This window comes from Mesoplodon mirus, assembly GCF_964341445.2.
Source record: "Mesoplodon mirus genome assembly, chromosome: 13".
Lineage (NCBI taxonomy): Eukaryota > Metazoa > Chordata > Mammalia > Artiodactyla > Ziphiidae > Mesoplodon > Mesoplodon mirus.
Genome location: NC_138989.1, coordinates 34,149 through 178,327, shown reverse-complemented (window position 1 = coordinate 178,327; position 144,179 = coordinate 34,149). Strand labels below are relative to the sequence as shown.

The 144,179-nt window shown below is 48.9% G+C and overlaps 1 long non-coding RNA gene and 2 pseudogenes across 11 annotated transcripts; 2 read left to right on the top strand and 1 right to left on the bottom strand.

Moving 5' to 3' along the window:
* The first annotated feature begins 32,974 nt into the window (after nt 1-32,974).
* On the top strand, nt 32,975-35,472 carry LOC309815160 (phosphoethanolamine/phosphocholine phosphatase-like; annotated as a pseudogene). The gene is made up of 3 exons: nt 32,975-34,262; nt 35,122-35,192; nt 35,457-35,472. The product of its transcript is annotated as a phosphoethanolamine/phosphocholine phosphatase-like (transcript).
* A 2,150-nt stretch (nt 35,473-37,622) lies between these two features.
* On the bottom strand, nt 37,623-98,141 carry LOC309814515. 9 transcript variants are annotated; one of them, XR_014295702.1, is made up of 6 exons: nt 97,947-98,141; nt 96,702-96,798; nt 52,594-52,670; nt 46,063-46,139; nt 45,407-45,649; nt 37,623-38,541 (listed from the first exon to the last, which is right to left on the bottom strand). It is a non-coding gene; the product is annotated as an uncharacterized lncRNA (long non-coding RNA). The 9 variants fall into 9 exon arrangements; XR_014295703.1 differs by lacking the exon at nt 96,702-96,798 and having other exon boundaries at nt 97,947-98,120; XR_014295704.1 differs by lacking the exons at nt 96,702-96,798; nt 97,947-98,141 and adding an exon at nt 54,562-54,646.
* LOC309814514 (putative ATP-dependent RNA helicase DDX28) lies at nt 54,689-61,350 on the top strand (annotated as a pseudogene). The gene is made up of 2 exons (XR_014296201.1): nt 54,689-56,465; nt 60,410-61,350. The product of XR_014296201.1 is annotated as a putative ATP-dependent RNA helicase DDX28 (transcript).
* Nucleotides 98,142-144,179: the final 46,038 nt, after the last annotated feature.

The following is a 144,179-nucleotide window of genomic DNA, read 5'->3' as shown; positions in this document are numbered from 1 at the left end:
TTCTTGAAAGAGCCCTTGTTCCTTTTATTAGAGAATGGTATTAAAAACTTACATGTGGGAGCTAAATATGCTCAGCTGACAGTACATAGAAGTACATGCATGTATCCCAGCCTATGCATATACACATAATTATAAAGATATCCATGTGGAACTATGTGTAGGCTAAAGATAGTTTATACCGATGTCTCCAACCGGATCTGTTATGACATGGATATTGTAACCTTTTCCCTTTGTTTGACTGTAACATCCCACTCCAGTGGTAAGAAACCTGGCTTCCACCATTTGTCATTTGTTAAATTCAGTGCTTGTTCCATTCGATTACTGATATAGTAGTTTCAGTACTATTAGCTACTACCCCTCATGGGAAAGAACTTAGAGTCCACTGTGTATGTATGGCCCATTTTGTCTTTGGCCTACAGATTCTGTACATTTCCAAAGTTAACTTAGGTCAGCCCATTTGTCCCACTACCAACAGTGAGTTTTTGCATACATTTCTGAAACAGTTAGATTCTTTGTTACATTCTGTATTCCAGTCTTTGACACTCCCATATCCTAAGTAGCTAAGTTTGAATAGATTGTAAATTACTTGTTGGGTTGTAAAAATCTGTGGGTGTAGACAAATGCATAGTGACAGGTTTTCACCACTAAAGTATCATATGGACTATTTCAACCACATATTCCTTAAACTGTTTACCAGTGTCAGTTTTACCTTTTCTAGAATGTCATATAAATGAGGTCATACAGTGTGTAGCACTTCAGACTGGATTCTTTCACTTAGCAATGTAAGTGTTAGTTGCATCTATATCTATCTATATATATTTGCACGGGTTGATGATCCATTCCTTTATATCTCTGAATACTATTGCACTGCATGTATATGAGAGGAAAAATAATTTTCCCTCTACACTTCTATGTTCTTTATTGAGATCTCCCTTGTAATGAAAAAGAGACGAACTGGAGAAAACAATCAGAAGTTTAATATATACCATGCGTACCTCCTGTATACTTGAAAGATACGCAGGAAAACTGAGTCACTCCCTGAAATGGCCCAAGCCATTACCTTAAATGCTATCTTCTGCTGAAAATAAAAGAAAGATGTTAGGGAATGTAGGAAGCCATTTAAGGGATGTTATTAGTCAAAGCCCAGTAAACAAGGGTATGGTTGTTACACAGATTTACACCCAGGCCTATTTCATTGACAAGCTTTTTTTTTTTTTTAAACATTTATTTATTTGGATGCACTGGGTCTTAGTTGCGGCCTGTGTAATCTTTAGTGGTGGCATGCAGGCCCTTAATTGCAGCATGTGGGATCTAGTTCCCTGACCAGGGATTGAACCCTGGTCCCCTGCATTGGGAGTGTGGAGTCTTAACCACTGGACCAGCAGGGAAGTCCCAACAAACTTTTCTTGATATTTAGTCATCTTTCAATTCCTGGTCCAAAGAGGGACATACCCTTACAAATGGAGATATCCTTAATAAATGGAAATTTACCTCCTAAAAGGGCATTTTCTTTTGTTTTTAATTTTTTTTATTAGTTTCTGCTTTATAACAAAGTGAATCAGTCATACATATACATCCGTTCCCACATCCCTTCCCTCATGCATCTCCCTCCTTCCCACCCTCCCCATCCCACCCCTCCAGGTGGTCACAAAGCACCGAGCTGATCTCCCCATGCTCTGCGGCTGCTTCCCACTATCTATCTACCTCACGTTTGGTAGTGTATACATGTCCCAGCCTCTCTTTCGCTTTGTCACAGCTTACACTTCCCCCTCCCCATATCCTCAGGTCCATTCTCAAGTAGGTCTGTGTCTTTATTCCCGTTTTACCCCTAGGTTCTTCATGACAGTTTTTTAAAATTCCATTTATATGTGTTAGCATAGGGTATTTGTCTTTCTCTTTCTGACTTACTTCACTCTGTATGACAGACTCTAGCTCTATCCACCTCATTACAAATAGCTCAGTTTCATTTCTTTTTATGGCTGAGTAATATTCCATTGTATATATGTGCCACGTCTTCTTTATCCATTCATCCGATGATGGACACTTAGGTTGTTTCCATCTCCGGGCTATTGTAAATAGAGCTGCAGTGAACATTTTGGTACATGACTCTTTTTTTTTTTTTTTCTTTTTGCGGTATGCGGGCCTCTCACTGTTGTGGCCTCTCCCGTTGCGGAGCACAGGCTCCGGACGCGCAGGCCCAGCGGCCATGGCTCACGGGCCCAGCCGCTCCGCGGCATATGGGATCCTCCCAGACCGGGGCGTGAACCCGTATCCCCTGCATCGGCAGGCGGACTCTCAACCACTGCGCCCCAGGGAGGCCCCATGACTCTTTTTGAATTATGGTTTTCTCAGGGTATATGCCCAGTAGTTGGATTGCTGGGTCATATGGTTGTTCTATTTGTAGTTTTTTAAGGAACCTCCATACTGTTCGCCATAGTGGCTGTGCCAATTCACATTCCCACCAGCAGTGCAAGAGTGTTCCCTTCTCTCCACATCCTCTGCAGCATTTACTGTTTCTAGATTTTTTGATGATGGCCATTCTGACTGGTAGTCATTGTAGTTTTGATTTGCATTTCTCTGATCATTAATGATGTTGAGCATTGTTTCATGTGTTTGTTGGCAATCTGTATATCTTCTTTGGAGAAATGTCTATTTAGGTCTTCTGCCCATTCTTGGATTGGGTTGTTTGTTTTTTGGATATTGAGCTGCATGAGCTACTTGTAAATTTTGGAGTTTAATCCTTTGTCAGTTGCTTCATTTGCAAATATTTTCTCCCATTCTGAGGGTTGTCTTTTCATCTTGTTCATGGTTTCCTTTGCTGTGCAAAAGCTTTGAAGTTTCATTAGGTCCCATTTGTTTGTTTTTGTTTTTATTTCCATTTCTCTAGGCGGTGGGTCAGAAAGGATCTTGATGTGATTTATGTCATAGAGTGTTCTGCCTATGTTTTTCCCCTAAGAGTTTGGTAGTTTCTGGCCTTACATTTAGGTCTTTAGTCCATTTTGAGGTTATTTTTGTGTATGGTGTTAGGGAGTGATCTAATCTCCTACTTTTACATGTACCTGTCCAGTTTTCCAAGCACCACTTATTGAAGAGGCTGTCCTTTCTCCACTGTACATTCCTGCCACTTTATCAAAGATAAGGTGACCATATGTGCGTGGGTTTGTTATTATAGGTCTTTTCCTTCTCTTGTGTTTCTTGCCTAGAGAAGATCCTTTAGCATTTGTTGTAAAGCTGGTTTGGTGGTGCTGAACTCTCTCAGCTTTTGCTTGTCTGTGAAGGTTTTAATTTCTCCATCCAATCTGAATGAGATCCTTGCTGGGTAGAGTAATCTTGGCTGTAGGTTGTTCTCCTTCATCACTTTAAATATGTCCTGCCAGTCCCTTCTGGCTTGCAGAGTTTCTGCTGAAAGATCAGCTGTTAACCTTATGGGGATTCCCTTGTGTGTTATTTGTTGTTTTTCCCTTGCTGCTTTTAATATGTTTTCTTTGCATTTAATTTTTGACAGTTTGATTAATATGTGTCTTGGCATGTTTCTCCTTGGATTTATCCAGTATGGTACTCTCTGTGCTTCCTGGACTTGATTAACTATTTCCTTTCCCATATTAGGGAAGTTTTCAACTATAATCTCTTCAAATATTTTCTCAGTCCCTTTCCTTTTCTCTTCTTCTTCTGGAACCCCTATAATTCGAATGTTGGTGCATTTAATGCTGTCCCAGAGGACTCTGAGACTGTCCTCAGTTCTTTTCATTCTTTTTTCTCTATTCTGCTCTGCAGTAGTTATTTCCACTATTTTATCTTCCAGGTCACTTATCCGTTCTTCTGCCTCAGTTATTCTGCTATTGATCCCTTCTAGAGTATTTTTAATTTCATTTATTGTGTTGTTCATCGTTGCTTGTTTCATCTTTAGTTCTTCTAGGTCCTTGTTAAATGTTTCTTGCATTTTCTCTATTCTATTTCCAAGATTTTGGATCATCTTTACTATCATTATTCTGAATTCTTTTTCAGGGAGACTGCCTATTTCCTCTTCATTTGTTAGGTCTGGTGGGTTTTCATCTTGCTCCTTCATCTGCTGTGTGTTTTTCTGTCTTCTCATTTTGCTTCTCTTACTGTGTTTGGGGGTCTCCTTTTTGCAGGCTGCAGGTTCGTAGTTCCCGTCGTTTTTGGTGTCTGTCCCCAGTGGCTAAAGTTGGTTCAATGGGTTGTGTAGGCTTCCTGGTGGAGGGTGCCTGTGTTCTGGTGGATGAGGCTGGATCTTGTCTTTCTGGTGGGCAGGTCCACGTCTGGTGGTGTGTTTTGGGGGTGTCTGTGGACTTATTATGATTTTAGGCAGCCTCTCTGCTAATGGGTGGGGTTGTGTTCCTGTCTTGCTGGTTGTTTGCCATAGGGAGTCCAGCACTGTAACTTGCTGGTCATTGAGATAAGCTGGGTGTTGGTGTTGAGATGGAGATCTCTGGGAGATTTTTGCCGTTGGATATTACGTGGAGCTCGGAGGTCTCTTTTGGACCCGTGTCCTGAAGTTGGCTCTCCCACCTCAGAGGCACAGCACTGACTCCTGGCTGCAGCACCAAGAGCCTTTCATCCACACGGCTCAGAATAAAAGGGATAAAAAGTAGAAAGAAAGAAAGGATAAAAGAAAATAAAGTAAGGTCAAATAAAATAAAGTTATTAAAATAAAGAATTATTAAGAAAAAAAATTTTTAAGTAAAAAAAACAAAAACCAAAAAAAAAAAACGGACGGATAGAACCCTAGGACAAATGGTGAAAGCAAAGGTATACAGACAAAATCTCACACAGAAGCATACACGTACACACTCACAAAAAGAGGGAAAGGGGAAAACAATCATAAATCTTGCTCTCAAAGTCCACCTCCTCAATTTGGGATGATTCGTTGTCTATTCAGGTATTCCACAGACGCAGGGTACATCAAGTTGATTGCGGAGCTTTAATCCGCTGCTTCTGAGGCTGCTGGGAGAGATTCCCCTTTGTCTTCTCTGTTCGCACAGCTCCCGGGGCTCAGCTTTGGATTCGGCCCCGCCTCTGCGTGTAGGTCTCCGGAGGACGTCTGTTCTTCGCTCAGACAGGACGGGGTTAAAGGAGCCGCTGATTCGGGCGCTCTGGCTCCCTCAGGCCGCGGGGGAGGGAGGGGCACGGAGGCGGGGCGAGCGTGCGTCGGCGGAGGCCGGCGTGACGTTGCGTCAGCACGAGGCGCGCCTGTGCGTTCTCCTGAGGACGTTGTCTGTGGAGCCGGGGACCGTGGCGGTGGCGGGCAGCACAGGCTCCCGGGAGGGGAGGTGTGGAGAGTGACCTGCACTCGCACACGGGCTTCTTGGTGGCGGCAGCAGCAGCCCCAGCGTCCCACGCCCGTCTCTGGGGTCCGCGCTTTCAGCCGCGCCTCGCGCCCGTCTCTGGAGCTCCTTTCAGCGGCGCTCTGAATCCCCTCTCCTCACGCACCAGGAAACAAAGAGGGAAGGAAAAGTCTCCTGCCTCTTCGGCAGCTCCAGACTGTTCCCCGGACTCCCTCCCGGCCGGCCGTGGCGTACTAACCCCCTTCAGGCTGTGTTCACGCCGCCAGCGCGCTCTGACTGAAGCCCGAGCCTCAGCTCCCAGCCCCGCCCGCCCCGGCGGGTGAGGAGACAAGCCTCCCGGGCTGGTGAGTGGAGGTCGGCACCGGTCCTCTGTGCGGGAATCTCTCTGCTTTGCCCTCCGTACCCCTGTGGCTGCGGTCTCCTCCGCGGCTCCGAAGCTTTCCCCCTCCGCCACCCGCAGTCTCCGCCCGCGAAGGGGCTCCTAGTGTGTGGAAACCGTTTCTCCTTCACGGCTCCCTCCCACTGGTGCAGGTCCCGGCCCTATCCTTTTGTCTCTGTTTATTCTGTTTTCTTTTGCCCAACCCAGGTACGTGGGGAGTTTCTTTTCTTTTCTTTTTTTTTTTTTTCCGGTACACAGGCCTCTCACTGCTGTGGCCTCTCCTGTTGCGGAGCACAGGCTCCGGACGCGCAGGCTCAGCGGCCATGGCTCACGGGCCCAGCCGTTCCGTGGCACGTGGGATCTTCCCGGCCCGGGGCACGAACCCGTGTCCCCTGCATCGGCAGGCGGACTCTCAACCACTGCGCCACCAGGGAAGCCCCGTGGGGAGTTTCTTGCCTTTTGGGAGGTCTGAGGTCTTCTGCCAGCGTTCAGTAGGTGTTCTGTAGGGGTGGTTCCCCGTGTAGCTGTATTTCTGATGTACCTGTGGAGAGGAAGGTGATCTGCGTGTCGTACTCTTCCGCCACCTTCCCCCTCTCCCAAACATTTTAATAATAGTAATTTTTCTGACGCATTAGCGTGGAATATTGTTTTCTATTGTGCCTTCAGTTTCTTTACCAGTGCTTTATAGTTTTCTGAGTATAGGTCTTTCGTGTCCTTGGTTAAATTTATTGCTAAATAGTTCGTTCTTTTGGATGGAATTGTAAATGGGATTGTTTTCTTAATGGTGGTTCATTATTAGTGTATAGAAACGAAACTGATTTGTGTATATTGAGTGCATATTTTGCAACTTTACTGAATTTATTTTTTAACATATTTTTTGAAGTCATGTGAAAAATTGCAAGACTAAAATCTCACCGTTTCTACTGCCCCCCAGGTGATCCACAGGACCCACGACATGGTAGCTACTAATACACTCTTCCCACGGTGCCTCTTAATACCGTGCGGACTCCTACAAGGGAAATAAGTATCACAACTTTGGTTGAACGTGGTCTGGGTAAGTCTTGGCCTCTATAAGAAAAATTTGATGTCTGTCTTCTCTGATTTTCTGGCATGATCCTGACATGGTTGTCTAGAAAAGTAATTTACTTTCCAGTAATTTAAAATGTACAGAAAAGTTGCAATAATGTAAAAAAGTACTCACATTTGCCACTTGACACAAAATGCTCAGTGTGTTTTGCCCAAGGCACCAGCACATAACCCCTAACTAAAGAAATCCTGATGTCCACATTATAATTTAATACTCGGCCCCACTTCAACCTTCACCTACTGTCCGAACGGTATGAAAATGTCTTTTTCCATCCTGATCCAGTTTTCTTTTTCTGGAACCATGACTGAGTTTCTCCCTCATTTGGACAACCTTGATGGATTTGAAGCAGACAAGATGAGTATGGGATCTAGGGGGCCTTTTCTGTATGGCTTTTTTCACTAAGAATGTTTTTAACGTTCATTTTTGTAACAAGTATCAGCGCTACAGTTTTTTTTTCATTGTCATTAAAAATGCAAAACACGACTTTAGCATTTAATTCACTTTATGTATACAGTTTTGTGGTATTAACTACCTTCATTTAGTTGCACAAACAAGTTAACTAACGTGTACCTCCTGTGTGCATGGCAGATACCCAGGAAATTGAGTAACACCCTGAAACGGCCCAAGACATCACCTTAAATACCGTATTCATCTGAAAGGGAAAAAAAGGAAGGCTATAGTTGTTTCTGTCTACATTCATTTGATTGTATATGGTTTCCAATTGATGTTGTACAACTAGTTGTGGAGAAGTCATGGGATAGGTGGCTTCATTTCAGTTTGAATTTCCAAATTTAGTGGATTCTGCAGGCTTGTTACAAGGTTTACAAACTTCATATTGGATCAGGACATCCCATGGTGTAACTGGTATTCACGGTTTGTTCAACAGTTAAAGTTCTGTGTGATATGAGTTCATCCCGGAGTAATCCAGGTTAGTTTCTGTATACATTTGTTCCAGGATGAAAGGACAAGAGACTAAGACCTAATTTATAAAAGTGCCTTCAAACTAATTGATACTGAAGTATAGTTAACCTACAATGTTGTGTTAATTTCTGCTGCACAGCAAAGTGATTCATATATACGTACATACATATGTACATATTTTTCATATTCTTTTCCATTATGGTTCGTTACAGGGTATTGAATACAGTTCCCTGTGCTGTACAGGAAGACCTTATGTATCCATCCTATATATAATAATTTGCATCTACTAATACCAAACTCCCAATCCATCCCTCTCCCCTGTCTTCCCCTTGACAACCACAAGTCTGTCTTCTCTATTTGTGAGTCTGTTTTTGTTCTGTAGATAGGTTCATTTGGGTCTCACTTTATAATCCACATATAAGTGATATCATATGGTATTTGTTGTTCTCTGTCTGACTTACTTCACTTTGTATGATAATCTCTAAGTCCATCCATGTAGCTGCAAGTGGCATTATTTCATTCTGTTTTATGGCTGAGTAATATTCCGTTGTATATATGTACCACATCTTCTATATCCATTCATCTGCTGAGGGACATTCAGGTTGCTTCCATGTCTTGGCTATTGTGAATAGTGCTGCTGTGAATGCTGGGGTGCATGTATCTTTTCGAATTATAGTTCTGTCTGGATATGTGCCCAGGAGTGGGATTGCGGGGTCCTATGGTAATTCTAGTTTTAGTTTTTGAGGAACCTCCATACTGTTTTCCACAGTGGCTGCATCAATTTACATTCCCACCAGTAGTGTAGTAGGGTTCCCTTTTCTCCACACCCCTTCCAGCATTTCTTTCTAGACATTCTAATGATGGCCATTCTGACCACTATGAGGTGATAACTCACTGTAGTTTTGATTTGCGTTCTCTAATAATTAGCGATGTGGAGCATCTTCTCATGTGCCTATTGGCTATCTGTATGTCTTTGGAGAAATGTCTGTTTAGACCTTCTGCTTATTTTTTGATTTTTTTTTTCTTTTTTGAGCTGTATGAGCCGTTTGTATATTTTAGAATTAAGACCTTGTTGGTCGCATCATTTGCAGGTATTTTCTCCCAAACGGTTAGCACAGGTAGTGGAACAACTGGATACCCACATGCAGAAGAGTAAAGTTGGACCCTTACCTCCCCCCACCCCATATACAAAATCAACACAAAATGGACCAAAGGCCTAGGTGCAAGAGCCAAAATTATAAAACTCGTAGAAGAAAACATGAGAGTAGATCTTCATGACCTTGGATTTGGTCATGATATCTTAGATCTACCGAAAGCACAAGCAACAAAAGACAAAATAGATGAATTAGACTTCCTCAAAATGAAAAGGAGTTGTGTATAAAAGGAGCAAGGAATAAGATAATCCACCATCCAAAATGGCACAGGATGTTTGCAAACCATGTATCTGATAAAGGACTGTATGTAGTCCACCGGCCAAGCCCCCGGTGGTCCAGTGGAGTGTCTGTGCGGCCCCTCCCGTCCTCGGTGATCAGGGAATTTCAGGCCCCACAGCGCCTGCGGGGTGGTCACTGGTCATCCTCGGCACCCTCAAGGAGTGAGTGAGTGCTGGATGGTTTTGAGCCCAGATGCACTCCCATTACTGCCCTCAAAGGCTGAAGCCTTCAACATGCCTCCAGAAGGACACAGAGTATTTGCAAGTCTTTGAGAGCCAAGAGAACAGTCTTCACTTTTCTGAAAAGGGCATCTTACTATTTCACAGCATGACCATTTTCAATCTGGCTCTCGGGGTGCCCTCCCACCTTCTTTATTTCTCTGAGAGTGGCCATGGTGGTTTGGCTGTCCCCAGTCCCCACACCAGGTGACAAGGCCAGTGGGGCCAGATCCTGGTGGTCCTTAGCTTCATTGGAGATTAACCCAGACCCTCGGCCTGCGATTGGATGGGGATGCCCCTGCTTCTCCCCATCACCGATTCTCATCTCCTCCTCTATCTCTTTTCCTCTTGCTTTTCAGTCTCAGATTTACCTGATGGTCACCACTCACAGCTCCCGCAGAGCCCAGAGATTTCTCCTTGAAGGAAAGGTTCTGGAAAATCAGAGGGATAAATAAAGGATGCAGCTGATTCCCGCCTTGTGCTGACGCCCAAGAGGGTGAGGAGAGTGAGTGTTTTCTCGTTAGAATTTTAAATCCTGCAAGTAATAGATCATTGGGGGTGGGGGGCATCCAGTGTTTTCCTGCTCATTCTAATAATGTCATTCCTGAATTTTTATGTGGTAAATAATTTATATTATTTATCAGTAATTTGATTATTGATATAATCAAATTATTATCAAATTATCCTGAGGGGGATATCCATTTAAAAAATGTTAGAGGTAACTCCAAGGGATTTACAACAAACAAGGACACAGAACCCGTTCTCCAGACACTGGCTGAGAGATTCCTACCCTGAGCCGCAGTCCCCTGGAGGGCGGAGTGGCCATGACTCTCCTCCCACAGGTGAGCCTACACAGGCACATCCCACGTGGGACCACTGCATCGCAGAATCTTAAGAGTGGCCAATGGCAGGCAGCTGGCCAGAGATGCGGACAAGAGAAAACTGCCCAGCAGCCTGGGACAACCCCGGGGTGAGGCCTTAGGAAGGGCCAGTGTCACAGCCTCAGAGATAACCTGAAGAGAGTTCAGGCTGTTAAGGACATCATCAGAGATGCACTTAGGGACATATTCAGGGCTTTAGTTGTGGACAGGATCAGGGCATTATTTAGTGACAGCTGAGACTATAAGGGACAGCATCAGGGCCTAAGTTAGGGACAGTGTCAGTGCTTCAGTTAGAGATAACGTGAGAGCCTTAGCTAGACACAGTTTGGGCTGTTACTTAGGGGCATCTTCAGGGCCTTAGAGCCAGCATCGTGGCCATAATTAGAACCAGTGTGAGGGCGTTAGGTAGGGCCAAAACTGTGGTGTTAGTTAGGGAAAGAGGTCATTAGTTACAGACAGTGTCAGGGTTTTAGGTGGGGACAGCGGCAAGTCCTTAGTTAAGAAGAGTGTCAGGGCCTCACTTAGGGGCAGCGTCAGGATGTTAGGGAGAGTCGGGACATGAGAATTTCAGATTCTGAGGTAGAGACAGCATCCGGGCCTTAGTTAGGAAGAGGGTCAGGGCCTTGGTGAGGGACAGGGTAAGGACAACGGTGAGGGACATCTAAGACTATTAGGGACATCGTCAAGGCCTTAGATTGGGCCAGCACCAGGGCTGTGGTGTCGACCAGTGTCAAGGCATTAATGAGGGACAAAATGAGGGTGTTAGTTAGGAAAAGAGTCAGGTCATTAGTTACAGACAGTTTTAGGGCCTCAGGTAGAATGGGCATCAAGGCCTTAGTTAGGAAGAGCAACAGGGCCTCAGTTAGGTTCAGCATCAGGACATTAGTTAGGGCCAGCAACGGGGCCTTAGTTAGGGACAGTGTTGTCAGGCCCTCAGAGATCACTTGAGGGCCTTCGTAAGAGACAGTTCAGGCCATTAGTTAGGGACACTTCAGAGACTTTCTTGGGGATATATTCAGGGCCTTAGTAATAGAATCAGGGTGTTATTTTGTCACCGCTTAGGCACTAAAGGACAGCATCAAAGCCTCAGGGAGGGTGTCAGCGTCCTGGGGATAGTGTTAGGGACTTTGTAAGTTATAGCTTAGGCCATTAGCTAGGGACAGTGTCAGGGGCTTATTTTTTTTTTTTTTTCTTTTTGCGGTATGCGGGCCTCTCACTGTTGTGGCCTCTCCCGTTGCGGAGCACAGGCTCCGGACGCGCAGGCCCAGCGGCCATGGCTCACGGGCCCAGCCGCTCCGCGGCATATGGGATCCTCCCAGACCGGGGCACGAACCCGTATCCCCTGCATCGGCAGGCGGACTCTCAACCACTGCGCCACCAGGGAGGCCCTCAGGGGCTTATTAAGGGCAGTGTCAGAGACTTCATGAGGGACATCTTCAGGGCCTTAGTTATGGACAGGATCAGGTCCATACTTGGGACCAGTGTCAGGCCGTTATTTAGGGGCAGTGTCAGGGCCTTCTGTAGAAACAGCGTCATACAGGTGTGAATGTCCATGTTGCCTTGCAAAGATACTTTCTAGGAATTGAAAGCAATGAGGAATGAACAAGTAGCAACAAGGTGCAGGATTTTGCCAAAGAATCATTTTTTTAACATCTTTATTGGAGTCTAATTGCTTTACAATGGTGTGTTAGTTTCTGCTTTATAACAAAGTGAATCAGTTATACATATACATATGTCCCCATATCTCTTCCCTGTTGCATCTCCCTCCCTCCCACCCTCCCTATCCCACCCCTCTAGGTGGTCACAGAGCACCAAGCTGATCTCCCTGTGCTACGCGGCTGCTTCCCACTAGCTATCTATTTTACGTTTGGTAGTGTATATATGTCCAAGCCACTCTCTCACTTTGTCACAGCTTACCCTTCCCCCTCCCCATATCCTCAAGTCCATTCTCTAGTAGGTCTGTGTCTTTATTCCTGTCTTAACCCTAGGTTCTTTATGACATTTTTTTCCTTAAATTCCATATATATGTGTCAGCATACGGTATTTGTCTTTCTCTTTCGGACTTACTTCACTCTGTATGACAGACTCTAGCTCCATCCACCTCATTACAAATAGCTCAATTTCGTTTCTTTTTGTGGCTGAGCAATATTCCATTGTATATATGTGCCACATCTTCTTTATCCATTCATCCGATGATGGACACTTAGGTTGTTTCCATCTCCTGGCTATTGTAGATAGAGCTGCAATGAACATTTTGGTACATGACTCTTTTTGAATTATGGTTTTCTCAGGGTATATGCCCAGTAGTTGGTTTGCTGGGTCATATGGTAGTTCTATTTTTAGTTTTTTAAGGAACCTCCATACTGTTCGCCATAGTGGCTGTGCCAATTCACATTCCCACCAGCAGTGCAAGAGTGTTCCCTTCTCTCCCCATCCTCTGCAGCATTTACTGTTTCTAGATTTTTTGATGATGGCCATTCTGACTGGTGTGAGATGATATCTCATTCTAGTTTTGATTTGCATTTCTCTAAAGATTGATGATATTGAGCATAGTTTCATGTGTTTGTTGGCAATCCATATATCTTCTTTGAAGAAATGTCTATTTTGGTCTTTAACTAAGACCGTAATGCTGATCCTACAGAGGCCCTGATGCTGCTCCTAAGTCATGCCCTTATAGTGTCCCCAGCTAAGGACCTGATGCTAGGCCTCACTCAGGCCTTGTCGCTCTCCCTACGTCAGGCTCTGACGCTGTCCCTACCTGAAGCTGTGACACTGGTTCTAAACAAGGCCCCGATACTCTCAGTAACTAAGATATTGACACTATACCTGGGTCACTTCCTGACAATACACCTAGGTCATAGCTTATCCCTGTCTTTAGCTAAAGTCGAGCCTCTTATGGCAACTAAAGCCCTGATGCTGTGCTTTACTCAGGCCCTGAATTTAGCCCCAAGGCCGTGACACTGTCCCTAACTAAGGCCTAGATGGTGGTCCAACGTCAGTGCCTGATACTGTCTGTAACAAAGTCCCTAACACTACGCCTGACTCAGGCCCTGACAGTGTACCTAACAGAAGGCCCTGACGCCAGTCCTAGCCAAGACTCTGACACTGTCCCTTACAAAGGCTCTGATGGTAGTCCTAACCAAGGCCCTGACACTGTCGCTAAGTAGGGCCTGAGACTACGGCTAACTCAGTCCATGATACGATACCAAACCAAGGCTCTGATGCTCGTCCTCAGTAAGGCCCTGACACTGTCCTAACTTACGCCCTGACACTGCACCTAACACAGACACTGACACTGTTCCTAAGAGAGGCACTGATTCCACTCCTAACTCAGGCCCTGACACTGTCCCTCACTAAGGCCCTGACACGACTTCTATCTCAGGCCCTGACTTTATACCTAACGAAGGCTCTGAGGCTAACCCTAACTAAGGCCCTACAGTGACCCTAATTAAGGCCTTGACGCTATTCCTAACTAAGGCCCTAGCCCTAGCCCTAGCCCTCCCCTACCCCATCCCCATCCCCATTCCCAGCCCCTGATGCTGATCCTACAGAGGCCCTTATGCTCCTCCTAGCTCTTGCCCTGACACTGTCCCTACCGAAGGCCGTGATACTGGTCCTAAAGAAGGCCCAGGTGCTCTCGATAACTAAGGCCTTCAGAGTGTCCCTCGCTCCGTTCCTGACTTTATCCCTAGTCCATAGTTAACGTCCTGCCTCTTACCCTACTTGAAGCCCTAATGCTGTCCCTAACTAAGGCCCTGACTAGTCATCAATAAGGCCCTGACACTGTTTGTAAGTAAGGCCCGGAAGCTGTCCCTAATGCAGGCCCTGCTGCAGGTCATAACTAAAGGCGTAACAATATCCTGAGCTAATATACTGACCCATCTCGAACCAAGGTCCTGACACTATCCCTAAGTCAGCCCTGATGCTGGCCCTAAATAAAGCCCTGAGGCTGTCCCTAACACAGGCCCTGAAGCTATCCCAAATGAGGCCTTGACACTCCACCTAACTCAGGCCCTGATCATGTCTTTAACTAAGACCATAATGCTGATCCTACAGAGGCCCTGATGCTGCTCCTGAGTCATGCCCTGACAGTGTCCCCAGCTAAGGACCTGATGCTAGGCCTCACTCGGGCCCTGTCGCTCTCCCTACGTCAGGCTGTGACGCTGTTCCTAACTGAAGCCCTGACACTGGTTCTAAACAAGGCCCTGATATTCTCAGTAACTAAGGTGTTGACACTATACCTGGGTCATGTCCTGACAGTATACCTAGATCACAACTTATCCCTGTCTTTAGCTAAAGTCGAGCCTCTTATGGCAACTAAAGCCCTGATGCTATGCTTAACTCAGGCCCTGAATTTAGCCCCAAGGCCGTGATACTGTCCCTAACTAAGGCACTGACATTGTCCCTAAGTAAGGGCGGTATTCTCTTCCTAACTCTGGCCCTGCAATTATATATAACAAAGGCTCTGACGCTCGTCCTAACCAAGGCCCTGACACTGTCCCTCACTAAGGCCCTGACACTACTTCTAACTCAGGCCCTGACATTATTTTATACCTAACGAAGGCTCTGATGCTAACCCGAACTAAGGCCCTGACAGTGACCCTAACTAAGGCCTTGACACTATTCCTAAGTAAGGCCCTAGCCCTAGCCCCAGCCCCAGCTCCTGCCCCAGCTCCTACAAAGGCCTTTATTCTCCTCCTAGGCCTTGCCCTTTCACTGTCCTTAACTAAGACCTTGACACTGCTACTAACTCAGGCCATGATACTGTCCCTAACTAAGTCCCTGACAGTGTCCCTGACTAATTGCCTGACTCTCCTCCTAACTCTGGGCCTGCCATTATACATAAGAAAGGCTCTAACGCTCGTCCTTACCAAGGACCTGACACTGTCCCTCACTAAGGCCCTGACACTACTTCTAACTCAAGCTCTGACATTATACCTAACAAAGGCTCTGATGCTAACCCTAACTAAGGCCCTGACAGTGACCCTAAGTAAGGCCTTGACACTATTCGTAACTAAGTCCCTAGCCCTAACCCTAGCCCTAGCCCTCCCCTACCCCATTCCCATCCCCATTCCCATCCCCATCCCCATCCCCATCCCCAACCCCAACTGCATCCCCAACCCCATCCCCATCCCCATCCCCATCCCCAGCCCCAGCCCCAGCCCCATCCCCAGCCCCTGATGCTGATCCTACAGAGGCCCTTATTCTCCTCCTAGGCCTTGCCCTGACACTGTCCCTACCGAAGGACATGATACTGGTCCTAAAGAAGGCCCAGGTGCTCTCGATAACTAAGGCCTTCAAAGTGTCCCTCGCGCCGTTCCTGACTTTATCCCTAGTCCATAGTTAATGTCCTGCCTCTTACCCTACCTGAAGCCCTAATCCTGTCCCTTACTAAGGCCCTAATTAGTCATCACTAAGGCCCTGACACTGTTTATAAGTAAGGCCCGGAAGCTGTCCCTAATGCAGGCCCTGCTGCCGGCAATAACTAAAGGCCTAATACTATCCTGAGCTAATATACTGACCCATCTCGAACCAAGGTCCTGACACTATCCCTAAGTCAGCCCTGATGCTGGCCCTACATAAAGCCCTGAGGCTGTCCCTAACACAGGCCCTGAAGCTATCCCTAACTGAGGCCTTGACACTCCACCTAACTCAGGCCCTGATCATGTCTTTAACTAAGACTGTAATGCTGATCCTACAGAGGCCCTGATGCTGCTCCTGAGTCATGCCCTGACAGTGTCCCCAGCTAAGGACCTGATGCTAGGCCTCACTTGGGCCCTGTCCCTCTCCCTACGTCAGGCTCTGACGCTGTCCCTAACTGAAGCCCTGACACTGGTTCTAAACAAGGCCCCGATATTCTCAGTAACTAAGGTGTTGACACTATACCTGGGTCATGTCCTGACAGTATACCTAGATCATAACTTATCCCTGTCTTTAGCTAAAGTCGAGCCTCTTATGGCAACTGAAGCCCTGATGCTATGCTTAACTCAGGCCCTGAATTTAGCCCCAAGGCCGTGATACTGTCCCTAACTAAGGAACTGATATTGTCCCTAAGTAAGGGTGGTACTCTCTTCTTAACTCTGGCCCTGCAATTATATATAACAAAGGCTCTGATGCTCATCCTAACCAAGGCCCTGACACTGTCCCTCACTAAGGCCCTGACACTACTTCTAACTCAGGCCTTGACATTATACCTAACGAAGGCTCTGATGCTAACCCGAACTAAGGCCCTGACAGTGACCCTAACTAAGGCTTTGACACTATTCCTAAGTAAGGCCCTAGCCCTAGCCCTAGCCCTAGCCCCAGTTCCAGCCCCAGCTCCTACGGAGGCCTTTATTCTCCTCCTAGGCCTTGCCCTGGCACTGTCCTTAACTAAGGCCTTGACACTACTACTAACTCAGGCCGTGATACTGTCCCTAACTAAGTCCCTGACTCTCCTCCTAACACTGGCCCTGTCATTATACATAAGAAAGGCTCTAATGCTCGTCCTTACCAAGGACCCGACACTGTCCCTCACTAAGGCCCTAACACTACTAATAACTCAGGCTCTGACATTATACCTAACAAAGGCTCTGAGGCTAACCCTAACTAAGGCCCTGACAGTGACCCTAAGTAAGGCCTTGAGACTAATCCGAACTAAGGCCCTAGCCCTAACGCAAGCCCTAGCCTCAGCCCCAGCCCCAGCCATTGATGCTTATCCTACAGAGGCCCTTATGGTCCTCCTAGGCCTTTCCCTGACACTGTCCGTACCGAAGGACATGATACTGGTCCTAAAGAAGGCCCAGGTGCTCTTGATAACTAAGGCCTTCAAAGTGTCCCTCGCTCCATTCCTGACTTTATCCCTAGTCCATAGTTAATGGCCTGCCTCTTACCCTACCTGAAGCCCTAATGCTGTCCCTAACTAAGGCCCTGACTAGTCATCACTAAGGCCCTGACACTGTTTGTAACTAAGGCCCATAAGTTGTCCCTAAAGCAGGCCCTGCTGCCGGCAATAACTAAAGGCCTAACACTATCCTGAGCTAATATACTGACCCATCTCGAACCAAGGTCCTGACACTATCCCTAAGTCAGCCCTGATGCTGGCCCTACATAAAGCCCTGAGGCTGTCCCTAACACAGGCCCTGAAGCTATCCCTAACCGAGGCCTTGACACTCCACCTAACTCAGGCCCTGATCATGTCTTTAACTAAGACTGTAATGCTGATCCTACAGAGGTCCTGATGCTGCTCCTGAGTCATGCCCTGACAGTGTCCCCAGCTAAGGACCTGATGCTAGGCCTCACTTGGGCCCTGTCCCTCTCCCTACGTCAGGCTCTGACGCTGTCCCTAACTGAAGCCCTGACACTGGTTCTAAACAAGGCCCCGATATTCTCAGTAACTAAGGTGTTGACACTATACCTGGGTCATGTCCTGACAGTATACCTAGATCACAACTTATCCCTGTCTTTAGCTAAAGTCGAGCCTCTTATGGCAACTAAAGCCCTGATGCTATGCTTAACTCAGGCCCTGAATTTAGCCCCAAGGCCGTGATACTGTCCCTAACTAAGGAACTGATATTGTCCCTAAGTAAGGGTGGTACTCTCTTCTTAACTCTGGCCCTGCAATTATATATGACAAAGGCTCTGATGCTCGTCCTAACCAAGGCCCTGACACTGTCCCTCACTAAGGCCCTGACACTACTTCTAACTCAGGCCTTGACATTATGCCTAACGAAGGCTCTGATGCTAACCCGAACTAAGGCCCTGACAGTGACCCTAACTAAGGCTTTGACACTATTCCTAAGTAAGGCCCTAGCCCCAGCCCTAGCCCTAGCCCCAGCCCCAGTCCCAGCCCCAGCTCCTACGGAGGCCTTTATTCTCCTCCTAGGCCTTGCCCTGACACTGTCCTTAACTAAGGCCTTGACACTACTACTAACTCAGGCCGTGATACTGTCCCTAACTAAGTCCCTGACAGTGTCCCTGACTAATTGCCTGACTCTCCTCCTAACTCTGGCCCTGCCATTATACATAAGAAAGGCTCTAACGCTCGTCCTTACCAAGGACCTAACACTGTCCCTCACTAAGGCCCTGACACTATTTCTAACTCAAGCTCTGACATTATACCTAACAAAGGCTCTGATGCTAACCCTAACTAAGGCCCTGACAGTGACCCTAACTAAGGCCTTGACACTATTCCTAACTAAGGCCCTAGCCCTAACCCTAGCCCTAGCCCTAGCCCTCCCCTACCCCATCACCATCCCCAGCCCCTGATGCTGATCTTACAGAGCCCCTTAGGCTCCTCCTAGCTCTTGCCCTGACACTGTCCCTACCGAAGGACATGATACTGGTCCTAAAGAAGGCCCAGGTGCTCTCGATAACTAAGGCCTTCAAAGTGTCCCTCGCTCCATTCCTGACTTTATCCCTAGTCCGTACTTAATGTCCTTCCTCTTACCCTACCTGAAGCCCTAATTCTGTCCCTTACTAAGGCCCTGACTAGTCATCACTAAGGCCCTGACACTGTTTGTAAGTAAGGCCCGGAAGCTGTCCCTAATGCAGGCCCTGTTGCCGGCAATAACTAAAGGCCTAACACTATCCTGAGCTAATATACTGACCCCTCTCGAACCAAGGTCCTGACACTATCCCTAAGTCAGCCCTGATGCTGGCCCTACATAAAGCCCTGAGGCTGTCCCTAACACAGGCCCTGAAGCTATCCCTAACTGAGGCCTTGACACTCCACCTAACTCAGGCCCTGATCATGTCTTTAACTAAGACTGTAATGCTGATCCTACAGAGGCCCTGATGCTGCTCCTGAGTCATGCCCTGACAGTGTCCCCAGCTAAGGGCCTGATGCTAGGCCTCACTTGGGCCCTGTTGCCCTCCTTACGTCAGGCTCTGACACTGTCCCTACCTGAAACCCTGACACTGGTTCTAAACAAGGCCCCGATACTCTCAGTAAGTAAGGTGTTGACAGTATACCTGGGTCATTTCCTGACAGTATACCTATATCATAATATAACTCTTTCTTTAGCTAATGTCGAGCCTCTTATGGCAACTAAAGCCCTGATGCTGTGCTTACCTCATGCCCTGAATTTAGCCCCAAGGCCGTGATACTGTCCCTAACTAAGGCCTAGATGCTGGTCCAAAATCAGGGCATGATACTGTCCCTAACAAAGTCCCTAGCACTTTGTCTGTCTCAGGCCCTGACAGTGTACCTAACAGAAGGCCGTGACGCAAGTCCTAACCAAGACCCTGACACTGTCCCTAACAAAGGCTCTGATGATAGTCCTAATCAAGGCCCTGACACTGTCCCTAAGTAGGCCCTGAGACTACGGCTAACTCAGGCCCTGACACGATAACTAACGAAGGCTCTGATGCTCATCCTACCTAAGGCCCTGACACTGTCCTAACTTACGCCCTGACACTATACCTAACACAGACCCTGACACTGTTCCTAAGAGAGGCACTGATTCCACTCCTAACTCAGGCCCTGACACTGTCCCTAACTCAGGCCCTGACACTACTACAAGCTCAGGCCCTGACACGATACCTAACGAAGGCTCTGATGCTAATCCTAACTAAGGCTGTGAGAGTGACCCTGACTAAGGCCTTGACACTATTCCTAACTAAGGCCCTGAAGCTACACTTAACTCAGGCCCTGACACTGTCCCTAAATAAGGTCCTGATGCTACACCTACAACAGGCCCTGACACTGTTCCTAACAGAGGCACTGATGCTAGTCCTAACTCAGGCCCTGACAGTGTCCGTAACAAAGGCCCTGCTGCTGTCAATATCTAAAGTTCTGACAGTATCCTGAGCATATATCCTGTCCTATCTCTTACTAAGGTCCTGAAACTGTCCCTAAGTGAGCCTTGACGCTGTCCCTAAATGAGACCCTGAGCCTGTCCCTAAGTGAGGTCCTGAGAATGTCTTTAACCAAGACCCTGATGCTGATACTATAGAGGCCCTCATGCTCCTCCTAGGCCTTGCCCTGACACTGTCCCTACCGAAGGCTGTGACGCTGGTCCTAAAGAAGGCCCAGGTGCTCTCAGTAACTAAGGCCTTCAAACTGTCCCTTGGTACATTCCTGATTTTATCCCTAGCCCGTAACCTGACTCAGTTCGTAGTTAATATCCTGCCTCTTACCCTACCTGAAGCCCTAATGCTGTCCCCAACTAAGTCCCTGACTAGTCATCCGTAAGGCCCTGACACTGTTTGTAAGTAAGGCCCGGAAGCCTTCTCTAATGCAGGCCCTGCTGCCGGCAATAACTAAAGGCCTGACACTATCCTGAGCTAATATACTGACCCATCTCGAACCAAGGTCCTGACACTATGCCTAAGTCAACCCTGATGCTGGCCCTAAATAAAGCCCTGAGGCTGTCCCTAACACAGGCCCTGAAGCTATCCCTAACTGAGGCCTTGACACTCCGTCTAACTCAGGCCCTGACCAAGTGTTTAACTAAGACCGTAATTGTGATCCTATAGAGGCCCTGATGCTGCTCCTGAGTCATGACCTGACAGTGTCCCCAGCTAAGGGCCTGATGCTAGGCCTCACTCAGGCCTTGTCGCTCTCCCTACGTCAGGCTCTGATGCTGTCCCTACCTGAAGCCCTGACACTGGTTCTAAACAAGGCCTTGATACTCTCAGTAAGTAAGGTGTTGACACTATACCTGGGTCATTTCCTTACACTATACCTAGATCATAATTTAACCCTGTCTTTAGGTAAAATCAGGCCTGTTATGGCAAGTAAAGCACTGATGCTGTGCCTAACTCAGGCCCTGAATTTAGCCCTAAGGCTGTGACACTGTTCCTAACTAAGGCCCTGAATAGTCCTGTTAAGGCCCTGACACTGTCTGTAAGTAAGGCCCGGAAGCTGTCCCTAATGTAGGCCCTGCTGACAGTAATAACTAAAGGCCTGACACTATACTGAGCTAATATACTGACCCACGTCTAACCAAGGTCCTGACACTATTCCTAAGTCAGCCCTGACGCTGTCCCCAAATAAAGCCGTGAGGTTGTCGCTAACATAGGCTCTGAAGCTATCCATAACTGAGGCCCTGATGCTCTCCCTAACTCAGGCTCTGATCATGTCTTAAGATCGTAATGCTGATTCTACAGAGGCCCTGATGCTGCTCCTGAGTCATGCCCTGACAGTGTCCCTAGCTAAGGGCCTGACGCTAGGCCTCAGTCATGCTCTGACTGTCTCTCTGTCAGGCTCTGACGCTGTCCCTACCTGAAGCCCTGACACTCGTTCTGAACAAGTCCCTGATACTCTCAGTAACTAAAGTTTGACACTATCCCTAGGTTATTTCCTGATACTATACCTAGACCTTAACCTAACCGTTTCTTTAGCTAAAGTTGAGCTTCTTATGCCAACTAAAGCCCTGATGCTGTGCCTAACTGAGGCCCTGACTTTAGTCCCAAGGCCGTGACACTGTCCCTAACTAAGGCCTAGATGCTCATCCTAAGTCAGGGCCTCATACTGTCCCTACCTAGGGCCCTGACACTATTCCTAACTGAGGCCCTGACACAATCTGTAACAAAGTCCTTGACACTACTGCTAACTCAGGCCCTGACAGTGTCCCTAAATAACGCCCTGATACTACTACTAACTCAGGCCATGACATTGTTCCTAACTAAGGCTCTGATACTACTCTTAACTCAGGCCCTGACATGATACCTAACAAAGACTCTGATGATAGTCCTAACCAAGGCCCTGACACACACTGTCCCTATCTAAGGCCTTGACATTGCTCCTAACTCAGGCCCTCACACGATTACTGACAAAGGCTCTGTTGCTAGTCCTAACTAAGGACCTGACACTGTCCCCACCTAAGGCCCTGACACTACTCCTAACTCAGGCCTTGACATGATACCTAACAAAGGCTGTTATGCTAGTCCGAACTAAGGCCCAACACTGTCCCTAACTAAAGCCTTGACACTACTCCTAAGTCAAGGGTTTTAGTTAGGTCCTGTTTCAGCGCCTTAGTTAGGAATAGCGTCAGAACCTTTGTGAGGTATCGTGTCAGGGCCTAAGTTAGGAGTACTGTCAGGGCCTTAGTTAGGTACAGTGTCAGGGGCTGAGTTAGGAGTATGGTGAAGGCCTTGGTGAGGACAGTGTCAGGGCCTTAGTTAGGACTATTCAGGTCCTTAGGTAGGGACAGAGTTAGGGCTTCAGGTAGGCTAATTATTACTTACTTAATAAGTAAGCCTTGTTAGGCTACTTAGGTCAGGGCCTAAGTTAGGAGTACTGTCAGGGTCTTAGTTAGGGACAGTGTGAGGGCCTTGGTTAGGACTAGCATCTGAGCCTTTGTTAGGGACAGTGTCAGGGTCTTAGTTAGGACTAACGTCAGGACCTTCTGTTAGGTACACTGTCAGGGCCTGAGTTAGGATTAGTGTTAGGGCCTTTGTTAGGGACAGTATCAGGCCCTGACGTTCGACCAGCATCTAGGCCTTAGGGGCAGTGTCAAGGCCTTGGGACTAAGTCAGGGCCTGAGTTACGCACAGCATCAGGCCTTTAGTTGGCATAAGAGGCTCGACTTTAGCTAAAGACAGGGTTACGTTAAGGTATAGGTATAGTGTCAGGAAATGACCTGGGGATAGTGTGAATACCACAGTTACTGAGAGTATCAGGTCCTTGTTTAGAACCAGTGTCAGGGGTTCAGGTAGGGATCGCCTGGGAACCTGTCTTAGGGAGACTGACAGGGCCTGAGTGAGGCCTAGCATCAGGCCCTTAGCTAGGGACACTCTCAGGGCATGACTTAGGAGCAGCATTGGGGCCTTTGTAGGATGAGCAGTAGGGTCTTAGTTAAAGACATGATCAGGGCCTGAGTTAGGAGTACGTTCAGGGCCTTAGGTAGGGAGAGTGTCAGGGCCTTAGTTAAGACTAGCATCAGAGCCTTTGTTAGGTATCGTCTCAGGGCCTGAGTTATGAGTAGTGTCAGGGCCTTAGTTAGGGACAGTGTCAGGACCTGAGATAGGAGTAGTGTGAAGGTTTTAGTTAGGGCCAGTGTCAGGGCCTGATTTAGCAGTAGTCAGGGCCTTAGTTGGGGACAGCATTCGGGCTTCAGGTAGGGTAAGAGGCAGGACATTAGCTACGGACTGATGTTACAGGCTAGGCATGATGTCAGGAAATGAGCGAGGGATAGTTTGAAGGCCTTAGTTATTCAGATCATCAGGACCTTATTTAGGACCTGCGTCAGGGCCTTATCTAGGGACAGTGTCCACGCAAGGCTTAGGAGTAGCACCAGTACTTCTGTAAGATCAGCATCAGGGTCTTTGTTAAAGACATTGTCAGGACCTCTGTTAGGGACAGCCTCAGGGCCTCTCTTAGGGACAGTATCAAGGCCTCACTTAGGGACAGTTTCAGGAACTCAGTAAGAGATTGGTCAGGATATAAGCTTAGGATAGTGTCAGGACTTTCGATATTGACAGCAGCAGGGCCTTTATTAGGGACAGTGTCAGGGCCTGAGTTAAGTGTAGCATCAGGGCCTGAGTTAGGAATAGTGTCAAGGCCTTAGTTAGGGTCACCATCAGTGCCTTCATTAGGTATCGTGTCAGGGCCTGAGCTTGTAGTAGTGTCAGGGCCTTAGTTAGGGACAGTGTCAGGGCCTGAGTTAGTAGTAGTGTCAAGGCCTTCGTTAAGGACAGTGTCAGGGCCTGAGTTAGGTGTAGCATCAGGGCCTTTGTTAGGAGTAGTGTCAAGGGCTTAGGGTCAGTGTCAGGGCCTTAGTTAGGATTAGCATCAGAGCCTTTGTTAGGTATCGTGTTAGGGCCTGAATTAGGAGTCGCACAAGGCCCTTCATTGGGGACAGTGTTAGGGCCTGAGTTAGGACTAGCATCAGAGCCTTTTTTAGGTATCGTGTCATGGCCTGAGTTATTAGTAATCTCAGGCCTTACTTAGGGACAGTGTCATTGCCTTGGTTAGGACTAGTATCAGAACCTTTGTTAGGGACAGTGTCAGAGTCTTAGTTAGGACTGGGGTCAGGGCCTTCTGTTAGGTAGTGTCAGGGACTGAGTTAGCCATAGTGCTAGGTCCTTAGGGACAGTATCAGGTCCTGACTTTGGACCAGCATCTAGGCCTTAGTTTGGGACAGTGTCAGGGCCTTGGTTAGGAGTAGCATCAGAGCCTTCTGTTAGGTACAGTGTCAGGGCCTGAGTTAGGAATAGTGTTAGGGCCTTTGTTAGGGACAGTATCAGGCCCTGACGTTGGACCAGCATCTAGGCCTTAGTTAGGGACAGTGTCATGGCCTTGGGGCTAAATTCACCGCCTGATTTAGGCACAGCATCAGGGCTTTAGTCGGCATAAGAGGCTCGACTTTAGCTAAAGATAGAGTTAGGTTAATATCTAGGTACAGTGTCAGGAAATGACCTGGGGATAGTGTCAATACCATAGCTACTGAGAGTACCAGGGGCCTTGTTTAGAACCAGTGTCAGGGCTTCAGGTAGGGACAGCGTCAGAGCCTGATGTAAGGAGAGTGACGGCCTGAGTGAGGCCTAGCATCAGGCCCTTAGCTAGGGACATTCTCAGGGCATGACTTAGGAGCAGCATTAGGGCCTTTGTGGGATGAGCATCAGGGTCTTTGTTAAAGACATTCTCAGGGCCTGTGTTAGGGACAGCCTCAGGGCCTCACTTAGGGACAGCGTCAAGGCTTACATCAGGAGAGTTCTAGGACGTTATTAAGACATTTGTTAGAATATATTCTCAGGATAGTGTCAGGACTTGAGATATTGACGGCAGCAGGGCCTTAGTTAGGGTCAGTGTCAGGGCCTTAGCACTAGCATCAGAGCCTTCAAAGGCATCGTGTGAGGGCCTGTGTTAGGAGTAGTGTCATGGCTCTAGTTAGGGATAGTGTCAGGGCCTGAGTTAGGTGTAGTGTCAGGGCCTTAGTTAGGGACAGTGTCAGGGCCTTAGTTAGGACTAGTGTCAGAGCCTGAGTTAGGAGTAGTGTCAGGGCCTTAGGACTAGCGTCAGGGCCTTCTGTTACGTACAGTGTCAGAACCTGAGTTAGGAATAGTGTTAGGGCCTTAGTTAGGAACAGTATCAAGCCCTGACCTAGGAGAAGCATCTAGGCCTTAATTAAGGACAGTGTCACGGACTTGGGACTAAATTCAGGGCCTGAGTTAGGCGCAGCATCAGGGCTTTAGTTATCATCAGGGAGGACATTAGCTAGTGACAGGGTCAGGTTAACATCTAGGGATCGTGTCACCACGTTAGTTACTGAGAGTACCAGGGCCATTTTTAGAACCAGTGTCAGGGCTTCAGGTAGGGACAGCGTGAGAGCCTGACTTAGGGAGAGTGACAGGGCCTGAGTGAGGCCTAGCGTCAGGCCCTTAGCTGGGGACACTGTCAGGTCATGACTTCAGAGCAGCATCAGGGCCTTTGTAGGATCAGTATTAGGGTCTTAGTTAAAGACATGTTCAGGTCCTGAGTTAGGAGTAGGTTCAGGGCCTTAGTTACAGAGAGTGTCAGGGCCTTAGTTAGGAGTAGCATCAGAGCCTTTGTTAGGTATTGTATCAGGGCCTGAGTTAGGACTAGTCAGGGCCTTAGTTAGGGACAGCATTAGGGCTTCAGGTAGGATCAGAGGCAGGACATTAGCTATGGATCGAGTCAGGTTAAGGGCTAGGGATAATGTCAGTAAATGAGCAAGGGATAGTTTGAGGGCTTTAGTTACTCAGAGCATCATCAGGGCTTTATTTAGAAGCAGCCTCAGGGCCTTATCTAGGGACAGTGTCCGGGAAAGGCTTAGGAGCAGCACAATTGCCTCTGTGGGATCAGCATCAGGGTGTTGGTTAAAGATATTATCGGGGTGTCTGTTACGGACAGCCTCGGGGCCTCAGTTAGGGACAGCGTCAAGGTTCACTTAGGGAGAGTTTCAGGACTTCAGTAAGAGATGGGTCAGGATCTAAGCTCAGGACTGTGTCAGGATATAGATATTGACAGCAGCAAGTCTTTATATAGGGACAGTGTCAGGGCCTGAGATAGGAGTAGCATCGGTGCTTTTGTTAGGTTAGGGTTAGGGTTAGGGTTAGGGTTATGGATAGAGGTTTTGGGTTAGAGGTTTAGGGTTAGGGTTAGGTGTTAGGGTTAGGGTTAGCGTTAGTGTTATGGGTAGGGTTAGTTAGGGTTAGGGTTGGGGTAGGGTTAGGTTTAGGGTTAGGGATTAAGGTTTAGGGTTTAGGGTTAGGTCTAGGGTTTTAGGGTTTTAGGCTTTCAGGGTTAGGGTTTAGGGTTCAGGTCAGGGTCAGGGTCAAGACTAGGGTTTTGGGGTTAGTGTTTAAGGGTTACAGTGAGGGTTAGGGTAAGAGGCTAGGCTTAGGGTTAGCATACTGGTTACGGTATAGGTTAGGGTATGGCTACGGCTTAGGCTTAGGGTATGTGTTAGGGTACAGGTTAGGCTTAGGGTTAGGATACAGGTTAGGGTTAGGGTTTAGGGTTTAGAGTTAGGGTTAGTGTTAGCGAACGGGTAAGGTTTATGGTAAAGGTGAGTGTTAGGGTAGCGTTAAGGTTAGGTTTAGGTTTAGGGTAAGGTTTAGGGTTAGGGTTACAGGTTAGGGTTAAGGTTAGTGTTAGTGTTGGGTTAGGGTTAGGTTTAGGGTTAGGGGTTAGGGTCAGGGTCAGGTTCAGGGTTAGGGTTAGGTTAGGGTTAGGTTAGGATTAGGGTATTGGTTAGGGTATTGTATGCCTTAGTTTTAGGATTCGGGTATGGGTTAGGGTACGGCTACGGGTTAGGGTTAGGGTATGGGTTAGGGTACAGGTTAGGGTATGGGTTAGGGTACGGGCTAGGGCTAGGTTACTGTTTAGGGTGTGCAGCAAGGGTGTCCTGAAGGGAGTGGCTTGGGGTCAGGAGGCGGTGGAGACTGTGTTTCGTGGGAGAGTCTTGCACACCCGTGACATTTCGTTCTCGAGGTCAGCACGGCAGCGCGGATCCACCATCTGCTCATTTTTCTGTTCCTTCATCGCTCACTCATTCCCTTGCTCATTTGTTCATTGACCCTCTCAATCCATGACTTGAGCAGTTACTAAGGGTGTACTGTCTGCAGCAAAACACAGGATGCAGAGGGCCCGAGAGATCTGGCCATCAGTAAGACTAAGGCCTGCTCAGCGCGTCACTCACGGTGAGCCCGGGAGTGAACTGTGCACCAGGGCAGGGGCTCCAGGGGGACGAGAAGACCATGCACCTGGGGTGCTGCCGCTTCCCGCCTCCTCTCCGTCAGGCTCCCTGGCCTTCCCGCGTCCCTGTGGCACAGCTCTGTGTTTGGTCACCCTTTGTGTGGTAGAGGCCTGTAGGAGATGGTCAATGTCCTCATGGGAGGATCCTGCTGCCCACAGAGCACCTGGGACTCTGAATCCAAGTTCAGCAAGGGGAATACTCTGGAACTTTCTGACCCTCCAGGCACCAGAAGCCTGGGAGCTTGGCTGGGCTCCCGTACCCACTTCTTATGCAGTCTCCCTGGATCCCCCATCCCACCACAGTGAGTATCCAGAAGGTGCTTTGTGATGCCGTTTCCAGTCTGGGCAGCACCAGGGCCCTGGGGCTCTTCCAGGCCCAGAGCATCTCTGAGTATGTTCCAGTGTAGTGAAAAATTGACAGTTTTCACACAGTGTAGAACAAGCCTGGCGGTTATTTATGGTTTGTGTTGTGTGTGATTTTTTATGGTCTTGGAGAGTCCTATCATTTTTTTTATGCATCAGCACATTTTCCCACAGCACGTGCTTGAGTCCACAGGCTCAGGGGGTATTCCTGGGTTCTCTGGTCAGGAAGGCCCAGTCAGACTGGAGGGGAGACTGACCACACCCAAGGCCTGGTCCTTGTCAGGCAGAGGGCAGGAGATAGTCCAGTTGAGGTAGGATTGAGGCTCATTCCAGGAGGGTCATCCTGACTGTGGTCTAAAGAGATGCTGCTGCTTCTGGGAATATTTTTTTCTAGAGGAGAAAAACAGAGATGTTGTATAGAGCATGACTTGGACTAACAGGCAAAGGCAAGTCCGTGCAGGCCTGCGAGAGGGGGATCATGTCTCCCAGATCTTCATGGACTGTAGACCCAGCACCTCTGCAATCAGCCCCAGGTGGAGCAGCATTAAGACATAGAAGAAGTGGACTTGGGTCAGACTGCAGCTTTGTGATTGTGCACAGAGACGGCTGACTGTTTCCCAACTCCAGGGTTCTAGAACTGGGGCCTCTGGAGGGCATAGGCATTCAGGAATATGGTGAAGTGCTTATGGAAGAGTAGATAGCAAAATGTAAGCCTCAGCCCACAGCAAGATACCATGCAAGATAACACAAGACCTCCAGTCCGGAAGTAGCACCGACATGACCTGCAACTGACACTCAGACTTGCTTCTCCCACGAGCGGCTGGGGCAGCGGAAGGCTCGGCTGAGGCAGCTGAGCAGGCTGGGTCTGTATCCCACGACTGGGCAGGGCAGAGCGTGCTTGAGCCTTCAACGAGCCTCTGTGACAGATGCAGGGCCGTGACCATCTTTATTTCCCAGGGACCATCTGGTGTCTCCTCGTTCTTGGGGAGTGTGAAACAAAAACAAACTTTGTGAAATTTCCTGAGCTTTTGTGTGTATGTGTGTGTATTACGTGAGTGTGCGCAAGCACGTGCATGTGTGTGCTGTCTGTGCACAGGTCTGTGTACATCCGAGTGCATGTGAGTGTGTTTATGTGCAGACAGGCACGTGTGTATGCACGTGTTTTTGCATGCACAGCACGTGTGATTGTGTGCCTGTGTGTGACTGCAGTCCATCTTTTCATGTGTGTGTGTACATGTGTGTGAATGCCGGTATGTACGTGCACATGTGTGTCTACACATGCGTGCTGTGGGGGGATGAGGAAGGCACGGGGTTGTTGCTTTCTGGTGCCGCCTTCCCCCACCCTCCCTTTTGCTGTGGCCTCAGCACTTTGTGGTGAAGTGTAGAGACTCAAGGAGGACCACTACCCGCTACCGTCAGTGATCTGCCTGCTCATCCTCACGGTCATCCATCTGTCCAGTAAACACCCCTGAGCCTGTGCCATGTGCTGGGGCCTGGGGTCCACAGTGAAGCAGGCGCATGCCCTCAGCTCTGCTCAGCCCAGCCGGGCGCGGGGCAGAGAAGCTGCAGGCCAGGTGTGTCTGTGGAGGGAGAGGTTACCTCTGGCTGGTGGGTCAGCGGAGGTGGCAGCTGAGCTGAACTGAAGGAGCGGGATGGACGGAGCTCGCTCTAGAGGAGGGTGGGGGCAGGGGGCAGGGGAAGGGGCTGGGTGCCTGGCTCGCGGGGAGGACGCATCGCAGAGGGGCTGCAAGGGTGGCCAGACAGCTAGCTTTGACTTCGTTTTATAGACAGAACAGTTTTGGAACGAGAGTGACAGGATCAGGCCCACACATTTCCTCTGGTGGCGGCTGAGGGGTTTGATGGCAGAAGAGAGGAGATGGGCCAAGGAACAGGGGTGACGGTGGGGGCTGTGCCTCTGCCAGGCTTCCAGCCTCTTTGTGGTGGTCCCTTGGGTCCACAAGGTTAGCACGCACCTTGTGTGAGGCCGGAATGGGGCTTCCTCTTCATTCCCTCTTTCCCAGAAGTAAACGCAACACAGTTTGGAGTCGGTGAGACTGAGGGGGCCATCTTGCAGGAAAGGCAAGCGTCAGCGTTGGCTGGGGTGCCTACCCGGGGTCAAGGGGGAACCCTTAGCCCGACCCGCAGACCCCAGGGAAGGACACGGTGTGCTCAGAGAGGCAGGGATAGTCAGGAGAGCCAGGTGTGCAGAGAAGGCTCGGCCAAGGGGGCCCTGGGGGCTCAGGCACTCAGGGAGTGAGGGGAGGGGTGGCCAGACAGCCGTGAATGAGGCCCAGGGGTCGACGGGGTCGTGCTGTGTGCAGGGTGGACACACAGGGCCCGAGGCTGTTCTGTAGGGAACGTCTCCCGGCTGCCGTGGGCTCTGGAAATTGTCTGCGGGTTGCCACGCCTCCTGGGGCTCTCCGGCCCAGGCCCCAGCCGGGAGCTGCCTGTCCAGCCTACCCCGGCTCCACCTCCAGACTGCGCAAGGCTGGGCGGGCAGGATGGGCTCCTCGTGTCTCACTTGCCATGACCTGTGACGTTTCCTTTCCAGTTGCCAGGTTCATTATAAGGATACATGTACAGTGTGTTGCGTTGTCTTGCGCCACCCGTCGGCTTAGGGAAGAACTGCCCTGGTAGGTCGGCCTGCAAGGTGTGCTGCTTCAGAGCCTCCATCTGACATACTCTTCCCTGCCCGAAATGCAAACACAGCACACACTCCCTGCCTGGTTTGGGAATGATGACACCTCACCTCTCGCCCCTCCTACCCTGTCCTGCCCACACTCCAACCTCAAGGACACTTCGGTTCCCCATCTGACTCCCGACCCCTCCAGCTGGCTGGGGACAGGCAGCCTCATGACACAGTGTGCACAAAGGTTTCTGGCCGGGCTGTGAGGATGGGGACCAGGTCCCACCTGTGCCAATGAAGCAGGCGTCTCACCTGGATTTGTCTCCGGGCTCTTGAAGGTGGACTGAAGGTCAGACAGTCCAGAGGCCAAGGGCCCCAGAGGAGGGGGGTGTGGGCGCAGGTAGGCCAGGAGCAGCTGCCCCTCTGGTCAGGAGAGTCCAACAACCCAGGGCTTTCTTGTTCCTGGGGGGAGGAGAGGGCAGAGGCAGTGGAGGCCCAAAGACAGGTCCTGCTTACCTCTGGATGGAGCCACTCAGCTGAGCCCAGGTTTTGAGGCATTACAGTTAAAGGATGCAGGCTAGAGGGTCAGGGTTAGAGGGTCAGGTTAGATGGTCTGTCATATTCAGGGTAAGGGTTAGGAGTTTACAGGTCAAGGTCGAGTATCTAGGGGCTAGGGGTTAGGAGCCTTAGGGTTTAGGATTAGAGATTAGGAGGTTAGGGTTAGGGAGTGAACAGTAGAGATTTGGGCGTTAGGGTTAGTGGGTTAGTGTTAAGCACAACTGGCCCACGGCCCCCCTAACCCCACACCTCTGAGTCCTGTAGGATGGACAGGACTTGCCAGGGGTCACTCACGAGTGGGGGTTCACCTGGGCCGCTGGTTATCTACCCCCGTCCTGGAACCTGAGAGCAGAAGAACGAAACGTCTGCTCGGGTCACTGACTGTTTCAGATCCACCTCAACCTCAGTCAACGGCTGTTAGGGCCTCAGAAGCCCACAGGGTTTCCTCCTACCTCAGAACTGGGAAGAGTAGTGCTGGCCCCACTTGGCCTGGGCAGCCTGGGTCCAGCACAGGCCTGACTGAGCTCACTCCATGGTCATGTTATGAATTTATACAGAACTTGGTGCAGTGACCTACCAGTCCCCAGGTGTTGCCTCCTGAGGGCTGCTGGGGCCCTCCTGGGACTGCAGGCATCCTTTGTCCCATCTGAGTGGGCATCAGTAGACATCAAGTCTCAGGACAGCCCTTGACCTCTGACCATCCAGGCAGTCATCTGTGGTCCTCCAGCTCAAGCCAGTCCGGTCCCTGTCAAGTCTCTGTGGCCAATTACTGAGCTGACCTTGCTGCTGGGCAATTGAACAGCTACCTGGGCAGCACAGACAGCCCTTTGGGATGTTTCAGTTACTAACATCCTTGTGGTTGAGAAAAGGGCCTCCCCCTCACAGGCTCATAGCCTGGTATGAGCGAGGTAATAACGGTCTAAACATTTGAGTGTGTCCCTGACACAACAACCATACGGCAGACCATGGCCTTGCAATCCTTTGGGCTTCCAGCTGTAACAAACTTTTGATATTCATACTCATTAAGAGTCAAAGATACGGGAGCAACTGGGCCACCCAGTGGACAGTTTCACACTGAGGCTGCATGGTCTTGGAGAGCCACGTGCACCCATGTGGTCTCTGAAAGCTGCCAATGATGGATTCCATGATACGGCATAATCCTTGAGCCTCCCACTGCTTCACTGAGCAAGAATTTCCTAACTACCATAGCATTTAGTCTCTGCTCTTTGTAAAGGAGGGAGGAGACTGGATAAATGAGCAGTATTGTTCTTGGGGGATGGGTGAGTCACGTGACCAGGGGGCAGGTGTGACTCCTGGGCTCCTGCCACCAGAGACATCAAGGAGGGCTGTGCCTTTTGCAAGAGGAAGAGGTTCTTGCTGTTGTGGACGGACAGCAAGAGCACTGGATGGGTGGCTGCAGCCCCTGACCCTAAATCAGCCCCTTCCTTCCTTGGCCTTCAGATCCCACAGCTGTGCAGTGGGCTGTCAGTGATGTGGAATCTGCCGCTTTCCCCAATCCAGCATCTGTTCTCATGCCAAAGTCCAGAACCTCAGCTTTTCTTTGGGAACTTCTTACCTGTTTCCAGTCCAAACAGTTCCAGAGGGCTGATGCTACGTTCCACCCACCTTGAAGATGGGCATATGATCCACATTTAGCCAATCCCATGTTCCATCCTATGGGTGCTCTGATGGGTTCAAGGACGATGCTATGATCCAAACCAGGCCAATGACGTTTATTTTATTTTATTTTTTGGCTATACTGTGCACGCGGGATTTTAGTTCCCTGACCAAGGATCGAACCTGTGCCCCTTACATTCGGAGCTCAGAGTCTTAACCACTGGACCACCAGGGAAGTCCCATCCCCTCATTTTCAAAACTGCTATGGATTTAAAGCACACAAGATGGTTGTGATATGAGTGGCCTTTTCAGTATGACTTCTTTGACTTAGAATGTTTTCAATGTTTATCCATGTTGTAACATGGATTATCAGTGTTTCATTCATTTTTTTAATTGTGTTTAAAAATACATAACATGGGGCTTCCCTGGTGGCTCAGTGGTTGAGAGTCCGCCTGCCGATGCAGGGGACACGGGTTCGTGCCCCGATCCCGGAGGATCCCACATGCCGCGGAGCGGCTGGGCCCGCGAGCCATGGCCGCGGAGCCTGTGTGTCCGGAGCCTGTGCTCCGCGACGGGAGAGGCCACAGCAGTGAGAGGCCCGCGTACAGCAAAAAAAAAAAAAAAAAAAAAAAAAAGATAAAAAAAATACATAACATGGGGATGGGGGGCAAGTGGAGGGAACGGCCCAGATGCACAGCATTCATGGACCCTCTGGACTGGAGGGACTCGTGAGAGCCGGAGCCCAGAAATCCGGGAACGGATAAGACACAGCGTCCCCTCCAATTCCCGTGAGCACCCCTTGCTCCATCCTGCGCCCAAATACCTCAGCTAGGCCCTCTCCCCACTCTTGACACTCCAGACTCAGCCGGGACAGACCTCCGCAGCCGCCGCTCCCCACCCTGCAGGAGAAGCTCAGAGGTCCTGTCCCCCTTTCCTCTGAGGGACTCTTTTTGGTGACCACAAAAGGATTTGGTCGCTCAGGACAAAGCTGGTAGAGGAGAAAGGGATGGCTGCGCCCGGCGTGCCACGCTTCCTCCTGACCTTCGACTTGGACGAGACTATCGTGGACAAAAACAGCGACGACTCCGTCGTGTGCGTGCCGCGGCGGGCCAGCGGCTGCCTGAGAGCCTGCGTGCCACCTAGCGCGAGGGCTTCTACAACGAGTACATGCAGCGCGTCTTCCAGTACCTGGGCGGCCGCGGGACCTGCGCGCCATCTACGAGGCCATCCCCCTGTCGCCCGGCACGGGCGAGCTGCTGCAGTTTGTGGCCAAGCAGGGAGCCTGCTTTGAGGTTATTCTCATCTCAGACGCCAACACCTTTGGCGTGGAGAGTGCGCTGCGTGCTGCCGGCTACCACGGCCTGTTCTGCCGCATCTTCAGCAACCCGTCGGGGCCCGACCCTTGGGGGCTGCTGGCGCTGCGGCCCTTCCACGCGCACAGCTGCGCTCGCTGCCCCGCCAACATGTGCCAGCACAAGGTGCTCAGCGACTATCTGCGCGAGCAGGCCCACGACGGCCTGCCCTTCGAGCACCTTTTCTACGTGAGCGACGGCGCCAACGACTTCTGCCCCATGGGGCTGCTGGCAGGCGGCGACGTGGCCTTCCCGCGCCGCCACTACCCCATGCACCGCTTTATGCAGGAGGCGCAGAAGGCCGAGCCCAGCTCCTTCCATGCCAGGGTGGTGCCCTGGGAAACTTCCACCGAAGTGCTCCTACACCTGCATCAGGTGCTGAGGACGTGGCCTGCAGGGCCCACCCGGGGGGGGGAGGGGGGGCGGGGGGGGTCGGGAAAGAGAAAGCTAGTTTTATTACTCCCTTTCCCTTTCGTTTCGGTATATCCCTCCGGGATTTCCCGGAATCTCAGGTTGGTCCATTTGGGGACTGGAGGAGGGAGTTGGGAGCTGTCCCCATCTGTGCAGTTAACCCAGCTCGGCTGCCTCCCCCAGTTCCACTGCAAGCGAATTCTGGAGTCTGGCCGCAGCAGCGTGGCGCGCATATCTGAGCAGGCAGCAGTGTTTCCACAAACCTTGTCCTCTCAGTTGGGAGGACGGGGTTCCGTCAGGGTAGAGAAGGAACATGTCCCGCCACGTTGCGGTTAACTGTTGTCTTGGGCTGCGTGGCCTCCCTCCTCCAGTTTTCTGTCCAGAGGACCCAGGCCCCGAAATGTTCCTCCCCACACCAGACTCCCCACGGAGAGAGGTGGCGCTCCTTGCTGATGGTCCCAGGCCTAGATCTTGCTTTACCTACTGTGACTCTACACTACACTCCTTGCCCCCCGCCCCCCCACCCTGTTAGCATCCCCACAGGATAAAAAGCTAGAGGAAACGGTCACCTCCTGTTGGTGGAAAGAGGTAGCACACTGTCCCGGGGCTCGGGTCTGGCCAGCCAGGGACCTCACAGAGCCCGAAGATGTCTCCTTGCACCCCAGCCTCCTCTATGCAGCAAGAAACCAGGGACTTACCCAAAGTCGCCCCACTGACTGGGCCCTTTTGAGCCCCCCTCCTCCCGTATGGAACAGAAAGCCATGATGCTGTAAAGCAGAGCCAGTGGAAACCCAAGGCCCACCTCCCTCTTCTGGGGTTTCAGAGCTGTGAAGGAGGTGAAGGGGCGGAGGTGAGCGAGGTGTCTCACGCTGCCGTCTGGGGGATGAGGGCGAGGTGAGCTCTGCTCTCAGAGAGCCCCACCTAAGTGAGGGAGCTGGTCCCCACTCTTGGAGGAGTGCCCAGCCTGGGGAACCAAGACTGAATACATAACAAAGCAGGCAACAGGCAAAAGAGCAGGGTGCGGCCCACCTTCGCAGAGGGGCACAGGGGTCTAGTGTGGAGGGCTCAGTGAGCACCGAGGAGATGGGAGATGCTGCTGCTTAGGGCAGGCAGAGGAGGCTCAACGAGCGGGAGCCTTACAAGTGTGTTGCCTTTCAGTCCCCCGGCCCGCTAGCCCTGCAGGGCAATCATCAGGAGGTCATCAGGATTTTATTCAAAGTTGGCACTTGCAGCTGGAGACCCTGTCTTGCATGGCGTAAGGGTCCCCTGTGGGTAAGGTCACCAAACTCCTTGGCTTCCAGTTCTTTCCTGTGTCCAGCAGGCCTCTGGGTACCTCCTCTGTCTTTACCAGGACGCCTTCCCACTGCAATGGGGGGAAGGAACAGACACAGCTCACAGCCCAGGAGGCGTGCCGGGCTGGTCCAGGCTTGACTGGAGCAGGCTTTGGTGTGGGACTCAAGAGGCTCACTCAAGGCGGTGCTTGGGTCAGCATCCCAGAGATCCCAGGCTGTCAGCAGCTGGGCTGCACATAGTTCCCGGGGAAGAATCCAGACCCCTCTGAGCCGGTGCCCTCACAGCAGCCATCGGAGTAGTGGCGGGTGATGCAGATAATGGTGCCCTCAGAGAAGGAGAGTTCATTGTCCTTCTGGCGGGTGTATGGGTACAGTGTCATTACTGCAGGGCGGGAGGAGAGGGGTGCCATGAGACGTGCCTCCTGCCCCACCACAGGGATGCTTGTGCCCACATACTGGACTCTAGGGGGCAATGTGGGGAGTGGGGCAGGAGATGCCTTCTTCAAAGCCCCAGGACTCCTCCCCAGCTGAGCTAATATTCAGTATCAGGCCAGCTGCTTCCCTCCTCTGTGGGGGTGCGGTGGGGTGGAATAAAAGGCTCCACAAGTGTGACACAAGCCATCCCCTCCACTCCAAGAAACTTCAGTGTTTGAGAGCAGGGCCCCAGGATCTACCCATGTTTTGTAATCTGCTTTCAGCCCCCGTTCATCCTGGTCTTCCCACAATGTGTCCGGCAGGTGCTGGAGGTATTTATTGCTCAGTAGGTGCTCTAGTAGGTGCTCAGTAAATACAGTAACATTGAACAGTGTAGACTTGGTCGAGTGAGCCTTGGGCAAGTCACTTAGTTTAACCTCTCAGGTTCAGCTTCGTCTGTTAAATGGGAGTGTGAAGATCCTAGGAGGTTAAGTAAAAGTGAGAAAATGGATGAGAAGCTTTGACTCTAGGGTCTGGTATAAAGCAGGGGCTAAATTATGTTAACCACCCCCCCCCCCACATAACATAACATTTACCATTTAAATCATTTTGAGCATACAGTTCTATGGCATTAACAACATTCACGTTGTTGTACAAATAGCCTCAGCATCCACCTCCGGAACTTACTCATTTTCCCTATGGGAAATTCTGTATCAGTTTCTCTAAATTTTTGCCAGCATTTGTTATTTTTAGCTTTCTTGATTGTAGGCCTTCTAGTGTGTGGAGGGGTCGGCGTTGTGGTGTTAACTTGCATTTCATCACGACTAATGACGATTAACATCTCTTCATGTGCTTGCTGACCATTTGTATGTCTTATCTGGAGAAGGGTCTTTTGAAGTCCTTTTTCCATTTAAAACATTGGGTTGTTTGCCGAGTCCCGCCAAGCGCTCCTCCTGGCGGCGTTGGTGTCGATGAGTCCAGCCTGGAGCGGTCTCCGCGCCGCAGGGGCCCGCGCCCCGGGGCATCGCTAGCTGCCTCTCAGGAGAGGAGACGCCCGCCCCCCGGCTTCCGTGCCTGGAGCGCCGAGATCGTGGTGCGCCTAACGGGGCGGGTCTTGCTCGGCATTGGCTGCGGGTCACCTGAGGGCGGCGGCGTTCTGCGCGCCTCTCCCGGAGGAGAGTGTCCCGGAAGTGGGCGTTCCGGCGCCCGTGCCTGGAGCGCCGAGATCATGCTGCGCCGCGCGGACGCGGCGCCGCCGGGGCGGGTCTTGCTCGGCATTGGCTGCGGCTCACCTGAGGGCGGCGGCGGTCTGCGCGCCTCTCCCGGAAGAGAGTGTCCCGGAAGTGGGCGTCCCGGCCAGAGCGCACCTGGCGCGGGGCCTCCTTGGGGCTCCTCCCCGTCGGCGCCACGCGAGCCGGCGGGGGTCTAGAGGGCCAGCGCCCGGCGGCTGGGAATGACCCGTCCCGTGGGTCCCAGGCACCCTAGCGGCATCCGAGCGCGGAGCGGAGGGGGTCTAGGGAGCCAGCGCCCGGCGGCTGGGAACGACCCGTCCCGTGGGTCCCTGGCACCCCAGCGGCATCCGAGCGCGGAGCGGAGGGCTGCGGACCGCAGGTAAGGGGACAGGGGTTGGTGGGGGTGGGTGGAGGAAGGAACGAGGAATTACACCAGAGCTGTTTGGTACAGGGGCAGAAACAGAAAACTCAGACGTACCACTGCAGAGGCCATGGGAGTTAAGTTGTAAATGCTGCTGGCTTTCAGTAGCCGGCAGCCATTCTCTTCCTGTAGCTGATGGGACACAAAGCTCTACTGGGTTGTTCTTTGCACGGGATAGTCTTGTTTTGCAGAAATTCAGCTCAGAGCCATCCTTGATGTGTAAGTGTAAGGTCGGATCTTAACAAACGGCATCGCGAAACAAGAGGAAAGCTTCAAGTGAGCTTTATTAGGGGGCGCTGCCGGGCGAGGTTCACTGGTCCGAGAGAAAGGGGCCAGAGAAGTCGCCCCCGGGCGAGGGCTGGGCAAGATTTTATAGGGGAAGAAGGGAAAGGGGTGTGGTGAATCTGGGAGGGCGCAGGGTATTCCTTATCTGGTGGTCTCTTGGGGTGTCGTGGCACTATCTGGTGCCGGTTCCATCAGTCTTGGGACCGCTAGTCCCGTCCCTCGAAAGGCGGGAAGGCTGGGCCGGGTGGAAAGCCCCCAGGTCAGTTCCTGGAACTGGGTGGTCCGGAATGTCTCCAGGTCAGTTTCTGGAACGGGGTGGTCCGGAGAGTTTCGGTCTGATGCAACCTGTGAATCTGATTGCGTTCCCCTGCCTCGGGCCAGTTGGCCTTACATCCCGACATCTTTGGTGTAATGGGGCGGCGTTCCGATCTCTGGCTACTTCATGCTGAATGGGGGCGTCGAAACGGGAGTCGGGCGACCAGAGGTCCGAGGCTTAGGGGAGACCAGTGGGGGTTTCTGTAGGAAGCAAGGTGTAAGGACCGAGGAACATTTGGTTTGTGGCCACCCGAGAGACTTCCTCCATGCGCCGGCGAAGGAACCTAAGAAAACGGGGCAAACATGAGCAAGATACAGATGAGAATTAAGGGGCCTCAGATTGGTGTTAGCCAGGTATAGAGGGTGGATCGCCCCCAATCGGGAGTTGGGGAGGCGGACTGTTGGTGGTTGCGTTGGAGTTCTTCTCTTAAGCGATGGAGGGCGTTTACAGCAGCATTCCTCCTGTAGGAAGAGGCAGGTACCTCCTTTGTCGGCCGTCAGGAGATCCAGGGCTCATCGATTCTGGAGAGCGACTCGGGCTATGGAGGTGATTTGGCACTGGAGAGAGGAGATGGAGGCGGCGGAGCCTTCAATGGCTAGCTGGAGTTTATGTTCTAAGTCGCGGGATGTTGAAACACCATGTGTTAGAGCTCCCCCCCGCCCCCCGAGGCCTGCAGCGACCAGGGAGGAGGCGAGAGAGATGCCTGCGACCAGAGGAAGAAAGAAAGCTCTTTTCCATCGGGTAAAGGGCGGCGTGATTAGCGTGGAAAATTCGTCTTGGCTATACAGTGTGAGTTGTGGGACGAGAGTAACGGGGATACATGGGAAGGGGAAGAATTGATCTCTTTTGTGAGGGAACCATTGCACCACAAAAACATACCTGGTGGTGCTTCAATTGACGTGTTTACCGTGAGGGATGGGTTGCAAAGAAACCCAGTATCAGCTAGATTTGGGCGGCTGCCGTAACAGATGGTGAGATTTTTTTGAATCAAGGAATATGGGGACTTTTAACGGGGAAAAAGGTGGGTTTTGGGATGTGTAAGAAGTAGAAATGAAGGGCTGGTCGAGTGGGACAGCAGCCAAGGGCGGCCGGCCAAGCTAGGCACATAGAAAGCAGTCGGAGATGTTACCTATTCCTGTGTGGTTGAGTATCTGTAGTGTTTGTTTGGTCAGTTCGGCTGCTGCTGCTAGGGCCCGAAGGCATGGTTGCCATCCCCGAATGGTTGGGTCTAGCTGTTTGGAGAGGTAAGCCACGGGGCGGTAGGAAGGCTCTACAGGCTGGGCAAGGAGTCCAGTGGCTATTCCGGCCTGTTCATCCACAAAAAGGTGAAAAGGTCGGTTTGGGTTGGGCAGAGAAAGGGGAGGAGAAGATATCAGAGCGTTACGGAGGGTGAGAAAGGCCTGTTGAACGGCGGAAGGAGAGGTGAGGGGTCCTTGAGGGGTTTCCTTAGCGGCTAGATATAAGGGTTTAGCGAGGAGAGCAAAGTTAGGGATCCAGTGTCGGAAAAATCCTATAAGGCCCAAAAAGGAGACAATATGTTCCGCTGTTTCCAGAGGCTGGAGTTCACGGATAATCCGGGTGCGATCGGCTGTCAGACCTTTTGTGGTGGGAGTAAGGTGGAGCCCCAGGTAGGTTACAGAAGATACAGATAACTGAGCCTTGGCTGGGGAGACCCGATAACCGCGAGAGCCAAGGTAATTGAGGAGATCTGCAGTATGTTGTCTTGAGAGGCTGAGAGATGGGCTACAAAGGAGGAGGTCATCTACATATTGAAGGAGTGTGCTGGGGGTACTGGAGCAGGAAGTGAGGTCCTGTGCCAGCGCCTGACCGAAGAGGTGAGGAGTGTCGCGGAAGCCCTGGGGAAGAACCGTCCAGGTGAGCTGACTGGAAGTATGAGTATGCGGATCCGTCCAGGTAAAGGCGAAGAGGAAATAGGAGTCGGGATGTAGGGGGATAGTGAAAAAGGCATCTTTGAGATCCAGAACCGTAAAGTGGGTTGTGGATGGGGGGATATGGGAGAGCAAGGTGTATGGGTTTGGTACTACTGGGTGCAGAGGAATTATGGCCTCATTGAGTAGTCGGAGGTCCTGGACCAGGCGATAATCCTCAGAGGCCTTGTGGACAGGCAGGATGGGGGTGTTTCAGGGAGAGTCAGTGGGGATAAGGAGTCCCTGGCTTAGGAGTCTGGTGATAATAGGTTGTAAGCCCCTAAGGTGAGTCTCAGAGATGGGAAATTGGGGCCTTGATGGAAATTTGGAGGGGTTCTTTAGGCGGATGAGGACGGGGGAATGGTGTGTTGCTATTATGGGCTTAGAAGTATCCCAGACTTGGGGATTGATGGGGTTGGTGTGATTGGAAGAGGGGGATAGGAGGGGGAGGGTTCTAGAGGCAGGCCGAGAAGAGGAAGCAGGAGTTGGGAGGAGGGGACCTTAGGGTCAAGTCTAACCAGCTGGAGGGAGGCCCCTAAGTGGAAAAGGACATCTCGGCCTAGCAAGGGAACTGGGCAGGATGGTATCACTAAGAAGGAATGAGTAAAAGGGAGTCCTTCAATATGACATGGGAGTGGACCGGTCTGGAGTGGGAAGGATGGTTTGCCATCAATACCCATGACCGAGATCTGGGAAGGAGTAACTGGCCCAGAATAAGTAGGCAGGACCGAATAGGTAGCCCCCGTGTCCACCATAAATGAAATGGACTTATCCGCTACCTGTAGCGTTGCCCTGGGTTCGGCGAGGGTGATGGGGGTCTTTGAGTCCGGGTGCCATCAGTCGTCAGCCAATCCCAGCAGTTCGAGTGGTCATGCCGTTGGGTCGGCCTGACCCCCCGCGTGGAGACGCTGAGGGCGGGCCAGTCGTAGGGCAGTCACTCTTCCAGTGGCCCGTTAACCCGCAGCTGGGACGGGGCTTAGAAGGAGGTCGGGGATTGGGACATTGGCAAGCCCAGTGGCTTTCTTTTCTGCATTTGAAGCAGGCCCCTGGCGGGGTTGCCTTTTGCGGACCCCATGGATGCTGTGATACATGGGAGATGGCCGGCCCTAGGGCGGCTACAAGAGGTTGGGTTTGGAGGGCCACCTTCTGGTGCATCCGAGCCTGTCAGCTGGATCCTGCCAAATCCTCACGGCCATTGTAGACTTTAAAGGCCATCTTTACCAGATCTCGAATAGGGGTTTGAGGGCCATCTTCTGCCCGTTTTAATTTCTTTCGGATGTCCGGGGCTGATTGGGTGATAAAATGGGTGGCTAGGACCGCTGCCCCTGCCGGGATGTCGGGATCCAGCTGGGTGTAGAAAGTTAAGGCCGCTGTAAGGCAATTGAGAAAGATAGCTGGATTTTCGTTAGGTTCTTGGATTATCTCTTTAGTTTTTCAAAATTGACTACCTTATGAGCAGCAGCCTGCATGCCAGCCAGGAGGCACTGGATCATGAGGTCGTGTTTATGATGGCCATCTTGGCCATCCTGATAAGTCCAGCCTGGATTGGTACCAGGTACAGCAGTCACTCCGACAGGCATGGAGTTGTCGGTAAGGTGAACCTGATCTGCATGGTTTCGGGCAGCAGTTTGAATTCTCTTTCCCTCTCATCAGGGGTCAGAGTAGAAGATAGGATCACAGAGATATCATACCAGGTTAGATCGTAAGCTTGAGAGAGGTAGCGAAATTATTTGATGTAGCGGGAAGAGTCGGCCGAAAAGGAGCCTAATCGCGTTTCTATTTGAGAGAGAACTTGGAGGGAAAAGGGAACATGAACTCTAACTAATCCTTCCGCTCCTTCTACCTCCCTCAGAGGGCAGAGATTTGGATCTTGGGAGTCGTGAGAGCGAGTATGTGCACTAATTGGCGAAGCAAGGGGCGAGGGAGGAGAAACCGTTGAGGGAGGCGGGGGAGCGGCTGGATGGGCCGGAGCAGCTGCGGGATAAGGAGGGACCGCTTCAGGGTTGGGTGGAGGCTGGAGAGGAGCTCTGGAGCGGGGAGAGGCGAGAGAGATTCGGGTGGGTCGCCTAGTGGAGAGGAGTCATCATCAAAGGAAATTAGGGGCTTGGATGTAGGAGATGTCTGTTTGGCAAGAAAGATCTGGGAAGTGGAACAATCGACGTAGAGGGAGGGGCGGGAGCGTAAATACCAGAAGGCCTGAACATAGGGGACCTTGGATCATTTGCCCATCCTGCGGCAGTAATTATCTAGATCACGGAGGATGTTAAAATTGAAAGTCCCTTCAGGAGGCCATTTGGATTGATTGTCTAGAGGATATTGTGGCCTGGCCACAGTGGAATAGAAAATAAGCCGTCGGCAACGGAGAACTTGGGAGAAACCGAGGGCTGTAAAATTGGCTAGGAGACACCCCAGGGGTGTCTTAGAATCTGGTTTCGATTCTGAGGTTCCCATGACCCCCAGTCTGTCCCTGAGTGAATGGAGAAGGAGAGAGGCGTGCCTGGTCTCAGTCTCCAATTCACGGCAGGTCGGAGGGCAGTCAGGTGATTGGGAACTCCACAGTTCCATAGACCTCACTTGCTATATGGTCGGTCTTTTGATATATATATTTAATAGGTATTTGTACACGTATGGTAACCCTAATCTTAATTTTTCCATTCACCCCACCTATCCTTTTAGATAAGCATACTTCTAAGTCTGTGAGTGTCTTTCTCTGTGGAAATATGTTCATTTGTGTTAGTTATTAGTCAACACCTATAAGTGATATCATAGGATATAGGTTTTTGCTTTCTGACTTACCTCATGTTCTGTGATTATCTCCAAGCTCATCTATGGTGCCTCAAATAGCAGTGTTTCATTGTTTTCCATGGCTAATATTCTGTTGTATAAATAGACCACTTCTTCTTTATCTGTTCATCTGTTGATGGACATTTTGGTTGCTTCACTGTCTTGGCTATTGTGAATAAGGCTGCAGTGCAGATTTTGCAGCCCGGGTCTTCTCGATTCAGGTCTCAGGTGAGAGGCCCAGTGGTGTGACTGCTGGATTGAATGGTACTTCAATTTTTATTTTAATTGCAGCTCCCTTCTGTTCTCATTATTGGCTGTTACCACTTTACATCTCACCAGAAGCTAGAGGGTACAGTGTTCTCTAAAACCCCTTCAATATTTATTGTTTGTAGTCTTTTTGCTGATGGCCAGTTGACTGGTGTGAGATGAAACCTTTTTGTAGATTAGATTTGCACGAGTCTAATAATTACTGAGGTTGGGCTTTTATCCATTTTCCTTTTTTTAAAAGAGAGTGAGCCAAATTAACCTCTTCATATTATTTTCTTGAAAAATTTGCAGTTTTGAATTTTTTTGGCCATTCCCTACCTCCGCACAGTTGTTTAGGGCAGGTGTCCTTTACAGCCCTGAGTCCTTCTGAATGTTAAGTGACCATTAGCGGTGGGTTTAAAGCCGCTCTTGTGGGAAACGGCCACAAGGCGGCAGCATTTCTACATTTCCAACTCTGGGTTTTTGGGCAACAGAGCTTTCCTGGAAATTGTGTTAGTAAGCAGCAAATTAGAGTGGAATGTGCCAGCGCAAAGCCCCAAGAGCATATATATCCTAAATTGTTGTTTGCTTTTTAAATTTAATTTTTATTATCAGAGCAAATTTGATAAAAATGTAGGTTCTCCTAGGTGTACAGTCTCCAGTTCATCCTATCAATGTATCTGTCTATTCCTCTTTGGATCCTTTCCCGTGTATGTTATTATAGAGTGTTGAGTAGACCTCTCTTCGTATTCCATAGGTATTGTGTGATTATATATTTCATATGTATTAGTACATGTCTGTTAACCCCCATATCCTAATTCATACATTCCTTACACCTTTCCATTTGGTTAAACATAATTTGGTTTTCTGAATCTATGTGTGTCCTTCTCTTGGAAATTATTTCATGGGTATCAATTTTTAGGTAACACCTATAAGTGATGTCATAGGATGTCTGTCTTTCGGTTTCTTTCTTACTTCATGTTGGGTGATTATCTGTAGATCCTTCTATGGTGGTGCCAACGGCACTGTTCCATGCTTTTTCATGGCTAATATTCCATTGTGTACATGGACGACTTCTTCTTGGTGCATTTTTCTGTTGATGGACATTTTGGTTTCTTCCAGGTCTTGGGATGGTACATGTTGCTGCAGTGCAGGATTGCCAGCCTGTGTCTTTTTGATTCTGGTCTAATCAGGTGATAACCCCATGAGTGGGCCTACAAGATCACATGGTAGCTCCATTTTTACCCCTAAACGCACCTCCAATCTGGTCTCACTACTGGCTGTTACCAGGTTTCATCCCACCAGCAGCTAAAGGGTACACAGTTCTCTAAAACCTCTTCAGCATTTATTCTTTTAGACTTTTTTTGCTGATAATCATTCTGACGGCTGTGAGGTGAACGTTTTCGTACATTGGACTTGCATGGCTTTATTAATTCCTGATGTTCAGCCCTTTTCCGTTCCCATTTTTTTAACAAAAAAAGGAAAAGAAACAGAAGCCAAATGTGCATAAATTATGCCTCTTGAAACTGTCGGTTTGAAATATGGACGTCTTTTGAATTTTTTGGTCTATATATGACCCCAGGATTTGTTTTCAGGGCAGGTGTCATTTACAGGCCTGCAATGATTTTGAATATCAACTGACCATTAGCGCTGGGATTAAAGCTGCTGTTGTGTGAAACGGCCACAAGGGGGCAGCAGTTCTCCTTTACCAAACCTGGTTACTAGGGCAGCAGAGCCTCAATGGAAGTCGTGTTCTAGGTTATAACTTAGAATGGAATGTGCCAGGAAAAAGCCCCTTAAGTTTATGTCTCACTACTTCTTGTTGGTTGTCTTAATTTTTGTAATCGGGGTAATGATTAGAATATTGTTTGTCCTATACACAATCTGGATCATTTGTACATTATATATGTCTATTCATATACAGATCCTCTTCCCATGCAAAATATTACACAGTGTTCCGTAGACCTCCCTTGCTATATGGTCGGTCTTTGTGACACATGTATATAATATGTATTGGTATACATAACACTGATCTTCATTTATCCATTCCTCCCACCTTTCCTTTTAGATAAGTATAGTTTTTTCCTACATCTGTGTCTTTCTCTGTAGAAATATTTTCCTGTGGGTCAGTTATTAGATAACACCTATAAGTAATATCATAGGATATAGGTCTTTTGATTTCCAACTTACCTCATGTTCCATGATTACCTCTAGGCTCATCTGTGGTGCCTCAAAGAGCAGTAATTCATTGTTCTCCATGGTGACTATTCCACTGTGTACATGGACCTCTTCTTCTTTATCCATTCACCTGTTGATGGACATTTTGGTTGCTTCACCATCTTGGCTATTGTGAATAAGGCTGCAGTGCAACTGATACAGCCTGTGTCTTTCCGACTCTGGACTTCTCAGGTGAGAGGCCTAGCGGTGGGCCTGCTGCGTCGAATGGAAAACGTAGGGAGTAACCAGGCAAAGTCAGTTACCATGGCAGCCCTGGGAAAAACATTACCAAGTGACACTAACACTCCCAGGAGCCTACGTTTGTTTCCATAATAAGTAAACCGTTCTCATTTCTGAAGTACTATACTGTGAAATATGCATCTCAGTCACAACTAGAGGTTACTCAGTGTCTGCTGTGAGTGGGAGGAAAACAGAAGGGCCTTACGCAGTACCTAAAGCAATGACAAGAAGGAACTAGGGGCCACGGGCAGAGACAGACAGGCTCAGACAGGCTCCTATCCCTATGACATTCGGAGGAGATTACGTTGTAAGGGCTCGAGCACGAGAAAGCAGCCACTAACCAGCTACCCTGTCTCAAATATGTGGAGAAAGTCAATGTAAATGCTTACCTATGTATTATTCTTTTCTGATCATTCTTTCAGTGTATCCCTTCTGGCTTTGTGCAAAGCGATTCTTTGTTTTGTACCTGAAAAATGAGTGGCACATGTAAATGGATGAAACTTGTCAGAGCAGACATCCAAGGAGCTCTTCAGCTAACGAACGAGGAGCTCCGAGTTCTGGGAAAGAATCATAAAAGTGGTGTAGAATCACAATATCTTAGAGCATCCTTTATATGAAATCCCCTCTTTCATATCACCAGTCACTGGTCATCAGCCTATACATGAACTTTGCAGTGACAGAAAACCCAGCACTGTCTAGACAGATCTAGGCATTTCTAGTTGCTACAGCAGTCTATATCAAATTCAGAATCTGACTCCCTGTCGCGCATCAGTCCCAGTCTGCCTTCTGCAATGGTACACCCCATGGCACACCTCATCTCTTCTCCATCTGGCCCATTTCCCAAACACATGAGGACAATTTTGTTCTTCCTAAAGCTCTCTTCTCCCACGTCACCCTCCTAAATCACTCCTTCCTTCCTGTGTTTATGACTTTGAGGAGCCCCCAAGGTTTTCTCATCCCAAGGCCATGACAAGCAATGGCATCAGTGTGCCTGCTACAGATTCTGGGAAAGGGGCAGGGCCACACAAGGGTCTGGCAAATGTGACTGACAACCTCATGTGAGAGTACATGTGAGAACCTCAGCCTCTCTTCGGTCCTCAGCCTCTATCCAAGGTTTCTCCATAGCACACTATTGACATTTTGGGCCAGATAATTCTTTTGGGGTGGTGGGGAGGGCTGTCCTATGCCTTGTACGATATGTAGTAGCATCCTGGCCACTACCCACTAGATGTCTGCAGCACCGCTGCCCCCGCCCCCCCCCACACACACCCCGGATGTGACAAAGAAAAATGTCTCCAGCCATTGTCAAACGCTCTGGAGGACGGGTGATGGCAAAATCACCCTCACTCAGGAGCCACTGCTCTTTCCAATGACTCTGTTCACCCATGAGGACTCAAAACCCTCTCCTCTGCTGCCTTAGCATTCAACTCTCCAGCACGTCTATCGTGTATCAAAATGCTATTTGAAATTTGATAGTATTTATCTCTATAATGGTATCTGATGAAAGTAAAACTCTTTCGCCAGATGTTAAGAACCTCCCAGGTGATTAATCCACGTTTACCTTATCTCCTACCCAAGACACTGGAAATTACAGAAATGATCGGACACCCATTTTCGGTATCCGTTCAGGAAGTACCTGTTGTCTAAGGCTTTTTGGCGACCTGAACAACTGAATTAAAGTAAAATATTCTGCCTGACCGTGGCTTTGTGAGACAAGACACAAACCTGTAGCAGGACCCTCCTCTCTGCTGTTTACGGAATTGAGGTATCTGACTGGAAAGCCGTTGGAGGTGAACTACCCAAGAAAGCAGTGGGTTCAGGATGAGAATTTGGAAAGGGTGACAAGGGAGGGGAGAATGAACCTCAGCTGAAAAGAAAGGGGAAAAGTACCAAGAGATGAGTTCTCTTGACTGAAGAGAAGATACGCTGAAAGCCATCAGCTTGCCCTCGGGGCCCTCAGCTCTCTGGGGAGCTCTAAGGGAAGGGTGAGCCTGGACCTACGACTCCGGACTCCTGGTCTCGGCCCCCAGGCCTGACCATTCACTCAGACTCTCAATAAATACTTGTATTCAAAGACCTTACACGGGGACCACATCTGGGAAAACATCGCCGCACCCTCATCATAAGTCACAGGGGGGAGACCCGAACTGGCCAAGCCATGACAGGAGCTGTGAGGGAGACAAAAGAGCACGGCAGGGAAAGGACATCGGATCGCCAGAAGCCCTCCGCCCTCCTGGTTCGTAATGCCAGGGCCCCATCGCCGCGCATCGCCGGACCCCGGTCCTGCCTCCGCCGCGCACCCTTCCCCAAGGTTGGCGGGGGTCTGGAGTCACCATCCCCGGTTCGGACCTACAGACCTCGCCGCTGCTGAGCTCTACAGATCCCGCTCCTTCCACACAGTTCGCCGAGTCCGCGGGCCTTACTGAGCCGCGCCGGCCACCGTCCGCGAGGCCTTGGCGCGCCGGTGACGTCACTGTCGTGCGCCTCTCCCGCAGCAAGCGGAGTATGGCTCTCGCACGGCGGCTGCGGCTGTTGCAGCTCGCGGCTCGGTTGCTTCTGGCGCCTCGCCGGGACCTGACGGTCTGCGGTCCCATCGAGCCCCTGCCCGTGGTGCGCATCCCGCGGGCTCTACAGCGGCGGCAGGAAGAGCGGCAGAGTGGGCAGCGGGGCCCCCCGCGGCCGGTGCTGGCGCCACCTGGGCCGCTGCCACAACGACTGAGCTCACGTGCCGCAACTACTGAAGCCCACGCGCCTAGAGCCGGTGGCCCCCAACAAGAGAAGCCACCACAGTGGGAAGCCGGTGCACCGCAACGAAGAGGAGCCCCCACTCACCGCAACTAGAGAAAGCCCACGTGCAGCAACGAAGACCCAACACAGCCAAAAGTAAACAAATAAATAAAATGAAAAAAGATACAATACAGTATTGTTAACCATAGTTGCCATGCTGCACATTACATCCCAGAACGTATTTGTCTTGTAACTGGGAGTTTGTATCCTCTGACCACCCTCACCCATTTCCCCCCCCACCCCACCTCATCCCCATAGGTTAAAATTTTAAATAGAGGAGCCCAGATAAACTTCAATGAGAAGGTGACATCTGAGCAGAGATTTGAGTTAGCCAAGTTCGTATCTAATGGAAGAGCGCACAGGAGAGGTAAGGGCCGGTGCAAAGACCCTGGGGCAGGAGCTTGTCTAGTGTGTTAGAAGAACAGGAAGGAGGCCACTGTTGGATGCAGCACAGAAAGGAGAAGAGGGTAACGGAAGTCAGATACACAATGGATGGAGAGCAGCGAGCAGGTAGGACACAGTGGTCGGACCCCGAATGGCCTTGTCGGACGCTCTGCGGGCTGTGTTAGCGCTTCACGGTAGGAGCCAGTGAAGGATTTTAAGGAGAGGAGTGGCATGACTGATCACACTCCCCATGATCACGCTGACTGCTGTATGAAAAACAGACTGTGGGGGCCACGGTAGACACTGGCAGATCATCAGAAGGCTCTTCTGCCACCGATGTCAGAGATGATGGTGGCTCAGGACGGAGAGATAGTAGGGGAGGTGGTGAGAAGTGGTCACATTCTAAAAATATTTTGAAGGTAGAGCAACAGGAGTAAAACGAAGAAAATCCAAATCCCGTGGCCCAGAGATAACTGTTAATTTATTTATTCTAAGCAAACTCGGTCCCTCCTAAAAACCACAAAGCTTGCCAAGGATGCTCTTCTCAGAGGTACTACCTTTTTACTACTCAGCCCGCTCCGGCATGCCCTCCCCCTCTGCCACTCTCCCAAAACTGCTCTGATTAAAGTCACCAATTACCTCGAAGTGGCTCAATCTACGAGACACTGACCTGTCCTCCTCAATCGTGTTCTGCTAGCAGCACATGGCACGGTGAAGCCTCCCCTCTTGCTTGATCTCTCTCCTCCCTGGGTTCGTCGACCGCACACTCTCCCAGTTTTTCTCTCTACCCCTGCTTTGCAGTCTCTTTTCCTGGTTTCACCTCCTGCCCTCACATGTTGAGGTTGCTCCTCAGTCGTGGGCCCTCTTCCCTGCTAATTTCACACATCCTGCCCCACAAATGTATTCACTCCCATGGTATAAACTACTGGCCACGATCATCTCCAAAGGCATCCCAACCTCACACCAACTGCTCAAAACACATCCCCACTCGGATGTGTTAAGGGCATCTCCTACTCCACGTGTAGAAGACAAAGCCTTGATCAACCTTCCTAAGCCTCGTACTCTGTCTCCAATTATTTATTCAACGGACACTGACTGAGCCCCTAAGATATGCCAAGCACTGCTAGGCACTAGAGACAAAATGATGAGGCAGGAGGGTAAGGTTCAATAGAACAGAGGGTTATAGAAAGGGAACTTACAGATATGTGTGAAAATAAAAGTGTGCATGGTGCTATGATGGAGCACCTACGTAAGGCTGTAGGAGTCTAGCTCAGCAGCGAAGAGACTGATGGGGGTTGAGGAGGGCCTCCCTCAAAAAATAATCTCTGTGGACTTCCCTGGTGGCGCAGCGGCTCAGAATCCGCCAGCCAGCGCTATTTACAGTAGCCAGGACATGGAAGCAACCCAAGTGTCCATCGACAGACGAAAGGATAAGAAGATGTGGCACATATATACAATGGAATATTACTCAGCCTTAAAAAGAAACGAAATTGAGTTACTTGTACTGAGGTGGATAGACCTAAGAGTCTGTCATACAGAGTGAAGTAAGTCAGAAAGAAAAACAAATACCGTACGCTAACACATATGTATGGAATCTAAAAAAATAAAATAGTTCTGATGAAGCTAGGGGCAGGACAGGAATAAAGACGCAGACGTAGGGAATGGACTTGAGGACACGGGGAGGGGGAAGGGTAAGCTGCGATGAAGTAATAGAGTAGCACTGACATATATACAATACCAAATGTAAAATAGCTAGGTAGTGGGAAGCAGCGGCATCGCAAAGGGAGATCAGCTCAGTGCCTTGCCACCACCTAGAGGGGTGGGATCAGGAGGGTGGAGGCAGACTCGAGAGGGAGGGGATATGGGGATATACGTATGCATAGAGCTGATTCACTTTGTTATACAGCAGAAACTAACACACCATTGTAAAGCAATTATACTCCAATAAATATGTTTAAAACAAAACAAAAAAACAAAAACAAGAATCTACCTGCCAATGCAGGGGACACGGGTTTGCTCCCTGCTCCAGGAAGATCCCGCATGCCTCGGAGCAACTAAGCCCACGAGCCACCGCTACTGAGCCCGTGCGCCACAACTTCTGAAGCCCGCGCACATAGAGCCCGTGCTCCGCAACAAGAGAAGCCCCTGCAGTGAGAAGCCCGTGCCCCACGACGAAGGGTAGCCCCTCCTCGCCGCAACGACAGAAAGCCCACGCGCGGCAACGAAGACCCAACGCGACCAAAAATTGATTAATTAAAGCTTATATTTAAAAAAAAAAAAAAAAAAAAAAAAAAAAACAAAGACAAAAATCTCTGCTGGGAATTCCCCCGGTGGTCCTCTGGTTAGGACCCTGTGCCTCCAGTTCAGGGGGCCTGGGTTCAGTCCCTGGTTGGGGAACTAAGATCCTGAAAGCCGGCACCGCAGCCCAAATAAAAATGAAATAAAATAAAATATATTAAAATAAAAAAAGAAAGGATCTCTGATTCAAGGTCTAAAGGGTGAGAAGGTGTTTATCAGGCCAATATGTGGGGAGAGAATTTTTCCCATTCCAGTAAGTAGCACCTCCATTTACCCAATTACACACCATTAACCCACATTCCCCACATCCAATTCATCGCTTACTCCTATTCGCCTCCAAGCCATCACTAACCTTCCAAATATGACTCTAACCTGCCTGCTTTACTCCACCTCCAAGGCCACCACTGTGCACAAAGCCAGTCTCCTAATGAGTCTCCCCAAATCTTCTCCTGCCCCCTCCTATCCATTCTCTTACAATAGCCAGTATGGTGTCTGAAAAAGGCATCTCTGCTAACACCACTTCCCTGTTTATACCCTGCAATGGCTTCCCACCAACTTTAGGATAAATCCCAAACAGATGATGGACTGGAGGTTGGAAGACCAGAAGGAGGTAGGGTGTTAGGTTAGAAAGAGGGATAAAGGGTCTAGGCAAACAGCGAAAAGGGCTGAAAAGAAAATGATCGGCACTTGTACAACAGTCCGGATGCAGGCAGGAGAATGCAGGAATAGCGAAGGAATACGAATAGCCAGCCACTTTTTATTTCTGCAATGCCTTTGCAATTCCCAAAGTGCTTCACTTATAACTGTGGTTCTCAAACCTAGCTGTACATTAGAATCATCTGGAGAGATTTTTAAAACTACCAATGGCCAGGCCTCACCCCATTTTAATCAGAATATACACTTCACTAGGGCAGGAATTTTGTCTGTTTCATTCACTGTCCATATGAAAAGTACCTGGGACATACATGGTGCTCAGAAAATATATACTGAATGAATAAATGAAGGAAGGAATGTACCACTATCACCTGAGATCCAAGGAGACATTCTTTTCAAAACTTAGGGAGTAACCAGGCAACGTCAGTTACCATGGCAGCCCTGGGAAAAACATTACCACGTGACACTAACACTCCCAGGAGCCTACGTTTGTTTCCACAATAGGTAAACCTTTCTCATTTCTGAAGTACTATACTGTGAAATATGCATCTCAGTCAGAACTAGAGGTTACTCAATGTCTGCTGTGATCGGAGGAAAAGAGAAGGGCCTTACGCAGTATCTAAAGCAATGACACGAAGGAACTAGGGGCCACGGGCAGAGACACACAGGTTCAGACAGGCTCCAATCCCTATGACATGCTGAGGAGATTCACGTTGTAAGGGCTCGAGCACGAGAAAGCAGCCACTAACCAGCTACCCTGTCTCAAATATGTGGAGAAAGTCAATGTAAATGCTTACCTATGTATTATTCTTTTCTGATCATTCTTTCAGTGTATCCCTTCTGGCTTTGTGCAAAGCGATTCTTTGTTTTGTACCTGAAAAATGAGTGGCACATGTAAATGGATGAAACTTGTCAGAGCAGACATCCAAGGAGCTCTTCAGCTAACGAACGAGGAGCTCCGAGTTCTGGGAAAGAATCATAAAAGTGGTGTAGAATCACAATATCTTAGAGCATCCTTTATATGAAATCCCCTCTTTCATATCACCAGTCACTGGTCATCAGCCTATACATGAACTTTGCAGTGACAGAAAACCCAGCACTGTCTAGACAGATCTAGGCATTTCTAGTTGCTACAGCAGTCTATATCAAATTCAGAATCTGACTCCCTGTCGCGCATCAGTCCCAGTCTGCCTTCTGCAATGGTACACCCCATGGCACACCTCATCTCTTCTCCATCTGGCCCATTTCCCAAACACATGAGGACAATTTTGTTCTTCCTAAAGCTCTCTTCTCCCACGTCACCCTCCTAAATCACTCCTTCCTTCCTGTGTTTATGACTTTGAGGAGCCCCCAAGGTTTTCTCATCCCAAGGCCATGACAAGCAATGGCATCAGTGTGCCTGCTACAGATTCTGGGAAAGGGGCAGGGCCACACAAGGGTCTGGCAAATGTGACTGACAACCTCATGTGAGAGTACATGTGAGAACCTCAGCCTCTCTTCGGTCCTCAGCCTCTATCCAAGGTTTCTCCATAGCACACTATTGACATTTTGGGCCAGATAATTCTTTTGGGGTGGTGGGGAGGGCTGTCCTATGCCTTGTACGATATGTAGTAGCATCCTGGCCACTACCCACTAGATGTCTGCAGCACCGCTGCCCCCGCCCCCCCCCACACACACCCCGGATGTGACAAAGAAAAATGTCTCCAGCCATTGTCAAACGCTCTGGAGGACGGGTGATGGCAAAATCACCCTCACTCAGGAGCCACTGCTCTTTCCAATGACTCTGTTCACCCATGAGGACTCAAAACCCTCTCCTCTGCTGCCTTAGCATTCAACTCTCCAGCACGTCTATCGTGTATCAAAATGCTATTTGAAATTTGATAGTATTTATCTCTATAATGGTATCTGATGAAAGTAAAACTCTTTCGCCAGATGTTAAGAACCTCCCAGGTGATTAATCCACGTTTACCTTATCTCCTACCCAAGACACTGGAAATTACAGAAATGATCGGACACCCATTTTCGGTATCCGTTCAGGAAGTACCTGTTGTCTAAGGCTTTTTGGCGACCTGAACAACTGAATTAAAGTAAAATATTCTGCCTGACCGTGGCTTTGTGAGACAAGACACAAACCTGTAGCAGGACCCTCCTCTCTGCTGTTTACGGAATTGAGGTATCTGACTGGAAAGCCGTTGGAGGTGAACTACCCAAGAAAGCAGTGGGTTCAGGATGAGAATTTGGAAAGGGTGACAAGGGAGGGGAGAATGAACCTCAGCTGAAAAGAAAGGGGAAAAGTACCAAGAGATGAGTTCTCTTGACTGAAGAGAAGATACGCTGAAAGCCATCAGCTTGCCCTCGGGGCCCTCAGCTCTCTGGGGAGCTCTAAGGGAAGGGTGAGCCTGGACCTACGACTCCGGACTCCTGGTCTCGGCCCCCAGGCCTGACCATTCACTCAGACTCTCAATAAATACTTGTATTCAAAGACCTTACACGGGGACCACATCTGGGAAAACATCGCCGCACCCTCATCATAAGTCACAGGGGGGAGACCCGAACTGGCCAAGCCATGACAGGAGCTGTGAGGGAGACAAAAGAGCACGGCAGGGAAAGGACATCGGATCGCCAGAAGCCCTCCGCCCTCCTGGTTCGTAATGCCAGGGCCCCATCGCCGCGCATCGCCGGACCCCGGTCCTGCCTCCGCCGCGCACCCTTCCCCAAGGTTGGCGGGGGTCTGGAGTCACCATCCCCGGTTCGGACCTACAGACCTCGCCGCTGCTGAGCTCTACAGATCCCGCTCCTTCCACACAGTTCGCCGAGTCCGCGGGCCTTACTGAGCCGCGCCGGCCACCGTCCGCGAGGCCTTGGCGCGCCGGTGACGTCACTGTCGTGCGCCTCTCCCGCAGCAAGCGGAGTATGGCTCTCGCACGGCGGCTGCGGCTGTTGCAGCTCGCGGCTCGGTTGCTTCTGGCGCCTCGCCGGGACCTGACGGTCTGCGGTCCCATCGAGCCCCTGCCCGTGGTGCGCATCCCGCGGGCTCTACAGCGGCGGCAGGAAGAGCGGCATAGCGGCCAGCGGGGCCCCCCCGCGGCCGGTGCTGGCGCGTCCTGGGCTGCCGCTGATGTCAGTGCGGTCACCCGACTTGAACCAGCCGGCTCACCTCACGCTAGGCTCTTGGAACCCGCGCCACTCTCTTCGTGGGGCTGGAGGAATCGGTGCACCCACGCGGACCATTTCTCCATCGAGTGCGCGCAACATGAGGCCCCAGCGCTGCGGAACCTTTCGCCCAAGGGCAGCTGCAGTGAAGTGTGTCTGGAGCTCCCCGTTCTGAGCGCGCTACAGCAGGCTGCTCCCGAAGTTGTTCGACCCACAAACGTGCAGTCGAGTACCATTCCCCCACTTCTTCGCGGCCGCCACATTCTCTGCGCCGCAGAAACCGGCAGTGGCAAAACTCTCAGCTACATGCTACCTCTCCTTCAACGGCTGTTGGGCCAGCCAAGCCTGGACCCCTGTCGTATCCCTGCTCCTCGAGGCCTGGTTCTTGTGCCTTCTCGAGAATTAGCCGAACTGGTGCGTGCTGTGGCCCAGGCCTTGGGCAGCTCCTTGGACCTCCAGGTGCGGGAGTTAGGGGGAGGCCATGGCATGAGGAGGATCAGGCTGCAACTGTCCAAACAACCTCCAGCAGATATTCTGGTGGCCACTCCGGGGGCTCTGTGGAAGGCCCTGAAAACTGATCAGCCTGGAGCAGCTCTCCTTCTTGGTGTTGGATGATGCAGACATGCTGTTGGATGAAATCTTCCTGGAACTGGTGGATTACATCTTGGAGGGGAGCCATACAGCAGAAGGCCCAGCTGACTTAAAAGACCCCTTCAATCCCAAAGCTCAGTTAGTGCTGGTGGGGGCCACATTTCCCGAAGGTGGAGGCCAGCTGCTGAGTAAAGTTGCCAGCTTACTCTCTCTAACCCCCGTTACCAGTGACAAGCTCCACTGCATCATGCCTCATGTCAGACAGACATTCATGAGGCCGAAGGGAACAGAGAAGGTGACTGGGTTGGTGCAGATCCTCAGGCAGCATGACAGAGCATATAGGACTGGCCCCGCAGGAACTGTTCTGGTGTTCTGTAATTGCTCCAGCACTGTGAACTGGCTGGGGTATATATTCTGGATGACCACAAAATCCAACACTTAAGACTGCAGGGACAAATGCCAGCCTCAACGAGAGCAGGCATCTTCCAGTCCTTCCAGAAGGGCTCCCGAGACATTCTTCTCTGCACAGACATCGCCTCTCAGGGCCTGGACAGCACCCAGGTGGAGCTAGTCATCAATTATGATTTCCCTCTCACCCTGCAAGACTACATCCACAGAGCAGGGAGGGTGGGCCGGGTGGGGGGCGAGGTGCCAGGCACCGTCGTCAGCTTTGTGACCCATCCCTGGGACGTGAGCCTGGCTCAGAAGATTGAACTGGCAGCTCGCCGGAGGAGAAGCCTTCCAGGACTGGGGTCCTCAGTGAGAGAGCCTTTGCACCAGCAAACCTTATTGCAGCAGGCTTATATATGATGCCGTAACAGGGACCTTTCCCTCTGTGCTGGACGGGTGAGCACACTTGTCAGTGGGGTGCTCTGGGCTGCCTAGTCACCTTCTGAAGACCCGGGCTGCTGTCTGGCTTCAAAAGGTAAGTTGCTGGCCAACACTTGAGGGTGAACTACTGAGCTTGGCTCTCTGTAGTCTTTCACGTGAAGAATAATGTCGATCTTGGCTCTGTATTATGTCATGGTTTCTAACAATAAGCGATATTTCTATGGGTGCCCCTTAATAACAGTTTCCACTGGGGCAGAATTCAGTAGACCCTGAGAAGATTCACACTCCAAACTACCACACTTAGGACAAAGGCTCTTTCAATTGATGTTTTAGTTTAAATTTTGTTTCCTGCCCCCAAACATCCATTAAACCTCCAGGAGAAGGAAAAGGGGATGTGACTAGCAATAAAGAGAAATTTTCTTCACAACAATGGCCATGGCAAGCTTAGGCACTTTTGGTGAAATCTCTCTGGGAAGTACTGGCAGAGGAATAAAAGGCAAACTGACACAGAAATATTGCTTGGTGTGCATTTCCAGGCTCTGCCTTCTTTCTCATCTCTTGGTGGCAGGTGGAGGAAGAGAAGAAAAGGTTAAACTTTTTTATAAACCAGCAGAATAAGCTTATAACATCCTCTCACTATCTCTGCATAGGTTCTAGTCTCTGCAGCATTATATAAGCTTTGCCCAAAGTAATGAACTGTTGAAAGTCAAATGTAATACTTCACCAAACAACTTAAAAATGCTTGCGCACTGGAAAGGGTTAAGTTGCAGAGAACACAAATGGACCCAGAGCAACCTTTGCCGAAAGAGAATATTGTGCTAAATGTACAGTCATAGCTCTTTTCCATATGAAGAAACAGTCAGAAGGATAAAAGAACTTGGTCAAAATCACACAAGTCAGTAGGAAAGAATCTGGTTTGTCTGTCCTCAGGGTTGTGTTCTTTAACCACCAGGCTAGCTTTTCTCAAATCTGATTCATGCATAGAATAACTACACACCTCTGCTTGCCTTGAATATTCCCTGTTTATACGTATGCCTGCTGCAGTTTTTAATATTGCCCACTTTGACTCCCAAAAGCAACCGAGGATACACAATAATTTGGTCTCTCTATCCATGGACCACTGTGGTGGGACTGCCCAGGAAGCTTATTAAAAGTGCAGCTTCCTGAGCCCTACTCCAGATCTAGATAAGTTTTCTGAGGGTTGGCTCAAGAATCCAGGTACAAGGCTTTTTAAGTGGTTTGGTGGAACCCCCCAGGTGATTCTCTCGCTCTCTTAAGTTAATAAACCGTTTATTCTGCCTCCCCCAGATGCCCAGCCAGGTCCTGTTAAGGTAGGAGTCCCCACACCACATCAGAGGGATGCTCCCAGCCAAGTAATCTCTGGAGCCTTGGAGATTCTGAATGGTCTCATGCTGGCCCACCTGCCGTGACAAACCTCCGCCAGAGCATTCCCCTTCACATTTACCTTCTACCACTCCAAAAGGCAGTCTGCTCCAATGAGGCCTGACTTCGTCTGTCCTAACGGGCACCCACTGATTCAAGCAGTTTAGGGATAGAAGGTGCTGTGGTTCTCAACCAGGGTAAAAGGGTAGTCCAAGCAGTCTCTACCTCATGGGCACATCCCCTCTGCAACAGCCCCAGTAAACGAAGGTCCCATCTTTGCTTTTTCAAGGTCGGCAACAGGGAGTCCCCTCCTAAAGAAGGTTCTCTCTCATTGCCACACTATCAAAAGCTGCCCCAAATGTGGTTCCTTCCTGTGGGCCTGATCAGGCTAAGGGCAGAGTTGTCTCTTTCCTTCTCTGAGTCGGACCAAGTTGTCTTACTAACCCCTCTTCACAGTGTTGACCATGATTTTCACGGGGGCTGCTGCTGAGCCTTTATCTCATCCTTTCATGGTGGAGAGAGAGAGGATTATAATGATTTTTACTTCTAGGGGAGAGGGGAGTGTAATGATTATGTTGTCATTTTGTATTATGTCCTTTTGTCATGAATTTGTTTTGAATTTCATATTAAAATGGGCCCACCATTCCCACTTTGTGAGGTCATTCAGCACCCTCATTTTGAACGTTTAACATCTCTCTCAGTATCACTTGGAAATGTTTGAAACGGCATGAGCTTGTCCTCACATTCCTATCAGCTGTAAATCCGGAGCCCCGACATGAACGTAACCATTGAGCAGAACCCCTCTCTGTGTAACACTGGGTAGGCTCCTTAACATCTTGGTTTTTCTAAGCCCTCAGGTGTAAAAATGTGAGGGTTCTATGAATTTATATTTGGGGCAGGACAAGGTCGAGAAGAGTGTGTCTTTGCTTGTATTCTTCCAAACTGGAATGTCTTCCCTCTCTTCCCCATGGGTCCAAATCTCACTTGTCCTTCAGGCCCACTGCCAAGGAGCCTTCCCTGATTCCCCAGTCCACACAATTCTCTGCCTCTTAGGGTCAGTGCCATACAACCTAGCTGTCTCTTAACGTTAATCTTGCCTCTCAAGCCAGTTTCAGAATGTGGGTCTCTCTTGCCCTCCTGGGGCCCCTGGGGCTGTACCAGCCCACCTGCACGCCCCACGTGGGGTGTCTGCTAGACTAGGGCATGGGTGGGGAAGCCCAGGGGTGAGGGACCAGGCAGAGTACCTCTGCCTCCACCCTGCTCTCCTCCACAAAACTGCCCCTCCTCCTGAAGCCTGACCCGCAAGTCACAGGTTCCTTATTATGACCTCACTGGGTAGTGATGACCTCACAGGCCTTCTCACAGTTTCCATGGCAGCGTAACTATGGAAACGTGCTGCCCTCAGAGAAACTGCCCTACCAGTTCTCCACCAGATACCAATCTCTTTGGTTGTCTGAGAGAGAATGTCTGACCGGATCGTCTATATTTACTCAAACCTGTGCTCTGTTCCCTGGCTGGGCAGTGCAGCAGGTACACCGAGACCGGGCACCTGTAGAAGAGGCATGGTGTACACACAACCTCACCTGGCTGCCACATGTTCCTGTGGGGCTTGCCCACTACGTAAACCTCAGCACTTTCCCAGCTGTAAGTAATACCAGTGACCTGGGACACCTTCAGGGTCCCACAGTGCTCACTGCTGAGGACAAGTGAAAGGTCATCCCTGAACTAGTGTGCAGGAAGCTTCTGATCTTTATAAATGTTGCCTTCTGCTTTGGGCTACAGGATGCTTCCATTCAGACCCTTTCCTGATTGGCCTCTTAGCAAAAGGCAAGTGCATTTTTGTTGGCAGATAGTAAACGGAGCAGTTTGAGGAAGAGGGCCACTCTTGAACCACACCTTCAAACCCAGGCACCTCTGTGCTGTCATGTACACATCTATATCGGTCCCCTCAGACACATCCCATACTGAGCTGCTGAGTACTAGGGGAGAGGGTGGTGCCATATTCATGGGAAGACCGGAAGAACCAAGGGGGGTGATGAAGTGCTAGTGAGACTGGAGGGCTGAGCAGATGGTGTCCCAGGAGGCTGGGTGGATGTGAGCCTACACTTGGTACCCAGAACCCGGTTCTGAGTCTCCTGATCACTCTGCCTCAGTATTCGGCCTTGATCTAATCTAGATAAAAGTATCAGAGGGCTAGAGTTCAGTGTGGTTGTAACAGGCATTATAAATGGGGCCCAAGAGGGGTTGCCAAAGTGGGAGGGGTCCTTAACCAATTTATATTAAATTATCTTTTTCCAAAACTTGAAAGACGTTTCCATTAAAGCCTCAGAAGTGACACACTGCAAGAAATGTTTTCTCTGTTGTGGAAGGGAGAGATGGAGAGGATCATGATTGCAATTTCTTTCGGGTTCTACTGTTTTCCCTGGCAACGGTGAAGAGACTACCTCACCTGATGCAGCCGTAGGCTCTAGGAATTGCTTTTGTAGCCAGTGTCCCTTCTCTAGGGACTCATAGAGGTGATGGGCCAAGTCTGTGTTTTGGATGTCAAGTAGATTAAAGGTCTTCAGCCAGAAACTGGGAGAGACATGAGAGGGAAATTCTGGCAGGAGACTGTGTACAGCAGAAGTGACTGATCAGTTCTGATTTTCTTTGCAGCAGCTGTGGCTCCCATTTCTCCTCCTAAACCTGGTCACTACCATGTCCTCAACCGAGGGTGTGGAGAAACGCAGTTGGGCCGGTATGGGGAGACATACTGCCTGGTTGGTGGCTACCGGGCCTACGGGGATGCTCCTTTGGCCATGCCAGCAAAGGCGGAAGCCGAGAAGCCAGTCCCCAGATGTGCTCCCGAGAGAAAGCACACTCCGGAAGAGTCGGACGAAGATCTCGGTTGCTCCAGACCCAAAATCCGGCGATTGTAGCATGGTGCCAGGAGGCGGACTCCACAGAATCTTGCTGGCTGAACCATTCTGAAGACAGGGCAATGGTTTAACTGCCTAAGACAGCGAATGCCTCTTCCTGCAGTGACCCCTCCCGCCCCCCCCCACTGCCCACTACCACAGATTAGAACCTGCGTCGTTCTGTCTGAGCCTTCCTCAGCCAGGAGCCTCCCTGCACACTCAATGGCCATAAGCCAGGAGCCTCAGAAAGTGAGGTTTGAAATGAGAGTCTGCCCTGAACATCCCAGGGCGGAAGCTGGCCTGGAAGAAAACCTGGCATTCCTCTGCTCAATCCTCACGGGCCCCTTTGTGAGCTGGAGAAAGTGAAGTCTGCACTCTGCGAGCCGAGGAGGATGCAGGAGCAGAGACAGGGTGCAGAGAAGCCTTAGCAGTCTACCACATGGGCTCCTGCCCTGAGCCATTGTCAGCGGCCACCACCACAAACCAGTGGGGAGCTGGGCTTTTTGAAACTGAAAGCAGCAATCTGTGGCTTCCCAAAGAGCCTCCTGCCTGGGGTCTCAGGAGGCAGAATAGAGAGGCCCAGGAAGCCCTGCTCCCTGAAGCAAGAACAGGATGGAGAGTCAAGCAGCACGCACCCCGCCCCGAGGTTCACATGCTCCTTTATTGCCAGCCCTTTCTGTCCCCAGTGGGGTCCCTTACTGCTCAATAAAATGTTCTTCTGTAACAGATTTGTAGGGTCGCCAGTGCTCAGACTTAGGTCACTAGCCCTATGCTAGGCACTCCTGCCACCTGGGAAAGGTTCCAAAGGTGGAACAGCTCCAGGGGGTGCCAGGGATCAGAGCAAAAACTTGAGAGGCTGGGGATGCAGGAGTTTGGGCACAGTCCCTAAATCATCTCAGTGGTTGAGCTGCTGTGAGAAGGCACATCCCCAGTGTGCGCGCGCGCGCGTGTGTGTGTGTGTGTGTGTTGGGGGAGGGGGTCCCTAGAGGAGGCAGCTAGAGGGAGGGCCTGAGGCTGGAAATGGGGAATGGCGTGCGGCCTCTGAGCAAGCACAGGCACTTAGCCCTTGAGGTTTCTGGGAAAGCTAGAGCCACAAGGGCCACGAGATAAGGCAAGTGTAGCAGCAGAACCCAGGTGCCAGGTCTTTCTTCAGAACCTATACTTCTCCACGAGGCTGGGCCTTCCACGCTGAGGTAGGAGGGATCCTGGCCAGAAGGTCAGCCAGCAGCTCTGGGACAAAGCTTGCTGCGGCGGGGGCTCTTCTGCCATGGAAGCGACTTCATTTCCTTCCACACAAATAGCCTACTGACTGAGTTCCTGCTCTGTTGAGTAAAAGGGTCGTTGACTCTCCCCAGAAGGTTGTTCAGTTCACGTCCCAAAAGTCCCTCTATTCAGGCCCTGGGGAGGTGTAGCAGCTCCTGAGGGCGCTCTCCTGAGGCTGGCTGACAGAAGTGGGGGAGGTTCCTGATAGTTCCCAGGTGCTGGTTCAAGTCCCCAGAGAATGGTCATGCAGGTTGGGGAGTCAAGTAGGAGGAGAGAGAAGGTCGGGGGCAGAGGGCCCCCTCCTGAATCCAGAGCTCACAAGGTTACCCCCCCCCCATTTCCAGAAATTATCTCTTCCCCCACACCAGCCCCCATGGCCCAGTACCGGGAAACTGGGAGCCCAGAGCACTTGTGGCCACAGAGACCCTCGCACGCAGCCCTCGGGGTGGGCGGGGCCGGCTGCAGGCAGATGGGGACGAGGTGTGCTCCCGGGAGGCCACGGGCTGCAGGTGGCCCTCTGAGAGAAGCACCCCATTTTGGACAGGAAGGTTAGAGGCGGGGGAGAGCACCCTAGGGCGCCCCCTCGGAGCAGTGGGTGTGGGAAGAGGGGCGGGGGCGGAGGGAACCCGCGATGGGAGGCGAGTGGGCTCTCAGCAGAGGCCAGCTTAGCCCGCGGGAGCTGCCTCTGAGCAGGGGGCGGGAGGGCAGTGCCCCCCTGTGGCTGCCGGGCTTCCCGGATCCGGATCGCGGCTCTCCGCACACGGGTCGCAGGGTCCTGTGACTCTGTATCCCCTCCCTCACCCCGCCCCCCTCGCGAGGCCGCGCCGCTGGGTGGCCTGTGTCCACGGGCAGAACCCCATCGCCCGCCCCTCTCAGACCCGCCTCTGCCCGCCTGCCTTGCCCTGCGCAGCTTGCGGCCCGGGGGCCTCGAAGGTCCCCGTGCACGCAGGCAGCGGCCTCTGCTGTGCCTGCTGCTCCTGCTGGGTCTGCTGCTGTGATCGGTAACCCTCGTGCAGACCACGCTGGGCACCTCCAGCACCCCAAGTCCGCGGGAGCGCACGCGGGCCCTGATGCGGGACTTCCCGCTTGTGGAAGGGTGGCTGCAGTGTGTGCGGGCTGCTGGGGGCCGGTGGGGGCCTAGCCTGGCCCTGGGCAGAGGAGGAGGTCCGGAGCATGTAGCGCTATTGGGGAGGCTCCCTCACACCACCCCTGGATGTCCTCTCCATCATCTATGGATGCCCTTCCCCTTCTCTGTCATCCCCTCCCTGGTGGGAAACCCTCAGCCCAGGCCTCAGCTGCTCCTAGTATAGTCTGTGTGACAGTGTGAGGTGGGGGACCCCCAGGCTGGCCCAGGCCAGGCAATGTGTCCTGCCCGATCCCAAGACCTAAGGAGCCCACCCATTTGCCTTGACCTCCCTCCAGCCACAACAACATGCCCCTGGTCCTGAGGCAGTTTTACCACAATGGGCTATAGCATGGTAATCTGCGCAATTTCAGCCATGGCTAGACCAGCTTGGACAGGCTGAAAGATGGTCTCGTGGGTGGCCAGGTACCAAAGGGACACACAAGGTGCCACCATGGCTGCTGGGGAATGTGGGGCAGTTTGGGGGCCACAGAGACCACAGGTTAGTCACATTGGAACGAAGTTACCATAGTGACCTAGAAAGTGCCATGCCATGGATGCTGGGGGCTACAGGGGTCACAGTGAGCCCACCTGACGGGCTTCCAAGTACCACAGAAAAAGCAACGCATTACATGTGACTTCTGGGCACAGTGAGTGCTGTGCCAGCTGAGGAGGCTATGAGAAGCCCAAGGAGTTCCAAAGCCCAAACTAAGCCCTGGCCTTCCCTCAGTTCTGGTCAGCCTACGTCCCATGCCAGACCCACGAACGGGATGCTGTGCGCCTCACCCTGGAACAAATTGACCTCATCCGCCTCATGTGTGCCTCCTATTCTGAGCTGGAGCTTGTGACCTCAGTTAAAGGTAGACGGGGGACTTCCCTGGTAGTCTAGAGGTTAAGACTCCACGCTTCCACTGCAGGGGGGTCGGGTTTGATTCCCGGTGGGGGAACTGAGAGCCCTCATGCTGCGTGGCACGGCCAAAAAAAAAGGTAAACAGACTGGTGGTAGTGGGTGTTAGGGACTTCAGTAAGCTACCCCTGCCTCTGAAAATGATCATCTGACCTATGTGCCCCCAGCTCTCAACAATACCCGGAAGTTGGCTTGCCTCACTGGTGTGGAGGGCGGCCACTCACTGGACAGCAGCCTCTCCATCTTGCGTACCTTCTATGCGCTGGGTGTGCGCTACGTGACACTCACCCACACCTGCTACATGCCCTGGTGAGCACCTGAATATATTCAGGAAAAAACGCATTCGCCCTTTTTGGCCAACCAAACAAGCGGGCAATGCAAATCAACACTGCAAAGAAGTCTCACTAGGCATCGGTCAAAAGGGCCATGCTGAAAAAGTGTAAAAACCAGAAATGCAGGGCAAGTCAAGGAGAAAAGGGAGCTTTTTTACGCTGATGGGCGTGATATAAATTGCCAACGGCCACTCTCGAAAATTGTATGGTGTTTCCTAAAACATCTAAAAAACAGAGCTACAGAGCACAGGGCACTTCCACTCATGGGCTTATATCTTGAGAAAACCAAAAATCGACAGGACACAGGCACCCCAAATTTTAGGGCTGCTGTGTTCACAAAATCCTCGACTCGGGTACACCTTAAGTATCTCATGAAAGAGAAAAATGGATAAACAAGTTGTAGTACTTATGTACAATGGAATATCACTCAGCCATGAAATCAACGTCCTAAGGCTAGTAGCAGCATAATGAGTGGATTTAGGTACGATGATTCTAAGAGAAATACGTCACACAGATAAAGAAACTTATCATAGATATCAGTTATAGACGGAATGTAAAAATTACTACATGAACTAAATTACAAAACAGAACAGAGTCACACATTTAGAAAACACACTTATGGCTGCTTAAGGGGAAAGGTGAGGTGGGGTGATGCATAAAACAACAGTTTGAAATTAGCACAGATACCGTTCAATCAACCAAATATGTAATAGAGAAGACATACTCATTGCTCAGTGAACTGGACTCAACACACCTTATTCACCACAGAAGAATATATCCACGTAGTAAGAATCTTAAAAAGTATTTATTGATATTTCTTGGTAAGTGAATATAGTGGGTGTAAAGGGGCACAAACACAGCATTGAAAGTCAGCTAAATCCCATTATAAATACAAATTACAAAAAAAAGCAAAGATAGTGAAAGAGAGAGAAATTCTTACAAAATTCTTTCAGTGGCTGTGGTGCAACCTGGATTGACCACATCTAGACCCACAGCTGGAAGAGACATAAGGCTGGACACTCTTGGGGGCGACCGGATTGGTGAGGTTGCGTGAGCAAATGCAGACCCTTTAAAGTAATACTGCGTGCTACCCATTCCATGGGTCAGAAATCTCCAGGTTCAAGGGAATCTTCCTACAGCTAAAACATGCATGGGAAACCCAGAGGATGGTACACCATATGATCGGGAAACGTTTCTAAAACGCACCTCATTTTTCATCTCGTGGTGCTCGGGTTCGCCATTCCAGCTGCTTTACCAACAATCTCCCCACTTGGAGAATCAGCACCTTTAACCTCCTGTTTCGTACAGTTTGCAATTTGTCCAGAGGTTGAACGGGTAGAGGGGGAACCAATGAGAGATCAGCTCTAGGTGTTTGGACAGACACATGTCACTCTAATTTCCAATCAGGAAGAAGAATTAACCAAAGGCTCTGCCTGCCCCCCAGAACCAGAATAGGGCCTGAAGCAATCCTGCGGTTTGGAGGCCAGCTCCCAAAAAGGCGAGTTGAAAAATGAATCTCAGAGGCACTAAAATTCACAAACCTGCAGGATAATAAATGATAACTTTCGTACCTTATTGAGGTAAGGCAACGAAGAGGATTTGAAAACAAGGCAGAATTGCAGGAAACCGTTTTCAAGAGGTAGATCGGAGTCGCCTTTAAAGCACATGAAAAGCGGCAGAACTTCGACAATGATGCAGTTGGCCAAAATGGGCGTACGTTTTTTTTTCCTGAATATATTAAGGAAAAAACGCGTAGGCCCTTTTTGGCCAACCAAGCAAGTGGGCAATGCAAATCAGCACTACAAAGAAGTCACACTTCGCATCGTTCAAAAGGGGTTTTACCATATTTGAAATTCCAATATTTTAGCCTGACACGTTTTTGGATTTTAGAAAAAAAATATTTTAAATGAGACAAAAAATCTTTTTTATGACCCAAAAAGACAGCAATAGTTTTATATTTTTATCTATTTCACTTGCACACAAAAGTCTCATGGGGTTATGTAAAGCAGTCCTGTTGGATGCTGTGCATGGTGCAAATATGGATTAAAGCTTTGGAATCTTAAGCTTCACTCACCTGAAACTTTTAAATTAGGATGCAAGCAATCCTTTCCAACATGTGAACAGAGAAGGACACTGTCTTTATTTTATTTGTCAGGTAATTAATCTGTCTTTTGCCCCAAGGAGAGAAACACCTGGCACTTCTATCACTGTGTTGTACAAAAATCTTTGAACACAGAGTGCAAGCAGAGGCTGATACAAGATGTGAAAGAAAAAAAAAAAAAAGAGAGAGACCCCTGTGGCATTTTCTCCTAACTTATTGCAATCTCCCATTTAAAATGTGGGAATAATCAATCTTCTGAGGAAAAAGGCCCAAGGAAGCTTTTTGCTTTTGTGGAATAATGCAGTGCCTAAAGATTTCATGAGGCAAGAAGAATTAATGAGAATGACCATGAGAAATCAAGAAAAGTCAGATCCATGGATGAAGTGATGTTTACCTCTGTGAATCAATGAGAAGTAGGAGCAAATGAAAAGAAAGCTGAATACAACATTTTCTGAATAATGTAACCTTTCAGCTGTCACAGACAAATTAATGCTCACTATGATACAACATATTTAGTTCAGAAAGTTAACTTAAATTTAAAGCTTAACAATTAGATTTACTGAAGAAACGAAAACATATTTGTGGTTTAGAATATATAATGTGTTCTGCAACAGATAAGATTACATAAATAAATAGAAATAAGACTAAATAGAGGAAAATAACAAATTAGATGTTATGAACATTAAAAACTGACACTCATCTAAAGAAAGAGGAAAGACAGAAAGACAGAAGAACTTATATCAAGTATATATTTAAAACTCCTAAATAAGAAGTCTTCAGATGTTAAAAAAAAAAAAAGTCTTCAATAAGAAGATAATGTAATAGCAAAGATGGGAAAAATATACCAAAAGATATTTCAAGAAAGAGAGTACAGAACGTTAAGTAAACATATCAAAAGATGCTTGGCTTCTTAGTAGTCAATTAAACGCAAAAAAGTCATACCTGGAATTATCACTCACCAACCAGAAAGTTCAAATGAAAATGACAGGTATTATCAAGTTTGACAAGAATGTGTGTAATCCTTTAATCTCATTCACTGCTGCTGAGGATGAAAAATCATACAAATGTTTTGAAAATACTTAGAAATATCTAAAAAGATAAACAGATGAAAGCTATGAGTCAAAAATTTTACTACTACATGTATATTGAACAATAATTTATACACATACCACCAAAGCTCAAGTTCTAGTATGTATATACCAGTGCAATTCTCAATAGACCCAAACTGAAAATCACTCATACTGTAATACATTTTGGAAAAAATTAATAGTTAAATATTTACACTATGGAATCCTATGCAACAGTGTCAGTGCATGACAACAACAACAGGCAACCATATAGGCGTATTCATAAACAACATAAAATAAAAAAGCCCAATCCAAAAGTGATTTTACTGTGCCATTACATTTATATAAAATACAAAATACAGGTAAAGTGATCTTTTTGTTAGATACCAGAACAATATTAAACCTTAAGGGGAGTCACTAGAATTGGACAAGGGGGGCTCTGAGTATCTGGCAATTTTCTGTGTCTGTATCTGGAAGCTATGTATAGAGTGTATGCAGATTCTGAATTTTCTGAAATTTGTCATTTCCTTACAAACCATGCATATTTTTAGTTGTTTTTTATACATAACAAAAAGTAAAAATGATAGACTAGGGAAGGTAATTATATTAGCACTTTAATATCCATGCTTTTCAAGGTGGAAGTGAAAGGTACTAAATACTTGACATTGTGATTACTTCTTAAAAGTAAGGTGAAAATTTCAGATTAATAAATAAGACATACTCCTTCATATATCATCCTCAAAGAGGAGGGGTAGAAAGGAGTATTATTATTTTTTATTTAATATAGAACAGTTAAGATAGAAAATAATGAAAACAGACTAGGTTTAAAAAAGAGCACACTGGACTTCCCTGGTAGCTCAGTGGGTAAGAATTTGCCTGCCAATGCAGGGGACAGGGGTTCAATCCCTGGTCTGGGAAGATCCCACAGGCTGTAGAGAAAATAAGCCCATGTGCCACGACTACTTGGCCTGCGTTCTAGAGCCTGCAAGCAACAACTACTGAGCCTGAGTGACACAACTACTGAAGTCCATGCACCTAGAGCCCATACTCCACAAGAAGAGAAACCACAGCAAGGAGAAACCCATGCACCACAATGATGAGTAGCCCCTGCTCGACACAACTAGAGAAACCCTGTGCAGCATCGAAGACCCAACACAACCATAAATAAATAAAATTAAGTATTGTGACTTATGAGATGACTCACTCATGTGGCTGTAAGTAAGAGGCCTCAGCTCCTTGCCACATGAATCTCTCCTTAGGGCTGCTTGAGTGTCCTCATGACATGGCAGCTGGCTTACCCCAGGATGAGTGATCTAGCAGAAACCAAAGCAGAAGCTCCAATATCTTTTATACCTTTGGAAGCTGCACTTTGTCATTTCTGCAATGTCTTATTAGTTAAAATATCAGCCCTTTTCAACTGTGAGGAGGCACACAGGTGCATGATGACTGGGAGATAATTAGGGTATGATTAGGGCCTTCTTGGAGGCTGGCTACCAAGGTGGCTGACTCACCGAACACTGAATTTTGTTTTCTTCACTGATGGAGAGAAAATGGTGAGTGAATCTCATTGGTGTTCTTTCAGATGTACCAAAGCTAGCTCTTGCTCTCACCCCCAGCTGTGTGGCTGAGAGGGTCTTGGTGCTCCAGCCGGGTGTCAGGCCTGTGCCTCTGAGTTGGGAGAGCAGGGTTCAGAATATTGGTCTACCAGAGACCTTGGGCACCTTATAATATCAAAACGGCGAAAGCCTCCCAGAGATATCCGTCTCAATGCTAAGACCCAGCTCCACTCAAAGACCAGTAAGATCCCGTGCTGGACATCCAATGCCAAACAACTAGCAAGACAGGAATGCAGGCCCACCAATTATCAGAGAGGCTGCCTAAAATCATAATAGGTCACAGACACCCCAAAACTCAACACCGGATGCGGACCTGCCGAACAGAAAGACAAGATCCAGACAAACCCACCAGAACACAGGCACCAGTCCTCTCCACCAGAAAGCATACACAACCCACTGAACCAACCTTAGCCACTGGGGGCAGACACCAAAAACAACGGGAACTACGAATCTTCAGCCTGCGTAAAGGAGACCCCAAACACCGTCCACAAAGCCAAATGAGAAGACAGAGAAACACAGAGCAGATGAAGGAACAAGGTAAAAACCCACCAGACCAAACAAATGTAGAGGAAATAGGCAGTCTACCTGAAAAAGAATTCAGAGTAATGATACTAAATATGATCCCAAATCTTGGAACTGGAATGGAGAATATACAAGACATGTTTAACAAGGACCTAGAAGAACTAAAGAGCAAACAAACAATGATGAACAACACAGTAAATGGAATTGAAAATTTTCTAGAAGGAAACAATAGCAGAATAACTGAGGCAGAAGAATGGATAAATGACCTGGTAAAATAGTGGAAATAACTACCACAGAGCAGAATAAAGAAAAAAGAATGAAAAGAATTGAGGACAATCTGAGACACTTCTGGGACAATGTTAAACACACCAACATTCGAATATAGGGGTCACAGAAGTAGAAGAGAAAAAGAAAGAGACAGAGAAAATATTTGAAGAGATTATAGTTGAAAACTTCGCTAATATGTGAAAGGAAATCGTTAATCAAGTCCAGGAAGTGCAGAGAGTCCCATACAAGATACACCCAAGGAGAAACATGCCAAAACACATATTAATCAAACAATCAAAAATTAAATGCAAAGAATTAATATTAAAAGCAGCAAGGGAAAAACAACAAAAAACATACAAGGGAATCCCCATAAAGTTAACAGCTGATCTTTCAGAAGAAACTCTGCAAGCCAGAAGGGACAGGCAGGACATATTTAAAGTGAAGAAAGGAGAAAAGCTACAACCAAGATTACTCTACCCAGCAAGGATCTCATTCAGATTCGACAGAGAAATTCAAACCTTTACAGACAAGCAAAATCTAAGAGAATGCAGCACCACCAAACCAGCTTTACAACAAATGCTAAAGGAACTTCTCTAGTCAGGAAACATCAGAGAAGGAAAAGACATACAATATCAAACCCAAAACAATTAAGAAAATGGTAATAAGAACATACATATCAATAATTACCTTAAATGTAAATGGATTAAATGCTCCAACCAAAAGACATAGACTGGCTGAATGGATCTGAAAACACGACTGGTATATATGCGGTCTACAAGAGACCCACTTCAGACCTAGGGACACATACAGACTGAAAGTGAGGGGATGGAATAAAATATTCCATGCAAATGGAAATCAGAAGAAAGCTAGAGTAGCAATTTTCATATCAGAAAAAAGAGACTTTAAAATAAAGACTATTACAGGAGACAAAGAAGGACACTACATAATCATCAAGGGATCAACCTAAGAAGAAGACATAACAATTGTACATATTTATGCACCCAATATAGGAGCACCTCCATACATAAGGAAAAGGCTAACAGCCATAAAAGGGGAAATCGAAGGTAACACAATCGTAGTAGGGGACTTAACACCCCTCTTTCAACAATGAACAGATCATCCAAAATGAAAATAAATAAGGAAACACAAGCTTTAAATGATACATTAAACAAGATGGACTTAATTGATATTTATAGGACATTCCATCCAAAAACAACAGAATACACTCTTTCTCAAGTGTTTGAGGAACATTCTTCAGGATAGATCATATCTTGGGTCACAAATCAAGCATTGGTAAGTTTAAGAAAATTGAAATTGTATCATGTATCTTTTCCGACAATGCTATCAGAATAGATATCAATTACAGAAAAAAAATCTGTAAAAGAATACAACCACATGGACGCTAAACAATACACTACTTTATAACCAAGAGATCACTGAAGAAATCAAAGAGGAAATTAAAAAATACCTAGAAACAAATGGCAATGAAAACATGACGACCCCAAACCTATGGGATGCCGCAAAAGCAGTTCTAAGAGGGAAGTTTATAGCAATACAATCCTGCCTCACGAAACAAGAAACATCTCAAATAAACAAGCTAAGCTTACACCTAAAGCAATTAGAGAAAGAAAGAAACAAACAAAAAAACCCCCAAAGTCAGCAAAGGAAAGAAATCATAACGGTCAGATCAGAAACAAATGAAAAAGAAATGAAGGAAACAGCAAAGATCAAAAAAACTAAAAGCTGATTCTTTGAGAAGATAAACAAAAGTGATAAAACCATTAGCCAGAGTCATCAAGAAAAAAAGGGAGAAGACTCAAATCAATAAAATTACAAATGAAAAAGGAGAAGTAACAACTGACACTGCAGAAATAAAAAGATTATGAGAGGTTACTGCATGCAACTATATGCCAGTAAAATGGACAACCTGGAAGAAATGGACAAATTCTTAGAAAAGCACAAACTTCCAAGACTGAACCAGGAAGAAATAGAAACTATAAACAAACCAATCCGAAGCACTGAAATTGAGACTGTCATTAAAATCTTCCAACAAACCAAAGCCCAGGACCAGATGGCTTCAAAGGCAAATTCTATCAAATATTTAGAGAAGAGTTAACACCTAACCTTCTCAAACTCTTCCAAAATATAGCAGAGGGAGGAACACTCCCAAACTTATTCTATGAGACCACCATCTCCCTGATACCAAAACCAGACAAAGATGTCACAAATAATGAAAACTACAGGCCAATATTACTGATGAACATACATGCAAAAATTCTCAGCAAAATACTAGCAAAAAGAATCCAACAGCACCTTAAAAGGATCATACACCATAATCAAGCTGGGTTTATCCCAGTGATGCAAGAATTCTTCAATACATGCAAATCAATGTGATACACCATATTAAAAAACCTGAAGGATAAAAACCATATGATCATCTCAATACATGCAGAAAATGCTTTTGACAATATTAAACAGCCATTTATGATAAACCTCTAGAAAGTAGGCATAGAAGGAACTTTCCTCAACATAGTAAAGGCCATATATGACAAACCCACAGCCATTGTTCTCAATGGTGAAAAAGTGAAACCATTTCCACTAAGATCAGGAACAAGACAACGTTGCCCACTCTCACCACTATTATTCAACACACTTTTGGAATTTTTACCTACAACAATCAGATAAGAAAAAGAAATAAAAGGAATCCAACTCGGAAAAGAAGAAGTTAAGCTGTCACTGTTTGCCACTAGATGACATGATACTATATATAGAGAATCCTAAAGGTGCTACCAGAAACCTACTAGAGTTAATCAATGAAGTTTGTAAGGCTGCAGGATACAAAATTAATGTACAGATATCCCTTTCATTCCCATAAACTAAAGATGAAAAGTCTGAAAGAGAAATTAAGGAAACACTCCCATTTACCCATGCAACAAAAGGAATAAAATACCTAGGAATAAACCTACCTAAGGAGACAAAAGACTTTTACTCAGAAGACTATAAGACACTGATGAAATAAATCAAAGATGACACAAACAGGTGGAGAGGTATACCATGTTCTTGGATTGGAAGAATCAACACTGTGAAATGACTATACTACACAAAGCAATCTACAGATTCAATGCAATCCCTATCAAAATACCAATGGCATTTTTCAGAAAACTACCACAAAATATTTCCCAATTTGTATGGAAACACAAAAGACCCCGAACAGCCAAAGCAATCTTGAGAAGAAAAACAGAGCTGGAGTAATCAGAATCCCTGACTTCAGACTATACTACAAAGCTACAGTAATCAACACAGTATGGTACTGGCACAAAAACAGAAATATATATCAATGGAACAGGAGAGAAAGCCCAGAGATAAACCCAGACACATATGGTCACCTTATTTTTGATAAAGGAGGCAAGAATATAGAATGGAGAAATCACGGCCTCTTCAATAAGTGGTGCTGGGAAAACTGGACAGCTACAGGTAAAAGAATTAAATTAAAAGACTCCCTTACACCATACACAAAAATAAACTCAAAATGGATAAAAGACTTAATGTAAAGCCAGACACTATAAAATTCTTAGAGGAAAACATAGGCAGAACACTCTATGACATCAATCACAGCAAAATCCTTTTTGACCCACCTCCTAGAGAAATGGAAATAAAAATAAAAATAAAAACATGGGACCTAATGAGACTTAAAAGCTTTTGCACAGCAAAGGAAAACGTAAACAAGATGAAAAGACAACCCCCAGAATGGGAGAAAATATTTGCCAATGAAGCAACTGACAAAGGATTAATCTCCAAACTTTACAAGCACCCCCTGCAGCTCAATATCAAAGAAACAAACAAGCCAATCCATAAATGGGCAGAAGACCTATTAGACATTTCTCCAAAGAAGATATACACATTGCCAGGAAACACATGAAAGAATGCTCAACATCACTGATCATTAGAGAATTGTAAATCAAAATTACAATGAGGTATCATCCCACACAGGTAAGAAGGGCCATCATTCAAAAAATCTACAAACAATAAATGCTGCAGAGGTGTGGAGAAAAGGGAACCCTCTTGCACCGTTGGTGGGAATGTAAATTGATACACAGACACTATGGAGAACAGTATGGAGGTTCCTTAAAAAACTAAAAATAGAGCTACCATATGACACAGCAATCCCACTACTGGGCATATACCTGGAGAAAACCATAATTCAAAAAGAATCATGTTCCACAATGTTCATTGCAACTCTATTTGCAATAACCAGGTCATGGAAGCAACCTAAGTGTCCATCAACTGATGAATGGATAAAAAAGATTTTGCACATCTTCAATATAAAATGGAATATTATCAGCCATAAAAATAAATGAAATTGAGTTATTTATAGTGAGGCGGATGGACCTAGAGTCTGTCATGCAGAGTGAAGTAAGTCAGAAAGACAAAAACGAATACTGTATGCTAACACATATATACGGAATCTAAAAAAAGAAAAAAAAATGGTTGGGAAGAAACTACGGGCAGGACAGGAATACAGACGCAGACGTAGAGAATGGACTTGAGGACATGGGGAGGGGGAAGGGTAAGCCGGGACGAAGTGAGAGAGTGGCATTAACTTATATATACTACCAAATGTAAAATAGATAGCTAGTAGGAAACAGCTGCATAGCATGGGGAGATCAGCTCACTGCTTTGTGACCACTTAGAGGGGTGGGAAACGGAGGGTGGGAGGGAGATGCAAGAGGGAGGAGAAATCGGGATATATTTATATGTATAGCTGATTCACTTTGTTATACAGCAGAAACTAACACACAATTGTAAAGCAATTATAGTCCAATAAAGATGCTAAAAATAAATAAATAAATAAATAATTTATACCTCCCCCAAATTAAGTCTCTTTAAAAATAAATAAATAGGGCTTCCCTGGTGGCGCAGTGGTTGAGAGTCCGCCTGCCGATGCAGGGGACGCAGGTTCGTGCCCTGGCCTGGGAAGATCCCACATGCCATGGAGCGGCTAGGCCCGTGAGCCATGGCTGCTGAGCCTGCACGTCTGGAGCCTGTGCTCCGCAACGGGAGAGGCCACAACAGTGAGAAGCCCGCGTACCGCAAAAAATAAATAAATAAATAAATAAATAAATAAATAAATAAATTTAAAAAGGGTACTCAATAACATGGTAACTCTAAACCTAAGTATTTTCAATACTACAGCAAAGGTAAATGGATTAATGTCTCCTATTAAAGTGTAATTTTTTATATTATGTGCAACTAAAAATTTTCCCCAATATACAGGTAAAATAAAATAATTACTTTAGAGAGGTGAAAACATTCCATGTATTTAAAAACAATAAAACGATAAGCATATGATATGCATCTTAGATAAAGTAGTGTTTAATTTCAGAACAATTTGTCATTATTGTAACTAGTACTATTATCCCAATTTCTTAAAAATATTTCAATACTTTTTCTATTTGAAAAAATACTTTAATATTTTTTTCTTTGCTCTTTTGTGGTCTAATACATGGTAAGTATTTAGCTGCTAACATAACTTAAAAATATATGTTGTTTTTTACAGCCAAACAAAACTGAATCAAGAAGAAATAGATAACTTGAACAGACTGATCACTACAAGCAAAATAGAAACTGTAATTTACAAAAACTCCCTACCCACAAAAATCTAGGATCAGATGGTTTCACAGGCAAATTCTACCAAATATACAAAGCAAAACTTACACTGATTCTTCTCAAACTCTTCGAAAAGATTGAAGATTAAGGAATACATCCAATGACATTCTATGAAGCCACCATCACCCTGATATCAAAACCAGATGGGGGGGGACTTCCCTGGTGGCACAGTGGTTAAGAATCCATCTGCCAATGCAGGGGACATAGTTTCAAGCCCTGGTCCGGGAAGATCTCACATGCCGTGGAGCAACTAAGCCTGTGTGCCACAACTACTGAGCCTGTGCTCCAAAGCCCACGAGCCACAACTACTGAGCCTGATAGCCACAACTACTGAAGCCCACGCACCTAGAGCCCATGCTCTGCAAAAAAGAAGCCAGTGCAGTGAACAGCCCGCACACCACAACGAAGAGTAACCCATACTCGCCACAACTAGAGAGAGCCCGTTCACAGCAACAAACACCCAATGAATCCAAAAATAAATAAATAAATAAATTTACTGAAAAATAAAAAAACACAGATGGGGACTTTTCTGGTGGTCCTGCAGTTAAGATTTTGCCTTCCAGTGCAGGGGGTGTGGGTTCAATGCCTAGTGGTGGAGCTAAGATCCCACATGCCTCACAAATAAGAAACCAAAACATAAAACAGAAGCAATACTGTAACAAATTCAATAAAGACTTAAAAAAAAACAACACAGAGAAAGACACTAGCAAAAAAGAAAATTGCAGGCCAATATCTCTGATAAATATGGATGCAAAAATTCTCAACTGAATATTAGAAAACTGAATCTGACAGCACATAAGAGGATCATACACCATGATCGAATTTGATTCACCCCCGTGTCACAAAGTTGTTTCAACATATGCAGATCAATCAACATGATACACTCCATCAACAAAGGAAAAACACAAAACAAATGATCATCTCAATAGATGCCAAAAAAGCATTTGAGAAACTTCAACATCCATTCATGATAAAAACGCTTACTAAAATGGGTATAAAGGAAACACATCTCAACATAATAAAAGCTATTTATGACAAACCCACAGCCAATATAATATTCAATGCTCATGACAAAATATCAAAGAAGCACGGAAAAGTGATGGAGGAGATGGAGAAACTTCTCAGTGTGCAGGTGCAGGATCAACATCAGCGCTAAATCCTGCTCAGCTTATGGTGATTCAAGAGAAAGCTAAAAGCCTTTATGAAGACTTGAAGAAGAAACACGGGAAAGAATCAGAGGGCATATTTTTTAATGCCAGCCATGGCTGTTTTCATCGGTTCAAGAGTAGAGCCAACCTCAACAAGGTAAAAGTAAGTGGAGAGGCAGCAGGTGCAGATAGGGTAGCTGTCCAGGAACTTCCTGAAACACTTTGAGAAATTATTGATAATGGTGTGCATTTACCCAACCAGGTGTTTAATGTGGATGAGACACAACTGTACTGGAAGAGGATGCCAGACCGAAGTTACATCAGTAAGAAAGAAAAGTTGATGCCGGGCTGTAAAGCAGAAACAGATAAATCCTGGATTACACAGGCCACGTTCCAGGACTGGTTTTGCCAACACTTTATCCCAGATGTAGAGAAATATTGCTCGGAGAAGGACGTCCCAGAAAAACATTCTTTGGCTGCTCGACAATGCTCTGGGCCACCCCCCTTTCATGGATGACTTTTCCCAACGTCAAAGTAGTGCATCTGTCACCGAATACTGCATTGCTCATCCATCCTATGGACCAGGAAGTTATAGCGACTTTCAAGAAATATTATTTATGTCACACTTTTTGTCAGGCAGTAAAGGTAAGTGAGAAATCAGGAAGAACCTAGGGACAATTTTGGAAGGACTATAACATCTACAAGGCCATAAAAAACATTGACTTTGCATGGTGTGAGTGTATGTTGGTCACCATGAATGGGATTTGGAAGAACCTTTGCCCACAGTTTGTTCATGATGTTTGTGGATTTGAGAAGGCAGATCAGAAGTCTGAAGAGGTCTTCAGCAACGTAGTGACCCTCAGCGAGAAGCTGGAGCTAGATCTGCAAGAGGACGATTTCATTGAACTCCTTGCTGTGCAACATGAGGAGCTTACTGATGGAATTGGAGGCACAGAGAAAGGATGAAGAGGGACAGGAGGAAGAAGAAGTAACTGAAGAACTGAAGAGATTCACGACACAGAAAATGCCAAGGGCATCTTCTAAATTGGAGGAGGCACTGTTAGTTTTTGAGGCACAGGGCTCGAACCTACAATGGTACCCAAAGGTGGCAGCAGCCACTCAGAACGCAAACCAGTGCTACCGTGTCATCATCTATGATGAGAAGAAACGAGCTACGACCCAGACATCAATGGATCATTTTTTCAAGAGGGTAGATAGAATTAAATCCAGCAAGGAACCAGAACCTGTGTCATCAATGTCAGGTATGAGTGAAATTGGAGCTTGCGCCCTGTCTCCCACTGCTGATACTCCTTCACCTCTACCATCTCCCACCTCCTCTCCCTCCTCCGATCAGTAACTCTTCTCGCCTGTTCCCTCGATGCCAGCCCCAGTATCCCAGCTGTTGTACTGTATTACTGTACTTTTCAAGTTACTGTACTGTAAGACTAAAAATGTCTTCTTTGTTTTTGTGTTTGTTTCTTATATACTGTTTGTGTGAAAAGTATTATAAACCTATTATGGTACAATACCATATAGCCGACTGTGTAACCTGGGTACCTCGGCTAACTTTGTTGGACTTACAAACAAATTGGACTTACAAACGCACTCTTGGAACAGAACTTGTTCATACGTAGCGGACTTACAGTAAAAGCAAAAAAGAAACAGGAACTAATCAAACTTATAAGCTTTTGCACAGCAAAGGAAACCATAATCAAAATGAAAATACAACCTATGGGCTGGGAGAAAATATTAGCAAATGATGAGACTGACAACGGCTTAATTTACAAACTATACAAACAGCTCCTACAACTCAATAACAATATAACAAATAACTCAATGGAAAAATGGGTAGAAGACCTAAATAAACATTTCTCTAAAGAAGACATACAGATAGCCAATAGGCACATGAAAAGATGCTCATCATCACTAATTATTAGAGAAATGCAAATCCAAATTACAATGAGGTATCACTTCACACTGATCAGAATGGCCATCATTAAAAAAAATCTACAATTAACAAATGCTGGATGGGGTATGGAGAAAAGGGAACCCTTCAGCACTGTTGGTGGCCATGTAAGTTGGTGCAGCCACTATGGAAAACAGTATGGAGGTTCCGCAAAAAAACTATAAAGAGAGTTGCCATATGACCTAGCAATCCCACTTCTGGACATATATCTAGACAAAATTATAATTCAAAAAAATATATAAAACCCTATGTTCATAGAAGTACTATTTATAATAGCCAAGACATGGAAACAACCTAAATGTTCATTAAAAAATGAATGTATAAAGAAAGTGTGGTATACGTATACAATAGATATTACTCAGACATAAAAAAGAATGAAAATGCCATTTGCAGCAACATGGATGGACATAGAGATAATGATACTAACTGAGGTAAGTCATAAAGAGAAAGACAAATACCATATAATATCACTTACATGTGGAATCGAAAACAGGACACAAATGAACATGTCAGCAAAACAGAAACAAACACACAGATATAGAAAACAGAGTTGTGGTTGCCAAGGAGAGAGTGATGGAAAGATTGGGAGTTTTGGAATAGCAGAAGCAAACTATTCTACATAGGATGGACAAGCCACAAAGACGTACTGTACAGCAGAGGAAACTATATTCAGTATCCTGTGATAAACCATAATGGAAAAGAATATATATATATATATATGACTGAATCACTTTGCTGCACAGCAGAAATTAATACAATAATGTATAAAGGCTGCAGAAGGTGTGGAGAAAAGGGAACCCTCCTGCACTGTTGGTGGGAATGTAAACTGATACAGCCACTATGGACAACAATATGGAGGTTCCTTAAAAGCTAAAAATAGAACTACCATATGACCCAGCAATCCCACTACTGAGCATATACCCGGAGAAAACCATAATTCAAAAAGATACATGTATCACAATATTCACTGTAGCACTATTTACAAGAGCCAGGACATAGAACCAACCTAAATGTCCATCGACAGAGGAATATAGAAAGAAGATATGGCCTATATATATAATGGAGTATTACTCAGCCATAAAAAGGAATAAAACTGAGTTATTTGTAGTGAGGTGGTTGGACCTAGAGTCTGTCATACAGAGTGAAGTACGTCAGAAAGAGAAAAACAAATACTGTATGTGAACACATATATATGGAATTCAGAAAAATGGTACTGACGAACCTAGTGACAGGGCAGGAATAAAGACACAGATGTAGAGAACGGACTTCAGGACACGGGGCTGAAGGGGACACAGGGACGTGGTGAGAGAGTAGCACTGACATATATACACGACCAAATGTAAAAGAGCTAGTGGTAAGCTGCCGCATAGCACAGGGAGATCAGCTCGGTGCTCTATGTCCCCCACAGGGGTGGGATAGGGAGTCTGGGAGGGAGCCTCAAGATGGGGGGATATGGGGATATATGTATACATATAGGTGATTCACTTTGTTGTAAAGCAGAAACTAATACAGTGTTATAAAGCAATTATACTCTAATAAACATGTATTTTAAAATACCACAACGTTGTAAATCAACTACACTAGAAAATATTTCTTAAGTGAAAAAGATTTTTTGAATGTATGTTTTATTGTGTGTGTGTACCACAGGTTCAATATATATGAATTATGTCAAATTGATTACATTGTTTTTCAAAATAAAGAATTTTTGATATTCTACATCAGCTGCATAATATAAATGCAGAAAAACTATATTATTTTTTTCTAAAGTTCAGAAATACCCATTTTGCTCATTTGGTATACTATAAACCACTAACTGTTAAAAAGGGATTCATGACCTCTTTCTTCCAAAGAAATATTTCTGCACTCACACAAGTTTAATAGAATGTTCCACCATGAACTGGCTTCCCACCTTAGAGACGCGAGATTTGCATCCTGAAATCTCTTTCTTGCAAAAATGTCCAATTAGCATCCTAGCATTACAGAAAAGAAATGCTTTTTGCCAGATCTCAAATTACATACAACTTTATCACGACATCATGTATGTTTTTTTTCCACACACACAGACTGCATTTTATTTTTACAAGAGAAAAATCAACTGACACCAAACATTGTAAATGGATGACCACAGCAAAAGCAACAATGATTGTAATTCCCAAACACGAAACACACTCGTACTATTGTCATAATATTGACATTCATTCCAGGAATCCTCCACAGCTCCTTTATTTCGCAGTGAAAGACACCATGTTTTTTTTTTGTTTTTTGTTTTTGTTTTTTTTTTTTGCAGTACGCGGGCCTCTCACTGTTGTGGCCTCTCCCATTGTGGAGCACAGGCTCCGGACGTGCAGGCTCAGCGGCCATGGCTCACGGGCCTAGCCGCTTCGTGGCATGCGGGATCTTCCCGGACCAGGGCACGAACCCGTGTCCCCTGCAACGGCAGGCGGACTCTCAACCACTGCACCACCAGGGAAGCCTGACATCATATATATTTAAATTATCAGCACTCACCTAAGATCTTCAAAAATCAACAAAAACATAATTTTGTGCTCTCTTTCATTTATTCTGGTTCTAAGTGGTCATTTCTAAACGAAAGTATTTAAGTGTGTTAACGTCATCTTATAACATCATATTTCAAATGACTACTGTCTCTCCAAAGATGCAATATGAGGAACTCATAAGTAGGCTCTCCAAAGTTTTACTCTTTGAATCTGTATTACACTTCTGCTGAACTTCACACTGTTCATTATTCTCTGAGAATATTCTTTTTCTTGTATGCCCATCTCACATGGTCTTTCATTTCATGAAGTTTTTTCCTACAATTTTATGCCTAGTTTATTTCTGAGAAAATGCATTATTCCAGATTGATAATTATAGACACAAAAACTTCTATATAATTCCCTGAGAGTTTCAAAAACTCCTTCTTTTTTTTTTTAAATCCCTAGATTCTGAAGCTCTCCACAAAGCATTACTAAAATTGCATTTACATAGTATCTACATATTAATCACACATTAATGCATTTACAATTGTATTATGCTTTATTGCTAACTTTGGAGCATAAACGTAGCTGTCTTATTTACCACCCTCTTGGAAATCACTTTAATATTTGCACTTAGGACTTGAAAGAGAATGGATAAATAAAAACCTGAAGAATATGCAAATACAATTTATATATTTCTCATAAAATTAGGTGATTATCTAATCTTTATCCAGAAAAAAGAAGAGCCCACATACTCTGCAGTCATGATACTCGAGAATGTGTGGTCTTCCAGCAGGAAAACATGCAGTAATCCACGTGGCAGAGTTTACCTGTGACCAGCTGGGGTTAGTGTCCTATGCATTCCTTACATGCAACATATCAGGAGTGGCCAAACTGAATTTGTCAGTTGTGGCAATAAGTATAATGAAGATTTGTAGCAGGTCATGCTCATATATGCAGCACAGGTACAATCAACATTTTGCTCAATTCGGTAGATCTAAATCTGTATCTGTTACCTTGTCTTTAACGAGGAAATGTCAGAACTGACTTACCAAAAAAAAAGTGTTTTGTTTGTTTGTTTGTTTTAATTACAGTCACGGTGAGTAAGACAGAGCTCAGAACAACTAATGTGACTTAGTGATTCTCTCATCAGGAAATGCAGTTTCTACTTCCCTGTTTATTCTCCACATCTTGTAGTAAGTTAAGTTTCAGTGAAAGATAAATCTACAGGGTGAAAAGAAAAGAAAACTTACATGTGTTGATAAGATCATTCTGACAGGTTTTACCACGTATGTCAGTGTTTCTGGTGATGGACACAAGCTAGAGCTCCCTACTCTGACATTTTCACTGATGTCATTCCCCTTGATCCTCAATTTGAAAGTGGATAAAAATGTTTTCCATGTCTTCTTCTTTAAGAAATTAAATAAAGAATGCTGTCTAGACATGATCCTCTAATGACTTTCAGTCAGTGGTCATCAAGAGAAGAAAAGCACAGAATCTCATCCCCACAGAAGGGTGACATTCAGTCAGGTAAGAAAATTCTCCCCAAAATCAGAGCTTCATCTTTAACATTCAATCAAAGGCTTTCACAGGTTCTTCATACTCTGCACTCAGCCTTACCATATGAGATTGGCTCTGAGAATCTCACACCAGATGATTGACAAACATGTCATAGTACACTGATCTGGGACCAGATCCTGCCTCTCTTAATGATCTCCCGCAGGGACATTGCAATATTCTAGGATATTTCCTGGAGCCCTCTACTCTATACAGGTACACTTCCAAGTAGAAACAGAAGCTTTGATTCTCACTGGGACCCCTGCTCTGTCCAACCAACCTCTCTAGAAATATGATGTTCTAATCTCTCCTGATTAGAACATTGCACGGTCTCTCCCTGTGCTAATTTAGTAAAGGTAAAAGAGAAACAAGAAAGGGCAAACTATGCAGGGAGCAATATATAAGATTCCTTTACTTAATGTATTTATCTGATACACGCAAATATTGAGAAATATAGATTCATTTCATAATGGTCAAGAAAAGAGGAGGAGGAACCTCCATGCCAACAGTATATATAAATTGGAATCAATCCTGCATAAGCTCCAGCTAAAGCTTAGCTACGAGGTACTAACTCTTCTCATAAAGAAGCAATAGTTCTCCATCATTTGAAGCACACTGAGGACTCAGACAGCTGGACACTGAGGGTGTAGTCTCCTCACTCGAATTCTGTACCTGCATCACAGAGCAATGAAATATTCCCAAAGAATTATTAAGGATGAGGTGGGGAGCCGAAATAAAAAAGATGAAACCACAGTCTGCCCTACCATCTGTTCTGCTGGATATTACCACCATCTTGGCCCAGTATGACCTTCCCACTTTTCTCTGGGCCTCCCTACTTCCCACCTCCATCCTCTCATTATATCTTACCTACACTTGGAAACGACTCTAGTTTTTCCACTGATCTTCATCAACAAGCAATCCAAATAGCAACTGTGTATATAACTCCTTAGAAACCTCAGGTCTGACTCAGTAATACATGACCTTCGAAGTCAAAAGTTTTCCTAATTCCCTTTATTATTATTTTTTCCAATTTCCATGTACTTACACTCTCAGGACCTCCACTGTCCTCAGGTTCGTCTTCCCTGCAAAATCTGTCAACTTAGACATAGACTTAAGTACCACCCACTAATTATCTCCTAGGGAATCCAGTTTTTAAAAAAGCCTCAGCAAGCCTTATGGACTTTAGTAAAGACTCTTAAAGATAACCCATGGGAGATAGCAGTACACCCACAGATATCTATTTAATACACCCTCAGAGTAATTTTTTTTCTTTTGTATAGAGTCTCTTCTGTCCAATGAAGACTCTCAGCTCTTCTTCTTCAACATATGCAGTGTCTCACCCTTCTGATTACTCTCTGCTGTATCCCAGGGCCACTCCCTTTCCTGATATTACATTCTTTCCCAATTTTGTATGTTAGTAACATCAAATAACATAAAGTATAACATGTTAATTATTATAAAGTGCACCGTTCAGTGATATTAAATACATTCCTATTATTGGGCGATCAACATCGCCATTTATCTTTCTAATTCTTTTCTACGTTTTAAAACTGTAACTCTATATCCTTTAAACATAACTTTCCTTTTTGTTCCATAACCACCTGAAAAGCATCATTACCCTCCCAATTTCTATGGTTTTGACTACACTAAGTACCCCATATAATTGAAATAAGTAGTTGCATTGTTATGACTCACTAAAAGTCACAAAAATGGCATATTTGGTAGCTAAATTTCCTCAGGATTCATCCATGTTGTAGCATATTCCTAGATGTTTTCCTTCTTAACACTGAATAATATTGTATTATATGGGTATACCACACTTTGCTTATCCAGGAACTAGTGGATGAACATTTAGGTTGCTTTCATATTTTAGCTACTGTGATTATTACTGCTCTATACACTGGAGTACAAATATTACTTTAAGACCCTGATTTCAATTCCTTTGGGTATACCTCATAGTAAAAATTTCCTGGATCATGTAGTAATTCTATTTTTCAATATCTGAAAAATTGCCATACTCTTTTGCAAAGCAGCTGTATCATTCTACATTCCCACTGACAGAGCACAATGCTTCCAACTCCCTCACATCCTCACCAATACTTGTTTTCTGCTTGTGTATGTGTGTGTGTGCTTGTGTGTGTATGCATGCACACAAATATATAAACATGCATTTAATGATATGGAGCATCTATTCAAGTGCTTAGTCATTTGTACATCTTTTTGAAGAACCATCTATTCAAGTCTTTTATCCATTTTTGAATCAGGGTGTTTGCTTCTTGTTGAGCTGTAGGAGTTCTCTGTATATTCTGAATAGAAATCTCTTGTCAGATAGATGGCTTTCAAATATTTTCTCCCATCTTGTGGGTTGCCATTTTATTCTGTTTACATTCCTTTGATACACATTTTTAAAAATATGTACTGCAAATTGTTTATTTTTTTGTTAGCTGTACCTTTGTTGTTCCTTCGTTTCATATTGAGGAAATCACTGCCAAATACAATGTCATGAAGCTCTTCTCCTGTGTCTTCTTCTAAGACTTTTTATTTTATTAGGTCTTATATTTAGTTTTTTGATATGTTTTCATTAATTTTTGCATATGATGTTAGGTAAGGGTCCATCTTCCTTCTTTTGCATGTTGACAACAAGACTTCTCAGCATCATTTGTTGAAAATACTATCCTTTCTACTTTGAAAAGACTTGGCAACTTGTCAAAACCCATTTGGCCATATATCAGGGTTTATTTCTGGGTGTTCTATTCTATTCTATTGGTCTTGAATAAGGGAAAAAATAGTATAACCTATCCAGGTTGATGAAGAACATAAAGAAAGACCAGGACTGAGAATTAGGAGGGCAATATAAAAAAGCAGGGAGTAAAAGACAATGTGAGAGAAGATCTTGTACTTGCAAGTTCATGGAAATATGATCATGTTAAATCACTAAACACCGGACTTTGAACAATACCGTAAATGTGCTAGCAAGAAACGTAACACTTACCCATCTCTGGGAAATACAGTATGGGCAAAAAGATAAACTACACACAAATATATTAAAAAGGGAGGGGTTTTCATGGTGTGAGAATATTGTGGGATTTGAAATACAATTTACTTCTGTTCTACCATTGTCTCTAAAATTTATCAAAGTGTATATACAAGCAATTCCAATTCTGGTAATGTGCTTGACAGGTTTAATATGAACTTCAGCAGACCAGTAAATGTACATTCATAGTAGGACTGTTCCCTAATCCAAAAAACAAAACACAAAAACTGGAAAGACTAGAGTTCACTTTGTCAACACACATACAGATGCAGCGATGGTTAACGGTCCAAAAAAAGAAGGTGAGCATGGGTGCAAGAGGTTAATCCCCAGTCTGGTGTGGGGTGCAGAGTTTGAGGGTAAAACCGGTAGAAAATGCTTTTGTTCTATCCTTGATTTTTGAGGTATGGAAATTCACAGGTCACTACCTTCATTTCAAAATGAATGAATGCACTATTCAATTTTTTTTTAAACAGGAGAAGTAAACATGAGTGATAATAAATTTTAAACTGTCGCTAGTCAAATAAGATACTAAGAAAAATTAAATCATATGATTTAAGAATGAAGTGGAGAGATTGTCTAAGATGGTAGCATTCAAAGACCCAGAGCTTGATGCCTCTCGTGGGCACACCAAAGTCACAACTGTTTACAGAACAGCAATTGATGAAAAAGGCCGGGACCTACCATAAAAGATGTTTTAGAGCTAAAGATATAAGGAAGGCACCTTGGCAAGACAGGAAGGAAGGGCAAAATCTCAACAGAGTCAAGACCCATCCCCCCAGGTGGGTGGCCCACAGATGGGAGAATAATTACAATTTCTGAGGTGCACCCAGGTGGCAAGGGGTATGAACCCAACATCAGGCTCCCAAGCCCAGGGACCCTGTGCTGGAAAGAAGGGTTCCTAGAAAGTTGGGCTTTGAAGACCAGTGGTGCTTATTTTCCAGAGAGCCAGAGGGTTGTGGGAAATAGAGATTCCACACTTAAAAGATGCTCACAGGGCTTCCCTGGTGGCTCAGTGGTTGAGAGTCCACCTGCCGATGCAGGGGACACGGGTTCGTGCCCCGTTCCGGGAGGATCCCACATGCCACGGGGCGGCTGGGCCCGTGAGCCATGGCCGCTGAGCCTGCACGTCCGGAGCCTGTGCTCCGCAACGGGAGAGGCCATAGCAGTGAGAGGCCCGCATACCGCAAAAAAAAAAAAAAAAGAAAAAAAAATGCTCACAAAATCCCACATGACCCGAGAATCAGAACAGAAGCAGTCATTTGAACGGATCCTGGGTCACACCTACCTCCTGATCTTGGAGAGTCTCCCAGAGAGTCCAGAGGCAACTACAGCACAGCCTCAGGGACATAGACACTGGCAGCAGCCACTTGGGGGAGCTCCTTCTACCTCGTGGCCACTGGTACCAGCAAGCATAATTTCAGAGTCCTCCCTCTATCTTTTTAGCCTCAGGGTCTAGCCCTACCCATTTCCACCAGACTATAGACACAAGTACTAGGATGCTGCAGGCCAAGCAGCTAACTGAGCAGGGGCATAGCCCCATCCACCAGCAAACAGGCTGCTTTCAGACCCTCTCAATGCACAGGTGCCGCTGGACATGGGCCCAGCAACCAAAAGCCCCAGGACCAGCCTCCACACCTAAGTGGAGAGGCACCAGCCCCAGAGTCCTTGGCCCCTCTGACAAGTGAGCCTGCTCTGGCCTTGGAATCAGTCTCACCGTCGGCAGGTGATTACTGCACAGGGACTGGATGGAGCTTGGACCTACCCAACAGCAAATCTGCTCTAGCAGTGGGATCAGCCTCATACACCAACAGGCACACACCAGCTCCAGGAATACCACAGCCCAGCAGCCTGTGTGACCAGAACACTCACTTGCAGGCCAGAAGCAGCCATGGACTCACTTGGGTCTTGACCCAGCCCATCAGAATGACAGCACAAGATTAGGGATACCCCAGACCCTGCAGATAGCTGTGTCAGGAACAGTGATCCAACACCAACTCTGAGACTCCTGGGCCCTGCAGCCAGAACTCAGGACCTGTGTCTTCCTCCCAGTAGCCAGCATTACCCCAGTGACTGGGCACTAGCCCTGATATCATCTGGACTGCAATTCTACCCATAAGTGAACCAGCACTAGATTTGGTGTCCCACAGAGTCGTGCAGCCAACTGCCTTATGATTTAGCCTCACCAAGCAGCACAGACAGCCTCCATACAAGGCAGAGTCTGTCAAACAAGCAGTCTGGGGGCAGCCAAGCCTACCAGACCACCCACAGCAGTCAGCCCACCACAATAGAAGAGCCCAAGTAGCCAACATAGGGGGTACACCTAGAACATATAGTTCTAGTGACCAGGGGACAGTGGGCTTCTGGGACACATAGGACCTCTCCTACAAAAGGCCACTTCTAGAAGGTCAGGAAATGTAACGAACCTACTACATACATAGCAATAAAAACAGCAAGTTAAGAAAAATGAGGTGACACTGAAACACGATCCAAATGAAGGAACAAGATAAGAACTCAGAAGAAGATCTAAGTGAAGTGGAGGTAGCCAATCTCCTCAAAAAATAGTTCAAGATAATGACTATAAAGATGATCAAAGAACTCAGGAGAAGAATGGACGACCAGAGCAAGAAGGTAGAATTTTTTAAAAAAGAGTTAGAGCATTAAAGAACAACAAAACAGAGATGAGGAATACAATAACTGAAATGAAAAATACACTAAAAGGAAACTACTGTAGACTAAATGACACAGAGGAATGAATCAGAAAACTGAAGGACAGAGTACTGGCAATCACTGAAGATGAACTGTAAAACAATAGATTAAAATGAAATGAAGAAAGTTGAACAGACATGTGAAACATCAGGTGTACTAATATTTGCATTATACTGGTCCCAGAAGCAAAAAGGAAAGAGAAAGCAGTGTAGAGCATACCTGAAGACATAAGAGCTGAAAACTTCTATAACCTGGGAAAGAAAACAGACATCCAAGTCCAGTAAACACAGTAAGGCCAAAACAGGATCAACCCAAAGAGGACCACACCAAGACTCATTGTAATTAAAATGGCAAAAAAATAAAGATAAAAAGACACTATTAAAAGGAGCAAAGGAAAAGCAACAAGTTACAAACATGCGAACTTGCATTAAGTCATCAGCTGACTTTTCAGGATAACCTCTGCATGCCAGAAGGGAGTGGCATGGTATATTTAAAGTCATGAAAGGGAAAAGCCTATAACCAAAAATACTCTACCCAGCAAGGCTCTCCTTCAGATTTCATGGTGAGATCTAAAGTTTTACAGAGAAGCAAAACTAAAAGAGCACAGCATCGCCAAACCAGCTTTATGAGAAATCTTAAAGGGGCTTTTCTCAGTGAAAAAGAAAAGGCCATGACTGAAACATAAAAATTAGGAAAGGAAACTTACTAACGGAAAAACCTCATTGGATAAGGCAAATATTCAACAAAGGCAGTAAATCAACCATGTACACAGCTAATAGGAAGGATGAAAGAAAACAGTAATAAAATCATCTATATTCACAATAAGAAGTTAAGGGACACACAAAACAAGTAGATGTAAAATATAAGGTCAAATTCAGTAACTGTGGGGGAGCAGAGTAACAATGCAGGGTTGTTAGTGTCCACGTGAAATTAAGAGCTCAGCAACTTAAATAATCACACACACACACACACACACACACACACACAACTGAAAGAAATCCAAACATAATATTAAAGATAGTCCTCACAGCACAGATGAATAAAAGGGGAAGAAAGGAGCAGTGAAGAAATTAAAGAGGGATTCTAAAAATACCCAAGAGAAATGAAAATGAACACACAGTGATCCAAAATCTATGGGACACAGCCAACGCAGTTCACAGGGGGAAGTTATAGTGATACAAGCTTATTCTTAGGAAACAAGAAAAATATCAAATAAATAACCTAACATTACACCTGAAGGAATTAGAAAAAGAAGAAAAAAACAAAACTCAAAGTTGTCAGAAAGAAAAAAATTAAGAAAACAATACCATATGCAATCACACTAAAAATAATAAGATACCTAAGAACAAACACACCTAAGCAGGTAAAAGACATGTACTCAGAAATGTACCAGCCATTGGTGAAAGAAGTTGAAGGCAACAGAAAAACATGAGAAAATATAGCAGGTGCATGGACTGGAAGAATTAATACTGTTAAAATAACCATACTGCCAAAGACAATCTACAGATTTAACGCAATCCCTATCAGAATACCAAAGCATTTTCACAGAACTTGAAAAAGTAATTTTAAAATTTGTATAGAAACACAAAGACCCCAAATAGCCAAACAATCTTGAGAAAGAACAGAGCTGGAGGCATCACGCACCTTGACTTCAGATTATACTGCAAAGCGACAGTAATCAAAGAGCATCGGACCGGAGCAAAAACAGACACAAAGATCACTGGAATAGAATAGAGATCCCAGAAATAAGCCCACACATGTATATTTAATTGATTTATGACAAAGCAGGCAATATGGAGAAAGAACTGTCTCTTCAATAAGTGGTACTAGGAAAACTGGTCAGCTACATGGAAAAGAATAAAATTAGAGTATTTTAGCACACCGTATATAAAATTAACGCAAAACTGAATAAAGACCTAAATGTAGGACCATAAAACCCTGAGAGGAAAATACAGAACATTCTTCAACATAAATGATAGCAACAGTTTTGCGTTCAGTCTACTAAGGCAAATGAAACAAAAGCAAAAATAAACAAATGGGACTTCACTAAAAGATTTTGCACAGCAAAGGAAACCAAAGACAAAATGAAAAGACAACCTGCTGAAGGAGAGACAATATTTGCACATGATAAGAGGTTAACACCAAAAAGATGACCAACCAAGGGTTCATATCTAAACTACAGAAACAGCACATAAAACTCAATATCAGAACTGCACCCAAAATATTTTTTTAAAAAATGAGAAGACCTAAATAGACATTTTTCCAAGGAAAAAATACAGATAGACAGCCAGAATGCACAAAGATGCTAAACATAGCTAATCGGCAATAAAATGCAAATCAAAACTATGAGATATATCACCTCAGTCTTGTCAGAATGGCTGTCATCAAAAAGGTCACAAATAACAAAGGTTAGTGAGGATGTGGAGAAAGGGAAACTCTTGTAAACTCTTGATGTGAATGTGAAGTAGTGCAGCTACTGTGGAAAGAAGAATGGAGGTTCCACCAAAAACTAAAAATAGAACTACCATAATATCCAGCAATTTCCCTCTTGGGTATATCAGAAGAAAACAAAAACACTATTTAAAAAAAAAAATAACTGCACACCAATGTTCATAACAGTGTTATTTGCCATAGCCAAGATATAGAGTCAAACTGAGTGTTCATCAATAGGTTAGGGGATAAAAAATGATATTTATGATGACTTCAGCAAAAAATGAAATTTTGCCATTTGCAAGAACATGGATGGACTTGGAGGGTATTATGCTTAGTAAAATAAGCCGCAGAGGAAACAAGGCTGGTAGGTTATCACTTACACGTGCATCTAAAACATTGAATACAACAACAACAATGAAACAGACTCACAGATTAAAGAACAGACTAGTGGTTACCAGCAGCGAGAGACAGGGCGGAGCAGCAAAATAGTGGTAGGAGATTCTGAGGAAGAATCCACTATGTATAAAATCAATCATCTACAGTGACGTTCTGCATAGCCTGGGGAATAGAGCCACTCTTTTATAGTAAGTATAAATGGAGAAGAACCTAAACATTTATGAATCACTATGTTGTACCTCTGAAACTAATATAATAATGTAAATTAACTATAGATCAATAAAATATAAAGTAAGAAACAATAAAGGAGAGACAGATTATTAGATAGAAATCAATTAAATAAACACAAGTTTCGGAAATCAAGGAATTAAAAAACAACATGTAAGACAACATTGGCCTTTAAAGTGTACGATCTATTCATTTAAAAGAAATCATTTAAGTGGTGAAAAATGGTACCCATTTTCACAATTTTGTATATCTAGGATAAATTATTATCTACAAAAATATGTTACAAATATTCACTCAAAAAGAAAGAGAAAATTTGGATTAACCCATTTTAGTATACAAATTTAATATCAAAGTCTCTATGTAACATTGATGTGAATAAGTTCTGTTAGCCACTTCTAGTTTCTTTGTGATGTAAAATCTTTTAAAGCATAAAAATCAGCCTTTCTACGTCATTCCATTAGACATACATAGAAGTTAAAAGAAATGAGAAGACAGAAAAATCAACCAGGAAGGTGAATTTACTGAGAAACAGCCATTCGTTCTCCCTCCTCCTTTGCTTTTCCTCCTTTTCCAGGTCTCTTTCGGTTCCAATCAAGAGAAGTCTTGAGAATTCTGAGAATATTTCTTTGAGGGCTTCAAACCACCATACCTACATCCTCTGCCACAACTACACACACGGGAACAAAAATAAACCTCTGCTATCTACTCATGTAGGAGAGATTCATGCAAAATAAACTCCTACATGGAGACCAACAGGTGAGTTTTCTACCTGTTCTTTATAATGTCCTTCCATTATAGTAAATCCCACACATTATGAGGCAGAAGGGGTTATGTGAGCTCTTCCTTGAAGTCAAAAACTTTGCATTCATTTCAAGTACCTGGTGATCATAGGGTACAGCCAGGGAAGGTGCCATCACCCTCAGGGCGGGGGGCGGTGAATGGGCTTCCGCAACCATGCACCTCCTGATGAACAGATTCTGAAGAAACAAAGGGCGGTCACACTGCAGCCAGCCTGTCAGACTGTCGGGCCACTGGGCAACCCCACCAGTCTGGAAGTGCCCCATAAGTTGCTCAAAGCAAAACTCTGCCCCCCCGTAAGCCAGGCAATTTGGGCCAGAGAGTCAGAGGAGACCGGTAATCAACTCCTCCTCTCTGCTCACCTCCTTGGGGTTACAGCAACCCCATCTCCAAACCCAACTCTGATCCTGGAGTGCCAAGGTGGGAGCGCAGGTGGGCTCTGCCGGTGCTTCAGCACCTTCTGGGAAGCCCCCTAGTTTGAATATGATTTGAGTTTGATCCTGAGAAACCATCAGAACTTCCCACCAGAGATAAATGAGGAGATTCTGGCCTTTATTAGTGCGCACGGTGAACCCGGTCGTCCTGGCTGTACTTGCCAACCCTCCTATTTTACGCACCTATGTTTATCCACTTTCCTCCCTGTGAGTACCTTTGACTAACCCTGAGCTCAGACTCCTGACCTATTACAGTGACTTTTTCAGTCTTTCTTTAAAAATGTACAGGTAGGGCTTCTCTGGTGGCGCAGTGGTTGAGAGTCCGCCTGCAATGCGGGGGACACAGGTTCATGCCCCAGTACGGGAGGATCCCACATGCCGCGGAGCGGCTAGGCCCATGAGCCATGGCCGCTGAGCCTGTGCGTCCGGAGCCTGTGCTCCACGACGGGAGAAACCACAACACTGAGCGGCCCAAGTACTGCAAAAAAAAAAAAAAAAAAAAAAAAAAAAAAAAAAAAAGGACAGGTAAGAAAATGAATTTAACCTAGAAGCAGCAGCTCGGTAAGGGAAATAAAATCATCAGAAGTTATCTAATCACAGCCACAGCCATCCAGGGCCCTGTCTTATCTGCTGGGGCATAAGAATGGGACCTTCCTAAACTTGAAGGGCATCCAATCAGATAAGTTGATTACGCTCACCTCTGGCTCTTCCAGGGACTGCTAGGCAGTCTACCCAGTGTATACTGACTGCAAAACACGGTCATGGTTTTGAAACACCTATGCTCCAGGAAAGATTTCTGCGGTGCATGGGGAAGGTTTCTTTTTGACATCAAGCAAAAAATAAGTCACCAAGCCCTTTGAGCACAGGGCTTCTTAAGAGGGAAGTAGAAGGAAGGAATGGGCAGAAAACATGATCTCCTCGGAAGTGCAGGGTGTTTTTCCAAAAGAGTAGGATTTAGTCTCAGTTTAAGGAGAACACTTTAAATAGCTGGGACAGCTCCAAACTGCAGTTTAGGGAACGAGTGCTCCAAAAGAACAGTGCTTTACAAGTCCTGGCCAGGCAGCAAGAGGATGAAGAGTTGGTTTTGCATAGTTTTGAACGCAGGAGTAAAGAAACCGAGGCATCTCTGACTAAAAGGGCCTGAGATCCTATGGCATCAGTGGGTCAGTCAGTTGCAGGGGGCAGGGGGTGTGGGGGGCGATATTTCTCTCTCAACGTCTCCCAGGGCAGCCACCCCTCCCTACCCCACCCCCCTACTCCCTTCACCCTTCCTCCCTCCACTGTTGGGTCCCCAGGGACAGCACTTCTTAAGCTGGAGCGCTCAAGCACCATCTCTGCAGTCTGGATTCTTCCTGGAGCCTGGCAAGTTCTGGGACAGGAAGCCAGGTCTGCAAGGCCGCTGGGGTGCAGTCAGCCCTGGAGGTCTGGAGGGGAAATGGAGCCCTGAAGCCCACCCACGTCCTTGAAGCCGAGGGAGGAACACATCCTTCTAACAGTACTTCTCAGGGGTCAGCATGCTCCCCACCCGACGGTGATCCATACTCACTTGAGGCAACAAGGACTGCCTCTAACTGGCCCCCTCGATTGCGCCTTAAGGGTCCTCGCACATGTGTGAGAGCGCAGGCCCTGGATCTCTTTAGTCAGCCTAGGCCAGTGCTGCCGGGGTCCCTCCAGTCCCATCCCCCAGCCCCTCCCTCTGGGACTGTATCTAATAGAAGAAAGAGCACAGAGGAATTGGCTAAATCAAGGGACCTGGGAGCCTGGGTATGAGTTTGAAGACCGAGAACCTAAGGCACAATTACATATTATTGGAGACTCTTGTGGGGTGTGTGGGGTGAGGTTAGGAGGCTGAGAGGCTGAGTCGACCTGGTGAGTCCAGCCCCAGGACACCACACAGCCCCGTCCCCCCTTCCCTGCCATCAGACAAGGGGTGCCGCAACTCCAGCCGGGACTCTGCACTTCCCCCTCCCTGATTCTCCTCCAGAAGAGCAGGTGGTCCCGCTCTGAGGGCAGCGGCAAGACAACGGACCAAGTCCCCCCGGGCTAAGGCACTCCTGGAAGCTCTTCCTGCACAGCAGTGCCGGCTTGGAGCGAACCCGAGCACCGCCAAAGTTGGTCTCGTCCTGCAGCGGAGGGACGCAGGGTTTAAGCCAGCTGCCCTGGCTTTAAAGCAATCAGCCCCCCCTTTAGGTCAGGTGACCCGACTTTAAATCACTGTGTGCCCCTCGAGCCTGCAACTTCAAAAGTTGGGAACTTCACTTTGATCCCAGCACCTCACATAGCTGAAGGCACACTAGTCACCCCCAAGCCTGGCTTAGAGGCAGGATATAAGGTAAGGGGGTGGGCGTGCACTCACGGTGATGAGGGTGCACTTCATGTACCAGAGGGTCCAGGCACCCTGGGGTACAGCTACCAGTGCACGGTACAGCAGCTCCCTGGCAAAGCTGGCGAGGCCCAGGGAGAGCAGACACACCCATGCGTGCAGAGGTTCCAGGACGGGAGCTGGGGCACAGCCAGCCGGGAGGGTGTGAAAGCGGAGGATCTGAGCCTTTTGAGAAAGGCAGACACAGAGGATGGATGAGAAACAAAGACCAGATGAAATATGGATTTGAAAAACACACCCTGCTCTTGAAATTGGGGTGGGGGGCACCCCAGACTTGAGACTTCTTACTCCCCAGTACCTAGTGCTTTGGCCTTTGCCCAATTACTTATAAAATTTACTGATAATATCTAACCCATAGAATACTGCATTTGTAGTGGTATTGCATGTTAATGTTTCTATAGTGGAAAAATCTTTTCTACAAGAAACATGTACACTATCTGAAATCAATTAAAACCCCTCTTTATAAAGTACTATATTGGACTTCCCCGGTGGCGCAGTGGTTAAGAATATGCCTGCCAACGCAGGGGACATGGGTTCGAGCCCTGGTCAGGGAAGATCTCACATGCTGCGGAGCAGCTATGCCCATGCGCCACAACTAGTGAACCTGCAGGCCACAACTACTGAAGCCCGTGTGCCTAGAGCCGGTGTTCCACAACAAGCGCAGCAAGAGAAGCCACTGCAATGAGAAGCCCGCGCACCACAACAAAGAGTAGCCCCCGCTCGCCGCAACTGGAGAAAGCCCGCGCACAGCAACGAAGACCCAACACAGCCAAAAATTAATTAATTAATTAATTAATTTTAAAAAGTACTATATCCTTCTGTACAACTTCTCTGGGAAGAACAGAGATGGCGTGGGAGAGTGAGAAAGACCAATATTTAGTGCACATCTCTCATGCAGGTGCTCTGCTGGCTCAGATACATTTATCCCCACTTTACAAAGGAGGAAATAAGCTCAGAGAGGTTTATTGATTTTCCCAAAGCCAAACAGCTATTGAGTGGCAGAACCAAGATCTGAACCAAGTCTGTTACCTTCAAAGCCTAAGTCCTCATCACAACAAAACTCAATTAATATTTACATTTATCGAATTACATTGCAGCCTGGGGAGTTCTTGGCACAATCCTGAATAAGAGTGAGAAAAAAAGAAATAGCATTGTTCCTACAGTCAACCAAAATTTTTGGAGCAGCGGCTAGATGCCTGGTCCTTTCTGGGGTTCAGCAGTGATCACGACAGGAAAAGTCGTGCTTTCATGAACCATGTAGTGGGGAGGAGAGACGGGTGCAACTTGGGTGAGGGATTTCACCTTGCTGGGCCTCTGTTTTCTCATCTGGAAAATGGAATGGGTGTTCCTCATTTTCTGGGATTGTCCGGCTGGACATTCTCTGATTCCATAAGAAGCATTTGTTTTCCTGTTTCTTTAAAATTCATTCAAGCCATGAGCCGTGATGCATGTTGTTAGCTGCTCCCCAAATCACTCTTCCCCACCCTTTTCCTGTGATCAGGTCTTTCCCGAAACATGACTCACAATCAGTCAAGTCACAGAACCTAAGGGGCACCCAGCAGAAAAATTCCAACCCTTGCTTCTCAGGAGCTCTGTGGTCTACCTGCCAGGTAAACTTAACTCACCTGGGACAAGGTGGCCATCCCTGGTTTCACATCAACATGATCTCAGGCACAAACCTCCTTTTTTTCCATTTGGTCTTTAAGTTACTTGTTGAAACAACTGTACAAATATGACAAAGGTATAAAATCAGGCATCTTCTGCCCCCAGCGCCTACTAATACATGATGTTCTGCCACTTTAATGATAAAGATAGAACATTTCAACATTCTGCTGCCCTCATTATTTGTCATTTTTGTTGATATTTCTATTGAATACATCTTTCAATATTTTAACAATGGAACATTTATTTAGGTTGCTCCAGACCCAGCCTTTAGTGGTAAGGGATTTGTTGTCATATTTCTATTATGTTTCCTTTAAAAACCATTATCCTATTTAAATGGATTAAGTCAGTTCTACAGGCATGTATCTTATGATATTCATGAAGTTAATCCACAGAGGGCAGTGGTACAATTGATCACACTTGAGAACCTCCAGTAGCACAGTTAAGTGTACATAGTATCTACGTGTAAACCGAAGTACATGCCGAGTGAGATTCTCCTACCCTTTTCACTCTGTGCCCCTCAAGCCGGTGAGAAATGGAATATTTCTTGCCATCTCAGTAAACAAAGGATATCACAGTCATCAGCCCTTGCAGCCCTCCAGCGTGAGCCGCGAGCCCTGAGGATCTCAGGATATGCAAATACAGAATGCAGGCCCCAGAGCGCTGAGGTGCATATGAAAGGAAGGAATTCAGGGAGCCCAGACTCTGGCATCTCCGCAAACAAAGAAAAGCGCTGCATTCCTCACGTTGGGAGAGCCGGTTTGCCTTAGTTAACAATCACCTGCTGATGGTCCCCATTACCTGCGCCAGTGCCCTGCCCTATCCCCTCCCCCCGGTCCTTTAGCTCAGGGAGGAAGGAGGGCAGAGGGACTCCGCTGAATAAGGGGCCTGCGAGCCTCGGGAGGAGTTTTTAGCCGCTTTCCCCGCAGTCGGGGGGAGGCGCGCTGACGCTGCAGCCGGGCCCTGCGCCTCCCTTGCCCCGTTTCCCCTCAGGACGCTCAGGCCGACCCCCTCCCCACGCCCCCCAGGCCCCGCGAGCCAGGCCGAGGGCAGGGGCGAGAGGAGGGACCGAAGTTCCCGGGACCAGACGCTGGGGGCCGCCCTTTCTGCACAGCAGCGGCGGGTGGCAGCGAACCCCTGCCCCTCAGAAGCTGGTCTTGCCCTGCCGCCAGGGCACCGTACCAGGCGGAGGGTCGGCGCCCACTTACCCGGCCCGCCGTCCGCATGACTGTCGCGGCTTCGGCCTCCGGGGCCCCTCCAGAGCCGGCAGCGTCAGTGAGGCCGCCCTCGCCGCGGGCTCCGGGGCAGTTCCGTGAAGGCGGAGGGAAGAGACCCCGATCCGGGAGCTCCAGCTCTGCGGAAACGCGGGCTCCGTTCTGGGCGCAGTGGGTGGGACCGCTCTGCCCCGAGGCCTTCTGGGAGGGACGGAGGCGCCGGGGGAGGGAGCCGCCAGGAGCGCAGGGCCCCGTCGGGGGTCCTGGAGGGGCGGCCCGGCCTGAGGGCCCCGCCCACTGTGACCGCAGCCCAGGCATTTTTCCTGGAGTCCTACACTACAAAGTTAGAAAGATACACGGTCTATAGTAAATATTCACAAATGATTGTTGCTGCTGTGCTTACTATCCTATTAAAGGTGTAAAATCCATAAAACACTTTAAGTTCAAAATTAAATATGAATTTTTACCTTTCTAATTATGTCTCTGCTATTCACAATTGTCGTTAATGAATCAAAGACTGTGGCATCACTAGTTAAAAGTGAGCTTGTTAAAAAAATAGAACTCAGGCTCACCGGACCTACTGAATCACAATCTGAACTTTTACAATCTCCCCAGTGTACTCGTGTACCCATGAATAGTTGAAAGGTACATTTCTACCTCGACACGTCTTTTCTGTCTGAGAAACACACACATTTTATCCAATTTGATATAAATAAAACACTCAAAAATGCATATGCCTGTGTTGAAACCATCATTTTATCATTTCTTTTCCAGATAAGTATAGTCTCTATACTGGTTTTGTGGATCACATGCCACACTCTTTTCTTGTAGTTAGAAATAAGATAGAGAAACTTACTTTGTAAAAAAAAAAAAAAAAAAAAAATATATATATATATATATATATATATATATATTAGTGGGTAATTGAAGACACTCTTCTAAATTAAAACCAGTTCTCTTAACTTGCTCTTTTCTTCTTGGGTCACATTATGAACTCTTCCCGTGGCCACACGGTATGTGTACCTTTAATTTCAGGGACTGCTGACATTCCAGGATATGGCCATAGTTTTCTCTCAAGAGGACAGGCAATGCCTGGACCAAGATCAGTGGGAACTGTCCAGGTATGTGATGTTAGACAAGTATAGGAACCTGCTCTCCTCGGGTGAGGATACCTTCCTTCCAGAATTCCTTATCCAACCACAGGGTTTAGAGTCCTTCATTTGTAGAATGTCTCCTGGAATCTTCTGCTTCCTACAATAGGGTTCCAGATTGCAACGTTTCAGGAAAGATTGGGAGTTTGTGGGTATAATTTATCTTATTCTTTTAACATTGCAGCCTCCCTCAGCCGCATAGCACAGGGAGACCAGCTCAGTGCTTTGTGACCACCTAGAGGGGTGGGATAGGGAGGGTGGGAGGGAGGGAGATGCAAGAGGGAAGAAATATGGGAACATATGCTTATGTATAACTGACTCACTTTGTTATAAAGCAGAAAATAACACATCATTGTAAAGGAATTATACTCCAATAAAGATGTTAAAAAATAATAAAAATAATAAAATAAAATTGCAGCCTCCCTTTTAATATACTTTGTAACTGCTTGGGCTGTGTCTATATGAACTGTGTACTATATGCTTCTGTCACAGTCCTTACAATATTTTATTGTCTTATTTTCTGTAACAATTCTCCATGGATTCTTTGGGCTTAAGGTATACTAAAAGGGAGACTGCAATTCTGGGACTTCCCTGGTGATGAAGTGGTTAAGAATTCGCCTGCCAATGAAGGGGACACGGGTTCGATCCCTGGTCTGGGAAGATCCCACTTGCCACAGAGCAACTAAGCCAGTGGGCTACAACTACTGAGCCTGTGTGCCACAACTACTGAAGCTGGTGTGCCTTGGGCCCGTGTGCCATTTATTTTTTGGAGAAGCAACCACCTCTGAGTGATCAAAATTTAGACCAACTAGTCAAAATGCTTTATCACCTGTTCTAAAACACTGATCAACAGAACAAGTTTTACTAGGGATAACAGTGTAATTGTATTCTGGAGTTCATAGCGGCAATATGGTTTATGACCTTGATGCTGGATCACGACATTTCAACGGTATAACTGCTTTTAATTGTTCAACGATTAAAGTCTCACGTGATCTGAGTTCAGACTGGAGTCATCCTGGTTGCTTTCTGTCTATTGCAGATTTCTGCCAGTAGGAAAGGACAAGAGCATTACGGCTTACTTTACAAAATGTCTGGAAACTAAATGATGATATACTCTACATTCAATTAATTTATACATACCCTACTGTAGAACCATGTTTGTTAAGGTGGCAGAGCCCGGTAATTATGTAAAACTGAAACCTTTATCTGCACTGGTTCAAGTCCTCTTCCTAAGAATATGTTTATAATCAACATTCTTTCACAAATGACCCAATTTAATTCACCATAGCATTCCTCATATTAATTAAATGGAAAATCCTAGGCTATATACAAATCCAGAAAGGGCCAACAATCCTCAGCCCCCATGGATGATTACAAACCATTGCTGAGGCATACAAATTACTTATTAAAGAACCGCTATGTCCATCAACATCATCAATTTATATATTATTGCCCCAATGCTAACCTTAACCCTGGCTCTCAAAACATGAATTCCTCTTCCCATATCTTACCCACTAATTAATATAAATGTTGGCCTATTATTTATATTAGCCATATCACCCCTAGCCATTTATTCCATTCTCAGATCTGGATGAGCTTCACATTCAAAATACTCACTCACTGGAGCCCTAGGGACAGTAGCACACACAATCTCCTATGAAGTAATGAAGCAGTTATTCTATTCTCAGTCTTACTGATAAATGGATCATTTACACTTTCAACAGTAATTATTACACGAGAACGCCTATGACTAGTTTTCTCCTGACCCCTACCCAGAATTTGATTATCTCCGCGGTAGCAGAAATCCAATGAAGCCCCACTTGAGTAAACAGAAGTAGAATCAAAACCTGTATATGTCTTCAATGTAGAAAATGTAGCAGGCCCATTCACCCCGTCCTTCCTAGAGAATATGTTAATTTCCTTATAATAAACGTTTCCACAACAATCTATTATTAGGAGCATTCGACAATCCTTAGGTGCCAGAATTATAGATTCTTTCATCTTGTGAATATAGTTTTTTTTTAAAAATAATTTTTTATAGTTTTACTGCCTTTAAACAAAATGTACTCCATTGCTGTGGAATATTCCTTCATAGGAGCGTGCATGGTTCATTTCTGCATCTGCTTGTGATGGTCTTCAGGTTCTTTCAGGTTTGGCTCCTGTGGCTGCAGAGTCCATGTCCGTGTGTCCTGGTGCAGGGCTGGGGGGGTTGTGTTCAGCTGGGAGGAACACTGTGGGTCTGTGTGCACGGACTTCGCTCTCTGAGGCCCGATTGTTTCAGAAGTGGTTGCACACCCCGCTGCGCACCAGGCTTTCCATTGCTCCACATCCTGCTGATATTTGATACTGTGTCTTCATGTCTGCCATTCTGGTAGGTGTGTGCACAGTAGTTTTCTTACGGTTTTAATCCCTCGGTTGTTAGTGAAGTTGTGCATCTTGTGTTATTCACGGACTACTTCCTGTTGTTTTTTTTTTAAAAGTTTTAAAAATTGTGGTCCAATACACAAAACATAAACTTTACTATCTTAACCATTTTTAAGTGCACATTTCAGGGTCCAGAAGTAATTCGCACTGTTGTGCAAACTTGACCGCCATCGCCCTCCAGAATTTTTTCATCCTGCAAAATTGAAACAGTCCCCATTAAACACTCAGTCGCCATTGTCCCTCCCTCAGCCCCTGGCACTCACCATCCTACTTTCTGTCTCTATGTTTCCGACTGCTCTAGGGGCCTTGTATGAATGGATCAAGCACTGTTTGTTTGTTTGTGTCTAGCTTACATCACTGAGCATTAATGCCCTCAAGGTTCATCCCTGCTGCAGCCTGTGTCAGAATTGCCTTCCCTTTTAGGCTGAATAACATTCCCTTGTATTGATGGACCATGTTTTTCTTCTCCATTCATCCATTAGTGGACACATGTACTATCTACATTCATTTCTCCTGTCATAATATTTGTGGAATAACGTCAGAAAGTCCTATGAATCAAAAGTCATTTGCCATTAACTTTTTCCTTAAACTTTTTATTGTGAACAACATCAAAGCTAAGAAAAGGGAAAAATACATGTCAGCTTCACTTGTGTTCAGGACTTAATGCTTTACGGACTCACTTTATGGATTCACTTTATTCCCTGTGTGTGTGCTATGTACATGCGTGTGCATGTGCCTGTTTGCATACCTATGCTGTGCATGTGCATAGGTATGTGCACTTGCACACGTTCGTTAGTGTGCACTTGCTCACGTTAGTGTGTGCATGGGCATATGCGTGCATGTGTGTTCATATGCTAGTGTGTGAATATATTTGTGCTGTGCACCTACATATGTTTGTGTGTGTGCTATGCCCGCCTGTGTGCACAACTGTGTGTTTGCTGGAACCACCTGCAGATATATCCACACGCAGATGCTCTAACAATCCTGCGTAGCCACGTAAAGGTCACAGATCTCAGGGATTTAAATGGATGGAGCAGGATGTCCTGACACAGAGTCTGTCTTCCAATGACTGTCACGGTCTCAGTAACATCCTTCACACCTTCCTTAAGCCCCATTCAGGGTCCAGTTTAGACACGCATTACATTCAGTCACCTGCCCCAGGTCCCCTAAAGCTACAATGTCACAGTTGGAGAGGCCAGCCAAGGCTGGGGATGCCCCTCCTGTTGGCCTGGCCTCCAGGCCCTGCACTTGGCTCCTGTGTTCTCATCTCTCAGCCAGGCCCCGACTTGGATGGGGCCGCCACCTCTTTCCTCACAGTGTCCCATCACCCAGTCAAGGGGGTTCATTCTCCCAAAGTCAGCATCAGGAGTGGGGGCGTGACAGTCCCCACTGGGTCTCCTTCATGTGAGACCTTGTCCTTTTGAAAGAGCAGGCGCCCTGCCCTCGGGGGTGGGGGCTGGGGGGTGACATGCGGCCCACGATGGGCAGGCGGGTCACCAGGTGGGGCGAGCCAGTGTGCAAGGAGCTCCGCGGTGGGTTCTCCTCTCCAACAGCTTCTGTGCCCCTACCTCTCCCCGTGACTCCCCTCGAAGACAGCGCGGTGCCCGGGACGGGAGCCATGGGAGCCGTCAGCCACTGCCCCCTCTACACACACCCACACGCACACGCACACACACACACATACGCACATGCACATGCACACGCTGCAGGGAAGCAGGACCTGAGTGCAGGGCTCTCAGCGGCCCTGAGCGCCCCGCCTGGAATTGGCCAGTGGAATGGACAGACCGGATCTCCCGGCCCGGACCATGCAGGACTGTCCTGCCTGGGTTCCAGTGCGGCCGCCTCCTTCTGGAAGCTTGGGAGGCTGGAATCAGGCCACCTCTTGTCTGTCCTGGCAGCAGACGGGGCTGCACTCTCAGAAGTTCATGGCTCACCCATGGATCCTGACCATCAGGTGGCCAGAGAAACTGGTAACACTTCTGTTTTGCCTGTTGAAATGTTTAATGACAAAGATTTTGTTCAGTTTCCTGATGTGGGTGTCCAAAGATGAGAGACCCATGTGTGTGATCTGTACCTCCTATGAGATCAGCCCTAAGCTAGTTTAAACATGGTCAAGTTCTGTCTACATGGTAGATTTAGACCTCTGCATGTCCTTTCTACTGATTATGTTCAGAGCTGACCATGTGTTGTCTATAAGAAGAAGATTTAGGCCTGACCATGTTCTGTGTACGCTAGGACTATGGGAACCTGGGTAGAAACCCGGCCTGGCCTAAGGACTGGGAAGCTCCGTGCCTGCATCTGAAGGTGAGTGCTTAAATGTCTGGGGTCTGGAACTGAGGTGGGCTTCTCTAAGTAACAGCCTCTCTTCTGAGTGTGGTTACTTGGTCCTCCCAAGGGTCAGTGCTCTGGTCGGGGCCTTAGTCTTAATCCCTGTAAGGTTCACCTTCCCTGGGGCTCGTGGAGAATCCACAGGAGGGCTACCTGGCAATAATTCCAATTCACCAGCACGTGCATGGTGCGTAGGGAGGCAGGTTTAGCTGGTGAATTGATCGCAGGGCACGCAGATCGGGCAAAAGCCCGATGGGTAACAGCTGAGGCTGCTGCTGAGCTCTCCTTCCATTCTACCGTCCCTACTCAGAAGTGTCCAGAGCTGCCCCTCTGCTTTCAGCCCTGCTGTCCTGAGTTATCTCAACAAGCATGTGAGACAAGAAAGGACTGAGCCTGCCAGAACCAAGTAGTGTGTTCAACTTTAGCATGAAAGCTTTAAAAACAGGTAAAATCAACAGAATCAAACTGAAAAGAGGAGGACTTCTCTGGGACAAGTGTGGGGAGAGGAGACCCACCTGCCACATTCTCCCATCCCAGGAGGCCCCAGGAACACAGCTTGTTTCCACATGAGGGGAGCCACCAGCAGAGCCATGGTGTCCTGACCAAGGGGACATGTCACCCCAGGTGCAGGGTCTGGGGAGGTGAGGTCACCCTGGAGACTGTGCACGTGTGGCCCCAGTTGGGGGAGCCTGGGGAGGGCGGTTCACCCTGGGACTGTGGACATGCGACTCAGGTGGAGAGGACTGGGTAGGAGGGGTCACCTGTTGAGAGAGAACATGTGACTTTAGGTGCAGGGTCTAGGGAGGTGGGGTCACCGTGGTGAGTGTGGACGTGCGACCCCAGGTAAAGGGTGTGGGGACTGTGTGGCTCTCACCACATCTGCATGGGTCAGGATCACATGTACGGGGAGAGCCCATATGTGCTCTTTGCCTGCAGTGTGTCTTTTCCCCTTTGAGATTTCCAACCTCTGCATTAAGGGTGTTGACCTGATTAACCTGTGGTACCTTTTCTTCTCTTAGTCTTCTCACATTCATGTGAGGTCAGGCATGTTTGAGTGGGTTGCTGCTCTGTGTTCTGGTGAGTGACAATGCTTGGTGGTATCGTATTAATAACATATCATATCATATGTCTAATCTATGGGGGTCACCACTGCCTGGGTCCCCCTGGACAGAGGTCAGGTGAGCACAGACTAGCCCCCCCTAAGAATGGTCTCCCATGTGCCATGTGAGGGTACCGTGATGGCCCCTAAGGTAGTGGACTGTGTCTGGGCCTCCGACATCTGTGATGAAGGGGAGTCGAAATGGAATCACAGTGAACAAGACATTATTTTAAGAATTTATTTTAAGTGAAATAAAACACACGTCACATACCCTTTACCATCTTCACCATTTTAAGTGCACGTTTCTGAGGCATCAGATCTATTCACTTTCTCGTGGAGCCATCACCACCATTCCTAGGACTTTTCATCTTGCAAAACCAAAGTTCCACAACCACGAACGTCTCACTCCCCATTCTCTCCCACTGCCCCTGGCACCGATATCCACTTCAGTCCCTGAGTTGTGGACTCCAGGGCACCCACTGGAGTGGAATCCTGCCGTGTTTGCTGAGGGGTCACTTTGGAAGAGCTGACTTTCAGCCTGAAGCTCTGCCTGTTTGCATCTGAAGAATCTGCATTTAAGGAGAGGGTGTATGAGGAAGGGGCTGTATGAGGGACAAAGGTGTCTGGGGTGCAGATGAGCCAGGACCTGACCAGCTGCCTTTTGGGTCCTCTGGATCCATCTCTTGGTCTGTGCCTCATCTGCATCATCACTGTTCCCGCTGGCACCCCTGGGGTGCTGTCTGAGTGAGATTCCCCTGGTGCCCCTGCTCTCCTCCACTCCTCCTGCTGGTTGGGGAGGAAACTGCTTGCTGTGGGGTCTTTACTCCTGAGGCAGGAAGGACCTTGCAGTGTGGACCTGCAGAGTGTGGGTGTGGTCCCAACAGCATGGGACCCACATAGGACACAGCATTGGGGCGTGACAAGTGCTAGGGCTGCCTCATCACTGACAGGGAATGTTGCCAAGATACTGCTCGGGAGGGCGTGGTGGGTGGCCTGGGACCCCAGAGGCCCCATTCCTATCCTGGAGCTTGGAGGGTGCATCCCCATGGGCTCCAGATTCACCCCATATCTCAGCCATATCCCTCTGTCCTGTCTTTGACCTCAGGAAAACGAGCTCTCTTGTCCACAACATAGGCCTGGTCCTGTCTGTATTAGGATTCTTTAATTTAGGCGTCCTGGGATAGCAGCTCTTTTTAGGCCTGAGAAGGAACAGCTCAGGAGTGTACAACAATTTCAGATGAAACTAATATTCAATGACTATCTCTATAGTGCTAGGTTGTTGACTTCTATTAATCACTATTCTCCTGGTTTTAGCTCTGATGTGGGGATTACAGAGCAGTCAACATTTAAATCTTCTTAATCTGTGTATTTGTAGCATCAGTATCATTACTGACCCATAGTTTTTATGCTTTGGGAAGAGTTATTGATTTCATGTATCATGTAAAGGATTCACAATGATGATAGAGCAGCTAAGATTACAATAATGGCTGGTAAAATGTTCAAATTTTCTCTACCTCTGCATCTATTGTACATATATGAGTTAGTTTAATTGTCAATATTAGTGAAATAATATAGAAGACTAGAGAACTTCTTTTAAAAATCACTATTAATGTGTGTGATGAAAATGTAAAAGTTCTTCCATAATCGGTGGTGTTGTATCTTGAGAGCTTAGATGAAATTGATATGCCTTCGTGATATACACTATTTTAGCCTATGATTTCACTTTGAAAATTTTACATCACTTTTTACTTTTACCTCATTTATTGAGAAAGACATAATTGTTATGCTGTTGGCTTCAAACTGCTTGAAAAGGACTTGAGTCCTACCTTATTTTACATTTACATAGGTAGGACTTCAAATATAGGATATGGTGGAGGGCATCCGTGCAACCATTCTAGGTTAGGAGCAGCAGTTTCCACTGCTGAGACTTCTCGTTTGGACACAAATGGTTTTCACAGTATGAAGATTATTAGCATTACTGCTGCTACTGAGACGAATGAGCCTAAAGACAAAATATTTCATGTTGTGTGTGCCTCAGAGGAATGTAGTAACCTCCCTGAGAGGCCAAGAAAGTGCTGCAGGAAGTCATATTTACTACTACAAATATACCTGTGAAGTGAGTTTTGCTACTGCTGAGTTAACTGTGTAACCTGAGAATAGTGGGAATCAGTGTAGGAAGCCTCCTATAATAGTGAAGACTGCTCCCATGGACACTACGTCATGGAAGTGTGCTACTACATAGTATGTATCCTGGAGGACAATGTCTGGGGATGAGTTGGCTAAGATGATTCCTGTCAAACCACCTACTGTAAAAAGGAAAATAAAGCCTAAAACTCATAATAGAGTGGGATCTCATATAATATTACCTCCGTGAAGAGTTGCTAATCAGGGACTTCCCTGGCGATGCAGTGGTAAAGATTTGGCCTGCCAATATAGGTGAAACGGGTTTGATCCCCGGTCCAGGAAAATTCCACATGCCGCGGAGCAAAAAGCCCGTGCGCCACAACTACTGAGCCTGCCCTCTAGAGCCCGTGAGCCACAACTACTGAAGGCCACATGCCTAGAGCCTGTGCTCTGCAACAAGAGAAGCCACCGCCATGAGAAGCCTGCGCATGGCGACGAAGAGTAGCTCCCGCTCACCGCAACGAGAGAAAGCCGGTGCGCAGCAACGAAGACCCAACGCAGCCAAAGATAAAAAAATTAAAAAATTAAATAAAGAGTTTCTAATCGGCTAGATACTTTTACTCCTGTAGGGATAGAAGTAATTATGGTAGCTGATGCAAAGTATGCTACTGAGTCGACAGCTATCCTTATGGTAAATATAAGATGGGCCCACAAGAGAAATCCTAAAAGGCCAGTGGACATGACTCATAATATTCCCAAATAGCTGAAAGGCAGTTTTTGTCCTAAATCGTATGTAATGATATGTGAAATTATAACAAACCCTGGTAGGCCATGAATACACACACTTCAGGGTGACCAAAGAATCAAACTAGGTGTTGCTATAGGATTCGGTTTCCTCCTGCAGGGTCAAAGAATGTAGTGTTGAGATTTGTATCTCTTAACAGTCTGGCAATTCTGGCTGCTTGGACTGAGAGTGGTAATTATAGTAATATGGCTATAGTTAGGGAAGACTAAACAAATAATGGTGTTTGGTATTGGGATTTGACCACTGGTTTTGGATTAAAGACTGTAGTAATACAAGAAATAGCACGAAGAATTGAAGAGACACCTGCTAAAGGTAAGGAGGAAATGGTTAGGTCGACAGAGGCTCCTGCGTGGGCCAGATTGCAGGCTAGAGCTGAATATACAGTTCCGCTTTTACCAGAACCAGCTTCTACTATTGGTAATATGAGTAGGAGTAAGAATGATGGGGGAAGTAGTCAAAAGTTTACACGATTTATTTGGGGAAATGCTACCTCAGGTGTCCCAGTTATTAGTGGCCCAAGTCAGTTTCTGAACCCTGCAGTGTAATGGGCACAACTACAAAGAGAATTATTACAAGTGCAGGGACTGTTACGACTACGTTAAAGATTTGGGCATCTCCAAGCAGCGCTCCAGGTTAGCATAGCTCAGCCAGGGTTAATATCCTCAAGGCGCTGCCTGCTACTCCAGCTCAAGCACCAAATAGTAAATATAAAACACCGATATCTTCGTGATTTGTTGAAAATAATCAGCAGTGTATGAACAGAGGTAAAATGACTTGAGCTCGCATTAGACTGTAAACGTAAAGACAGAGATGGAGCCCTCTGCTCTTGTCCCGTTTCACTGTAGATCTAGATGGGGTCAATGCAGGTTTCATCACAGCCCCTGAACGAATTTTGTAACAGTTTCTCCTTGGTTTTTTTTTTTTTGTAATTTATTTTTATAATGGGGTATAGCTGATTTTCAATGCTGTCTTTCTTGCTGCTGCACATCCACTTGATTCACTTACAGAGAGACATCCATAAATTCTTTGTCAGATTCTTACCAGTCGTATATATTCTTTTATGGTGACTAGAGTGTGCCCAGTCTAGTTTTTTGAGCTGTAGAGTAGGTCTTGTCAATTACCTATTTGGTCTTTGGAACCCTATCTGTGCTCATTTCAACCCTCTGGTTTATGCCTCACCCCACCCCACCTTTCCCCTTTAGCAGCCTTAAGTTTGTTTTCTAAATGTGTGACTCTCTTTTGTAATTTAGTTCATGTGTAGCCATTTTTAGATTCCACCTATAAGTGATATCTTATGCTAAGTGTCTTTTTGTGTCTGACTTATGTCACTTAGAATGATTGTACCTCAGTTCACCTGAGTTGCTGCAACTGGCCTTATTTCATAGATCTCATGGCTGAGTAATATTCCATTGTACATAAGTACCATATCTTCTTTATCCATTTTTTCCTTCCAAGGACATTTATATTGTTTCTAAGTCGAGGCTCCTGCAAAGGGCTGCACTAACAGTTGAAGTGCCTGTGTCCTGTGGATTTATGGTTCTCCCGAGATGTACACCCGGGAGTGGAGGTGCTGTATGCTCTGTAGCTCTATTGTTTTTAAGTAATTAATTTTTTTGGCCTGTGTTGGGTCTTTGTTATTGCACGTGGGCTTTCTGTAGTTGCAGCAAGTTGGGGCTACTCTTCGTTGAAGTGCATGGGCTTCTCATTTCAGTGGCTTCTCTTCTTGCAGAGCATGGGCTCTAGGCTTCGGGCTTCAGTAGTAGTGGCTCACGGGCTCTAGAGCACAGGCTCAGTAGTTGTGGTGCATGGGCTTAGTTGCTCCGCAGCATGTGTTATCTTTCTGGACCAGGGCTCGAACCCATGTCCTCTGCATTGGCAGTTGGATTCTTAACCACCGCGCCCCCAGGCAAGTCCCTATAGCTCTGTCTGTATTTCTGGCATGGTATGACATGGCTGTTTTGATAAGTACTTTATTTTCTAGTAAATTTCAAGTGTATAAAAAACTTTAAATAGCAGTATAAAGTTTTCCACATTCACAAAATACTCCAGTTTGTTTTACCCTGTGAGAGTGGGAGGGCCACTCTCCCAGGGAACGAGCACATAACCCCCAAATGAGGAATAATTATGGTTTCCACATTATAATCCTATCTACAGACCTGCTTCAACTTTCACCAGCTGCCCCAGCTTTGTGGAAATGTATTTTTCTATTCGAATCCAGTTTTCTTTTCTTGGAACCATCACTGGGGTTTTTCCTCACTTAAAAAACCTTGCTGGGTTTAAAGTGTACAAGATGAGCATGATCTGGGTGGTTTTTCTGTATGGCTTCTTTCACTTAGGATGTTTTCAGTGTTTATCCACATTGTAACATTGATCATTATTTCATTCATTTTTTCCATTGTGATTAAAAACACATAACATTTACCATTTAAATCATTCTTTAAAAACTTTTTAAAAAATTATTTTATTTTATTTTCTATTTTTTGGCTGTGTCGGGTCTTTGTTGCTGCACGCAGGCTTTCTCTAGTTGCGGCGAGCGGGGCTACTCTTCGTTGCTGTGTGCAGGCTTCTCATTGCGGTGGCTTCTCTTGTTACGGAGCACGGGCTCTAGGCGCACAGGTTTCAGTAGTTGTGGCACGAGGGCTCAGTAGCTGTGGCTCACGGGCTTAGTTGCTCTGCAGCATGTGGGATCTTCCAGGACCAGCGCTTGAACTCGTGTCCCCTGCATTGGCAGGCAGATTCTTAACCACTGTGCCATGGGGAAAGCCCCATTTAAACCATTTGTAAGTACACAGTTCTGTGGCATTAACTACATTCACATTGTTGCAAAAATATCCTCACCATCCATCTCCAGAGCTTTATTTTCCCCATGTGAAACCGTAACCATTAAACACGAACTCATCTCAACCCCTGGCAACCTTATTCTACTTTGTCTTTGAGTTTGACTTATCTGGATACCTCATACTAGTGGAATCATAGAACATTTGTCCTTTTTGTGTCTGGCTGGTTTCACTTAACATAATGACTTCAAGGTTCATCCACATTGTAGCATGTGTGAGAATTACCTTAGTTTTAAAGGTTGAATCATATTCCATTGTGTATATACTACACTGTACTTATCCATTCATCTGTTGAAGAATGTGTTGTGTTGCTTCCACCTTTTGGCTATTGTGAATAACGTTGCTATGAATATGGGGTACAAATGTCTGTTCCAGCCCTTGCTTTCTAATATTCTGGGTGTACACCCTGGAGTGGAATCAAGGGATCACATCCATGTTTTTTAGGAGCCACCATACAGTTTTCCACAGCGGCTGTATAATTTTACTTTATTCCTTTATATGACAGAATAATGTAGCTTATGAATCTACCTTATTTTGCTTATCCATTTACCTGCTGATGGACATTTAAATCTTTTCTACCCTGGGCTATTGTGAACAGTGCTGCTATGAATAATTGGTGTACAAGTTTTTGTTTGAAAGCCTGTTTTCCATTTTTTTGGTATATATCTAGGAGTGGAGTTGTTGAACCACATGGTAATTATATTTTATATTTTTAAGTAAATGGTAAAGGTTTGTACTCATAGACTGCACCATTGTGCATCTCCACAAGTAACTTTTAAGGGTTCCAATTTCTCTGCATTGCTGCCAACATTTGTTATTTTTATTTATATATTTTAAAATTGATTTTAAAGTTTATTTTTATTCTAGTGCATGTGAAGGGGCATCACACTGTGGCTTTCATTTGCATTTTCATCATGACTACTGACGTTTGACATCTTTCCATGTCCTTGTTGACCATTTGTATGTCTTGCCTGGAGAGCAGTCCATGCAGCCATTTGTCTGTTTCAAAAATGTTGTTGTCTTTGTGTTGATGAGTTGGAAAAGTCCTGGGTATATTCTAGGTAAAGAGTCTTATCAGATATAGAATGTGCCAATATTGTCTTCCATTCTGTGGGCTGTCTTCTTCCTTTCTGGATAGCCTCTTTTGATGCACAAAGGTTTGTAATTTTGAGGAAATCCAATTTATCTATTTTTTTCTTTCATTTCTTATGCTTTACTGTCAAATCTAAGAAACCATTGCTAAATTCATGGTCAGGAAGATTTAATTCCTTGGTTTATTTGAGAGTTCATACAGTCATCCCTCGGTACCCACTAGGCCAGGCTTTAGGCCTAGGTTTGAGTCAGTGTGAGGGTTCAGGGGTCACGGTTTAGGGTTAGGGGTCATTGTTGGAGCATCCTGGTAGAGGGCTGTGGCTAAAGGGTCGGGGGTTAGAGTTTAGGGGTCGGGGCAAGGGTCTAGGGGTCTGGGGCTAGGGTTGTTAGGGGGTTACGGTTAGAGGTTAGGGTTCTTAGGGTAAAGGTTAGAGTTAGGTTTAAGCACAATTGGCCCTCATTGCCCTCCCCTCTCTTTCTCTCTGAAGCCTCCAGAATGGATAGGACTTGCCCAGGGTCAAACAGGAGTCAGGGAGCTGAGGTCAATAACTGGTTTTCTGGCATCCTTTCCCCCAGTCCTGGGCTCTGAGAGAAGAATGAAATGTCTGTTCTTGTCTCGGACTGTTTCTTATCCAACTCAACCTCTGTCAAGGATTGGGGAGGGTGTCAGAAGTCATGCATGATTTCCTTCTGCCCTCCTACCTGGGAAGGGTGATGCTGGCCCTACTCTGTCTGGGCAGCCCCAGGTTCCAGCACAGCCAAGACAGGAGGGCACTCAGCAGACACGTGTGGATTTATACAGGACTGGGGGCAGTGACCTGCCAGCCCCCAGATGCTGCCTTCTTAAGGGCTGGTGGGGCCCTCCTGGCCCTGGAGGCATCCTTTGTTCCATCTGAGTGGGCATGAATAGATGATCAAGTCTCAGGAAGGACAGCCCTTGACCTCTGACTATCCAGGCAGGCATCTGTGGTCCTCTAGCTCAGTCCAGACTGGGCATTGTCAGGCCCTCATGTACAGTTACGGAGCTGACCATGATGCTGGGCAATTCAAGAGCTACCTGGGCAGTGTAGACATTTCTTTGAGAAGTTTCAACTACTAACATGCATGTGGCTGAGAAAAAGGCCTCCCGCTCACAGCCTCATAGGCTGCCAAGAGAAGTAATAATCCTCTGAACATTGGAGTGTGTCCCTGACACAACACCCATACAGTAGACCATGGCCCTGCAATCCTTTGTCCTTTCAGTCGTTAGAAACTTTTGACATGCATATTCATTAAGAATCAAAGATATGGAAGCACCTGGACCGCCCAGTGGGAGGTTTACACTGACACTGCCATTGTCTTGGAGAGCCATATGCATCCATGTGGCCTCTGGAAGCCTGCCAATTATGGGTTCCATGGCAGGGAATAATTCTTGAGCCTCCCGTTACTTCATTGCACAAGAGTTTCCTTACCACCCTAGCATTTGGTTTCTTCCCTTAGAAAAGGAGAGAGAAGAAACTGGAAAAGGAGCAGTATTGTTTTTCAGGGATGGGTAGTTAATATGGCCAGGGAGATGGCATAACTCACGGGCTCCCACCTCTCAGGGGCAGGAATGAGGTCTGTGTGTGTTCTGAGGGCACATGGGCTGTTCTGGGCCAGCCTCTGAGATGTGAGGACCTGATGCCCAAGGAAAGAGACTTGAGTTTACCACCACCAATGATCCTGACTTTTCAGCAAGTGAAAGAACTTCTTGCAGTCTTGGGAGGGACAGTAAGAGCACTGGATACATAGCTGCAGCCCCTGACCCTAAGTGAACCCCTTTCTTCCTTTTGTGTCAGATTCTGTGCTGTGCAGTGAGCTGTCATTGACTTAGAATCTGTTGCTTTCTCCCAGCGAACATCTGTTCTCAGGCCCAAGTGCCTCAGTTTTCCTTTGGGAATTACATCTCACCTGCTTCCAGTCCAAACAGTTGCAGAAGGATGACCCCATGTTCCACCCAGCTCGAAGAAGGGTTTACAACCCACATCTAGCCAGTCCCATTTTCCATCTTCTGCTGTTGGGTCAAGGATGAGAATGTAACCCAAGCCAGATCAAAGGCATTTAAAACCATGACTTTTTGGAATCCAAGAAAAGGAGAAACTCTTTCTCGGAAAATGGATGGTGAGTGGTTGTCAGCCTAGAACTGCTGTTGGCCCAAGGGCAGTGAGAGAGCCTGTGCCTGTGAATGGGGTCCCCCAAAGGCACTGAGCGGGACAAAGGTTTGGAGAGAAGCAAGATCACACTGAGACAGTGTGAGCCGCTGGACCTGCCAGGTCCAAACCCATTCTTCAACTTGTCACTTGCAAGTATTAATGTATTTCTACCCTTACAATAAATACTAATTTATTTTACTTCCGTAAGTGTGTCCAGTCGCTGGGAAAAGAAAAAGTCCTGGTTGATACATCTGAGTCAATAATCCCTGATCCTTCCTCAGGTGTCCTCCCTGGGTAGGCGTGGCTGGGGGAGGTGAAGACACTGGGTGGGGTCATATACTAGGGGAGCTGCCAGACATCTCTGTCCCTGCTCCTTCCCTGTCCCAGGAGAGGGAAACCCTGGAAGAGTGATAGGATAACCAGTAGAGGAAGAGGTTCCTCAGTGATTAATTGGCCTTTTTGTGTTTTCCTTAATTTAGGGTCCATTTTGGTAATGTGTTTTTACAAAGAAATCCCCCTTTTCCTCTAGGTTTCCAGTTTGTTACAGTAGGTTTCTCTTATTTGACGTTTACTTTTTCCTGTCTAATTTTCTACAGAATCATGACAAATAATGAACAAATACTGATACTTTACTATTAACTGAAGTCCCTATTCACGTTCCCTTTGTTATACCTTTCCTTGTTCCAGGGTCTCAAAGGACATGGGGTCATCATGTCTGTTTGGTATCTTCTGGGCTCTGACAGTTGCTCAGACTCTCCTTGTTTCCATGACCTTGACAGTGTGGAGGAGGACTGGTCAGGTATTTTATAGACTGCCGGGCACTGGGATTTGCTTGGTGTTTTTGTCGTGGTTAGACTTGGCTTTGAAAAAGCAGATCACAGAGGTGAAGTGCTTCCTCTTCACTATATATCAAGAGGACAGGCTCTTAAGGAAACTTCTCACTTATATTCTTAACTTTGGTCACCTAGCTGAAGTAGTGTTTGTCAAGTTTTCCCACAGGTTAATTTTTTTCCCATGTCCATCCTGTGTGTCTTATTTAGGAGGAAGTCATAATGCAGAAGCCACACTTGAGGAGAGAGGTGTTACAGCTGAGTGTCTATATGAATTGTTTAGAAGCTTTGTGCATAGGAGATTTCTATTTAACACCATTCATCGAAAACTATGTAATTTATTTTTACCAGTTTGGACACGTGAATGATTACTGTAAACTTTTGTTTATAATCCAGCACTACATTATTAGACTGCTTAGTTCATTCTTGCTTTGGCTGTTGAGAGCTTTTTCCATTTGCTCCTGTTTTCATTTTACATAATTTTCCTTTTGTGGGTTTTTAAAATTTTGGGTACTTCTTTACTTTCTGATATTTTAAGATTACGCTGCTTCATATATTTACTGTCTCAGTCCTAGCATCAGCCCTTTCTTCAAAGAGTCCTTGTTCCTTTTATTAGAGAATGGTATTAAAAACTTACATGTGGGAGCTAAATATGCTCAGCTGACAGTACATAGAAATACATGCATGTATCCCAGCCTATGCATATACACATAATTATAAAGATATCCATATGGAACTATGTGTAGGCTAAAGATAGTTTATACCGATGTCTCCAACCAGATCTGTTATGACATGGATATCGTAACCTTTTCCCTTTGTTTGACTGTAACATCCCACTCCAGTGGTAAGAAACCTGGCTTCCACCATTTGTCATTTGTTAAATTCAGTGCTTGTTCCATTCGATTACTGATATAGTAGTTTCAGTACTATTAGCTACTACCCCTCATGGGAAAGAACTTAGAGTCCACTGTGTATGTATGGCCCATTTTGTCTTTGGCCTACAGATTCTGTACATTTCCAAAGTTAACTTAGGTCAGCCCATTTGTCCCACTACCAACAGTGAGTTTTTGCATACATTTCTGAAACAGTTAGATTCTTTGTTACATTCTGTATTCCAGTCTTTGACACTCCCATATCCTAAGTAGCTAAGTTTGAATAGATTGTAAATTACTTGTTGGGTTGTAAAAATCTGTGGGTGTAGACAAATGCATAGTGACAGGTATTCACCACTAAAGTATCATATGGACTATTTCTACCACATATTCCTTAAACTGTTTACCAGTGTCAGTTTTACCTTTTCTAGAATGTCATATAAATGAGGTCATACAGTGTGTAGCATTTCAGACTGGATTCTTTCACTTAGCAATGTACGTGTTAGTTGCATCTATATCTATCTATATATATTTGCATGGGTTGATGATCCATTCCTTTATATCTCTGAATACTATTGCACTGCATGTATATGAGAGGAAAAATAATTTTCCCTCTACACTTCTATGTTCTTTATTGAGATCTCCCTTGTAATGAAAAAGAGACGAACTGGAGAAAACAATCAGAAGTTTAATATATACCATGCGTACCTCCTGTATACTTGAAAGATACCCAGGAAAACTGAGTCACTCCCTGAAATGGCCCAAGCCATTACCTTAAATGCTATCTTCTGCTGAGAACAAAAGAAAGATGTTAGGGAATGGAGGAAGCCATTTAAGGGATGTTATTAGTCAAAGCCCAGTAAACAAGGGTATGGTTGTTACACAGATTTACATCTAGGCCTATTTCATTGACAAGCTTTGTGTTTTTTTTTTAAACATTTATTTATTTGGCTGCACTGGGTCTTAGTTGCAGCCTGTGTAATCTTTAGTGGCGGCATGCAGGCCCTTAATTGCAGCATGTGGGATCTAGTTCCCTGACCAGGGATTGAACCCTGGTCCCCTGCATTGGGATTGTGGAGTCTTAACCCCTGGACCAGCAGGGAAGTCCCAACAAACTTTTCTTGATATTTAGTCATCTTTCAATTCCTGGTCCAAAGAGGGACATACCCTTACAAATGGAGATATCCTTAATAAATGGAAATTTACCTCCTAAAAGGGCATTTTCTACTTTATTTATTTATTTATTTTTTTGCGGTATGTGGGCCTCTCACTGTTGTGGCATCTCCCGTTGCGGAGCACAGGCTCTGGACGTGCAGGCTCAGCAGTCATGGCTCATGGGCCCAACCACTCCGCGGCATGTGGGATCTTCCCACACTAGGGCACGAACCCGTGTCCCCTGCATCGGCAGGCAGACTCTCAACCACTGTGCCACCAGGGAAGCCATCTACTTGGTTTTGAAAGATTCTCCTGGGTCTGCTGTTTCTTAAATTAATCAGTCCAAAATAATCCTTTTGTCAAATGGGCATATTTTGGGGTGGTGTATTCTGCTCCCCTTGACATGTATGTGCCCTAATTCGCTTATGAATTCATCTACAGAAGGACATCCTGATATCTTAAGTTTTTAGCCATTATGAATAGAGCTGCTGTGCATTACTTGATGCTAGTTTTGGTTTGAACACAGTTTTTCAAAGCAGTTGTCTAAATACAAGAGGTACACTTCTTGGATCCTAAGGTGAGACTTTTTAGATTTGGAAAAAACTGCCAAACTGTCTTCCAAAGTTGGTTGTACATGCATTCCACCAGCATCTTGAGTATATTCTTGTATGCTTATTTACTGCCTGTTTATCTTCCTGGGCTAGGTGTGTGTTTCAATCTTTACTAAATTTTAATGGCGCTGTTGGCATAATTTGAGTACAAATCCTTTAACAGATATGTGTTTTGGAAATAGTTTCTTGCAGTTTGTGGTTTGTCTTCCTGTTTTCTGAATAAGGTCACCAGACCCAAAGTCATGTAGATTATCTTTTTTTGTCTAGGATTTTTATAGTTTGGTGATTTAAATTTGTCTATGGGCAATTTTGAGTGAATTTTGGTTTAAGTTGTAATGTTTGTGTCTACATTCATTTCATTACATATGGTTTGTAATTAATTGCTCCTTAACCAATTTTAGAGAAGATACAGTGAGACACTTGGCTCCATTTCAGTTTGGATTTCCAAACTTAGTATATACAGCAGAACTGCCTTCCGGATGAGGCCTCTGGGTTTGTGAGTGCGGCACTCCCGGCACTTTTCTCACGTCCCACAGGGGGCACCAAACCAACCTGTCTGACCCTGGGGGCACAGGTGCACCCTGCCCACAGACTTTGCTCTGTGACAAGCAGACGGGAGCTTTGTCTCCTGTCAGGGCTTAGGTTTCTGGAACATGAGGCATTGTCCACACTGACAGGAGCTGGGTTTTCTCAGGAGCCACTGGTGAGGAGACTCTGCAAGAGGAAAAAATAAGCAAGCGTGGAGAATCTTCCTGTGCAACTGACTGCTGGCTGGGTGGGGTGCATCTTCAGGGGACTCAGGAGAGAAAGAGTTTAATGTGGAATACTGTGTGCTTTTAGTTAGCTTTATATGCAGTGTAGATGGTGACCACTGTCGTTCTTTGGAGTCCGGTGTCTAGTTTTCCAGGCACTGGTTGTTGATGGCTTTAGGTAGAATAAACATGTTTTTACAACTTTATTGGAGTATAATTGCTTTACAATGGTGTGTTAGTTTCTGCTTTATAACAAAGTGAATCGGTAAAACATATACATATGTTCCCATATCTCTTCCCTCTTGCGTCTCCCTCCCTCCCACCCTCCCTATCCCACCCCTCTAGGTGGTCACAAAGCACCAAGCTGATCTCCCTGTGCTATGCGGCTGCTTCCCACTAGCTATCTATTTTACGTTTGGTAGTGTATATATGTCCAAGCCACTCTCTCACTTTGTCACAGCTTACCCTTCCCCCTCCCCATATCCTCAAGTCCATTCTCTAGTAGGTCTGTGTCTTTATTCCTGTCTTACCCCTAGGTTCTTCATGACATTTTTTCCCTTAAATTCCATATATATGTGTCAGCATACGGTATTTGTCTTTCTCTTTCTGACTGACTTCACTCTGTATGACAGACTCTAGCTCCATCCACCTCATTACAAATAACTCAATTTCGTTTCTTTTTGTGGCTGAGTAATATTCCATTGTATATATGAGCCACATCTTCTTTATCCATTCATCTGATGATGGACACTTAGGTTGATTCCATCTCCGGGCTATTGTAAATAGAGCTGCAGTGAACATTTTGGTACATGACTCTTTTTGAATTATGGTTTTCTCAGGGTATATGCCCAGTAGTTGGATTGCTGGGTCATATGGTAGTTCTATTTGTAGTTATTTAAGGAACCTCCATACTGCTCGCTATAGTGGCTGTGCCAATTCACATTCCCACCAGCAGTGCAAGAGTGTTCATTTTTCTCCACATCCTCTCCAACATTTATTGTTTCTAGATTTTTTGATGATGGCCAATCTGACTGGTGTGAGGTGATATCTCATTCTAGTTTTGATTTGCATTTCTCTAATCATTAATGATGTTGAGCATTTTTTCATGTGTTTGTTGGCAGTCTGTATATCTTCTTTGGAGAAATGTCTAGGTCTTCTGCCCATTTTTGGATTGGGTTGTTTGTTTTTTTGTTATTGAGCTGCATGAGCTGCTTGTAAATTTTGGAGATTAATCCTTTGTCAGTTGCTTCATTTGCAAATATTTTCTCCCATTCTGAGGGTTGTCTTTTCATTTTGTTTATGGTTTCCTTTGCTGTGCAAAAGCTTTGAAGTTTCATTAGGTCCCATTTGTTTGTTTTTGTTTTTATTTCCATTTCTCTAGGCCGTGGGTCAGAAAGGATCTTGATGTGATTTATGTCATAGAGTGTTCTGCCTATGTTTTCCCCCTAAGAGTTTGATAGTGTCTGGCCTTACCTTTAGGTCTTTAGTCCATTTTGAGCTTATTTTTGTGTATGGTGTTAGGGAGTGATCTAATCTCCTACTTTTACACGTACCTGTCCAGTTTTCCCAGCACCACTTATTGAAGAGGCTGTCCTTTCTCCACTGTACATTCCTGCCACTTTATCAAAGATAAGGTGACCATATGTGCGTGGTTCTGTTATTATAGGTCTTTTCCTTCTCTTGTGTTTCTTGCCTAGAGAAGATCCTTTAGCATTTGTTGTAAAGCTGGTTTGGTGGTGCTGAACTCTCTCAGCTTTTGCTTGTCTGTGAAGGTTTTAATTTCTCCATCCAATCTGAATGAGATCCTTGCTGGGTAGAGTAATCTTGGCTGTAGGTTGTTCTCCTTCATCACTTTAAATATGTCCTGCCAGTCCCTTCTGGCTTGCAGAGTTTCTGCTGAAAGATCAGCTGTTAACCTTATGGGGATTCCCTTGTGTGTTATTTGTTGCTTTTCCCTTGCTGCTTTTAATATGTTTTCTTTGCATTTAATTTTTGACAGTTTGATTAATATGTGTCTTGGCATGTTTCTCCTTGGATTTATCCAGTATGGTACTCTCTGTGCTTCCTGGACTTGATTAACTATTTCCTTTCCCATATTAGGGAAGTTTTCAACTATAATCTCTTCAAATATTTTCTCAGTCCCTTTCCTTTTCTCTTCTTCTTCTGGAACCCCTATAATTCGAATGTTGGTGCGTTTAATGTTGTCCCAGAGGTCTCTGAGACTGTCCTCAGTTCTTTTCATTCTTTTTTCTCTATTCTGCTCTGCAGTAGTTATTTCCACTATTTTATCTTCCAGGTCACTTATCCGTTCTTCTGCCTCAGTTATTCTGCTATTGATCCCTTCTAGAGTATTTTTAATTTCATTTATTGTGTTGTTCATCGTTGCTTGTTTCATCTTTAGTGCTTCTAGGTCCTTGTTAAATGTTTCTTGCATTTTCTCTATTCCATTTCCAAGATTTTGGATCATCTTTACTATCATTATTCTGAATTCTTTTTCAGGGAGACTGCCTATTTCCTCTTCATTTGTTAGGTCTGGTGGGTTTTCATCTTGCTCCTTCATCTGCTGTGTGTTTTTCTGTCTTCTCATTTTGCTTCTCTTACTGTGTTTGGGGGTCTCCTTTTTGCAGGCTGCAGGTTCGTAGTTCCCGTCGTTTTTGGTGTCTGTCCCCAGTGGCTAAAGTTGGTTCAGTGGGTTGTGTAGGCTTCCTGGTGGAGGGTGCCTGTGTTCTGGTGGATGAGGCTGGATCTTGTCTTTCTGGTGGGCAGGTCCACGTCTGGTGGTGTGTTTTGGGGTGTCTTGGACTTATTATGATTTTAGGCAGCCTCTCTGCTAATGGGTGGGGTTGTGTTCCTGTCTTGCTAGTTGTTTGGCATAGGGAGTCCAGCACTGTAGCTTGCTGGTCATTGAGATAAGCTGGGTGTTGGTGTTGAGATGGAGATCTCTGGGAGATTTTCGCCGTTGGATATTACGTGGAGCTCGGAGGTCTCTTTTGGACCCGTGTCCTGAAGTTGGCTCTCCCACCTCAGAGGCACAGCACTGACTCCTGGCTGCAGCACCAAGAGCCTTTCATCCACACGGCTCAGAATAAAAGGGAGAAAAAGTAGAAAGAAAGAAAGAAAGAAAGAAAGAAAGAAAGAAAGAAAGAAAGAAAGAGGATAAAAGAAAATAAAGTAAGGTCAAATAAAATAAAGTTATTAAAATAAAGAGTTATTAAGAAAAAATTTTTTAAGTAAGAAAAACAAAACCCCCCCAAAACGGGCGGATAGAACCCTAGGACAAATGGTGAAAGCAAAGGTACACAGACAAAATCTCACACAGAAGCATACACGTACACACTCACAAAAAGAGGGAAAGGGGAAAACAATCATAAATCTTGCTCTCAAAGTCCACCTCCTCAATTTGGGATGATTCGTTGTCTATTCAGGTATTCCACAGACGCAGGGTACATCAAGTTGATTGCGGAGCTTTAATCCGCTGCTTCTGAGGCTGCTGGGAGAGAGTCCCCTTTCTCTTCTTTGTTCGCACAGCTCCCGGGGCTCAGCTTTGGATTCGGCCCCGCCTCTGCGTGTAGGTCGCCGGAGGACGTCTGTTCTTCGCTCAGACAGGACGGGGTTAAAGGAGCCGCTGATTCGGGCGCTCTGGCTCCCTCAGGCCGCGGGGGAGGGAGGGGCACGGAGGCGGGGCGAGCGTGCGTCGGCGGAGGCCGGCGTGACGTTGCGTCAGCACGAGGCGCGCCCGTGCGTTCTCCTGAGGACGTTGTCTGTGGAGCCGGGGACCGTGGCGGTGGCGGGCAGCACAGGCTCCCGGGAGGGGAGGTGTGGAGAGTGACCTGCGCTCGCACACGGGCTTCTTGGTGGCGGCAGCAGCAGCCCCAGCGTCCCACGCCCGTCTCTGGGGTCCGCGCTTTCAGCCGCGCCTCGCGCCCGTCTCTGGAGCTCCTCCTTTCAGCGGCACTCTGAATCCCCTCTCCTCACGCACCAGGAAACAAAGAGGGAAGGAAAAGTCTCCTGCCTCTTCGGCAGCTCCAGACTTTTCCCCGGACTCCCTCCCGGCCGGCCGTGGCGCACTAACTCCCTTCAGGCTGTGTTCACGCCGCCAGTGCGCTCTGACTGAAGCCCGAGCCTCAGCTCCCAGCCCCGCCCGCCCCGGTTGGTGAGGAGACAAGCCTCTCGGGCTGGTGGGTGGCGGTCGGCACCGGTCCTCTGTGCGGGAATCTCTCTGCTTTGCCCTCCGCACCCCTGTGGCTGCGGTCTCCTCCGCGGCTCCGAAGCTTTTCCCCTCCGCCACCCGCAGTCTCCGCCCGCGAAGGGGCTCCTAGTGTGTGGAAACCGTTTCTCCTTCACGGCTCCCTCCCACTGGTGCAGGTCCCGGCCCTATCCTTTTGTCTCTGTTTATTCTGTTTTCTTTTGCCCTACCCAGGTACGTGGGGAGTTTCTTTTCTTTCTTTCTTTTTTTTTTTTTTTTTCGGTACACGGGCCTCTCACTGTTGTGGCCTCTCCCGTTGCGGAGCACAGGCTCCGGACGCGCAGGCTCAGCGGCCATGGCTCACGGGCCTAGCCGCTCCGCGGCATGTGGGATCTTCCCGGCCCAGGGCACGAACCCGTGCCCCCTGCATCGGCAGGCGGACTCTGAACCACTGCGCCACCAGGGAAGCCCCGTGGGGAGTTTCTTGCCTTTTGGGAGGTCTGAGGTCTTCTGCCAGCGTTCAGTAGGTGTTCTGTAGGGGTGGTTCCACGTGTAGCTGTATTTCTGATGTACCTGTGGAGAGGAAGGTGATCTGCGTGTCGTACTCTTCCGCCACCTTCCCCCTCTCCCAAACATTTTAATAATAGTAATTTTTCTGACGCATGAGCGTGGAATATTGTTTCCTATTGTGCCTTCAGTTTCTTTACCAGTGCTTTATAGTTTTCTGAGTATAGGTCTTTCGTGTCCTTGGTTAAATTTATTGCTAAATAGTTCGTTCTTTTGGATGGAATTGTAAATGGGATTGTTTTCTTAATGGTGGTTCATTATTAGTGTATAGAAACAAAACTGATTTGTGTATATTGAGTGCATATTTTGCAACTTTACTGAATTTATTTTTTAACATATTTTTTGAAGTCATGTGAAAAATTGCAAGACTAAAATCTCACCGTTTCTACTGCCCCCCAGGTGATCCACAGGACCCACGACATGGTAGCTACTAATACACTCTTCCCACGGTGCCTCTTAATACCGTGCGGACTCCTACAAGGGAAATAAGTATCACAACTTTGGTTGAACGTGGTCTGGGTAAGTCTTGGCCTCTATAAGAAAAATTTGATGTCTGTCTTCTCTGATTTTCTGGCATGATCCTGACATGGTTGTCTAGAAAAGTAATTTACTTTCCAGTAATTTAAAATGTACAGAAAAGTTGCAATAATGTCAAAAAGTACTCACATTTGCCACTTGACACAAAATGCTCAGTATGTTTTGCCCAAGGCACCAGCACGTAACCCCTAAATGAAGAAATCCTGATGTCCACATTATAATTTAAAACTCAGCCCCACTTCAACCTTCACCTACTGTCCGAACGGTATGAAAATGTCTTTTTCCATCCTGATCCAGTTTTCTTTTTCTGGAACCATGACTGAGTTTCTCCCTCATTTGGACAACCTTGATGGATTTGAAGCAGACAAGATGAGTATGGGATCTAGGGGGCCTTTTCTGTATGGCTTTTTTCACTAAGAATGTTTTTAACGTTCATTTTTGTAACAAATATCAGCGCTACAGTTTTTTTTTCATTGTCATTAAAAATACAAAACACGACTTTAGCATTTAATTCACTTTATGTATACAGTTTTGTGGTATTAACTATCTTCATTTAGTTGCACAAACAAGTTAACTAACATGTGTACCTCCTGTGTGCATGGCAGATACCCAGGAAATTGAGTAACACCCTGAAACGGCCCAAGACATCACCTTAAATACCGTATTCATCTGAAAGGGAAAAAAAGGAAGGCTATAGTTGTTTCTGTCTACATTCATTTGATTGTATATGGTTTCCAATTGATGTTGTACAACTAGTTGTGGAGAAGTCATGGGATAGGTGGCTTCATTTCAGTTTGAATTTCCAAATTTAGTGGATTCTGCAGGCTTGTTACAAGGTTTACAAGCTTCATATTGGATCAGGACATCCCCTGGTGTAACTGGTATTCACGGTTTGTTCAACAGTTAAAGGTCTGTGTGATATGAGTTCATCCGGGAGTAATCCAGGTTAGTTTCTGTTATACATTTGTCCCAGGATGAAAGGACAAGAGAACTAAGACCTAATTTATAAAAGTGCCTTCAAACTAATTGATACTGAAGTATAGTTAACCTACAATGTTGTGTTAATTTCTGCTGCACAGCAAAGTGATTCATATATACGTACATACATATGTACATATTTTTCATATTCTTTTCCATTATGGTTCATTACAGGGTATTGAATACAGTTCCCTGTGCTGTACAGGAAGACCTTATGTATCCATCCTATATATAATAATTTGCATCTACTAATACCAAACTCCCAATCCATCCCTCTCCCCTGTCTTCCCCTTGACAACCACAAGTCTGTCTTCTCTATTTGTGAGTCTGTTTTTGTTCTGTAGATACGTTCATTTGGGTCTCATTTTATAATCCACATATAAGTGATATCATATGGTATTTGTTGTTCTCTGTCTGACTTACTTCACTTTGTATGATAATCTCTAGGTCCATCCATGTAGCTGCAAGTGGCATTATTTCATTCTGTTTTATGGCTGAGTAATATTCCGTTGTATATATGTACCACATCTTCTATATCCATTCATCTGCTGAGGGACATTCAGGTTGCTTCCATGTCTTGGCTATTGTGAATAGTGCTGCTGTGAATGCTGGGGTGCATGTATCTTTTCGAATTATAGTTCTGTCTGGATATGTGCCCAGGAGTGGGATTGCTGGGTCATATGGTAATTCTAGTTTTAGTTTTTGAGGACCCTCCATACTGTTTTCCACAGTGGCTGCATCAATTTACATTCCCACCAGTAGTGTAGTAGGGTTCCCTTTTCTCCACACCCCTTCCAGCATTTCTTTCTAGACATTCTAATGATGGCCATTCTGACCACTATGAGGTGATAACTCACTGTAGTTTTGATTTGCGTTCTCTAATAATTAGCGATGTGGAGCATCTTCTCATGTGCCTATTGGCTATCTGTATGTCTTTGGAGAAATGTCTGTTTAGACCTTCTGCTTATTTTTTGATTTTTCTTTTCTTTTTTGAGCTGTATGAGCCGTTTGTATATTTTAGAATTAAGACCTTGTTGGTCGCATCATTTGCAGGTATTTTCTCCCAAACAGTTAGCACAGGTAGTGGAACAACTGGATACCCACATGCAGAAGAGTAAAGTTGGACCCTTACCTCCCCCCACCCCATATACAAAATCAACACAAGATGGACCAAAGGCCTAGGTGCAAGAGCCAAAATTATAAAACTCGTAGAAGAAAACATGAGAGTAGATCTTCATGACCTTGGATTTGGTCATGATATCTTAGATCTACCGAAAGCACAAGCAACAAAAGACAAAATAGATGAATTAGACTTCCTCAAAATGAAAAGGAGTTGTGTATAAAAGGAGCAAGGAATAAGATAATCCACCATCCAAAATGGCACAGGATGTTTGCAAACCATGTATCTGATAAAGGACTGTATGTAGTCCACCGGCCAAGCCCCCGGTGGTCCAGTGGAGTGTCTGTGCGGCCCCTCCTGTCCTCGGTGATCAGGGAATTTCAGGCTCCACGGCACCCGAGGGGTGGTCACTGGTCATCCTCGGCACCCTCAAGGAGTGAGTGAGTGCTGGATGGTTTTGAGCCCCGATGCACTCCCATTACTGCCCTCAAAGGCTGAAGCCTTCAGCATGCCTCCAGAAGGACACAGAGTATTTGCAAGTCTTTGAGAGCCAAGAGAACAGTCTTCACTTTTCTGAAAAGGGCATCTTACTATTTCACAGCATGACCATTTTCAATCTGGCTCTCGGGGTGCCCTCCCACCTTCTTTATTTCTCTGAGAGTGGCCATGGTGGTTTGGCTGTCCCCAGTCCCCACACCAGGTGACAAGGCCAGTGGGGCCAGATCCTGGTGGTCCTTAGCTTCGTTGGAGATTAACCCAGACCCTCGGCCTGCGATTGAACGGGGATGCCCCTGCTTCTCCCCATCACCGATTCTCATCTCCTCCTCTATCTCTTTTCCTCTTGCTTTTCAGTCTCAGATTTACCTGATGGTCACCACTCACAGCTCCCGCAGAGCCCAGAGATTTCTCCTTGAAGGAAAGGTTCTGGAAAATCAGAGGGATAAATAAGGGATGCAGCTGAGTTCCGCCTTGTGCTGACACCCAAGAGGGTGAGGAGAGTGAGTGTTTTCTCATTAGAATTGTAAATCCTGCAAGTAATAGATCACTGGGGGTGGGGGGCATCCGGTGTTTTCCTGCTCATTCTAATAATGTCATTCCTGAATTTTTATGTGGTAAATAATTTATATTATTTATCAGTAATTTGATTATTGATATAATCAAATTATTATCAAATTATCCTGAGGGGGATATCCATTTAAAAAATGTTAGAGGTAACTCCAAGGGATTTACAACAAACAAGGACACAGAACCCGTTCTCCAGACACTGGCTGAGAGATTCCTACCCTGAGCCGCAGTCCCCTGGAGGGCGGAGTGGCCATGACTCTCCTCCCACAGGTGAGCCTACACAGGCACATCCCACGTGGGACCACTGCATCGCAGAATCTTAAGAGTGGCCAATGGCAGGCAGCTGGCCAGAGATGCGGACAAGAGAAAACTGCCCAGCAGCCTGGGACAACCCCGGGGTGAGGCCTTAGGAAGGGCCAGTGTCAGAGCCTCAGAGATAACCTGAAGAGAGTTCAGGCTGTTAAGGACATCGTCAGAGATGCACTTAGGGACATATTCAGGGCCTTAGTTGTGGACAGGATCAGGGCATTATTTAGTGATAGCTGAGACTACAGGGGACAGCATCAGGGCCTGATACTGTCCCTAACAAAGTCCCTAACCCTATGCCTGACTCAGGCCCTGACAGTGTACCTAACAGAAGGCCCGGACGCCAGTCCTAACCAAGACCCTGACACTGTGCCTAACAAAGGCTCTGATGGTAGTGCTAACCAAGGCCCTGACACAGTCCCAAAGTAGGGCCTGAGACTACGGCTAACTCAGGCCATGACACGATACCTAACCAAGGCTCTGATGCTAGTCCTAACTCAGGCCCTGACACTGTCCCTAACTAAGGCCCTGACACTACTCCAAGCTCAGGCCCTGACACGATACCTAATGAAGGCTCTGATGCTAATCCTAAGTAAGTCTCTGACACTAATCCTAAATAAGGCCTTGACAGTACTCCTAACTAAGCCCCTGGCACTGACCCTAACTAAGGCCTTGACACTACTCGTAAATCAGGCCCCGACACGATAATGAAGAAAGGCTCTGATGCTCGTTGAAAATAAGGTCCTGACACTGTCCGTAACTAAGGCCTTGACACTACTACTAACTCATGCTGTGATCCTGTCCCTAACTAAGGCTCTGACAGTGTCCCTAACTAAGGGCCTGACTCTCATCCCAACTCTGGCCCTGCAATTATACATAAGAAAGGCTCTGACTCTCGTACTAACTGAGGCCTTGACACTGACCCTCACTAAGGTGATGACACTACTTCTAACTCAGGCCGTGAAATTAATCCTAATGAAGTCTCTGATGCTAACCCTAACTAAGGCCCTGACAGTGTTCCTTACTAATGCCTTGAAACTATTCCTACCTAAGGCCCTAGCCGTAGCCCTAGCCGCAGCCCTAGCCCAAACCCCAGCCCCAGCCCCTGATCCTACAGAGGCCTTTATGCTCCTCCTAGGCCTTGCCCTGACACTGGTTAACTAAGGCGTTGACACTACTACTAACTCAGGCTGTGATACTGTCTGTAACTAAGGGCCTGACTCTCCTCATAACTGTGTCCCTGCCATTATACATAACAAAGGCTCTGATGCTCATCCTAACCAAGGCCCTGACACTGTCCCTCACTAAGGCCCTGACACTACTTCTAGCTCAGGCCCTGACATTATACCTAACGTAGGATCTGACGCTAACCCTAAGTAAGGACCTGACTGTGACCCTAACTGAGGCTGTAGCCCTAGCCCTAACCCCAGCCCCAGCCTCAGCCAAAGCCCCAGCCCCAGCCCCTAATGCAGATCCTACACAGGCCCTTGTGCTCCTCATAGGCCTTGCCCTGACACTGTCCTTAACTAAGGCCTTGAAACTATTCATAACTAAGGACCTAGCCCTAATCCTAGCCCCAGCCCCAGCCCCAGGCCTGCTCCAGTTCCAGCCCCAGCCCCAGCCCCAGCCCCAGCCGCAGCCCCAGGCCTAGCCCCAGCTACAGCCCCAGGCCTAGCCCGAGTCCCAGCCCCAGAACCAGCTCCAGCCCCTGATCCTGATCCTACAGAGGCCCTTATGCTCCTCCTAGGCCTTACCCTGACACTGTCCTGAACTCAGGCCTTGACACTACTAATAACTCAGGCTGTGATACTGTCCCTAACTAAGGCCCTGACAGTGTCCCTGTCTAAGGGACTGGATGTCCTTCTAACTCTGGCCCTGCCATTATACATAAAAAAAGCTCTGACGCTCGTCCTAACCAAGGCCCCGATACTGTCCCTCACTAAGGCCCTGACACTGCTTCTAACTCATGCCCTGACATTATACCTAACGTAGGATCTGACGCTAACCCTAAGTAAGGCCCTGACTGTGACCCTAACTAAGGTCTTCACACTATTCCTAACTAAGGGCGTAGCCCTAGCCCTAGCCGCAGCCCCAGCCCAAGCCCCAGGCCCAGCCCCAGGCCCAGCCCTAGCCCTAGCCCCAGCCCCAGTCCTAGACCCAGCCCCAGGCCGAACCGCATCCCCTGATGCTGATCCTACAGAGGCCCTTATGCTCCTCCTAGGCCTTGCCCTGACACTGTCCTTAACTCAGGCCTTGACACTACTACTAACTCAGGCCCTGTTATTATACCTAACGAAAGCTCTGATGCTAAACCTAACTAAGGCCCTGACAGTGACACTAACTAAGGCCCCAGCCCTAGCCCGAACCCTAGCCCCAGCTCCAGCCCTAGCCCCAACCCCAGCACTAGCCCCAGCCCTAGCCCCTGATGCTGATCCTATAGAGGCCCTTATGATCCTCCTAGGCCTTCTCCTGACAATGTGGTAACTAAGGCCTTGACACTATTTCTAACTAAGGCCCCAGGTCCAGCCCCAGCCGCAGGCCCAGCCCCTGATGCTGATCCTATAGAGGCCTTTATGCTCCTCCTAGGCCTTGCCCTGACACAGACCTTAAGTAAGGCCTTGACCCTTTTCCTAACTAAAGCCCTAGCCCTAAACCTAGCCCCAGCCCCAGCTCCAGCCGCAGCCCCAGCCCCAGCCACAGCCACAGCACTAGCCCCAGACCCAGCCCTAGCCTCAGCCCCAGCCCTAGCCCCAGCCCAAGCCCGAGCCCAAGCCCCAGCCCCAGCCTTAGCCCTAGCCGCAGCTGCAGTCCCAGCCGTAGCCCCAACCCCCGCCCCAGCCCCAACCCCATTCCAAGCCCCTTATGCTGATCCTATAGAGGCCTTTGCGATCCTCCTAGGCCTTCCCTTGACAATGTGGTAACTAAGGCCTAGACACTATTTCTAACTAAGGCCCCAGGTCCAGCCCCAGCCGCAGCCCCAGCCCCTGATGCTGATCCTATAGAGCCCTTTATGCTCCTCCTAGGCCTTGCCCTGACACTGTCCTTAAGTAAGGCCTTGACCCTATTCCTAACTAACGGCCTAGCCCTAAACTTAGCCCCAGCCCCAGCCCCAGCCCCAGCCCCAGCCGCAGCCCCAGCCCCAGCCCCCGCCCCAGCCCCAGCCCCAGCCCTAGCCCCAGACCCAGCCCTAGCCTTAGCCTCAGCCCCAGCCCCAGCCCCAGCCGGAGCCGCAGCCTTAGCCCTAGCCCTAGCCCCAGTCCCAGCCCCAGCCCCAGCAGTAGCCCCAGCCCCAGCCCCAGCCCTAGCCCCAGCCCCAGGCCGATCCGAAGCCCCAGCCCCATCCCCAGCCCTAGCCATAGCTGCAGTCCCAGCCCTAGCCCCAACCCCCGCCCCAGCCCCAGCCCTAACCCCTTATGCTGATCCTATAGAGGCCCTTGCGATCCTCCTAGGCCTTCCCCTGACAATGTGGTAACTAAGGCCTTGACACTATTTCTAACTAAGGCCCCAGGTCCAGCCCCAGCCGCAGCCCCATCCCCTGATGCTGATCCTATAGAGGCCTTTGTGCTCCTCCTAGGCCTTGCTCTGACGCTGTCCTTAAGTAAGGCCTTGACCCTATTCCTAACTAACGGCCTAGCCCTAAACCTAGCCCCAGCCCCAGCACCAGCCCCAGCCCCAGTCCCAGCCCCAGCACCAGCCCCAGGCGAAGCCGCAGCCCTAGCCCTAGCCCCAGTCCCAGCCCCAGCCCCAGCCGCAGCCCTAGCCCCAGTCCCAGCCCCAGCCCTAGCCACAGCCCTAGCCTCAGCTCGAGCCCAAGCCCCAGCCACAGCCCCAGCCCTAGCCCCAGCCCCAGCACTAGCTCCAGCCCAAGCCCTAGCCTTAGCCTCAGCCCAGCTCCAGCCCTAGCCCCAGCCCCAGCCCCAGCCCCAGCCCAAGCCCTAGCCCCAGTCCCAGCCCCAGCCCCAGCACGAGCCCCAGCCCCAGCCCTAGCCCCAGCCCCAGCCCCAGCCCCAGTCCTAGCCCCAGCCCCAGTCCCAGTCCCAGTCCCAGCACTAGCCCCAGCCCCAGCCCTAGCCCCATCCCCAGCCCTAGCCTCAACCCCAGCCCCAGCCCCAGCCCTAGCCCTAGCCGCAGCCCTAGCCCTAGCCCCAGTCACAGCCCCAGCCCCAGCCCCAGCACGAGCCCCAGCCCCAGCCCTAGCCCCAGCCCCAGCCCTAGACCCAGCCCAGGCCGCAGCCCCAGCCCCTGCCCCTGCCCCAGCCCCTTATGCTGATCCTATAGAGGCCCTTGCGATCGTCCTAGGCCTTCCCCTGACAATGTGGTAACTAAGGCCTTGACACTATTTCTAACTAAGGCCCCAGGTCCAGCCCCAGCCGCAGCCCCATCCCCTGATGCTGATCGTATAGAGGCCTTTGTGCTCCTCCTAGGCCTTGCCCTGACACTGTCCTTAAGTAAGGCCATGACCCTATTCCTAACTAAGGGCCTATCCCTAAACCTAGCCCCAGCCCCAGCCCCAGCCCCAGCCCCAGCACTAGCCCCAGAACCAGCCCCAGCCCTAGCCCCAGCCCTAGCCCCAGACCCAGCCCCAGCCCTAGCCCCAGCCCTAGCCCCAGCCCCAGCCCTAGCCCCAGCCCTAGCCCCAGCCCCAGCCCCAGCCCTAGCCCCAGCCCTAGCCCCAGCTCGAACCCAAGTCCCAGCCACAGCCCCAGCCTTAGCCCTAGCCCCAGCCCCAGCACTAGCTCCAGACCCAGCCCTAGCCTTAGCCTCAGCCCAGCTCCAGCCCTAGCCCTAGCCCCAGCCCCAGCCCCAGCCCTAGGCCTAGCCCCTGTCCCAGCCCCAGTCCCAGCTTCAGCCCCAGCCACATCACTAGCCCCAGATCCAGCCCTAGCCACAGCCCCAGCCCTAGCCCCAGTCCTAGCCCCAGCCCCAGCCCCAGTCCCAGTCCCAGCACTAGCCCCAGTCCCAGCACTAGCCCCAGCCCCAGCCCTAGCCTCAGCCCCAGCCCCAGCCCTAGCCGCAGCCCCAGCCCTATCCCTCGCCACAGCTACAGTCCCAGCAGTAGCCCCAACCCCCGCCCCAGCCCCCGCACCAGCCCCAGCCCCAGCCCTAGCCCCTTATGCTGATCCTATAGAGGCCCTTGCGATCCTCCTAGGCCTTCCCCTGACAATGTGGTAACTAAGGCCTTGACACTATTTCTAACTAAGGCCCCAGGTCCAGCCCCAGCCGCAGCCCCAGCCCCTGATGCTGATCCTATAGAGGCCTTTGTGCTCCTCCTAGGCCTTGCCCTGACACTGTCCTTAAGTAAGGCCTTGACCCTATTCCTAACTAACGGCCTAGCCCTAAACCTAGCCCCAGCCCCAGCCCCAGCCCCAGCCCCAGTCCCAGCCCCAGCCCCAGCCCCAGGCGAAGCCGCAGCCCTAGCCCTAGCTCCAGTCCCAGCCCAAGCCCCAGCCGCAGCCCTAGCCCTAGCCCCAGTCCCAGCCCCAGCCCCAGCCCTAGCCACAGCCCTAGCCCCAGCTCGAGCCCAAGCCCCAGCCACAGCAGCAGCCCTAGCCTCAGCCCCAGCCCCAGCCCCAGCCCTAGCCGCAGCCCTAGCCCTAGCCCCAGTCACAGCCCCAGCCCCAGCCGTAGCCCTAGCCCCAGCCCCAGCCCCAGTTCTAGCCCCAGCCTCAGCCCCAGCCCTAGCCACAGCCCTAGCCCCAGCCCCGGCCCCAGCCCCAGCCCTAGCCCCAGCTCGAGCCCAAGCCCCAGCCACAGGCCCAGCCCTAGCCCCAGCCCCAGCCACAGCCCTAGCTCCAGACCCAGCCCTAGCCTTAGCCTCAGCCCAGCTCCAGCCCTAGCCCCAGCCCCTGCCCCACCCACAGCACTAGCCCCAGCCCCAGCCCTAGCCCCAGCCACAGCCCTAGCCCCAGCCCCAGCCCTAGCCTCAGCCCCAGCCCCAGCCCCAGCCCTAGCCGCAGCCCTAGCCCTAGCCCGAGTCACAGCCCCAGCCCCAGCACTAGCCCTAGCCCCAGCCCCAGCCCCAGTCCCAGCCCCAGCCTCAGCACCAGCCCGAGCCTCAGCCCTAGCCCCAGCCCCAGCCCCAGCCCCAACCCCAGCCGAAGCCGCAGCCCTAGCCCTAGCCCCAGTCCCAGACCCAGCCCCAGCCGCAGCCCTAGCCGTAGCCCCAGTCCCAGTCCCAGTCCCAGCCCCAGCCCCAGCCCTAGCCCCAGCCCTAGCCCCAGCTGGAGCCCAAGCCCCAGCCACAGCCCCAACCCTAGCCCCAGCCCCAGCCCCAGACCTAGCTCCAGACCCAGCCCTAGCCTTAGCCTCAGCCCAGCTCCAGCCCTAGCCCCAGCCCCAGCCCCAGCCCCAGCCCTAGCCCTAGCCCCAGTCCCAGCCCCAGCCCCAGCCACAGCCACAGCACTAGCCCCAGCCCCAGCCCTAGCCCCAGCCCTAGCCCCAGCCCTAGCCCCAGCCCTAGACCGAGCCCAAGCCCCAGCCCCAGTCCCAGCCCCAGCACTAGCCCCTGCCCCAGGCCTAGCCCCAGCCCTAGCCTCAGCCCCAGCCCCAGCCCGAGCCCTAGCCCCAGCCCCAGCCCTAGCCTCAGCCCCAGCCCCAGCCCCAGCCCCAGCCCCAGCCGGAGCCGCAGCCTTAGCCCTAGCCCTAGCCCCAGTCCCAGCCCCAGCCCCAGCATTAGCCCCAGCCCCAGCCCCAGCCCCAGCCCCAGCCCCAGCCCGATCCGAAGCCCCAGCCCCATCCCCAGCCCTAGCCATAGCCGCAGTCCCAGGCCTAGCCCCAACCCCCGCCCCAGCCCCAGCCCTAACCCCTTATTCTGGTCCTATAGAGGCCCTTGCGATCCTCCTAGGCCTTCCCCTGACAATGTGGTAACTAAGGCCTTGACACTATTTCTAACTAAGGCCCCAGGTCCAGCCCCAGCCGCAGCCCCATCCCCTGATGCTGATCCTATAGAGGCCTTTGTGCTCCTCCTAGGCCTTGCCCTGACACTGTCCTTAAGTAAGGCCTTGACCCTATTCCTAACTAACGGCCTAGCCCTAAACCTAGCCCCAGCCCCAGCCCCAGCCCCAGCCCCAGCCCCAGGCGAAGCCGCAGCCCTAGCCCTAGCCCCAGTCCCAGCCCCAGCCCCAGCCGCAGCCCTAGCCCTAGCCCCAGTCCCAGCCCGAGCCCTAGCCCTAGCCACAGCTCGAGCCCAATCCCCAGCCCCAGCCCCAGCCCTAGCCCCAGCCCCAGCCCCAGCACTAGCTCCAGACCCAGCCCTAGCCTTAGCCTCAGCCCAGCTCCAGCCCTAGCCCCAGCCCCAGCCCCAGCCCTAGCCCCAGTCCCAGCCCCAGCCCCAGCCCCAGCCACAGCACTAGCCCCAGCCCCAGCCCTAGCCCCAGCCCCAGCCCCAGCCCTAGCCCCAGTCCTAGCCCATCCCCAGCCCCAGTCCCAGTCCCAGCACTAGCCCCAGCCCCAGCCCTAGCCCCATCCCCAGCCCTAGCCTCAACCCCAGCCCCAGCCCCAGCCCCAGCCCTAGCCCTAGCCGCAGCCCTAGCCCTAGCCCCAGTCACAGCCCCAGCCCCAGCCCCAGCAGGAGCCCCAGCCCCAGCCCTAGACCCAGCCCCAGCCCTAGACCCAGCCCAGGCCGCAGCCCCAGGCCGAGCCCAAGCCCCAACCCCCGCCCCAGCCCCTGCCCCTGCCCCAACCCCTGATGCTGATCCTATAGAGACCCTTGCGATCCTCCTAGGTCTTCCCCTGACAATGTGGTAACTAAGGCCTTGACGCTATTTCTAACTAAGGCCCCAGGTCCAGCCCCAGCTGCAGCCCCATCCCCTGATGCTGATCGTATAGAGGCCTTTGTGATCCTCCTAGGCCTTGCCCCTATGCCTAACTTAGGGGCTAGCCCTAAACCCAGCCCCAGCCCCAGTCCCAGCCCCAGCCCCAGCCCTAGCCGCAGCCCTAGCCCCAGACCGAGCCCCAGCCCTAGCCCCAGCCCTAGCCCCAGCCCCACCCCCAGCACTAGCTCCGGACCCAGCCCTAGCCTTAGCCTCAGCCCAGCTCCAGCCCTAGCCCCAGCCCCAGCACCAGCCCCAGCCCCAGCCCCAGCCCCAGCCCTAGCCCCAGTCCCAGCCCCAGTTCCAGCCACAGCACTAGCCCCAGATCCAGCCCTAGCCCCAGCCCCAGCCCTAGCCCCAGTCCTAGCCCCAGCCCCAGCCCCAGCCCCAGGCCTAGCCCCAGCCCCAGCCCTAGCCCTAGCCGCAGTCCCAGTCCCAACCCCAGCCCCAGCCCCAGCCCCAGCCCCAGCCCTAGCCCCAGCCCAAGCCGGAGCCCAAGCCCCAGCCCCAGCCCTAGCCCTAGCCGCAGCTGCAGTCCAAGCCCTAGCCCCAACCCCCGCCCCAGCCCCAGCCCCATTCCTAGCCCCTTATGCTGATCCTATAGAGGCCCTTGCGATCCTCCTAGGCCTTCCCCTGACAATGTGGTAACTAAGGCCTAGACACTATTTCTAACTAAGGCCCCAGGTCCAGCCCCAGCCGCAGCCCCAGCCCCTGATGCTGATCCTATAGAGGCCTTTATGCTCCTCCTAGGCCTTGCCCTGACACTGTCCTTAAGTAAGGCCTTGATCCTATTCCTAATTAAGGGCCTAGCCCTAAACCTAGCCCCAGCCCCAGCCCCAGCCCTAGCCCTAGGCCTAGCCCTAGCCGCAGCCCCAGCCCCAGCACTAGCCCCAGCCCCAGCCCTAGCCCCAGCCCTAGCCCCAGCCCCAGACCGAGCCCAAGCCCCAGCCCCAGCCGTAGCCGCAGCCTTAGCCCTAGCACTAGCCCCAGACCCAGCCCTACCCTTAGCCTCAGACCAGCTCCAGCCCTAGCCCTAGCCCCAGCCCGAGCCCCAGCCCCAGGCCCAGCCCCAGCCACAGCCACAGCACTAGCCCCAGACCCAGACCTAGCCCCAGCCCCAGCCCCAGCCCCAGCCCCAGCCACAGCACTAGCCCCGCCCCAGCACTAGCCCTAGCCCTAGCCCCAGTCCCAGCCCCAGCCCCGCCCCAGCACTAGCCCTAGCCCTAGCCCCAGTCACAGCCCCAGCCCCAGTCCCAGCCCCAGGACTAGCCCCAGCCCCAGCCCCAACCCTAACCCTAGTCTCAGCCCCAGCCCCAGCCCCAGCACTAGCCGCAGCCCTAGCCCTAGCCCCAGTTACAGCCCCAGCCCCAGCCCCAGCACTAGCCCCAGCCCCAGCCCTAGACCCAGGACCAGCCCCAGCCCCAGCCCGAGCCCAAGCCCCAGCCCCAGCCCCAACCCTTGCCCTCGCCGCAGCCGCATTCCCAGCCCTAGCCCCAACCCCCGACCCAGCCCCAGCCCCAGCCCCTGATGCTGATCCTATAGACGCCCTTGCGATCCTCCTAGGCCTTGCCCTGACACTGTCCTTAAGTAAGGCCATGACCATATTCCTAAATAAGGGCCTAGCCCTAAACCTAGCCCCATCCCCAGCGCCAGCTCAAGCCCCAGCCCTAGCCCCAGTCCCAGCCCGAGCCCAAGCCGCAGCCCCAGCCCTAGACCTAGCCGCAGCCGCAGTCCCAGCCCTAGACCCAACCCCAGCCCTAGCCCCAGCCCCAGGCGTAGCCCCTGATGCTGATCCTATAGAGGCCCTTATGATCCTCCTAGGCCTTCTCCTGACAATGTGGTAACTAAGGCCTTGACACTATTTCTAACTAAGGCCCCAGGTCCAGCCCCAGCCGCAGCCCCAGCCCCTGATGCTGATCCTATAGAGGCCTTTATGCTCCTCCTAGGCCTTGCCCTGACACAGTCCTTCAGTAAGGCCTTGACGCTTTTCCTAACTAAAGCCCTAGCCCTAAACGTAGCACCAGCCCCAGCCCCAGCCCTAGCCCCAGCCCTAGCCCCAGCCCTAGCCCGAGCCGCAGCCCTAGGCCCAGCCCCAGCCCCCGCCCCAGCCCCAGCACTAGCCCCAGACCCAGCCCTAGCCTTAGCCTCAACCCCATCCCCAGCCCCAACCCGAGCCCTAGCCGCAGCCCTAGCCCTAGCCCAAGCCCCAGACCCAGGCCCAGACCTAGCCCTAGCCCCAGTCCTAACCCCAGCCCCAGCCCCAGCCCCAGCACTAGCCCCAGACCCAGGCCCAGCCCTAGCCCTAGCCCGAGTCCTAACCCCAGCCCCAGCCCCAGCCCCAGCCCCAGGCGAAGCCGCAGCCCTAGCCCTAGCTCCAGTCCAAGCCCCAGCCCCAGCCGCAGCCCTAGCCCTAGCCCCAGTCCCAGCCCCAGCCCCAGCCCCAGCCCTAGCCACAGCCCTAGCCCCAGCTCGAGCCCAAGCCCCAGCCACAGCAGCAGCCCTAGCCTCAGCCCCAGCCCCAGCCCCAGCCCTAGCCGCAGCCCTAGCCCTAGCCCCAGTCACAGCCCCAGCCCCAGCCCCAGCCCTAGCCCCAGCCCCAGTCCTAGCCCCAGCCTCAGCCCCAGCCCTAGCCACAGCCCTAGCCCCAGCCCCGGCCCCAGCCCCAGCCCTAGCCCGAGCTCGAGCCCAAGCCCCAGCCACAGCCCCAGCCCCAGCCCTAGCCCCAGCCCCAGCCACAGCCCTAGCTCCAGACCCAGCCCTAGCCTTGGCCTCAGCCCAGCTCCAGCCCTAGCCCCAGCCCCAGCCCCAGCCACAGCACTAGCCCCAGCCCCAGCCCTAGCCCCAGCCACAGCCCTAGCCCCAGCCCCAGCCCTAGCCTCAGCCCCAGCCCCAGCCCTAGCAGCAGCCCTAGCCCTAGCCCGAGTCACAGCCCCAGCCCCAGCACTAGCCCTAGCCCCAGCCCCAGCCCCAGTCCCAGCCCCAGCCTCAGCACCAGCCCGAGCCTCAGCCCTAGCCCCAGCCCCAGCCCCAACCCCAGCCGAAGCCGCAGCCCTAGCCCTAGCCCCAGTCCCAGACCCAGCCCCAGCCGCAGCCCTAGCCGTAGCCCCAGTCCCAGTCCCAGTCCCAGCCCCAGCCCCAGCCCTAGCCCCAGCCCTAGCCCCAGCTGGAGCCCAAGCCCCAGCCACAGCCCCAACCCTAGCCCCAGCCCCAGCCCCAGACCTAGCTCCAGCCCCAGCCCTAGCCTTAGCCTCAGCCCAGCTCCAGCCCTAGCCCCAGCCCCAGCCCTAGCCCTAGCCCCAGTCCCAGCCCCAGCCCCAGCCACAGCACTAGCCCCAGCCCCAGGCCTAGCCCCAGCCCTAGCCCCAGCCCTAGCCCCAGCCCTAGCCCCAGCCCTAGACCGAGCCCAAGCCCCAGCCCCAGCCCCAGCCCCAGTCCCAGCCCCAGCACTAGCCCCTGCCCCAGGCCTAGCCCCAGCCCTAGCCTCAGCCCCAGCCCCAGCCCGAGCCCTAGCCCCAGCCCCAGCCCTAGCCTCAGCCCCAGCCCCAGCCCCAGCCCCAGCCGGAGCCGCAGCCTTAGCCCTAGCCCTAGCCCCAGTCCCAGCCCCAGCCCCAGCATTAGCCCCAGCCCCAGCCCCAGCCCTAGCCCCAGCCCCAGCCCGATCCGAAGCCCCAGCCCCATCCCCAGCCCTAGCCATAGCCGCAGTCCCAGGCCTAGCCCCAACCCCCGCCCCAGCCCCAGCCCTAACCCCTTATGCTGATCCTATAGAGGCCCTTGCGATCCTCCTAGGCCTTCCCCTGACAATGTGGTAACTAAGGCCTTGACACTATTTCTAACTAAGGCCCCAGGTCCAGCCCCAGCCGCAGCCCCATCCCCTGATGCTGATCCTATAGAGGCCTTTGTGCTCCTCCTAGGCCTTGCCCTGACACTGTCCTTAAGTAAGGCCTTGACCCTATTCCTAACTAACGGCCTAGCCCTAAACCTAGCCCCAGCCCCAGCCCCAGCCCCAGCCCCAGCCCCAGCCCCAGGCGAAGCCGCAGCCCTAGCCCTAGCCCCAGTCCCAGCCCCAGCCCCAGCCGCAGCCCTAGCCCTAGCCCCAGTCCCAGCCCGAGCCCTAGCCCTAGCCACAGCTCGAGCCCAATCCCCAGCCCCAGCCCCAGCCCTAGCCCCAGCCCCAGCCCCAGCACTAGCTCCAGACCCAGCCCTAGCCTTAGCCTCAGCCCAGCTCCAGCCCTAGCCCCAGCCCCAGCCCCAGCCCCAGCCCTAGCCCTAGCCCCAGCCCCAGCCCCACCCCCAGCCCCACCCCCAGCACTAGCTCCGGACCCAGCCCTAGCCTTAGCCTCAGCCCAGCTCCAGCCCTAGCCCCAGCCCCAGCCCCAGCCCCAGCCCCAGCCCCAGCCCTAGCCCCAGTCCCAGCCCCAGTCCCAGCCACAGCCACAGCCACAGCACTAGCCCCAGATCCAGCCCTAGCCCCAGCCCCAGCCCTAGCCCCAGTCCTAGCCCCAGCCCCAGCCCCAGGCCTAGCCCCAGCCCCAGCCCCAGCCCCAGCCCTAGCCGCAGTCCCAGTCCCAACCCCAGCCCCAGCCCCAGCCACAGCCACAGCACTAGCCCCAGCCCCAGCCCTAGCCCCAGCCCCAGCCCTAGCCCCAGCCCAAGCCGGAGCCCAAGCCCCAGCCCGAGCCCTAGCCCCAACCCCCGCCCCAGCCCCAGCCCCATTCCTAGCCCCTTATGCTGATCCTATAGAGGCCCTTGCGATCCTCCTAGGCCTTCCCCTGACAATGTGGTAACTAAGGCCTAGACACTATTTCTAACTAAGGCCCCAGGTCCAGCCCCAGCCGCCGCCCCAGCCCCTGATGCTGATCCTATAGAGGCCTTTATGCTCCGCCTAGGCCTTGCCCTGACACTGTCCTTAAGGCCTTGATCCTATTCCTAATTAAGGGCCTAGCCCTAAACCTAGCCCCAGCCCCAGCCCCAGCCCTAGCCCTAGCCGCAGCCCCAGCCCCAGCACTAGCCCCAGCCCCAGCCCAAGCCCCAGCCCTAGCCCCAGCCCCAGACCGAGCCCAAGCCCCAGCCCCAGCCCCAGCCGTAGCCGCAGCCTTAGCCCTAGCACTAGCCCCAGACCCAGCCCTACCCTTAGCCTCAGACCAGCTCCAGCCCTAGCCCTAGCCCCAGCCCGAGCCCCAGCCCCAGGCCCAGCCCCAGCCCCAGCCACAGCACTAGCCCCAGACCCAGACCTAGCCCCAGCCCCAGCCCCAGCCCCAGCCACAGCACTCGCCGCAGACCCAGCCCCAGCCCCAGCCCCAGCCACAGCACTAGCCCCAGCCCCAGCCCTAGCCCCAGCCCCAGCCCTAGCCCCAGCCCCAGACCGAGTCCAAGCCCCATCCGGAGCCCCAGCCCTAGCCCCAGCCCCAGCCCCAGCATTAGCCCCAGCCCCAGCCCCAGCACTAGCCCCAGACACAGCCCTAGCCTTAGCCTCAGCCCAGCTCCAGCCCTAGCCCCAGGCCCAGCCCCAGCCCCAGCCCCGCCCCAGCACTAGCCCTAGCCCTAGCCCCAGTCCCAGCCCCAGCCCCAGTCCCAGCCCCAGGACTAGCCCCAGCCCCAGCCCCAACCCTAGTCTCAGCCCCAGCCCCAGCCCCAGCACTAGCCGCAGCCCTAGCCCTAGCCCCAGTTACAGCCCCAGCCCCAGCCCCAGCACTAGCCCCAGCCCCAGCCCTAGACCCAGGACCAGCCCCAGCCCCAGCCCGAGCCCAAACCCCAGCCCCAGCCCCAACCCTTGCCCTCGCCGCAGCCGCATTCCCAGCCCTAGCCCCAACCCCCGACCCAGCCCCAGCCCCAGCCCCAGCCCCTGATGCTGATCCTATAGACGCCCTTGCGATCCTCCTAGGCCTTGCCCTGACACTGTCCTTAAGTAAGGCCATGACCATATTCCTAAATAAGGGCCTAGCCCTAAACCTAGCCCCATCCCCAGCGCCAGCTCAAGCCCCAGCCCTAGCCCCAGTCCCAGCCCGAGCCCAAGCCGCAGCCCCAGCCCTAGACCTAGCCGCAGCCGCAGTCCCAGCCCTAGACCCAACCCCAGCCCTAGCCCCAGCCCCAGGCGTAGCCCCTGATGCTGATCCTATAGAGGCCCTTATGATCCTCCTAGGCCTTCTCCTGACAATGTGGTAACTAAGGCCTTGACACTATTTCTAACTAAGGCCCCAGGTCCAGCCCCAGCCGCAGCCCCAGCCCCTGATGCTGATCCTATAGAGGCCTTTATGCTCCTCCTAGGCCTTGCCCTGACACAGTCCTTCAGTAAGGCCTTGACGCTTTTCCTAACTAAAGCCCTAGCCCTAAACGTAGCACCAGCCCCAGCCCCAGCCCTAGCCCCAGCCCTAGCCCCAGCCCTAGCCCGAGCCGCAGCCCTAGGCCCAGCCCCAGCCCCCGCCCCAGCCCCAGCACTAGCCCCAGACCCAGCCCTAGCCTTAGCCTCAACCCCATCCCCAGCCCCAACCCGAGCCCTAGCCGCAGCCCTAGCCCTAGCCCAAGCCCCAGACCCAGGCCCAGCCCTAGCCCTAGCCCCAGTCCTAACCCCAGCCCCAGCCCCAGCCCCAGCACTAGACCCAGACCCAGGCCTAGCCGCAGCCCAGCCCTAGCCCCAGTCCTAGCCCCAGCCCCAGGCCCAGTCCCAGTCCCATCACTAGCCCCAGCCCCAGACCTAGCCCCAGCACCAGCCCTAGCCTCAGCCCCAGCCCCAGCCTCAGCCCCAGCCCCAGGCCCAGCCCCAGCCCTAGCCACAGCACTAGCCCCAGACCCAGCCCCAGCCCCAGTCCTAGCCCCAGCCCCAGGCTGAACCCCATCCCCTGATGCTGATCCTACAGAGGCCCTTATGCTCCTCCTAGGCCTTGCCCTGACACAGTCATTAAGTAAGGCCTTGACCCTATTCCTAACTAAGGCCCTAGCCCTAAACCTAGCCCCAGCCCCAGCCCCAGCCCTAGCCCCAGCCCCAGCCCTAGCCCCAGCCCTAGCCCCAGCCCTAGCGCCAGCCCTACACTGAGCCCAAGCCCCAGCCCCAGCCCCAGCCCCAGCCCCAGTCCCAGCCCCAGCACTAGCCCCTGCCCCAGCCCCAGCCCCAGCCCTAGCCGCAGCCCTAGCCCTAGCCCCAGTCACAGCCCCAGCCCCAGCCCCAGTCCCAGCCCCAGCCTCAGCACCAGCCCGAGCCTCAGCCCTAGCCCCAGCCCCAGCCCCAACCCCAGCCGAAGCCACAGCCCTAGCCCTAGCCCCAGTCCCATCCCCAGCCCCAGCCGCAGCCCTAGCCGTAGCCCCAGTCCCAGTCCCAGTCCCAGCCCCAGCCCTAGCCCCAGCCCTAGCCCCAGCTCGAGCCCAAGCCCCAGCCACAGCCCCAACGCTAGCCCCAGCCCCAGGCCCAGCTCCAGACTCAGCCCTAGCCTTAGCCTCAGCCCAGCTCCAGCCCTAGCCCCAGCCCCAGCCCTAGCCCCAGTCCCAGCCCCAGCCCCAGCCACAGCACTAGCCCCAGCCCCAGCCCTAGCCCCAGCCCCAGCCCTAGCCCCAGCCCTAGCCCCAGCCCTAGACCGAGCCCAAGCCCCAGCCCCAGCCCCAGCCCCAGTCCCAGCCCCAGCACTAGCCCCTGCCCCAGCCCTAGCCCCAGCCCTAGCCTCAGCCCCAGCCCCAGCCCCATCCCGAGCCCTAGCCCCAGCCCTAGCCTCAGCCCCAGCCCCAGGCCCAGCCCTAGCCACAGCCCTAGCCCCAGCCCCAGCCCCAACCCCAGCCCTAGCCCCAGTCCCAGCCCCAGGCCCAGCCCCAGCCACAGCACTAGCCCCAGCCCCAGCCCTAGCCCCAGCCCCAGCCCTAGCCCCAGCCCTAGCCCCAGCCCTAGACCGAGCCCAAGCCCCAGCCCCAGCCCCAGTCCCAGCCCCAGCCCCAGCACTAGCCCCAGCCCCAGCCCCAGCCTTAGCTCCAGACCCAGCCCCAGCCCCCCCCCAGCCCCAGCCCTAGCCCTAGCCCCAGTCACAGCCCCAGCCCCAGCCCCAGTCCCAGCACTAGCCCCAGCCCCAGCCCTAGCCCCATCCCCAGCCCTAGCCTCAACCCCAGCCCCAGCCCCAGCCCCAGCCCTAGCCCCAGTCACAGCCCCAGCCCCAGCCCCAGCACGAGCCCCAGCCCCAGCCCTAGCCCCAGCGCCAGCCCCAGCCCTAGACCCAGCCCAGGCCGCAGCCCCAGCACCAACCCCCTCCCCAGCCCCTGCCCCTGCCCCAGCCCCTTATGCTGATCCTATAGAGGCCCTTGCGATCGTCCTAGGCCTTCCCCTGACAATGTGGTAACTAAGGCCTTGACACTATTTCTAACTAAGGCCCCAGGTCCAGCCCCAGCCACAGCCCCATCCCCTGATGCTGATCGTATAGAGGCCTTTGTGCTCCTCCTAGGCCTTGCCCTGACACTGTCCTTAAGTAAGGACATGACCCTATTCCGAACGAAGGGCCTATCCCTAAACCTAGCCCCAGCCCCAGCCCCAGCCCCAGCACTAGCCCCAGCCCCAGCCCTAGCCTCAGCCCCAGCCCCAGCCCTAGCCGCAGCCCCAGCCCCAGCCCTATCCCTCGCCACAGCCGCAGTCCCAGCAGTAGCCCCAACCCCCGCCCCAGCCCCCGCACCAGCCCCAGCCCCAGCCCTAGCCCCTTATGCTGATCCTATAGAGGCCCTTGCGATCCTCCTAGGCCTTCCCCTGACAATGTGGTAACTAAGGCCTTGACACTATTTCTAACTAAGGCCCCAGGTCCAGCCCCAGCCGCAGCCCCATCCCCTGATGTTGATCCTATAGAGGCCTTTGTGCTCCTCCTAGGCCTTGCCCTGACACTGTCCTTAAGTAAGGCCTTGACCCTATTCCTAACTAACGGCCTAGCCCTAAACCTAGCCCCAGCCCCAGCCCCAGCCCCAGCCCCAGTCCCAGTCCCAGCCCCAGCCCCAGCCCCAGCCCTAGCCCTAGCCCCAGCCCTAGCCCCAGCCCTAGACCGAGCCCTAGCCCCAGCCCCAGCCCTAGCCTCAGCCCCAGCCCCAGCCCCAGCCCCAGCTCCAGCCCCAGCTCCAGCCCTAGCCCCAGCCCCAGCCCTAGCCCCAGCCCCAGCCCCAGCTCCAGCCCCAGGCCCAGCCCTAGCCGCATCCATAGACCTAGCCCCAGTCCCAGCCCCAGCCCCAGCCCCAGCCCCAGCCCCAGCACTATCCCCAGACCCAGCCCTAGACCCAGCCCCAGCCCCAGCCCTAGCCCCAGCCCCAGCCCCAGCCCGAGCCCAAGCCGCAGCCCCAGCCCTAGTCCTAGCCGCAGCCGCAGTCCCAGCCCTAGCCCCAACCCGAGCCCTAGCCCCTGATGCTGATCCTATAGAGGCCCTTATGATCCCTCTAGGCCTTCCCCTGACAATGTGGT